The sequence below is a fragment of the Onychostoma macrolepis genome, chromosome 06 (assembly GCF_012432095.1).
Source record: "Onychostoma macrolepis isolate SWU-2019 chromosome 06, ASM1243209v1, whole genome shotgun sequence".
Lineage (NCBI taxonomy): Eukaryota > Metazoa > Chordata > Actinopteri > Cypriniformes > Cyprinidae > Onychostoma > Onychostoma macrolepis.
The window spans coordinates 634,819-764,808 of record NC_081160.1 but is presented as its reverse complement, the minus strand read 5'-3'; the positions used below and the strand labels follow the sequence as shown (position 1 = coordinate 764,808).

General features: G+C 38.8%; 6 protein-coding genes across 11 annotated transcripts in view; 2 read left to right on the top strand and 4 right to left on the bottom strand.

The window, feature by feature from the left end:
• Positions 1-8,578: 8,578 nt before the first annotated feature.
• Positions 8,579-12,466, bottom strand: LOC131542251 (NACHT, LRR and PYD domains-containing protein 3-like). Its single transcript, XM_058778738.1, has 3 exons — positions 12,333-12,466; positions 11,661-12,155; positions 8,579-8,642 (listed from the first exon to the last, which is right to left on the bottom strand). Exons 1-3 carry the CDS (start codon positions 12,464-12,466, stop codon positions 8,579-8,581), a joined length of 693 nt encoding a protein of 230 aa, XP_058634721.1.
• A 20,107-nt stretch (positions 12,467-32,573) lies between these two features.
• On the bottom strand, positions 32,574-78,535 carry LOC131543033 (NACHT, LRR and PYD domains-containing protein 3-like). Of its 3 annotated transcripts, none has more exons than XM_058780224.1 (12): positions 78,417-78,535; positions 77,242-77,298; positions 76,630-76,746; positions 76,258-76,347; positions 74,253-76,070; positions 73,174-73,344; positions 51,086-51,256; positions 39,966-40,136; positions 38,903-39,073; positions 37,841-38,011; positions 33,995-34,173; positions 32,574-33,647 (listed from the first exon to the last, which is right to left on the bottom strand). In XM_058780224.1, exons 2-12 carry the CDS (start codon positions 77,289-77,291, stop codon positions 33,643-33,645), a joined length of 3,114 nt encoding a protein of 1,037 aa, XP_058636207.1. In that variant the 5' UTR covers positions 77,292-77,298; positions 78,417-78,535; the 3' UTR covers positions 32,574-33,642. The 3 variants fall into 3 exon arrangements, with proteins under 3 accessions (XP_058636207.1, XP_058636208.1, XP_058636210.1); XM_058780225.1 differs by having other exon boundaries at positions 32,574-33,642; XM_058780227.1 differs by having other exon boundaries at positions 76,630-76,731.
• On the top strand, positions 78,354-84,799 carry fam83fb (family with sequence similarity 83 member Fb). Its single transcript, XM_058780228.1, has 4 exons — positions 78,354-78,961; positions 82,155-82,319; positions 83,512-83,633; positions 83,951-84,799. Exons 1-4 carry the CDS (start codon positions 78,497-78,499, stop codon positions 84,588-84,590), a joined length of 1,392 nt encoding a protein of 463 aa, XP_058636211.1. The 5' UTR covers positions 78,354-78,496; the 3' UTR covers positions 84,591-84,799.
• A 2,775-nt stretch (positions 84,800-87,574) lies between these two features.
• Positions 87,575-99,210, bottom strand: cyth4b (cytohesin 4b). 2 transcript variants are annotated; one of them, XM_058780269.1, is made up of 13 exons: positions 99,037-99,210; positions 98,104-98,177; positions 96,449-96,513; positions 95,793-95,859; positions 94,586-94,704; positions 94,423-94,503; positions 94,231-94,343; positions 93,303-93,451; positions 92,146-92,257; positions 91,812-91,888; positions 91,668-91,739; positions 90,394-90,548; positions 87,575-88,712 (listed from the first exon to the last, which is right to left on the bottom strand). In XM_058780269.1, the coding sequence occupies exons 1-13, from the start codon at positions 99,056-99,058 to the stop codon at positions 88,634-88,636; spliced, it is 1,185 nt and encodes a 394-aa protein (XP_058636252.1). In that variant the 5' UTR covers positions 99,059-99,210; the 3' UTR covers positions 87,575-88,633. The 2 variants fall into 2 exon arrangements, with proteins under 2 accessions (XP_058636252.1, XP_058636253.1); XM_058780270.1 differs by having other exon boundaries at positions 98,104-98,486; positions 99,037-99,162.
• A 23,136-nt stretch (positions 99,211-122,346) lies between these two features.
• si:zfos-169g10.2 (somatostatin receptor type 5) lies at positions 122,347-124,227 on the top strand. The gene is made up of 2 exons (XM_058779348.1): positions 122,347-122,450; positions 122,624-124,227. Exon 2 carries the CDS (start codon positions 122,674-122,676, stop codon positions 124,003-124,005), a length of 1,332 nt encoding a protein of 443 aa, XP_058635331.1. The 5' UTR covers positions 122,347-122,450; positions 122,624-122,673; the 3' UTR covers positions 124,006-124,227.
• Positions 124,228-127,955: 3,728 nt separating this feature from the next.
• Positions 127,956-129,990, bottom strand: part of LOC131543044 (protein CutA homolog) — a 6,239-nt gene continuing 4,204 nt past the window's right edge. For all 3 annotated transcript variants that reach the window (XM_058780249.1, XM_058780250.1, XM_058780247.1), the window contains 3 exons: positions 129,445-129,490; positions 128,474-128,523; positions 127,956-128,246 (listed from right to left, as the gene is read on the bottom strand). In XM_058780249.1, the coding sequence (XP_058636232.1) occupies positions 128,147-128,246; positions 128,474-128,523; positions 129,445-129,490 (196 nt within the window). In that variant the 3' untranslated portion in view covers positions 127,956-128,146. The remainder of the gene's footprint in view (positions 128,247-128,473; positions 128,524-129,444; positions 129,491-129,990) is intronic.

Sequence of the window (129,990 nt, the reverse complement as noted above, 5' to 3'; positions counted from 1 at the left end):
TTATATGATCGAGTCTCTCTGAGCCATAAATTCTAGATGGCCTGATCAACCTGACCATCATCCCATTCCCTCTATCCCTTCATCCTCTTTCTACTCTTCCCCAACACTCTGTTCAATTATTTCATAGCTCGTTTGTGGCATGGTCCTAGTTAGTGAAACATTGGCCGATTTCTTTCAAATTTTTCACAGACCTCTAGGGCCAAGTGTCAAACAGGCCCACAGAGTTTCTTTCCGATCAGCCTCCGTTAACCTTGTTTAATAGGTGCTCAAATTTGTTTGTCTGATGGTGGCCATGTTTTTCAAGATACTGTGTAGACCAATGTCCTCATAGGTGGCACCTTGATCACAGACACTGCATGCCAAATTTCAAGTCAATCAGACTAACGTGTGTGTAGTTACAGCCATTTTCATGTTTCTTTTTTTTTTTTTCTGTTACAGTGCCACCAAGTGGTCAAACTCCCCAATTTGTTTTTTTTAATTTGACCAAAGATTGAGCCCATTCATATCTGTTCCAAGTTTGGTGAATATGTGTCATTCCATTCAAGAGCTATAGCTATTTTAGTAAAAGTGGCCTCACCGACTTGGAATGTTTTTGCGTCCTGTTCCAACCAACAATGGAACTTTTGCTAATAAGACTCCAGAGAACTTTTCTGCATAGGTTTGGTTCCAATTTGGGTGAAAATCTTTTATTATTATTATTTTTATTATTATTGTTGTATTTTTGTAATTTTTTTATTTATTTATTTTTATTTGTCTCGTGCAATTTTATATAAGGTATTTTTTAACCATGCAACCAACATCAAGAGGAATATTTGTTAACATAGCAATTACTGTGTTCAGAGGCAGGAGGGAAAATGCAAGAAACCAGCAAAATAATGTGAAGATTTATGTGGAAACAGAGTTATCACAATATCAGGTTTTCCACTACACATTTATTGTGGCCAAAAGAATTCATGATAATGATACGTCAAGATAATTATTGGCACCCCTAGAAATTCTTATGAGTAAAATATATCTTAAGTATATTACATTCATATTTACATTTACACCCCCCCCCTATATATTACCCTTATGAAAAATACCCGAGATGGCTTGAAGAACACAGATAAACCATACACTGTAGTATGTGTACAATAGTGAGCTACTTCTCTTCACGTTTCAGTCACAAATTTCACAAAAAAAAAAATCACATTTCTCATTTTCATGAGCCATTATAAAAGCAGAAAGTGATGTAAAGTCACACACACACGAGAGACAGTGTGATGCTGTGTCTCTGTGTCTTCAGTCTCTGTTGATTGTGTGACTGTGACGTCTCTGTAGCGGCTCCTTATTCACCATCAGCTGATCCCGAGGAAACTGGACTGACGTCTCAATACTGAGAGTCCTAAACTAAAACACACAGACAGTCACATATGAGTATGAGACATTACTGCTGTCACATCACATCAGCAGATCCATTTCAGAAACATCACAGAATATTCATATTACAGCTAGAGACATGAATGAACTACTGATCATAGATTAATAACAGTAAATGATCAACAACTACCGTCACTTACAGAAAATATTAATATATTCAAAGATCAGTCACATCACAGAATTAAACAGTTTAAAGTTCAGAGACTAATTATTATCTTATATTCTCCAATAACACACAGGAGGACTCTTACTGAACTTCAGTCATTTTAAAAACTTTAAATAAACAAACACTCACAATAGTAAAATGTCTCCAGTTTACAATGTGGATCATTCTTCAGAGAGTGACTTCCTATTATAATCTCCTAGTTTATTCCCAAACAGATCCAGTTCTGTCAGGTGTGAGGGGTTTGATCTCAGAGCTGAAGCCAGAGCAGCACAACCTTCATCTGTGACGCCACAATAACTCAACCTGTAGAGAACATGGACAGAATGTGAACTGTAGTTGAAGTGTATGTAGTTTGTTATTGACTCAGAATCAAAATCAAAATCAGAAAGAGCTTTATTGCCAAGTGTGTTTACACACACAAGGAATTTGTCTTAGTGTTAGGAGCTTCCAGTACAGAAAGTACAAACATAGTGCAGACAACATATAATTAAGGTAATAAAAACACTAATAATGAAGAGAATTGACAATAAATTATAAATAACGATACACTGTAAAAAAATGACTGTGATTTTAACGGTTTAAACGGTAGTAAAAACCTGTTAAATGGTTAATGGTAAGTTCCTGTAAAATTTACAGGGAAAAAAACGTAAACTGATGTTCCCAGAATTCCCTGCGTTGCATTTAAAATTTAGTTTGAATTTGATATTTTTTGTTTGAAATAACTATGTTTCTTCTTATCAGTTATGTTTATTAGGGTTGTATGTTACATCTAATGTTGTTAAATGAATGTTTATTGCATATTTCAGTTTAAAGAGTGTCACCGTGATGGTGTTTAGTGTTTGTGTGAATGACATTGTGCGCCTTCTATATATGTTATTATTTAAAAGCTGCTTGTGATGGACTTTGGTTCATCATGTGACTTTCTCATCACCACCTGCATTTGGTGGTTATCAGTGTATTTCAAAGGTACAAAACAGATTTCAGTACTTTAACAGATTGGTATATTAACATTGTATCAGTTTATGAAATTACGGTATTTAACTGTAAATTTAAGTTAAAACCGTGAAACCTAAAATGTTGTTACCGTATTTTTACGATAGAATTCCGGCAACCACAGCTGCCATTTTTTTACCGTAAATTTTACGGAATTTAAAAGTCAATTTTAAGAGTCAATGTGATTGTCCCACTTCAGGTCCTGAGAAATTGTGGTTCCCAGGAATCTGAATGACTCTACTGCAGCCACAGTGCTGTCCATGATGGTGAGTGGGGGGATTGCAGGGGGGTTCCTCCTGAAGTCAAGTCAAGTCACCTTTGTTTATGTAGCGCTTTTAACAATACAGATTGTGTCAAAGCACTTAACAGTATCAAATTGGAGGAGAGAGTGTCAGTAATGTATAATGATAAGATTAAACACTCAATTTTCAGTTAAAGGCATTTCATTATTGAATTCAGAGATGTCATTGTCTAGCTCAGTTTAGTTTAAATAGTATAGACAGCCAGCTGCTCAACCTCCTGTCTGTAAGCAGACTTGTCTCTGTCCTTGATGAGGCCGATACTACAGCTAATTCCTGAAGATGGATATATAATTGATAACCCATAATGATTAATTATGTTCATCTCATGAAGCAAATATGCTACATAAACTTGCACTGACTGATCTTAAAATATATCAGCCTTTGTTTTGTCTCAAGATGACACCAGTAATGTTTTTTTCTAAGCACGTTTATAAAAATCACTTAAATGTCCTAATTGAACTATGGCCTAATCTAAGTTTAGTCTAAGCCCTGTCTGTGAAACCGGGCCTAAATGTATCTTATTTGATGGCACTGTTCACTACATAGAATGTTTGTGTCATATATGATCTTACCACAGTTTCTCCAGATTACAGTGAGGATTCTGTAGGACATCAGAAAGCAGCTTCACCGAATCTCCTAGTTTATTCCCAGACAGACTCAGTTCTGTCAGGTGTGAGGGGTTTGATCTCAGAGCTGAAGCCAGAGCAGCACAACCTTCATCTGTGACGCCACAATCACTCAACCTGTAGAGAACATGGACATCATTAATGGACATGGACATCATTAATCTAATTATTTACCTTACTCTGATTAAGACAATATTATGATTAAGGTCATGAGTTGCTTGACCTTGATTTCCAAATGAAATGTAAAATTTACTTTCATCTGAAAAGAGGACTTTGGACCACTGAGCAACAGTCCAGTTCTTTTTCTCCACAGCCCAGTTAAGATGCTTCTGACGTTGTCTCTGGTTCAGAAGTGGCTTGGTAGCCCTTTTCCTGAAGACGTCTGAGCGTGGTGACTCTTGATGCACTGACTCCAGCTTCAGTTCTCTCCTTGTGAAGCTCTCCCAAGTGTTTGAATCGCTTGACTGTATTCTCAAGCTTGCGGTCATCCCTGTTGCTTGTGCACCTTTTCCTACCCAAATTCTTCCTTCCAGTCAACTTTGCATTTAATATGCTTTGATACAGCACTCTGTAAACAGCCACACCTTTCAGTAATGACCTTCTGTGACTTACCCTCTTTGTGGAGGGTGTCAATGTTCGTCTTCTGGATCATTGCCAAGTCAGCAGTCTTCCCCATTATTGTGGTTTCAAAGAACAAGAGATAGCCAGAATGTATACTGTAGGGATGGTCATTTATTCAAACTCAAATGTAAATATTCTAATATTTTGAGATACTGATTTTTGACTTTCATGAGCTGTAAGCTCTAATCATCAAAATTAAAAGAAATAAACATTTGAAATATATCAGTCTGTGTGTAATGAATGAATATAATATACAAGTTTCACTTTTTGAATGGAATTAGTGAAATAAATCAACTTTTTGATGATATTCTAATTATATGACCAGCACCTGTATGAGCTGCTTCTCCACTTGTTTGATTGCTCTTAAATTCTGCTTGATCTTTTATGCCAGATGAGAAATATTTCAATTCCTTCTTTATGTTAATTTAAACATTTTTAACTGGAAAACTGAAAAATTATTTACATGCAACTTCTGACTTTGTTTGAATGTCTGAAGAAATCTTTTACAGTGTCTCTGTACTGAAAACGCATCAAAATGCCGACCACTAAAATAGTAGCTATAGCACTTAAGATTTATGAGCTTTGGTTTTCTTCATGTTTTAACAGTGAAGTGATTTCTCTCAGTGATACTTACTGAACTGATCTGGATTCTTTAATCACAGGCAGCAACTTCTGAAGAACTTTCATATTTTCATGTTTATTTGTTCCTTTAACAAATTTATCAAAACGAAATTCATTTAGTTCCTTTACTGATGTCAACAACACAAAAACTACAGCTGACCACTGAGATGAAGAGAGTTTGGCTTCACTTATTGTTCCAGATTTCAGATACCGTTGTATTTCCTCCACTAGTGAACGATCACCCAGTTCACTCAGACAGTGGAAGAGATTGATGGACTTCTCTGGAGAGTCAATGGTCCTGATCTTCTTCTTGATGAACTCAACTGTTTTCTCATTGCTGTCAGATTTGCTTATTTTCAATGTCATGATTCGTTGCAGGAGAATCTGATAAGACTCCACTGACAAACTCAAAAGGAACCGCAGGAATAGATCCAGATGTCCATTTTTACTCTGCAGAACCTCATCCACAGCTCTCTGATGCAGCTCAGATAATGAAACATGTTCTGATGAATTGAGTTGAAACCAGTCCTCAACTTTAGACAACAAAGTCTCTTTGGTGATTTGGTCAATTATATTTCTGTCATGGTTTGTCCAGGAGAGATGCACATATAGAGCTGCTAGATGTTCCTGAACGCTCAGATGAACAAAGCAGAAGACTTTCCCCTGATACAAGCCCAACTCCACTCTGAAGATCTGAGAGCACAATCCTGAGTACACTGATGCTTCTGTCACATCAATGCCACACTCTCTCAGGTCTTCCTCATAGAAGATCAGGTTGCCTTTCACAAGCTGCTGGAAAGCCAGTTTCCCCAGTTTGACGATCATGTCTTCATCTTTCACCTTCTTCTCATAGGCCTTCTCGTGTTTGATGTTGGTCTGAAGGATCAGGAAGCGTGTGTACATTTGAGTGAGAGTCTTGGGAATCTCTCCGCTCTCTCTGCTGGACTCAACATCTTCTCCAGAACAGCGGCTGAGATCCAGCAGAACACTGGGATGTGGCACATGATGTAGAGGCTCCTTGATGACTTCAGGTGTGAGATGATTGTATCGGCCAGACTCTGATCACTGATTCTCTTCCTGAAGTATTCCTGCTTCTGTGGCTCATTGAAGCCTCGTACCTCTGTCACTCGATGGACACACTCAGAGGGGACGAGATCAGCTGCTGCTGGTCTGGAGGTGATCCAGATGAGAGCAGAGGGAAGCAGATTCCCCACAATCAGGTTCATCAGCAGCACATCCACTGAGGCTGATTCAGATATATTACACAGCTTCACTTTGCTCTTAAAGTCCAGAGACAGACGGCACTCATCCAGACCATCAAAGATGAACAACACTTGGGGATCACGTGACCCTTCGACGGCGATGCAAGCTTAGTCTTTCGCTCTGCTCACTTTGCCACATATTATATGATCCTGTCAGTAAAATTTGAACCACACTGCATTGGACCCATCATGAGTGCTAAGGCAGACAAAGGGGATCGGAAAAGAGAGATTGAGCAATCGCCAATGAAGAAAAAATTCAGAGATTCCGCCATCTCCAGAGAAGACCTCGACGATGCTATCGCTAGCCGTATTGAACTAGCATTTAAAGAGCAGCAAAGCACTTTGAATTCGGTTGTGAATTCGGCAGTAAGAGATGCGATGGACTCTGTACTGATTCCAGCATTGCGCGAACTGCGTGAGGACATACAAGCGACCAACAAGTCTGTTAAAGAGCTAAGAGAGGAGTTTGAGGCCATAACTACGCGGCGAAGCAGACACGTGACGCGTTGATTCTGTGCAAGCAGATGCACGTGAGGATAGGAGGGCAGTCACGGACGTAAGAAATCAGCTGGAGCGACTCACCGAGAAGATGACGGATATGGAGGACAGGTGCAGGAGGAACAACGTACGACTGGTGGGGCTGCCAAAGGGGGCTGAGGGATCCGACGCGGCTGGTTTCCTCAGAGTTCATCTTCCCAAGTGGATTCCCTCCTTGAGGGGCCGTGACATTGAGATTGACCGGGCGCACCGCGTGTATGACGGAGGAGAGGCTCCGATCGGCCGCACTCTTATCTTCCGTGTACTGAGATGGCATGACAGATCTGATATCCTGAAGGGTGCTCGGCAGGCCTATCCGGTGAAATGCGCACAGAACAATGTCACACTACTATTTTTTCCCGACTTTAGTCCAGCTACAGCGATCAGGAGAAAGGCATTTGGTCCGGTTTTGAAGAAGATGACAGCGCTTGGCCTCCAGCCCTTCCTCATCTATCCGGCGGTGGTTAAACCACGGCACAAAGGGGAACAGAAAAGCTTGATTCCCCTCAGAAAGCGGAGGATTTTATCAGCTCCCTGTCTCAGCAGAAGACATATGCCGCGGCTCTGCGGGCGGCGACGGGAACGGCGGCGCTGTCTCTCCGGTCCAACGGAAGGAACTTGATGGCGGGATGGACATGGTCCTAGCTGCCCAGTAGGGGATGGTGGTAGGATGGACATGGACGCTTGCTAACTCTATTTTTTGCTTTTTCTTCTCTCCTGTCTACTACCGAGATATTGTCCCTATATATCCGGTACAACGATCTCGTTGCTGGTAAGACTGACACTCCTTTTTTCTCTCTCTCTCTTTTTTGGAGGGACTAATTGAGAGTAGGTTTAATTAAAAATATTTTTGGCTGTGTGGGCCTTTCGGGAGACATGTCTTGCGTTGGAGTGGATCGGTCACGAACCATCACTATTTTTGTTGCTCAGTCAGACCTATGTTCTCGGTAATGTGCGGTCTGAGTTGTTCCTTGTTTATGGTTGTTGGTTGTTCAGGTTTTTATGTTGTTTTTACTTTTTACAACAGACATTTATACTGTTATTTATTTTATCTTATTTCTAAAGGGATTTTTCATCTAGGAGGTTTGGTATCTAAAATGCACATCAGCGTTTACATGCTACTTACAGAATGGAAGTGCTTCTGTTTTTTTTCATTTATTGATTACAATTTTGGGATTATGAATATTCAATGCATACTCTAAATATTTTATCACTGAATGTGAATGGTTTAAATTCTGCTGTTAAACGAACCCGTGTGTTAGAATATTTACACCGTAAGTCTATTTCCTGTGCCCTAATTCAAGAGACTCATTTAAAACAATCTGACGTGGCACGTTTTCAGAATAAATATTATAAATTAGCGGCTTTTTCCTGCGCTCAAAATAAAACTAAGGGGGTGCTTATTCTTGTTAATCGAAAGTTAAATTTAACAATTGAACACCTTGGTAGTGATGAGAAGGGTAGATTTGTTTTTATCCGATACAAAATATATAATAATAGGTTAGCATTGGTCTCTATTTACGGTTCGAATGAGACAGACAGTGCGTTCCTTACACAGATTTCCAAAACATTACTTGAGCAGACTGACTGCCCATTAGTTGTGGGTGGTGATTTTAATGCTGTCATAAATCCTGCTTTAGATAAATCTCAATCTGATACAACAGCCAATCCATCTTCTAAATTACTGAATAAATTCATCACGGAGCTCAACTTAATCGATCTTTGGAGAATTCAGAATACTAAAGCTAAGGACTTCACTTTTTTTTCTAATAGACATAAGACTTTCTCTAGGATAGACTACATATTTCTCAGCCCATCTTTAATTTCGTCGAATTCCTCCATTTCTTTATTACCAATTTTATTATCTGATCATTCTGCTGTGTTGTGCAGTGTTCCTCTCTCCGATGTTAAAGCCAAGTCCCCTAGATGGCGCTTTAACATATCATTATTAAGTAATCAGACTTTCATTACTTCACTAAAAGAATATATTAAGGAATTTCTTGAAATCAATATGCCCTCTGATGTGGATCCTCAAATAATGTGGGAATCGACTAAGTGTGCCATACGAGGGTTCTGTATATCTTTCTCTTCTACTCTTGCCAAAGCGAAAACTCACCAGTTTACACAATTAGAAAATAAAATCCAATCATTGCAAAACCTACAAAACAACATTTTACTGATCAACAGGCTACACGGTTGTCCTCTTTAAAAGAAGAATATGATTTACTTTCACACTCAAAGGCGGAATTTATTTTACATAGGACTAGGCAAAAATATTATTTTGAATCAGAGAGACCTAGTCATTTATTGGCCCTTAGGTTGAAAGAATGCGAGTCTAAGGCATATATTAGCGCAATAAAATCATCGGATGATCAGGTCACCACGAACCCTGCGGCAATTAATGACATATTTAAAGGTTTTTACATGAATCTGTATAAAGCCGAAACAGATTTTGATGAACCAATTTGTAAGCAGTATTTAGATAAATTGGAACTGCCTCGAATCTCACAGATGGATAAAGAATCTTTGGAGGCCCCATTAAGTTTGGAGGAGCTTCGCGTCTCTCTAAAAAGCCTTCAAAAGGGCAAATCGCCGAGATGGTCTCCCCCCTGAATTATATTTAGAAATTTGGGATTTGGTAGGGACACTTATGCTTAATTCATTTAATTTTGCAATTGAACATGGGGTATTTCATAGAGATAAAAAATCATCACTGATTTCATTACTTCTTAAAAAAGGGAAAGACCCATTAGATTGTTCCAGCTACAGACCGATTTCGCTTATCCCATGTGATCTTAAAATCTATGCTAAAGTTTTTGCTTTTCGTATGGAGAAGGTAATTCATAGTTTGATCAAGGAGGACCTAACTGGTTTCATCAAGGGGCACAATGCATCTGACAATATGCGTCGACTCCTTCATATTCTTGACTTTGCAGACTCCCACCCGACCCCTTGTGCGGTCTTTTCACTTGATGCAGAAAAAGCCTTTGACAGGCTAGAGTGGAATTATATGTGGGCAGTTCTGCAATGTTTCGGTTTCGGTCAACACTTCATTTCTATGATTAAGACATTATACCACTCACCTGCAGCATCAGTCATAACTGGTAATATTATTTCCCCCCCATTCCCTTTGCAGCGAGGAACGAGGCAGGGATGTCCGCTTTCCCCCTTATTGTTTTGTCTATCTCTTGAACCCTTAGCACAAGCCATCAGGAAATCTGAAGTATCGATTAAGATTCATGATCATAATCATAGTATTTCATTATACGCTGATGATATTATTCTATATTTAGACCACTTTGATGTTTCAGTCTCTAGTATAATTAAGGAATTTGATAATTTTAGTAGCTTATCAGGATATAAAATAAATTGGAGCAAATCTGCTTTAATGCCAATTAACAATGTTAAAGTTAATTCTTCTATTCCCTCATTTATCCCTATTAAGGAATCTTTCATCTATTTGGGCATTACCATACATAAAAACATTCATAAGATTGCCAGAGACAATTTTAATAATATTTTAGTTAAGGTCAAAAATGACATTCAAAGATGGAAGAATCTTAAAGTATCTCTTCAAGGAAGAATCTCCACTGTTAAGATGAATTTGTTACCTCGATTTAATTTTTTTTTCTCTATGCTACCACTTTCTCCCCCTCCAGGTTACTTTAAGGAGATCAACTCCATAATTTCTAAATTTATCTGGAATGATAAATGCCCCAGAATTAAGCTTACCACATTACAACATCCTAATAGCGCAGGAGGACTGGCTGTACCAAATTTTGAACTGTATTATTGGTCGTTCCAGCTCAAGGCTCTTCATAATTGGGTTGATCCTCAATCTACAGTTTCTTGGAGAGTGATTGAAGCTGACAAGGTTAAACCAAATAGACTCCAAGATATGTTATTTACTGGCACAGGAAAAAAAGGGGATAATTATAAATTTGGTCCGGTTGTGGCCAACTCTATTAAAATCTGGAAAACGGTGGAACGTCGGATAGGAGGAACCTTCAAATTTTGTAACAGTACACCTTTATGGCACAATTTTAATTTTGTATGCGGAAATCGTCCATTTGTCCAACCCTCTTGGTCCTCTTTGGGTGTAAACACATGCGGTGATATATATGATAACCAGGGCTTATGTTCATTTCAGACATTAAGAACCAAATTTTGTCTACCAGCATCCGCATATTTTGTCTTTCTTCAATTACGTTCTGCTCTCAAAGCGTATGGAGTTCCTTGGGCATCTCCCATCTCCTCTCATCCTATGCAAGATTGGATTGCACCATCTGTTGGTCGGCCGTCTGTTTCTTTAATATATAATAAGATTATTGATTGCATTACAAAACCTCTTTCTATTAAAACTGTTTGGAATGGGGAATTATCTGACCTTAATTTGTCTGTCGACTGGGAGAGAGTGTGGTCTAATCTCAGTTTAACATCTAAAAATCTGGCTCATCGTCTTATTCACTTCAAAGTCATTCATAGAGCATACATAACTCCTTACAAAAGATTTAAAATGAAACTACAACCGAATCTCAACTGCCATATATGTAATACTACATCGTCAGGTACTTTTCTGCATATGTTTTGGGAATGTCCTGTCGTCATCAGTCTATGGACACATGTAAACCTGGTTCTATCATCCTTACTGCATATTGATTGGTCTGTTAATCCAAGTTTGTGTCTTCTTAATGATGATTCTGGCCTCTGTATAACTTCAATGCAAAAGAGAATGTTGTTTGCTGGTTTTACAGCTGCAAAGAAGACAATAATACAAAACTGGTTTACACCGCACATGTGTGGAAAAACATATTGGATCCGTAGCCTCCTGCAAATAGTGACTTGTGAATGTACAACAGCACGAATCAATGGGGCCAAGCCTTCTACCATTGATGCTTGGCAGTGCTTTCTCTTTGATATACGTGACTGTATAAAAGAGTGACTTTTATGTTTTTCTTGTCCTTCCCTCTCTCCCTCCCTTTGACTGGACTTTGAGATATTGAGTATGTGTCTGTTGTTGTTTTTATTATTATTTTGTATTTTTTTTTTTTTTTTTTTTGGATGTTATGTATGAAAAATAAAAAATGTTGATAACAAAAAAAAAAAGATGAACAACACTTTATATTCATCACTGGATATTTCCATTTCTTTAGTTTCAGGGAAAAAGACATGAAGAAGATCTGAAAGACTGAGTGTTTTGTTCTTCATCAGATTGATTTCTCTGAAAGGCAGTGGAAATATGAGCTGGACGTCCTGATTCTCTTTCCCTTCAGCCCAGTCCAGGATCAATTTCTGCACAGAGACTGTTTTTCCAATGCCAGCGACTCCCTTTGTCAGCACAGTTCTGATGGCTTTGTCTTGTCCAGGTAAAGGTCTAAAGATGTCACTGCATTTGATGGCTGTGTCCTCTGTTGCTGCTCTCCTGGATTGTGTCTCAATCTGTCTCACCTCATGCTCATTACTGATCTCTCCACTCTCACTCTCTGTGATGTAGAGCTCTGTGTAGATCTCATTCAGGAGTGTTGGGTTTCCCTGCGTCGCTGTTCCCTCATACAGATTACCAAACTTCTTCATCAGATTTGATCTAAACGTGTTGAGGACTTCATGTCTGGAAAATACCACATTATTACATGAGTTATAGAGGTTATTTTTTTTATTTTTTTTATTTCTGTGTTATGAGACACTAAGCATATCATAGGGTTTATGAAATATGTCAGTTATTAATGATGAACAGTATGTGAGTAATGAGTGATAATGCATTGCATTGAAAAATCCCACAGTTTACCGTACACCAGGATACGTGCTGTCTTCTGGTTGATTAGTCTGGTCATGTTTCTTACAGACGGGTTTTGTTTTAACTGATCTGTGTTGCAGGATTGACCTTGAATCAAGAATCAAATACTCTGACATTGGTGACATTTTTCTCATTACCTTAATAACAGTAGTGACTTTATTATTTTATTATTAAAAATGTATGGAAGCATATAAGAGACATAACTATTTGAAATTTAACAGCCACTGAATACTTAATTTTGAAATATTTTATTTTGAAAAACATTTATCTGAATTTATTTGCTCTGAATTCACCTCTCTATTTTTCAATGCTCACAAATTCAGATAAAAAAAAAAAATCAACTTACAGAATTTCAGATAAAATAGATTCAGTTTGATCATATTTGATTGCTCAAATTCAGATCTCAAATTTCAAGTTAATATTTTTCAAAGAAAACATCAGTCTAATTCGACTGCTCAAATTCAGATCGAAAAATTCAAGTTAAATATTCACATGGTAACATCCGGGCTACCCAGGATAGGAAAAACAGTTGAGCGCCGAGCACGACGATCATGTGCGCAAGGTATACAGTAGGTGACGGTAATACTCCTAAGCAGTGAACGGCCATGAAACGGAAAGAAGAAGAAGAAGAAGAAGAAGAGCATGACGACCTGTCTGTCATGATCCAAGAAGTAAAGATGACTTCCAAGGAAAACGAAGCCCAGATAGCAAGCACACTCGGCCGATTCTGGCTGAAATGCGGCACTGTCGGCTCAGTCACGACGTCGGTGAGAAGATAATGGGCCAGAGCCGCGCCGACTCTACAAAACACTTCTAGCTGACAGACAGCTTTTTCTCTCTGGGCCGATCTTGGCTGAAAGCTGTTGTACGTGCGGCAGGTCCGCACTCGGTGTAGTTGTGTGTATCTACCTTCAGCCCGAGCTGGTTTAGTCTCCGGCGGCCGCTGCTAGAATGAAGATCAGCTGCTGAGAGAAAGATTTGGCGGTTAATCCTGAGGACATTTCAGCCGGCACAGTTCTCAAGAGGAGTACTTCAGCTGCAAAAAGGTAAGTTAAGTTATTTAATGATCAATCTAGAGTTGTTTGATGTTTAAATGACACGAAGAGTATAGTTTTTAGATGGTTTCTGTGAGGTTTGCGATGATAACATAGCGTCAGAAAAACCGTTCGGTCCCGGATATATTGAGTGTTGATGAGTAACGTTAGGCCTAACTGTCAGGTGCGGTCTCTTTAGGAAAACTATGTAATTTTTTAATATGAAAAACCGATGAGCTGTATCCATTGCACGATAATGTTAGGTAATTAAATTTTAATGAGTTAAATTCTATTTTGTTTGCTAGAATTAATTCAATTAGTCTTTTTCAACGAGTGATTGCTATTGAATCAAAGGAGTCAGGCCACGCTGCTAGCGCCATAAACATCTATACGAGTGACTCTGTCTGATTCGATTCACTTAACCATTCAAATGAGTAATTTGTTTGTGAATCAAACTGAGCACGCTGTTGTAGCATTACACCTGCTAAGACAATGTGCAATCTGAATTTAATAATAATATTTATTTTGTGGTAACACTGCCGTGTGGGAAGCTCTGACAGAGAAAAACACTATAGATACGTAAGAGAGAGCCGTAAAATGTAAGTGCATCATCTTTTGTTCTTGAATGGAGGCCTAATCTGTCTGCTGCAGTAGAGCAGGTTCAGTTTTTAGAGTGAATGAAACCATGAAAGCATAGATATGCCATATGATGTGATTTAAAATCATACTTATTTTACTCTGGTGGGGATTATTATGAGCAAACAAACTTAAAAGTTTAATCTGAACACTATATACAGTATATTTAATCTGACATTTATTTTCTTCTTTTTTTTTTTTTGAACATTCATGAAACATATAAGGTGCGAATTCTGGGTCTGGTCCTAATGATTGTAAAAAGCTGTAATGCTTAAGATTAAATAATTACCTTACAATATATATTTGTACATATTTCAAGGCTGCAATTTGGAAAAAACTTTAAAGCTAATGCTGCTGAAATGGAGGTCAAGGGGACTGAAGAGGTGGCTCCAGCAGATCAAAAGGGTGGACTTCAGGAGGCAGACACACTCTGTGAGTTTAAAAGACCCATCTCTTTAACCTTCCACACACATGACACACTGTCACATTTCTATAATTCAAATCTCTTAAAGGATTTTTATGCTGCACCAATTAGGGTAAGCAGCAACACTTCCTATAATATCTAATGTACATGTTAATTTGTAAGAAGAATGACATCATTGCTTATATTAGTTGCTTATATACTGTCTCACCCTTATCCCTAGGTTACAGTAATCAGCTGATCCAGCCCAGACGGTGGACCTGCACCCAGGAACGACCACAACACATCCCTGACTGTCAGCGGAGATCATGTCAGCTAGATGACAGATCCCTGTGAAGACCTCACTGATGACCCCAGCACAGATCCTCAGCAAAGACTACGAGAACCAGACAAGCCCTCTGCACAGACCCTTTTTACCAGCTTCACCTGCTGGCGTGATATTACTTCAAGCAGAAGAAGTTGGATGAAATATTCTGAATGATATCAATCCACAATCTGACTTGTGATGCAGCCTGGAATAATCACACCACGTTCATTCGTTTGGCCAGACGAGACTGTTTCCTGACTGAGCCGGGTCTTGTTTGGGTTCCACTGATGCCTTTTGTCTTGCTTGGTTGAAGACACATAATATTCAGCAATATTATTGACTTGACTGCACTGACACCATTTGATAAGAACTGAACTGAATTATGACACACAATGTTTTATATATAAAGTTTATTTGCAAAAACAGACAACTCCGTTTTTAAATATTTTTAAAAAATCATGTTTTTTGTTATCGTGTTTTTGTGTTGTGTTAGTTAGCTAGTATTTATTAGTTATTCTTTACCTAATCAAAATAACCTGAATGCAGTTTGAGATTAATTGGAATGCACAATGAAAAAACATGATTTTTAAAAATTGTTAAAAACGAAGTTATCTGTTTCTGCAAATGAACTCTTCATATACATATATATATATATAATATATACAGTAAATATAACTTGTTACTTTGTGGTTTAAAAAGTGTGAATGTTTATACTGTAGTGCATTTGTTCATATATATTTATATTAAAGTATTTGGTAATTTTATAATTAAAGCCTTTTTAATGTTTTTAAATGGTTGTATTTGTGTTTCACTGCTGAATTACATTTAGCAGTTTCTGGGTCACATTCGGCCCGGGGACCAAGCCGAATCTCAGCCAGATCTGGCTTAAAGTGTCTGGGCCAGATCTGGGCCACGTCAATAAATAAGAGTCATTTTACAGGGTGTGGGCCGCATCGGGCCAGAGGAAATTGTTTGAGTCTGTTTTCAGTGTGTGTGCCAGTTTTGGGCCGGGGACCCAGCCAGAACTGGGCCACAAGTTAAGCAAGGTTGTGGCCCAGAGGTGGACCAGACAAATTTTGCTATCTGGGAGGCGCCCCGGTAAGTTTGCTGTTTATGTACAATCGGACTCAGGGCTCGACAGAACAGAAGTATGTTGTTGCTAATTATGTTTGGAACACATATGCTATATAGCTATGGTTTGTGTGACTCGTCTCCCTATGTAAGTTAAGTCAGCTAAACAACACGTTATAGCTAGCAAGATAACTTTAGAGCTCAACGGTGGCCGCCCACTTTTTGGCTGAAAGCTACATTAACGTTTATAAAAAGCTGTTTATATCACACAAATACCCCGCTGTAACGTTACATTATACTTTGTGATTACTCTTTTTACCATATCCATCTATATTGATGGCTCCCAGTCTGTCTGTGAGCTTCTACCATTGAAATCTTTTTTCTTTTTTTTTGCCGTTTAAAAAAAAAAAAATATGTGGCGCCAAATCAAATGTTTTATTGTCAAGATTCATCTCGGAGCTGTTGGCTTGGTTCCAGTCTTAAACCTTTTTATAAACTTTAATGTAGCTTTCAGCCAAAAAGTGGGCGGCCACTGTTGAGCTCTAAAGTTATCTTGCTAGCTATAACGTGTTGTTTAGCTGACTTAACTTACATAGGGAGACGAGTCACACAAACCATAGCTATATAGCATATGTGTTCCAAACATAATTAGCAACAACATACTTCTGTTCTGTCGAGCCCTGAGTCCGATTGTACATAAACAGCAAACTTACCGGGGCGCCTTCGTTTTCCCTGGAAGTCACCTTTACAGGTTCTTTACATCTTTACTTCTTGGATCATGACAGACAGGTCGTCGTGCTCTTCTTCTTCTTCTTCTTCTTCTTCTTCTTCTTCTTCTTTCCGTTTCATGGCCGTTCACTGCTTAGGAGTATTACCGTCACCTACTGTATACCTTGCGCACATGATCGTCGTGCTCGGCGCTCAACTGTTTTTCCTATCCTGGGTAGCCCGGATGTTACCATGTGAATATTTAACTTGAATTTTTCGATCTGAATTTGAGCAGTCGAATTAGACTGATGTTTTCTTTGAAAAATATTAACTTGAAATTTGAGATCTGAATTTGAGCAATCAAATTTGATCAACCTGAATCTATTTTATCTGAAATTCTGTAAGTTGATTTTTTTTTTTTATCTGAATTTGTGAGCATTGAAAAACATTCATCGAAATTCAGGTTTTGAGAGGTAAATTCGAAACAAATAAATTCAGATACATGGTTTCCAAAGTAAAATAATTTCAAAGGGGTGAATTCAGAGCAAATAAATTCAGATAAATGTTTTTCAAAATATAATATTTCAAAACTAAGTATTCAGTGGCTGTTAAATTTCAAATAGTTATGTCTCTTATTTGCTTCCATAAAAATGCACCTGCTCAAGGTCACAACTGTAAAAAAATAAATACATAATTCTACTCGGCGCTCTATAGCTGCTTGTTGTCATTATATTTACTGCATTTATAGTGCTGTATAATTATGACAGTTTAATTTAAAATATCTTACTATAATCATATCTTTTACAAAAAAATTTAATACTTGTTAAACCTTGTGTCATCACTCTTAAAATGAACTGGATGATGCATAGAAGCGTCACTCCTCATAGACACACAGCTGGGCTCTGGATCTGATTTCTTCTGCTGAACTGAACTATAACAGAGAGAGATTAAAGATAAACGAAATGCTTTCATAGATGTGTCTCTCTGTGTAAACAAATGTTAAAATATCAGATGAAAGAATTAAATAATCACATGATAAAACACCATAACACATACAGTGTTCTGTTGGCTGTGGAGTTAAGACATTTACAAATATGATTAAAAGATGAATATGAGACAAAACTACAAAATGTCACATTATTTTATTGGGTGATAGATTTTTTGTCAGCTAAGAAATTCAGCACTTTTAGAGTTCATCCCTCTAACTGATGTGAGCATAAGTATTGGAACAGTTGCCTCACAGGTCTTTCTAAGTAATCAGCTGTGTCCTGTTGCATTAATTCCTCAGATATTAAAAGCAGGGAATGTGTCATATCAGTTATATCCATTACTTCTGCATTCTGAATCTTGCATTCGCACACAAACCAGGATGAAGACGAGGGAGCTGACTTTGAGAGAAAAGCAAGCAATTTGGATGCTAAAAGAAAAGAGGAAGTCAATTAGAGCTCTAGCAAAAACAAAGGGCATGGAGAAATCAAGAGTTTGGAAACCACCAGCAACACCAGCAACCAACAACGACCTGATCGGCTGAGAAAACAACAGTAGTTGATGACAGACAAATCATAAAAGCTGTGAAAATGAACCCTAAAAGAAGTGTCTGTAAAATCACCAACAACCTCTAGAAAGCTGGGGTGACGCTCTGACAATCTACTGTCCTCAGGAGACTTTGACACAAAATTATAGATGTTTATAAGGGCAAAGAAATGGAAAGTCTTAGATTGACCAAGTCAATCTCCAGATTTAAACCCGATTGAACATGAATTTCAGCGGCTGAAGAGGAGAGTAAAGGCAGAAACTCCCCAAAACAAGCAACAGTTGGAATTGGCTGCATTAAAGGCTGGGAAAGTATTTGAAAGCATGAGAGCAAGAGTCTGGTGATGTCTATGGGTCACAGACTCACTGCTGTGATTGTGCGCAAGGGATCTGCAACTAAATAATAGCTTTTAATCTTTTATATCTGCCTTTGTTCAGCTGTCCCAATACTTATGCTCACATCAATGAGTGGAATGAACTCTAAAAGTGCTGTTCTTTTTATTTGGTAAAACATGTGTTGAAACGGCTAATAATAAAATGTGACATTCTCTAGTTTTGTCTCATATTCATCTTTTCATCATATTTGCAAATGTCTTGACTCCACAGCCAACAGAGCAATTTTTTTTTTCTTCACTGTTACAATACTTTTGGAGGGCACTGTATTTCAGTCATGTCTGTTGATGAAAAATAGACTCATCACTCTTCATAACCACACAGCTGGGCTTTGGTTCTGATCTCTTCTGATCAACTGGACTATAACAAAGAATCCTTTGAATTGCTGTATTAATATTTTGATTTAAAAAAAAAAAAAAAAAAAGATTTTAATTTTTACTGTGATTATACAGAAACCATAAACTAAAGTTTTTTTCTTAGGCTGATGACACACGGGACAACTTTTTGAGCAATGTTGCTGGGCAGTTGAGACACAGGGCCCATGACCGATCCAAAGTATCCAGATAGAAATTTGTTACCCATTCTCAGTGGGAAAGTGCCCAATACCATACTTTTCACTCCTCTACATTTCAATCAAGGTCCTCGAAGTAGAAAGTTATTACTATGTAGCAGCTTTGAAAGTCAGTGGGTGACTTATTTTTTTTCTCTCTAAAATGGGACTTCCCTTTTTTCCAGGCAGTCCATCAATAATCACTCTTGTAGGGCTACATGAAGTGATTTCCTAGGATTTTTTTAAACACTCACTAGACGAGAGGCGTGCGGATCCATGTGCAGGCTTTTATTTACAGGCATGGTCAAAGATACAGGCAGGTTCGAAACAATGGCAAACAGGTATGGCAGAGACAAGACAAAGAGTAAACTTAGGGCAAGCGTGGGTCGACGATCAGCGAACAGTATCCAAAGGGCAAGACAGGAGAGGGGAAACCAAAACGTCAGCGATAGTCCAGGCAGGGGAAGACACAATCCAACAAAGGCAAGGCTAGGCTAGGAAAACTAACGGGCTCTGTAGGGCAGCGATAGTGCATACGATACTCGGCAACGAGGGAGAGAATGTCCAGAGTTGAAATAGTGTGTGTGATTAGTGATGCTGTGTGATCAGGTGTGCGTGCGATTAGTGCAATGAGTCTGGAAGTCCCTGTGAATAAAAGTATCACAGTATGCACTATAAGCAATCATCTAACATGATAAACGTCCCTCCATATATGGCTATAATCAGGACCCATCAGAATGCGATCGCTAGTTTGGTATAAACAGCTCAAAATAATCAATATCACGTCACCGCAGTATCATGGAAAACAAAACTGTGATATCCATATCCATAAAGAAGATAGTCACATCTCGAGCAGAATCATTAAACTAAATTAACAGAAACGATGGCTGCGGGCATGTCTATACATGTGCGGGTGACGCAGTTATAAATAACTCAATACCGATCTCAATAAACACAAAAATAACGCAAACAGGCTTACTTGTAGGTCAATAACTAACACCTCAAGGTAACAGCTGCAGGAAATATCGCAACTGAACAAGTAGAAATGTCCTTTCAGCGATCGACTCGACAGATGTACACTCTGTGACTTGACTTAGCTCATGAAGATCAACTCTGACTTGGCTTGATTCGTGAAGATCAGCTTTGACTTGGCTTGATTCGTGACGATCAACGGTGACTTGACTTAGCTTGTGAAGATCAGCTGTGACTTGTCTCGACTGGTGAAGATCAGCTTTGACTTGGCTTGATTCGTGAAGATCAGCTTTGACTTGGCTTGATTCGTGAAGATCAGCTTTGACTTGGCTTGATTCGTGAAGATCAGCTTTGACTTGGCTTGATTCGTGAAGATCAGCTTTGACTTGATTTGATTCGTGAAGATCAGCTTTGACTTGATTTGATTCGTGAAGATCAGCTGTGTCTTGGCTTGATTCGTGGCGATCAACGGTGACTTGACTTAGCTTGGGAAGATCAGCTGTGATTTGTCTCGACTTGTGAAGATCAACTGTGACTTGACTCGTGAAGAGAAGCTGTGACTTGATTTGGCTCATGAATGGCAGCAATGACATGATGGGGTGTTGTTGTGGCCGCCATTTTGTGAACGGGCTCTGGTGCGTCCGCCATTACTGTCATAGACTCGGTGTTGCGTTCCTCTTCCACGACACCCACAGTAAACAGAGAGTTAGAACACAGTAAAGCATAGTCCATACAGTCTCTCAATCGGACATTAACTTCCGCTCCGGGTAACCGTGATTTAATTGGTTCATTGAGTCCAAAACGGAATAAATCTATAAACAAAGTTTCATCATATAGAGGAACTTGGTATATTAACTCACAGAATTGCTGAACATAATCCTCAATTGATTGATCTCCTTGCCATAGACCTAGTAGCTGGTCGACAGGGTCCATACCTGGCCAGGGTTCCCTAAAAAAGCCGCTAGATCCTCGTGTGGCCGAGTATTCTGTAACTAACTAACTAACTAAAACTAACGGGCTCTGTAGGGCAGCAATAGTGCATACGATACTTGGCAACGAGGGAGAGAATGTCCAGAGTTGAAATAGTGTGTGTGATTAGTGATGCTGTGTGATCAGGTGTGCGTGCGATTAGTGCAATGAGTGATTGGTGACAGCTGTGTGCGTGTGATTGGTGAGATGGCTGATGGGAAATGCAGTCCATGTGATGTGTGGTGTGAAAGTCCATGTGGTGAGTGGATGACCTCTAGTGGTGAATGAACGGGAGTGCAGACCAGATTCGTGACAATATTAGACAAGTCTGATTTTGATAAATTGTGTAAATGAAAATATTACCAATAAAGCCACAGAAGAACTGTTGTGTGTCTCCTAATAAAACATAATACTGTAGATGTTGAACTTGATGCAGCACCAGAGGTGTTCAGCTTAGATTAGGACTTGGCTTTCTGCAGACCAGTCAAGTTCTTCCACACTGACTAAATCAATCATTTATTTTTGAACCTTGCCTTATACACAGAGGCATTGTCATGTTAGAATAGAAAAGGGTCCTGTCCAAACTGTTCCTATAAAATTAGAAGCACACAATTCCCTAGAATATCATTACAGGTGCATCTCAATAAATTAGAATGTCGTGGAAAAGTTCATTTATTTCAGTAATTCAACTCAAATTGTGAAACTCGTGTATTAAATAAATTCAATGCACACAGACTGAAGTAGTTGAAGTCTTTGGTTCTTTTAATTGTGATGATTTTGCCTCACATTTAACAAAAACCCACCAATTCACTCTCAACAAATTAGAATACTTCATAAGACCAATTCAAAAAAACATTTTTAGTGAATTGTCGGCCTTCTGGATAGTATGTTCATTTACTGTATATGTACTCAATACTTGGTAGGGGCTCCTTTTGCTTTAATTACTGCCTCAATTCGGCGTGGCATGGAGGTGATCAGTTTGTGGCACTGCTGAGGTGGTATGGAAGCCCAGGTTTCTTTGACAGTGGCCTTCAGCTCATCTGCATTTTTTGGTCTCTTGTTTCTCATTTTCCTCTTGACAATACCCCATAGATTCTCTATGGGGTTCAGGTCTGGTGAGTTTGCTGGCCAGTCAAGCACACCAATACCATGGTCATTTAACCAACTTTTGGTGATTTTGGCAGTGTGGGCAGGTGCCAAATCCTGCTGGAAAATGAAATCAGCATCTTTAAAAAGCTGGTCAGCAGAAGGAAGCATGAAGTGCTCCAAAATGTCTTGGTAAACGGGTGCAGTGACTTTGGTTGTCAAAAAACACAATGGACCAACACCAGCAGATGACATTGCACCCCAAATCATCACAGACTGTGGAAACATAACACTGGACTTCAAGCAACTTGGGCTATGAGCTTCTCCACCCTTCCTCCAGACTCTAGGGACTTGGTTTCCAAATGAAATACAAAACTTGCTCTCATCTGAAAAGAGGACTTTGGACCACTGGGCAACAGTCCAGTTCTTCTTCTCCTTAGCCCAGGTAAGACACCTCTGACGTTGTCTGTGGTTCAGGAGTGGCTTAACAAGAGGAATACGACAACTGTAGCCAAATTCATTTATACGTCTGTGTGTGGTGGCTCTTGATGCCTTGACCCCTGCTTCAGTCAATTCCTTGTGAAGTTCACCCAAATTCTTGAATGGATTTTGCTTTACAATCCTCATAAGGCTGCGGTTCTCTCGGTTGGTTGTTCATCTTTTTCTTCCACACTTTTTCCTTCCACTCAACTTTCTATAACATGCTTGGATACAGCACTCTGTGAACAGCCATCTTCTTTGGCAATGAATGTTTGTGGCTTACCCTCCTTGTGAAGGGTGTCAATGATTGTCTTCTGGACAACTGTCAGATCAGCAGTCTTCCCCATGATTGTGTAGCCTAGTGAACCAAACTGAGAGACCATTTTGAAGGCTCAGGAAACCTTTGCAGGTGTTTTGAGTTGATTAGCTGATTGGCATGTTACCATATTCTAATTTGTTGAGATTGAATTGGTGGGTTTTTGTTAAATGTGAGCCAAAATCATCACAATTAAAAGAACCAAAGACTTAAACTACTTCAGTCTGTGTGCACTGAATTTATTTAATACACGAGTTTCACAATTTGAGTTGAATTACTGAAATAAATGAACTTTTCCACGACATTCTAATTTATTGAGATGCATCTGTATATGCTTAAACACTAAGATTTGTACTCATGGAAATTACTAAAGTAGTCAAACCTGTTCATTAGAAGGGGGTGACCCAATACTTTTGGCAATATAGTGTACGTGCACACACTGCCAGAGCTGTGTGAGGTCACGACCATGCTGCTTTTTTGTGGGTGGGTAGGGGTGTTAAATAAAATTTGTTTTTGCTTTTTTTGTTGTTGTTTTTTTTTTCTTCATAGGATCTTAACATTCTAAAAGCTCTTCATTCCAAAGATACTACAAGCTAGTCAGTGTATTCAGTAGGTGTAATGTATTGTAAGTTGTTTCAGAGGTATTGCAAGTATTACACAACAATAATAAAACAGTGCATTGATGTAAAAAAGGAAATTTACTTTTGGTACTTAAGTACTTTTAAAAGCAAGTACTTCTGTACTTTTACTTAAGTAAATATCTGACTTTCCAACTTTCACTTGTAATGGAGTAATAATAGACCAGCAGTATCTGTACTTTGATCTGTACTGAGTTGTGTACTTTGTCCACCTCTGTCCATAATAATTGATGTGAATACCATAGTAACATAGAATACCTAATATAAAACAAAAACAATATAAATATGACACAGCTCTGGCTCTGATCTCTTCTGCTGAAGAAATATAGTGATGACATTCATTTTAATAAAGGACCTTTTAAAATTCAATTACAATGTGTATGAGACTTCCATAAGCGTTAGCTTAATATATGTTGAAATGTTGTGATTTATTTATTTATTTTTCCTTTTTCATAATTTGCCTGTAAATGTTTGCATCTCAGGGGATTCGTCGCCCTTTTAGGGGTATAAATCAATATATATATATTTTTTTTTTTTTTACTACATGGAGTCTGCGGTCTATAGATTTTAGATTTTAAAGTCTATTTCAGAAAATCTGTTCAATACTTCAAACTCTTAAATGATAATTTATTGTCAATCATTTAATCATTAATCATTCAGTTAGCAATACTGAATTTAGTTTTAGGTCAACAATACATGGATTTTTGTATACACACACACACACACACACACATATGTATATGTATCTATGAAATAAGATACTCAACAAAAATATATATGCATATAACTTATGTATAAAAATGTACAAAATACATATACAGTGTTTATATATATATATATATATATATAGTTTGCATATGTGTTTTTGTGAAGTATTGCATTTCATATACGGCTCATATATGTAATTCATTGCAATCCAGAGATTACTGAGAGATACACAAATAAACCTTCCTCAAAAGACTGTTGTGTCATATTCAACATTTACTTTTTAACATAAAAAAAGTGCTGTTGTGGTCACGTCGCTCGTGTCCATTGTAGACATAAGACAGTGTCCGTGACAGTGTTGCCAACTGGTCTACTTTATCACTGTTGCCGCGGGTTGTTTTTCATGTCCGCGGGTTTAAGCGACCCCAATAACGTGTACAGGTGGACCCCCTCGAAACGCGGTTAGTTTGGGCTAGTTTTGGGCTAGTTTTGAGTAGCAATTGGGCGGGTTTTGTTGTGAAAACCTGGCAACCCTTTCCGTCAAGCAGGTAACCTTATTATTGCTAACATAGGACTCATCGAAAAATACATCATGAAGAGAAAATAATCACTTCATCCGATGTTTAAGTTAATAAAATAGCCTTGACAGCCTTACTTACTGGAGATCCACAATATTGACTTTGTTCTCTCTCACCAGACTTGTGTGCGTGTAGGTGATGTAAAAGAGGAAAGCAGGCATTTGGACCAAAGCACTGTGAGGCAAGAGAGGGGGAGACTCAAAATGATTCTAAACTTAAAACGCATTTGTTTTACTACGTACACAATTATTTAAAGTATAAAACATTGTTATTTACAATACACAGTGTAGTTTTTAATCATATTTTTAGGGGGGGACAACCCTCAGATAAGGGGGGTCCTGTACCCCCCGGGATTACAGCCTATATTCTCCACTGCTTGGAAAATCTTGAGGGCAAAGGGGGCAGAAATAATTCTGTCATTATTCTTAAAAGTAATGCAAATTATGTTTGCAACAGCTGTATGTTTTTGGAGTGGCCTGGATGACTGTGAGACTCCCAGCCTGGCTGAAGTTTTGTCCCCACTGACTTGTGAATATTTGTAAATATTTGTGGCTTGAAACAGCTGGAAAATTGAAAGTGTACTGCAGTTCTGGATGTTTTGCCATTGAGGTAGGGTTAGTAACGTTAGTTAAAACTATTAAGAAACATTTCAGTTAACTGAAATAAAGCTGGAATAATATTAACAGTCCTAAAAGTCTATGAATGGAGAAAAACTGAATACAATCAGATATATAAAATGAATAGATAACCCTATTCGCAAAATATATTTGACTTAATTAATTAAAACGGAAGAAAAAGTTTTATATGCCAAGTTTCTGTCTAATTTTCTAACGCGCAATAAGTTCACGGAAAGGAAATCAAGATGACAGAAAGCGACATCTGTTTGTTCTAAATTTAACTCTGTGCATTCATTTAAAGCACCCTACTGTATAAACATGCCGCTGTCTGTCATTAATGTTAACCAAACAACAAAAGAAAAGGAGAGAATTATTCACTGCTCTTCACTAAATATTGTTCATAACTTTGTTATGGATCAATTTATGTTTAATTTATATGGTGAAGTCGATGCAGTGCTTTATTTTGCCATTTGATTACTTTAATCAATTTCTTTATAGTAGGCTAGGCTAAATTGTTTAATTAATTTGTATATTTTTTCTGTTGTATTTGCCCTATTGTTTGTAATATTCTTCCTTTTTTGTACTGACTGTTTCAACTCACTGTTGGTTGTTGACAGTGAAGCTGCTCTGAAAGAATAGGTTAAGGGGTAGGGGAACATATTTTGGAATTTTTATGAATGCACAGACAGCAATCTTTGAATGCATAGACAATAATTAAACAAATGTAATTATTTTTTTAATAATGTTCAATTTTAAGGATTTGCTATGGAGTGAGAGGAGCTAAAACAGCTTTTAGCCATGTTTATCTGTATTTATAATATTAGTAAACATTTAGCTTGATATACATTATTATTTAGCATTTTACATTAGGCATTCATGATTCTTCAGGAAACAGAACACAAAGCCAAAGGTCCAGACAGTTTCTCTCCAGCCTGTGCTGAGCTGTCATCCATCGTCACACGAATCTTCATCAGATCACTGGAGCTGTGTGAAGTTCCTCCTGCTTCAAACGCTCCACCATTATCCCTGTACCCAGAAAAATCATAGGGCTAAATGACTACAGACCTCTTGTTTTAACATCTGTGGTCATGAAGTCATTTGACTGGTGTTGGGCTACTTGAAGGACATCACTGGACCCTTGCTGGACCCCCTGCAGGTTGCTTACCAAGCAAACAGGTCTGTGTATGATGCAGTCATGGGACTGCATTATATCTTCCATCATCTGGACAAACCAGAGACTTATATGAGGATCCTGTCTGTGGATTTCTGTTCAGCTTTCAACACCATCATACTGGATTCTCTTCTGAATAAACTGACACAGCTCTCTGTGCCCATCTCCATGTGTCAGTAGATCACCAGCTTCCTGACCGACAGGCAGCAGCTAGTGAGGCTTGTGACGGGAGGAGCCAACGACAGACACAGTGGGTGTGGTGTCAGGCCTCGGAGAGGCTTTTATTACATTTACATACATTACATTTAGTCATTTTGCAGACGCTTTTATCCAAAGCGACTTACAATTTGGGGAACACATGAAGCGATTCATCTTGAAGAGGCAATTCGACAAAGGAAGTGCTTGTAACACCAAGTCTCAGGCATTGTTTAAATAAGTACAAGCTAGCAAGGGAAGGAATAAGTAAGGAGAAAGATTTTTTTTTTTTTTTTATGTGTAGGTTGAAGTCAAGTAGTGTCGAAAGAGATGAGTTTTCAGCTGTTGCTTGAAGATTGACAGGGATCCAGTACTCCGAATATGGGTGGGAAGATCATTCCACCAGCCAGGAATGGTGAACGAGAATGTTCTGGAGAGTGATTTTGAGCCTCTTTGTGATGGTAACACGAGGCGTCACTCACTAGCAGATCTCAGATTTCTGGAGGGGATGTAGATTCTTAATAGTGAGTGCATGTAGGCGGGTGCTGAGCCTGTGGTTGTTCTATGAGCAAGCATCAGTGTCTTGAACTTGATGCGAGCTGCGATTGGTAGCCAATGCAATGAGATAAAGAGAGGTGTAACATGGGCTCTTTTGGGTTCCTTGAAGACCAGTCGTGCCGCCGCATTCTGAATCATTTGTAGAGGTTTGACTGTGTTTGATGGAAGTCCAGCCAGAAGAGCATTGCAGTAGTCCAGCCTAGAAATGACAAGGGCCTGGACAAGAAGTTGTGCAGCATGCTCCGTCAGAAAGGGCCTGATCTTTCTGATGTTGTGTAGTGCAAACCTGCAAGATCGAGCAGTCTTTGCAATGTGGTCTTTGAAGGTCAGCTGGTCATCAAAGATTACACCAAGATTTCTGACCGAAGTTGATGGGGTAATTGTTGATGAACCTAACTGGATCGTGATGTCATGCTGTAGAGTTGGAGCGGCAGGAAAGACAAGAAGCTCAGTCTTTGCCAGGTTGAGCTGGAGGTGATGTTCTTTCATCCATGCCGAGATGTCTGACAGGCAACCTGAGATCCTTGCAGCTACCGTTGGATCATCTGGTTGAAAAGAGAGATAGAGCTGTGTGTCATCAGCATAGCAGTGGTAGGAGAATCCATGTGCCTGTATGATGGGACCCAGTGATGTAGTGTATGTGGAGAAGAGGAGGGGTCCAAGAACCGATCCCTGAGGAACCCCAGTGACCAGTGTATGTGCTTTGGATACCTCCCCTCCCCAGGCCACCCTGAAAGACCTACCAGTGAGATAGGATTCAAACCAGCGAAGTGGAATTCCAGCGATGCCCAGTGATGAGGAGTATCTGATGATTGACAGTGTCAAACGCGGCAGATAGATCCAGCAGAATGAGGACTGATGATTTGGAATGGGCTTTTGCAATTCGCAGGGCTTCAGTGACCGAGAGAAGCGCAGTCTCAGTTGAATGGCCACTCCTGAAACCTGACTGTTTAGCGTCCAGTTTGTTGTTCTGTGAAAGAAACAATGAGACCTGGTTGAAGACAACACGTTCAAGTGTTTTCGCTATGAATGGAAGGAGAGAGACAGGTCTATAGTTTTCTATAAGAGAAGTGTTTAATGTAGGTTTTTTGAGCAGTAGGGTTACCCGAGCCTGCTTGAACGCAGTGGGGAAGATGCCTGTGAGGAGGGATGTGTTGATGATGTGTGAGTGTCGGTAAGAGCGTGGGAGAGATTGCTTGCAGAAGGTGCGAGGGATTGGGTCAAGAGGACATGTTGTAGGATGGTTGGAGAGGAGAAGTTTGGATACTTCAGCCTCCGTCAGGGGACAGAAGGAGAAAATTGGAGGTTTAGCAGTGGAAGTGGTTGGTTGGGGTCCTGTGTGCGTGGAGATGAGAACTGATCACTGATCGATCTAGTTTTGTCTGTAAAAAAAGTAGCAAAGTCATCAGCTGTAATAGAAGTGGTGGGAGGTGGTGGAGGGGGACAGAGGAGAGAATTAAATGTTCTGAAGAGATTACGCATGTCTGGAGCGCTGTTGATCTTGTTGTGGAAATGTGAGGATTTGGCAGTGTGGACATCAGCAGAGAAAGATGAGAGCAGAGACTGATACCTACTCAGGTCCGACGGGTTGTTTGATTTGTGCCATTTTCTCTCTGCCGCTCTGAGTTTAGTCCGATGTTCACGAAGAACATCAGATAACCAGGGGTTAGAAGGGGCAGTCCGTGCTGACCTAGAGGAGAGAGGACAAATGTCGTCTAGACAAGAAGTTAAGGTAGAGCATAAAGTTTCAGTAGCTGCGTTTACATCCAGAGATGAGAAATGGGTAGGTGAGGGAAGAGAGGAGGATACTACAGAGGAAAGATGGGAAGGAGAAAGGGAGCGCAGGTTTCGTCTAAAAGTAACCGGTAGGGGGGTTGGTGGCACACGGGTAGCAAAATGTAGTGTAAATGTAATGAAGAAATGGTCCGAGATATGTAGCGGTTGTACCAGAATGTTATCTGCAGTACAATTGCGTGTAAATTAAATCAAGTTGGTTGCCTGATTTGTGCGTGCTAGTAGTGGTAAGGCGATTGAGATCAAATGAAGCTAGTAGCGAGTGGAAGTCTGTAGCATAAGGCTTGTCTAGGTGAATGTTGAAATCACCAAAGACTAAGAGTGGAATGCCATCCTCCACAAAGAGGACAACAACCCGTCCAGCTCCTCTAGGAAGGTGGCTAGAATTTGTCCAGGGGACGGTAGATTACCACAATCTGGAGTTTTATCGAGCTGATACAGTAATGGCATGACATTCAAATGAGTTGTAATTTGAAAGGGTAGAGTGGGTTGAGTATTTCCAATTGTGTGAAACGAGCAGGCCAGTACCCCACCCCGACCAACTTGACGCCAAGTATGAGAGAAAGAGAAATTAGTAGAGAGAGCAGCTGGGGTTGCTGAGTCTTCTGGACGAATCCAGGTCTCAGTCAAGCCCAAGATGCTGAGAGTGGATTTTAAAGAAAAGGCAGAAATGAAGTCAGCTTTGTTGACGGCTGACTGACAATTCCAGAGACCCACAGAGAAAGCCAGAGGTGTAGTGGAAGATGTAGAGATAGGGCGAGGTTAGCAGTATTACGTTGCCGTCTGCGAGTGATATTAGAGCGTGGCTGAGAGAGAACCGGAATGTTTTGGAGACACATGATAGAGGTAGAAGGAAAGAGGATAGGAGAGCAGAGTGAGGAAGGAAAAGATACTTAAGTGTGTAGCTCGGTGTCGTTGCTCGGTTCAAGTCGCACAGGAAAAGTCGCAGGTCTTTACACTCCTCGGTCTTCACACAAGGAGGCTGAACACGACGGCTGAACGCTTCCGCAGACGCCTGGCCAGCGCACACACCTCAAACAAATACACAGTCTAGAGTGAAAAAGCTGTGGTCGCTTTTAATTAGCACAACCACCAGCCAATGGCAGGGCAATGGCTCAAATCGAAACTAACACTTCGCACTTAAGTGCAGGAAAGGAGTTTAAGCTAAAGGGCAGTTATTATAATGATCAATAAGTGCAATCAAAAATATAAACCACAACGAAAAAGCAGAATAGAAATAGGTAGGAAACGAACTATTCTTTCCTAGCAACAAGAAATTAATTTAAACAACAGAGCTAAGAATGAGTATTAAAACACTTAGGCACTGCCGTCTGTCTCTTCTGGTGACTAATCGCCTTCTCCCGGCGATTAGTCACCTTATTAAACTCTCTTATTAAACAAAAATGATAAAATAAAGTGTCCAGGGGGAAGAAGTGTCCAACGAAACAGGGGGGATCTGGTGTCCTCGTTGTGCTGCGGGGCTCGTGAAGGAGGGCAGTGTTCCAGGAGGAGGGAAGGGTCCAGGGAAGGGGCGGAGTCCCGGTGGCCGCACGCGCTCCCGCTCCCGCTCTGGCCGGGACACGAGGGGTGGCGGCTTCTCTTGAGCGGCGGCTCTTCCTCTTCATCTGCTCGGCCTTCGGCAGGACTTATACGGCCCGACATCTCTGGTCCGACGACCGTGTACGGGTGCGGCTCTCACCCGGCTCACGGGCTCAGCAGCTCACATCTTGGGTGGCGCGAGTCCCTCAACGCACCCTTCCTGGACCCACGAGGACACCAGCGTGCATGCACGGGGGAAGAGACCGGTCTCTCGAGGAGAGGCGCGCTCGGCATTTAACGGCGGCGGTGATGAGGCTTCATTCAGTCCAGCTGTGCCTCATCACACGCCGCCAGCCTGCGTTGTTCCCACGCCCCTCCTCTCATCCACCCACTCCAGTCGGGAGCCTGGTGAAGGGCGGCGAATAAGGGACGGGGTGGTGATGATGATGAGGGGGAGGGCCACCGATCCGTCACAGGCTGTAAACTCCATCCATCACCATCAGCACTGGTGTTCCTCAGGGGTGTGTGCTCGCCCCACTGCTCTTCTCACTCTACACCAATGACTGCACCACTGCTGACCCCTCTGTCAAACTCCTGAAGTTTGCAGACGACACTACAGTCATCTGCCTCATTCAGGACGGTGAAGAGTCTGCTTATAGAAGCGAGGTTGAGCTGCTGGCTGTCTGGTGCAGTCACAACAACCTGGAGCTGAGCACGCTCAAAACAGTGGAGATGATTGTGGACTTCAGGAGAAACCCCCCTGCTCTCCCCCCACTTACCATCATGGACAGCACTGATGCAACAGTGGAGTCATTCATATTCCTGGGAACCACCATCTCTCAGGACCTGAAGTGGGACAATCACATAGACTCTATTGTAAAAAAAGGCCCAGCAGAGGCTGTACTTCCTTCATCAACTGAAGAAGTTCAACCTGCCACAGGCACATATGACACAGTTTTACTCAGCTGTTACTGAGTCGGTTCTGTGCTCTTCTATAACTGTCTATTTGGGTCAGCCAGCAAATCAAACATAATGCAACGGACTGTCAGGACAGCTGAGAGGATAATTGGTGTGCACCTGCCCAACCTTCAGGACTTGTACTACTCCAGAGTGAAGAAACAGGCAGGTAACATCATCACATACCCCTCTCACCCTGGACACAACCTGTTCGCACTTCTCCCTTCAGGCAGACGTTACAGATCTCTGTGCACTAGAACATCTAGGTATAAAAACAGTTTTTCCCCATGCCATCTCCAGCTTAAACAGCTAACAGAAATTATTACCTGTTTTCTGTATTTCTTATCTCCAATTATTGCCTCTCTCTCAAGTACTATGTTTTTACATATTATACTTTTTTCTTTTCTTTTTATATATACAGCTTTATATAGAGTAAATAATGCACACATCTGTACATAAATCTTCTGTTCCAGATTCATACCTCATTTTTTTCATTTATTTAAATGTTCTTTCTGTTCTCATGTCATGTATGTATGTATGTATGCATAAACCAAGAGCTCCTTAAAAAACACAACAAATTCCTTGTTTGCACACTTTTGGCAAATAAAGCTAATTCTGATTCTGAATGTAACTAATAATGAAACAAATATGACTTAGCCTATAGCCTACACGACTTATCAGTATTTTCTTTTTTTTTTTTTTTGTCTCTTAAAAATGCAATTTTATATAAGGTATTTTTTAACCATGCAGGAAATGTTTAAAAATATCTTAATTTACTTTAAAAATTATCCAACACTTGTATGTCTTCACACGGGTGCATCCATGTTTTGTCATTGAGCATTATAGTGTTATAGTTATAATCCGAAATTAATATTTAAGACTGAATTTGCTAATTGATATAGAGGAGGGAGTTGAGACTTCAACATTACATTTCAGCTAAGACTTAGACCTTGGAACTAAGTTTTAAAACATGAAATTTATTCATGATATATCAGAGGCGGACAGTAAACAAAAACAGAAACAAACCAACAAAACTGATTCCTGTATGTTTTTTCTACACTAGTTTAATGTTTCAGCTATAAAGTCGGATTCATCAATCTTTATTTTACATTGTCATCTTAGTTCTACATTTATTTTTTGGCTAAATTCTGTTTTACACTAATGCATATATATATAGAGAGAGAGAGAGAGAGAGAGAGAGAGAGAAACTTTTGGTTACAAAAAAAAGAACCTGCAGAGAACAATTCTGGAATTTTCTTATTTGGTTCCCCAAAAAAATAACTAAAAGGGACTATATAGAGGAACATTCTGTGATTGTTGTTTGCAGTTAATGCAAACGTGATTTTGCGATCGCAACAACCCCATGAACATGATTTTTAGGAGCCCCATAGCATTCAAGAATAATATGTGTTAACAGCAATTAGTGATTTACTGTGTTCAGAGGCAGGAGGAAAAATGCAAGAAACTAGAAAATAATGTGAAGACGTATGTGGAAAGAGAACAATTACAATATCAGATTTTCCACTATACAATTATTGTGGCCAAAATAATTTGTGATAATTATAGAAATCTTGTGTGATAGCATTATTTGTTTCTCCTGTCACTACATAATACAGCATCAATGTACAATAATATATGTTAAAATGACAACATATTTTTACTCCAAACTCACGTTATAGCATCAATCAAGTCTTTGGAATCACATTGCTTCTTATCACAGAATGAGGCAGAAAATATATTATTTTACAGTATTCTATACAGTGATAAAGGCTATGTATATTAGCATTATGAATATACATTATCTGAAAAATACCTGAGATGGCTACAAGAGCACAGATAAACCATACACTGCTGCAAAAGTGAGCTAATTCTCTTCACGTTTCATTTTCATGGGCCAGTAGTATAAAATGAGAAAGTGATGTAAAGTCACACACACGAGAGACAGTGTGATAATGTGCGTCTCTGTGTCTTCAGTCTCTGTTGATTGTGTGACTGTGACGTCTCTGTAGCGGCTCCTTATTCACCATCAGCTGATCCTGAGGAAACTGGACTGACGTCTCAATACTGAGAGTCCTAAACTAAAACACACAGACAGTCACATATGAGTATGAGATATTACTGCTGCCATCAGAAGATCCATTTCAGAAACATCACAGAATATTCATATTACAGCTAGAGACATGAATGAACAACTGATCATAGATTAATAACAGGAAATGATCAACAACTACTATCACTTACAGACATTGTAAGAGATTACAATATTCATATATTCATAAATCAGTCACATCACAGAATTAAACACTGTCTAGAGGACAGAGAATAAAGTGAAGCTGAATTATTATCTTATATTTTCCAATCACACACATGAGGTCTGTTACTAAACTTGGGTCATTTTAAAAACTTTAAATAAACAAACACTCACAATAGTATAATCTCTCCAGTATAAAACGTGGATCGTTCTTCAGATCAGAGAGTAACTTCACTCCTGATTTCCCTAGTTTATTATAAGACAGATCCAGTATTCTCAGGTGTGAGGGGTTTGATCTCAGAGCTGAAGCCAGAGCAGCACAACCTTCATCTGTGACACCACAATCACTCAACCTGTAGAGAACAATGACACAGTTTGAATTGTAGTTGAAGTGTCTGTAGTTTGTTATTGACTCTGGTCTCAAGAGCAGGAGAGGAGATATAATGACAAGCATAGCTATAAACTGCTGCGGATAGAATGAGATTTCTGCATGTTGATGCTCAGTGCTGCTGTTTGAAACTGTCATGTGCTTCAGGACTGAACAGACACACAGAGCTGAATGTAAGATAATGTGTCTTTTATAGTGATATAAGGAGGATCTGTCTGGAGAAACAGTCACTTGCTCCTCTAATAAACACCTACAGGAGGACATTTGCTTCACAGGAGCCACGTGTTCCCCATTACATCTCATTTATTAACTCATTTATCAAACACATCATTGGTCTCATCTGGCTGCTTAAAACGTAGTAGAAATGTGCTGAACTCAATAGAGATACTCAAGGTCTTCAAGTACAAAAAAATAACTCTTGTCTACATATGCACTGAGATCATGTTAATGAGCTTTTCTTCTGGCTCAAACCTTCTTTTCTTAAACAATGCTTCTCTCAGGATGTAAGAAGAGTTGCCAACTGCTTTCAATTGAAAGTAGCTAAAACTGGTGGCTAAATGTCACTAGATGACATCATAATGGCAAATTCACTGATCTATATAAAGATGAATATAGATCAGCGGGCAAAATGAGAACTCAGATAAGGTTTGTCCACGAAGTTGCTATATTACCTATATATGCTATATATCCGAGTTTGCAGATCCCTGATATAAGAGGAGCATGAAACTACCGAGTTAAAACTAAACACATTCAGACTCTTGTCTGTTGAACTCTAAACCTCTGGGAGAATCATCCTCTGCAGTAAGTCACAGAGCCTCTGAATTTTTAACTGTTTTAACTATTTTACAGATTATCTGGAACAGGGGCGCCTGCAGGATTTCTTCCGAGGGTACGCGACTACGCACAGTTTTTTTTGTGTGTGTGGTTTTTTGGGGGACCAAATGATCAGTGAGAGCAGAATGAATGTCACACGTTCACGTCAAAATGTAAAATACATTTATCAAGAGCATGCTCACAGATGAAAACAGAACAAAACAGCATTGGATGAAGTGGAATTAGAGCCCTCCACAGGCCTCAAATATAGGCCCTAGCCCGGCCTTGTCCGACAGTTTATCAGAATTACCGGCCCGAGTCCGACCCAAGCCCGTCTTTTTTTCCCCTTCTCCCAAAACAACTTATACTACTGTTTCAGCTATTAAAATAGTTCAGCTTTGTATAATGGAATTATAATGTTAATTTAGAAAAACGTTGAGTTTTTTTGTTCGTTAAATGTAATTTTTTTGTTGTTGTTTGTTTGTTTGTTTTAAAGTAACGACCAAGCGGCCAGAGCAGATACACTGAAAAAAATGATACTAAATTTATAAGGCATGTAGCGGAGGCATGCTACAACTCTATATTAGGTGGCCAAATATGGACGGGATTCCGGTAAGAGAATCAGGGATTGGAGAAGAGATTCTTCACAAAGATGCATTTATTGAACGGTCTTTGGGTTGTCCTCTGCACCAGTTATTCTTTGGCAATGATATCTGTATTAATGGTATCAAGGTATAAAAGGCATTATACAGAGCTTAAAACAAGCGTGCAGTGATGAGCATTCACCAAACTGTCTTCCTGCATGTCACATTATAAAATCAGTCCGTGTTGACAACAACTTTGGTTCCTAGGACAGGCTTTCGTAAAAGGTAAGTGGTTGCAAACAATTTATTTTAGCTAAATTTAGCCTAAAAAATAAGTTGAAAGTTAGTCAACCTAATTTGTTTATTTAGATGTAGCTAAAATACATTGATAGCAACCACTTGAATTATTTTTTTTCCACTGCAGTGAGTTGATCATGGCCTATGTTTGATCAGTTTATAGCCTTCTCAAATTATCACGACTTGCCTAAAATAAAATCTATAGATATAAAACAGTTCAAGCATATCACAGTGTTAGTTTCAATGTTTTACCTAGATAAATGCACACTGTTAGACGCATATCCAATCGTTTGTGCGGAGCGAAGCTGAAGCACGCTCTGCAGGACATTTTTTTCTAACAGTGGAAACAACTTAAAACACATCATATTTTTTGCTCATAAAGGTATAGGAGTAATATCTTTCGGAACTGTAAAGGGTCTACTTTTATTTGTGTGCAGTCACAATATCAACAAAACTTTGTGCTTTTATAAAATAAATAACAGAGGGTGTGCTTTCTGCCGTCTCTCGAACAGGAGCGCTTCATAATGATGAACTGAAACTCAGCGAATTGCCTCATAGATATGAGCTTTAAATTACTACTTTAAAACAAAATAATTCAAATCGAAAATAGAAACTCTTTCAGTAATCTGTAAAGATGCATTTCTCTCTAAAGGCACGTCCAGTGAGGAGATGGCGAGTCATTTTTTTGTCACCATGATTGATGGATGTCTAAAATTTTAAAATAAGGAAAAGCCTAAAACAGGCCCAATTTCAATTTGGGTTTTGTTTTATAATTCTATATCATTTAAAAATAAAACAAATTATAATGGCATTGTCACGATTGCAAACTGTGGCAAAACAAGGAGACGAGGGTAAAACTCAAAGAAACAGTCTTTAATCTTTTCCAAACGGGGTAACACAAGGTAGGGAGAACACACAGGAACACAACATCGACGTTAATACCGAACGCTGGACAATGGAAAACACAGGGCTTTTAAACAAAGGGAACGTAATCAGGGAGAACTGAAACAGGTGGGACTAAATTAACTAAACGAGAACAGGAACAGGAACAAAACCAAATATGGGCATACATGAGGAAAAACTAGGTCATGGGGCGCACATGAGACAGAAAACCACAAGACATCACAAACACAAGCCTGACAAACATAGGCTATGCATCAAACTTTCTCCTATAATTGTATGCTTATATTTTCTGATTTTTATGTTACTCTGTTCTGAATAACTTAAAATTTTAAAGAATTGCTGCAACGCAATTTATTTAGCCTATTATTTTAATTACTAATTACCTAACTATTAACCTATTTTTAATCCATGCAGCAAAAGCTATAAAAATTACTTTATTGCATTCCAGATGCTTTTAAAGAACTTTTTTCTATACATTTTATGGGTAGCCTAGCTTGAATATAAAACATTGTCGTGAATTCGTTGTATTCCCATTTGTAAAATAGCATAATAAATTGTTGTAGGCTAACCCGATCTCATGATAAAGGTGCATACAGCACGATTTTCTGTTTTTATTTTGGCGTGATATTTATATGTAGAAATTGACTTTGGCGTGCAAAAGACTGATAAATTCATAATTAATGGCATGGCTGGTTCAGTCGACAGAGATATGGGACACATATAGCTACTAAATGCTGAAATGTTTGTGATGCAAATCTCAGGTCAGTCTGAGCGCACCTGCAGGCGCCACTGATCTGGAAGTTCATTATGAATCAAACTGCCAGAAGCAAAGCTCCAGTAAATGTTTAATGGGTCAAAAACAGAAGCAGCAGGTCATGTGATGTGATGGAGATGAATGAAATTAATTTCATCAGAGTCATTTCTGCTGAGATTTAGTGCGTTTAATGAACATTACTGTTTTTATTTATAGAATTGACATTAAAGGATGTTTTACACTAAGAGGAAAAAGACATGCGACTGTCAGAGAGATCTCACCACAGTTTCTCCAGTTTACAGTGAGGATTCTGTAGGACATCAGAAAGCAACTTCACTGAATCTCCTAGTTTATTCACAGACAGATTCAGTTCTGTCAGGTGTGAGGGGTTTGATCTCAGAGCTGAAGCCAGAGCAGCACCACCTTCATCTGTGACTCCACAATCACTCAACCTGTAGAGAACAATGACACACTCTTCACTTTACATTTACATGGACATCAGTAATCTAATTGTTTACCTTATTCTGATTTAGACAATATTATGATTAAGGTGTTTACATGAGTTGCTTTTAGAATATTCCTTTCATGTGCCCATTTTACATGTTATTGTAGATAGATCGATTAATGGCACACGTCATTACGTCCCCTCCAGAATTTCACGTATCAGCATATGTTTTTATTATATACAGTTTTGGGTGTTTCATTTTAATTTCATGAAAGCTTCAAGTGCAGTTAATTATTTGTCATGCTATACATGCAAACAGATGACATTGCTGTTGAAGCCATGCTCTTTTGTTTGCCGTCAAACAGTTGACCACTCATGTGTCTGTATTCTGTTGCAAAATGTGGCAAAAAGTCCTAATTGACGGATATAGTGTGATTAAGGTGTGTACATGTCTATACTGCATTTGGATAATCATGCGACTAAAAAAGGAATACTCCACATGTCTTAATTCGATTTGTGTTAACAAGTATGACTTTAGATGGATTAAGGTAATCAAAAATCTGTGTTTACATAATAGACTCGTAATCAGAGTATTGTTTTAATCGTGTTAAAATCAGAATATTGTCCATGTAAACATACTGACTCTCTCAGATCAGATCAGTTTAGCAGTGAATCCGTTCTTAAGTACTATACTACTATACTATATAAACTTAAAGCACAAATCAACTGAGGTAAAATATTATCATAAAACATCCAAAGTCTAATTCAAGCAGGATAAATAATATTTCTTATATGCACTATGTCTGTATTTTATGCAAAATGTCTGTATTATGCCAAATCTGCTTTATTTGATGACAATGTTCACTACATAGAATGTTAGTGTCATATATGATCTTACCACAGTTTCTCCAGTCTACAGTGAGGATTCTGTAGTACATCAGAAAGCAGCTTCACTGAATCTCCTAGTTTATTCCCAGACAGACTCAGTTCTGTCAGGTGTGAGGGGTTTGATCTCAGAGCTGAAGCCAGAGCAGCACAACCTTCATCTGTGACTCCACAATCACTCAACCTGTAGAGAACAATGACACGTGATCATGAAACATGTAAAATCTCATTCAATGAATGAATGAACAAATAAATGAATGAATGAATGAACGAACAAATGAATCTTTACAATCCTATGGGGGTATCTCTCCTGAAGCGCTCACCACACACACAGCTACAGGTGGAGGGGTGAGAGATCGAGCTAATTCATTGAATGGGGATTATTAGGATTGCTAAGGGCCAGTGGAGGAATTTTGCCAGGACACTGGGGTTACACCCCAACTCAATACAAGAACTTCCAGCAGCAACCTAGTTTTCCCAGGAGTCTCCCATCCAGGTACTGACCAGCTCAACCCTGCTTACCTTCAGTGGGTGACCAGGCGAGAGCTGCAGGGCGATATATCTGTATTGTTCTTTATTGCACCCTGTCTGTATTTTTTTCAATGTCTGTTTTTTTAATAATAATAATACTTTTCACTACATGGATCTGTACTAGTATGCAGGAGTGATTGTTAGTGAGTGTGAGTGTGTGTGTGTGTGTACTTGAATTGTGTATCAAACACTAGGAATATATAAGTATCGGATTGGGACTTAGTATCGGTAGATTCTCAATTCAATGACTCCGATCGGAGGTACTAAAGCATGATCAGGACATCCCTATTTAAAAGGCTTTTGCTATGGCAAAAAAAAAGGGTTAAAGTAAACGTACAAGAAACAAAGTTGTTCACACAATTTTTTACATCTTGATTGACAGATGTCTCATCCAATCAGTGACAAGTATTTGCTTGTTTTTTTGTTTCAATTTGCCATTGTTTAATATGTTGTTTTGTTTTCAGATTGGTAATTTTGTTTCCAAAATTGTTATTTATTATGCACTTCACATACAGTATACGTCACATTGTGTCATATGATCTTACTCCAGTTTCTCCAGTTTACAGTGAGGATTCTGTAGGACATCAGAAAGCAGCTTCACTGAATCTCCTAGTTTATTCCCAGACAGATCCAGTTCTGTCAGGTGTGAGGGGTTTGATCTCAGAGCTGAAGCCAGAGCAGCACAACCTTTATCCATGACGCCACAATCCCTCAACCTGTAGAGAACAATAACACACTCTTCACTCTCTCAGATCAGATCAGTTTAGCAGTGAATCCATTATTCAAGAGTAAGTACTTAAAATACAAATCAATATGTTTGATGGAGCATTGGGCTGAGGTCTAAAACGTGGCAGAACATAAAATTAGGGGTGTCCCTGTCTAAGGATTTTCATAGTCGAATCGGAATTTTCAAATCTTGCCAACAGTCGACTGATACCCAGATAGCATGCGGATGTTGGCCACTTAAGGTAATGATACGGCACTGCTGGCCTTCTTATGGCCTGTACAAAATGTATGTAAGCCTGAAGTGGCCCACATGTAAAATAGCAAAAATGGCCCAAATGTATCAAATCACATGTGGGCCTCTGTAAGCAAAGATGTGGTGTTCCCGGCAATGTGTAATCTGAATGTGACCATAAAGTGGCCCATCTGGTAAATAGTAAATATGGCCCAAATAGTGCCAACCAAATGTGGTCCACCTTTGGCAAAAATGTGGCACAATCGACAAAGGACAGGAGCCCCGGTCTCCCAGTAGTGGTAAACAGTAATGACTGGTCCTTTCCCTGAAAATTGGATAGGTGGATACTACAAGAATAATTTATTATTTAGCGTGGTGCCTCCATTGACAAAACCTATACTCCCGCGTGTTTGAGAGTAATAGAAAACAGGTTGACAAAATTAAAGTTCTAATAAACCCTGAAGTTTATTAAATAAAATGATACCCAAAAAAAACAAATTAGTGACAGAATCACATGAACAGGGTCTATCAAATCAACACATTGATAGAAATGTAAATTGTCAAAGGAAAATCAAGATACATTCCACACAGTGTTACTATATTAAAATACTTCACCCTTTAAGAGACAAATAAAATAAATTAAAATAAAATAACCAAATATAGTTGAATCAATTAATGAAACATCAGTTACCTCAAATACAACAAATCACCCTTATTCAGAAACAATTGGTACTCATTGGGAAACAGAAATTACTCTTAAACTGACTAGTATGAAGACAAATGATTCTCTTCAAATGAACTCGTATGAAGCACTATTAATCTTACTCATTTGAACCTAGTATGGACTCTCAAATTAACTTATTTCCCACAAACAGAATTGTTAATAATTAGCTCACTTGTTACTGTCACGAATCCGGTTTATGAACTTCCGTTCGCTCACCACCAGAGGTCACCCGCTCACCACATGGACTCTTGCACTACACTAACTGTTGCACTTCACCCCAGACTACAGTTCCCATCATCCATTGCACTGATGACACACACACACACACACACACACACACACACAGCTGAATGCACTGATTACACAGCTATTTCCCATCACACGCCTTACATAAGCCATGGACTTCCTTATTCAGATCGCTGAGTATTGTATAGCGTATATCACTCTCCTAGCGATAGCTACTCTACGGAGCCAACTTAGTTGTCATAGTCTTGCCTTGCCTGTTTTCTCGTGTTTTGATTCTTGCCCATGTTTCCTGGATTAACCTTTGCCTTGCCGTTCAAACTCTGTTTGCACCTCGCTTGGACTATTGCGCGTGTACCTGGATTATCTCTCTGCCTTGCCCTGTTGGATATTGTTTGCCAATCAAAGACCCACGTTTTCCCTAGGATTACTCTTTGTCTTGCCTGTGTTGTATCTGTTTGCCATTGCATGAACAAATATAAACTTGCTATTTTACCAGTGTTTTTTTATGTATAAATCCTACATTTTCAAGGGGCTACATATGTCACAGGGAGCACTGGCTAATGTGGCTGTGCGCCAAAAGTGGCCCACATATGATGCCACAAATGTGGCCCAGTTATCCAAAACCGTATCTGGGACAGTTTTGGAAAAGATATGGCACACAAGGAACACTGGCTAATGTGGCTGTGAGCCTAAAGTGGCCCGCAATATGATGCCACAAATGTGGCCCAGTTATCCGAAAACATATTTGGACCAGTTTTAGCAAAGATATGGCACAGTGAGCCCTGGCTAATGTGGCTGTGAGCCTAACTTGTCCCACATTTGACATGGTAAATGTGCCCCATATATTATAAAACAGATGAGGGCCACTTCTGGTTTGGATGTTGCACTTGACACTGGCTAATTGAAATGGAAGTTTGAAATTGTAAATATGGCCTAATAGAATTTGGCTACTTTTAGTAGGATGCAACACAGTTAACTGATGCAGGATGATATTTATATAAGTCTTAAGAAGGCTACATACCAATTTATTTTTTGAAACATGCTTTTAATGGCAGTTTTTTTTTTTTATATACGTGTACTGTGCAGCATAAAAACAGAACTGCACTATAATGATAGCTCTTACTGTCACGTTTCTGTTAATTTGGACTTTGTTTTCCTTTTGCACCGTTTCCCTTGTTGTGTTGATTGTATTATTCTGTTCAGGTGTGCCTAGTTAATTATCCTTGTTTGGTGTGAGTACTTAAGTTCCTGTATGTTCACTTTGAGTTTGTTTGGTCTTACGTCTAAATGTCTTAAATGTTGCTGTGCTACATTGTGTTTGGATTTACCCTTGTTGGATTAAAACTTATGATATATAACCTTTCATCTTCGTCATGCGCACTGTGACGGGAGGAGCCAACAACAGATACAGTGGGTGTGGCGTCAGGCCTCGGAGAGGCTTTTATTAAACAAAAATCAATAAAATAAAGTGTCCAGGGGGAAGAAGTGTCCAACGAAACAGGGAATCTGGTGTCCTCGTTGTGCTGCGGGGCTCGTGAAGGAGGGCAGTGTTCTGGAAGGGAAGGGTCCAAGCAAGGGGCGGAGTCTGGTGGCCGCACGCGCTCCCGAGGGGCGGCGGCTTCTCTTGAGCGGCGGCTCTTCCTCTTCCTTCCGCGGCCTTTGGCGGGACTTTAGACGGCCCGGCCTCCTGGCCCGTCGGCCGTAATACGGGTGCGTTTCTCACGCAGACTCTGGAGGTTCCGCGACTTACGTCCTTGGTGGCGCGACGTCCCTCAACACACCCTTCCTGGACCTACGAGGACACCAGCGTGCATGCACGGGGGAAGTGACCGGTCTCTCAAGGAGAGGCGCGCTCGGCATTTAACAGCGGCGGTGATGAGGCTTCATTCAGTCCAGCTGTGCCTCATCACACGCCGCCAGCCCGCGTTGATTCTACGCCCCTCCTCTCTTACACACCCACTCCCGTCGGGAGCCTGGTGAAGGGCGGCGAATACGGGACGGGGTGGTGATGATAATGAGGGGGAGGGCCACCGACTCGTCACAGCACTTTAACACAGTGTAGCTGTGACGCTTACAGACTTATTGTGTAGGTAGAGTCTGAGTAAGAAGCATTTAGGTTCAAACTTGTGAAGGACTTATTTTAAAGTATTGGAATGTGTCTTTGAATATTTATCTGTGACATTTGAATTGCTGCTTGTAGTGATGCAAAGTCCGATTCATTTCTGCGAACCGGTTCTTTTTGGACAGTTCTGCTCATTGAGCCGGTTCAAAAAGCCGATTCATCAGCTCCTGACGTTATCAAGCAATGATGTCACTACGCATTTATTTTTTAACAACTCTGTGCCATTGTTGCATCAATGAAACATTTGAATGAAGTCATTTGTGTCAACACATATCGAAACATTCAAATAAAAAGTTATTTTTGTGAACGCATATTGCTGATTATTGCCTTTCATTTACTTAAGTTAATAATGTTTGTGGTCACAGTTTCATTCGCGGATTCTTTATGGCCGATACGACTGACTAATATTGATTAGCCTACAATAGGATTCCTAAAGGTTTCGCACCTACAGCACACATTACAGACACCAATGCACAAACACGGATATGTTCTACATATCCTAAGTATAAAGAAAGAATAAATCAGTCTGATAAACTCATTGATTTAAGTTAAACCACTTAAAATATGATCTACATGCACAATAAACCGTACTAAAACTCAGGTTTTTCCATGTTTTAATAAAAACTAATAAAATAAAAATAAAAGCTTTTTAATAAAACAATAAAGCATATCTCCAGTATCCTACGTTTTGTTTGTCATAAAGAAACTTTGCGCATCAGGCTCGTTCAAGTCCGCGGTGAAACACACAGTGTCAGCAACTCACTCATCAGAATCTTCGGTAATCCTCAGCAAACTTTGTCACAGCTTATTCAGTTCTTGTTGAGTCCTTGGTAATCCTCGACAAACTTCGACAGTTGGTTGAACCAGCTCTTTCGGTTCTTTTTTAGTTGGACGTGCTACTTCGACTGTGTGTCTTGCGTCATCAACCCGGAACTAAAGTTCGATTCAGTTCGATTTGTGAACCAGCTCGACCGGTTACTTCCTAAGAACCGACTGAAAAGAACAATTCGTTCAAGAACCTAACATCACTAGCTGCTTGTGCAAAACCTGGGTCAGGATGTTTTTACCAAGTAGAACACGTTTCTGAAACTCATTTGAACATTTAGGGAGGACATTTTTAAATTTCTCTTTAAAATTGAGTATTGTTGATAAATAACTCACTTAAGGCTTAGTGTGGCCAAAATAATGTATATTTATGGTTTATTATTAGCTAAAATGTGGTTGTGGAGTGGCCTGCTTGTGGACCACTGCCAAAATGCCACCATTCCATGCAGCATGTGGGCCACATGAGGAATGTGGGGAAGACCAGGGTTTGGATAAAAAATTAGGGCCAGTTTTGGTTTATTTGGTTGGCTTACATGCAGCAATGCTAAGGTTTACTTGAGGCCCAAATCTGGCAAACAGAACCTGACTGCCCATATGCCATTATTCCACATGGTATGTGGGCCGGAGCAAGGTGTTGGATCTGGGCCAGAATTAAACTAAACGTGGCCCAGATTTGGGCCAGTTCTGCATTATTTTATTAATGTATTTATTGTCACGGCTGCCATGCGACCTTCCTAAGACTTGCTTGTGGCCCAAATTTGGCAAACAGGTGTGGACCACCCAAATGCCATCATTGTACATAGTATGTGGGCCAGAGCAAGGTGTTATACCTGGGCCGGATATGGGCCAGAATTAAAATAAATGTGGCCCAGATTTGGGCCAGTTCTGGTTTATTTTATTTATTTATTTTCACGGCTGACATGTGGCTTACCTATGGCTTGCTTGTGGCCCAAATTTTGCAAACAGGAGTGGACCGCCCAAGTGCCATCATTCTTCACAGTATGTGGGCCGGAGCAAGGTGTTGGATCTGGGCCGGATCTGGGTTGGATCTGGGCCAGAATTAAAATAAACGTGGCCCAGATTTGGGCCAGTTCTGCTTTATTTGTTTTTTTTTCATGGCTGACATTGGGCCTTCCTTTGGCTTACTTGTGGCCCAAACCTGGCAAACAGGAGCGGACTGCCCAAGTGCCATCATTCCACGCGGTATGTGGGCCAGATGAAAGTGTCAGGTGTGGGCCTGATCTGGGCCTCAGGAATTTTGCTATCTGGGTAGTCGAATGATATGTGTGGGGGCGGGGCAAAATACATTAGAGTCAAGTCATACATTCGACAGTCATAATTACTGACGTTAACACACAGGAAAAATGTGTAACAGACGCCTCGCAGATACAAACGGGGTAAATAATGTTTTATGAACCCTAAGAATTAACAACATTTTTTACAATAGTGTTCTGTCATTATAACGTTATGTATATGACAGTAGTTATTAATGTTCTGCATTTCTGTTTTGAGCTGAGCGCGCTGAAGTTGACCAGTAGAATGAAGCATATGATAGCAGGTTTTTAATCAATGGGATTTAAGTCCTTTATCTCATATAGAATACGCTTCATTATTTAAACAACATAACGTAAATATTAGGACTTGCAGGCTGTCTGCCCAAAATACCCTGAATGCACATGAATGTGTCTGTGCGGCTCTGAATGAACTCCTTTTGTGGACGCGTTCTTCACACAACAACGTGCAGAAACACGGCAACTAAGCTTTATTATAATAGTGTTCTCATTATAATGTTATGTATATGACCAGTGCCGATCCTAGACTTCTAGGGGCCCTACGCAAAACTGGGTTGGTCGGGGTGGGGTGGGGTGGTGGGGTCTATTGAGTGGGGTATGAGTGGTTATGAACGAATGAATGAAACGCATTTGTCTGTGTTTCACTCGGTCTCGAATCGTGCTCGCGGAAAGCAATTGAGAAACAGTGTCTTTTCCACAGCTTGGTACACTTTCAACTCGTTTTTTAGTCTCCAAGACTGTACAACATTCACGTTACATGATCTGAATGATTTTTACGTAGAAAGGGCGACAGCGCACCGCATTACAAGAAATTATCATTCATGTTTTCATAACCACTGGCCAAATTCAAAAACAAAACTAAAACTCAATCATCTTTGAGAGCAAGGGGACCCCCTGGTGTTTCAGGGGGCCTACGCAGCTTGCGTATAGGGAGGATCGGCTCTGAATATGACAGTCCCAGTCATAGTCATTAATATTATGCATTGTTGTTTGTCCTGCTCGTGCTGCGAAACAATCCAGTCTTTCACTCTGCCCGTGTCAGTTTGAGTCTTGTTAAAGTTTTAAATCTGCTCCTCTGTCGGTCACGGATTATGGAAAGTGAAACTTAAATCTATAGGGATGGTTGGATATATTCACACACGTTAAAATATTTATTTAGAGCTTCTTACTTTTCAGATTCTTATTTACAGCATTATCATAATAGGCTGTATATTAACTTATTTAGAGAAAACCGGTAGTTCTATGTGAAATCAGACATTTGAGCACCCCCATATAGCCAAAATGGCATGATCATAACACCTCAGCGAATATTCGACTTTAAGATTGGGAGTCGAATCAGGCTCCTTCTATCGAAGCATCGAATCGTCGGCTATTCGGGGTCACCCCGTACATAAAATATTATCATAAAACATCCAAAGTCTCATTCAAGCAGGATAAATAATATTTCTTATATGCACTACGTCTGTATTTTATGCAAAATGTGTGCATTATGCCAAATCTGTCTTATTTGATGACACTGTTCACTACATAGAATCAGATTTTTGAGCCAAGTGGATTTTGAATGCAGCTTCCAAAAGACCAAAAATGGCCGAATAATATGTTCTATATGTGATACAATCACACCAATGTGATCAGATCGTTCAGTGCGGCACTGCATCAGCTGCTAAATTCAAATCTGTTTGCTGGCTGGCGCTGAGCCAGAGACAGACGCGTTTGTACTGCGCTTCATTATAACCAATCACACACGATTCTGTTGAGCTTATGAATGCAATGGCCAATCAGAGACATTCAGATGAGTCATCGATAAAATGCCGCTGTTTTCTTCACTTGCTTGCTGACTGGATAGCCTACCTCTTTCTGGGAAATTCTGTCATCAGAAACAACAAAGTGCAGATGTGTGCACAAATCTGTAAGTAAGATACTTTTTTCACAAAGTAAACAGCTTCAAAGATTTTAATGGGAGTTTTTAGACTTGCCTCTAGACTGAAGTCAGTGAAAATGTTCTTTGATAATGTAAATGTTCTTTGCTCTCTATCTGTACAATGAAAGGGTTATGATTAGTAGCCTAACTTACGTTTTTTTATTAAATTCGCATAAAAGTCAGTGTAAATGCAATATTAAATGTGTGTTCTGAGTTTGTCACAACACAGAAAAATATGTTATTAACCACCCAGCCAAATTTGAATGCTAAAAAAAACGCCAAGTAAATAAAGTAATGCTGGGCACACACTAAAAGATTTTTAAAATCTTATTAGATCCTCGAAATGTGAGAGACAACAAACATGAGGGGGAAAAAGTCCTAGATTTAACCGTTTTGCTCCTATAGTGTGTGACGTCCACAGGGTGTGACTTACTTCTTCTGGAGGTGCAGCTGGATCATGAACGAGTACTGATCCATCCTTGAGTTTTAACTTTTTAACAAAACCTGCCTGGAGTCTGGAGTAAAATGATTTGCACAGCCAGACATAAACAAATTTAGTGAAAGTGAAGTGAAGTGAAGTGAAGTGACGTGTGGCCAAGTATGGTGACCCATACTCGGAATTTGTGCTCTGCATTTAACCCATCCAAGTGCACACACACACACGCACACACACACCCGGAGCAGTGGTCAGCCAATGCTGCGGCACCCGGGGAGCAGTTGGGGGTTCGGTGCCTTGCTCAGGTGTCTCACCTCAGTCTTGGTCTTGAAGGTGGAAGAGAGCGCTGGTTATTCACTCCAAAATCAAAATGGCTTGATAATTGAGACTGTTTAGGTTTTGGGGGGATTAAAAAAAAGGAGTTAATTTTTATTATTGTAGGATGGTTGTGTCCACACACTGCCAAGACACATTTATATGCAAAAGAAGATATTTGGCATCCAATGTCTCCTTTAAAATTAAAATATTATAATCTTAATTCAAGAGATGAAGGATTTCAAAAGTCTGACAGTAATCAGTGTTGAGTACTACTGTAAGGTTAACCCTGTCTACTTTACATGTTTGAAAATAATTAACAGTTGAAAACATTAGAAATTTAGAAATGTAATCAAAAAGTAATTAAAAAGTAATCAGTTACATTACTTTAATAAAGTAATTGAAAAGTTACACTACTTATTACATTTTAAGTAGGGTAACTTGTAATCTGTAACCTATTACATTTCCAAAGTAACCTTCCCAACACTGCTCTTAACACACCTCACACCACAGGAAAATCTGATAAGATAATCTTTAGAACCACCAAGATAATCAGGACATTACCTAGGATTGTCAGAAGGGGAGAAATCGGCCCAAAATCAGCCCGATTATCTTGTGGTGTGTACCCAGCATAAGGTATCAAAATCTTGAAAAAATAAGCAATATTCTCTGCTCTCAAACGCTGGGGGAGGCGTGTCCACTGGCGGTGCTGAAACCACGCCCACTCGCGGGAAAGCTGCCATCTCTCTCAACTGTCTTCCTCTAGCAGACCAAGCTGTTTTGAAAATTATAGCAACCAGGTATTATGCATTTACATGACGAAGGCATACAGTAGCTAGCTAGCAAACTGTAGGCTGTAGTAAATAACGGAAAAGACAGTAACTCACGACTGAGCCGTGAACCACTGATGCTAATGTTTTCTAGTTATTAGCATAAGCGTAGCTTGACGGTTTGGGGGGTCCAGTCTATTTTTGCTGACCTAGCAATAAACGTCAAATATAATGGACTATAAACATATTTGTCAACAGAATTCAACCAAACCAAGCCAGTCGATTTGCTCAGTCAAACTTTTAAATACATTTTAGCATTACTGTAGTAAACCTACAAATTCACACTCCGTGTACCATTTTTACTATGATTACATAGAGCAGCAGCAAGCACGTGAGGTTGCCATGGCAACCAGATACATTGCATGCAATTTACTTGTAAAGGCTGCATTGTCTATTTTTGCTGACCTAGCAATAAACGTCAAATATAATGGACTATAAACATATTTGTCAACAGAATTGCAAAGTAGACTTTAAGCAAATCAACGAGTCAATTACCCACTGCTTTAAAACAGATGTCTGTTGGACAGGGGATGCACAAAAGCAGGCACACAATTTGCAAACATATTATGTAATGTTAAATCTTACTGAAAATGGCCGAATAAGTAGTTTATATTCTGAAATCTATTTCTAGATCTTGTTCTGTGTGTGTTAAATTACATTTGGATGTAAATGGTCCTTTTCCTGACATAAATGTAAAACACTGAGCTGCTACAATGGAGTGTCTTGCGATTCAATATGAGATTGTCCGAGTCTGGAGTCGTTAAGCATCGGCATCTTCATCTGACTTTATTTTGTTTATTCACTTTATTCAGTTGATGTATGTTGTAAAAAACACTAAATATCCATTTACACCATGCAACAGGCAAGCAGTATAGGCTATTTTCCACCTAAATGCAGATTCGTCACGTGACAACTTCTTACGCAAATGAGATTGGGGAAGCCATTAGTAAGTTAGATTATACAGTATTTATTAACTTATTTACAAAATAACAATTTAAAATATATTAAAATAACTACATTATGTGCATATTTACTTTTGAGCTGTAAACATTATTAATTAACAAATATTTAGTAAAATCTTTCAATCGTTATCTTTCGATCGTTAGGGGGGGCCTGTAAGCTCCGACCTATGGTTATTAGGTGTGTTTGACTTGAAGCATCGCTGCAGAACGATATGGGTAGATATGGGGATGATTAGGAGGCCATGATGGTCAGAGGCCAATGGGCAAATTTGGCAAGGATGCCGGGGTTACACCCCTATCAAAGTACCACGAGAGCGATTCGAAAGCATCAGGAGTGTCTGCTCTCTGTAGCTCTCACTGTACTTTGATGTCACACACTGATCGATCTGCAGCGCTGCTTCAAGTCAAACAAACCTCTTATAGTGTTGGGGAGGGGCCGTGCTCAGTGGCTCGATTGCGTCATCAAGTCATGATTTAGCCCCGCCCAAATAATCCTGATCACGAAAATGGTGAAAAACTGTTTAATGGTCTAACTCCACAATTATGAACTACATAGTTCACAGTCTTTGTAACATGTTTCAGCAATGCATTTCTAACATTTATAATGCGTTTACAAAGAATTCTCAGAATTGACTACACTGACTTTCAATACAAAGTCAGTCGTACTAAAAATATTTTATGGCATGGCACACATATCTGTTACTTAAGTAAGCAGACGGGTTTTATGCATAGTTAATAGGCTGGCTTTGACCATCGTCCATTATAGATCAACATAATCTATAAAGGTGGAAAATGCATCTATTTACACATATTTGGGAATCTAGATATTTCAAGAATTAGTTAACACGTTTGGGATTTTTTCGAATAAAAAATGTAAAAAAAATAAATTAAACATAAGTGCTATTGTGGCTACTGTGTGTCAAATGACGAGCCCGACCCCCAACCACCCAATCCCCACCCCCCACTCGTGCCCCCTCAAAAAAATGAGAGCATGACGCCCCTACATAGAATGTTAGTGTCATATATGATCTTACCACAGTTTCTCCAGTTTACAGTGAGGATTATGTAGGACATCAGAGAGTAGCTTCACTGAATCTCCTAGTTTATTCCCAGATATATCCAGTTCTCTCAGGTGTGAGGGGTTTGATCTCAGAGCTGAAGCCAGAGCAGCACAACCTTCATCTGTGACACCGCACTTACTCAACCTGTAGAGAGATGAAAATCACACATGTGAATCACCATCAAACAGCTATCCAAAAAACAATCAAACAGCTTGCTGCAATAAACAACTACTTGAAGTTCCAATATAATTAAATTAATTCGTAACATTAGGAAAAAAAACACATGCATTTCCTAAAGTATCCAAATTATTAAATTATCGAAGTTTCATGGGCAAATTTACACAAATAAAAAAATGTTAAGACTGGATTAAATCAACATTTATCTATTAATTGTGTACAATTGTAATTGTATGCAACAATACTCCGCTTCCAGCTTCGCTACTGTTCGGATGCTCTTGCTTATTGCTCTGCGCTTTGCTCCCTATTTATGCACTTTTCTCAGATATCTCTAAGATTTTAACTTCAGCAGATCAGCACAGTGCTCAAACAACACTTTTTTTTTTTTTTTGGAAAAAGAAGACTCTTTGCCTCCCACTGCCAGCAGCTTACATTCCGGAGATGGGAAAACACAGCTGTCTACATTCAAACAGACAAGAGAAAATGCCTCTTGTGGAATCTACTTGCTGCATGAACTGCCACAGACTTCTACAAAGGATTGTGGTTCTTGAAGCAAAGTTATTTGCTGGACTTCCAAAACAGGCGAAACACACAGCAGATGTTAATCATGGACCCCCTCAGCATACAGCCAGTGAGTTCTGTGAATCTCAACAGTTTATACCAAGTGTAGAGAAACAAGCCGAAACTGATCGACAGACTAATCGATGGCACAAACAGGGAGCGAGTCCCAAAGGCATTCGAGACATCGGATTGTAACGAGTATCTCGTATTGCTGCCGTAGCATCCTCTACCCCAGATACGGCTATGACAAGGCTTGTAAACACTGGTATTCTACCACCCCCTATACAGGTGCATCTCAATGAATTAGAATGTTGTGGAAAAGTTCATTTATTTCAGTAATTCAACTCAAATTGTGAAACTAGTGTATTAAATAAATTCAATGCACACAGACTGAAGTAGTTTAAGTCTTTGGTTCTTTTAATTGTGATGATTTTGGCTCACATTTAACAAAAACCCACCAATTCACTATCTCAACAAATTAGAATATGGTAACATGCCAATCAGCTAATCAACTCAAAACACCTGCAAAGGTTTCCTGAGTCTTCAAAATGGTCTCTCAGTTTGGTTCACTAGGCTACACAATCATGGGGAAGACTGCTGATCTGACAGTTGTCCAGAAGACAATCATTGACACCCTTCACAAGGAGGGTAAGCCACAAACATTCATTGCCAAAGAAGCTGCCTGTTCACAGAGTGCTGTATCCAAGCATGTTAACAGAAAGTTGAGTGGAAGGAAAAAGTGTGGAAGAAAAAGATGAAAAACCAACCGAGAGAACCGCAGCATTATGAGGATTGTCAAGCAAAATCGATTCAAGAATTTTGGTGAACTTCACAAGGAATGGACTGAGGCTGGGGTCAAGGCATCAAGAGCCACCACTCACAGACGTGTCAAGGAATTTGGCTACAGTTGTCGTATTTCTCTTGTTAAGCCACTCCTGAACCACAGACAACGTCAGAGGTGTCTTACCTGGGCTAAGCAGAAGAAGAACTGGACTGTTGCCCAGTGGTCCAAAGTCCTCTTTTCAGATGAGAGCAAGTTTTGTATTTCATTTGGAAACCAAGGTCCTAGAGTCTGGAGGAAGGTTGGAGAAGCTCATAGCCCAAGTTTCTTGAAGTCCAGTGTTAAGTTTCCACAGTCTGTGATGATTTGGGGTGCAATGTCATCTGCTGGTGTTGGACCAAAGTCACTGCACCCGTTTACCAAGAAATTTTGGAGCACTTCATGCTTCTTTCTGCTGACCAGCTTTTTAAAGATGCTGATTTCATTTTCCAGCAGGATTTGGCACCTGCCCACACTGCCAAAAGCACCAAAAGTTGGTTAAATGACCATGGTGTTGGTGTGCTTGACTGGCCAGCAAACTCACCAGACCTGAACCCCACAGAGAATCTATGGGGTACTGTCAAGAGGAAAATGAGAAACAAGAGACCAAAAAATGCAGATGAGCTGAAGGCCACTGTCAAAGAAACCTGGACTTCCATACCACCTCAGCAGTGCCACAAACTGATCACCTCCATGCCACGCCGAATTGAGGCAGTAATTAAAGCAAAAGGAGCCCCTACCAAGTATTGAGTACATATACAGTAAATGAACATACTTTCCAGAAGGCCAACAATTCATTAAAAATGTTTTTTTCATTGGTCTTATGAAGTATTCTAATTTGTTGAGATAGTGAATTGGTGGGTTTTTGTTAAATGTGAGCCAAAATCATCACAATTAAAAGAACCAAAGACTTCAACTACTTCAGTCTGTTTGCACTGAATTTATTTAATACACAAGTTTCACAATTTGAGTTGAATTACTGAAATAAATGAACTTTTCCACGACATTCTAATTTATTGAGATGCACCTGTACATCTTGAGAACAGATTTGAAGTATTAATGAATGTGGGTGAGGAATTCCCAAATGTGACTGAACATAGATCGTATCAGCCAGCAGCTAACAATCGCTACTAACAGACGCTCGAGGTCAAGCAGACAGCGGCATTCAGCTCAGAGCGCAGCGGAGCCCAGGACTCTGATAGTGGGTGACTCTATTATCAGAAACATCAGTAGCAGAACTACAACTACATGCTGATTTCCTCAAGCAACCGTCTCTGATGTGAACAAGGAACTTTGGAACATTCTGATGAAGCACAAGACTGCAAATCGAATCATCATCCATGTGGGGAAGAATGATATTCGGAAAGAGAAGTCAGAACTCCTTAAGAAGAATTTCAGTGAACTCTTTGAAACACTTAAAAGACTTGAAGTTCAGTCGTTCATCAGTGGACCACTCCCAGCAAGGGAAACTAACATGTTCTCACAGCTGCTTGGGCTGAATACATGGCTACAAAGAACCTGCAGTATAAAAGGAGTCAACTTCAATCTTTTCTGGAGCCATAGACAGCTGTTTAAACTGGATGGCCTCCACCCAAACAATCTTGGTGCAAGATTGCTAAAGGACAATATCTATTTCTCCCTCCGTCATCCTTCAGTGGTGTGTGCCAATCCACTCGGCCTGGATGGCACACACACACCTAGACAGAATATGAGTGACCACAGGACTTCATATCAGCTTCAGAGTCATCATACGGTCATCATCCCACAAGGACAATGATAACGCCACGCAGCCAAACCAAGTTGGTTTCACTTTATTTTGATGGTCCCTTTAACACATTCTGTTGACTATAAGTAACATTGCCCCTACATTCCTACTAACTCTCATTAGAGTGTTAGTAGTGTATTAGTAGACTGGTAGGGTTAGGGTTAGAATAAGTTGACATGTACTTGCACAGTTACTTACAGTCAATAGAGTGTCTGTTGGGAGACCACCACAATAAAGAGTTAGCAGATATGAAGCAGACAGTCTACTAATATTCTAATGAGAGTTAGTTGACATGTAGTTGCAACATAACTTAGTGTCAACAGAATGTTCAAAAGGGACCATCAAAATAAAGTGTTACCAACAAGTTCTCCTCACGGAGACGATCCCAGATGAGCCCTGCCCACAGAGCTCATCACAAACAGATCGTGACGTACCACATCAGCTCCAAGACTCAGCACCCAAGGACGACTTTCTGGAAAACAGCCAGGGAAGCCAGTACAACATATCACAGCCACCGGAAACACCAGAGCCAGAGCCCATCTCACCAGACACATTATCCCTCTCTCCAGCATCTCCACTTAAACCAAGATGGCGGCGCAGTCAGACGCAGTGGCTTCTCCGGGTCCCAAAGACGGTGCTTTTATGTCTTTTAATGTCGTCTGTTCGTCTCCAAACAATGTCAGTTTACCGCTAATTCATCGGGAGATCACTCCGGGATATATCTATGATCGCCAAAGCCTTTTGGATATCGACAACACACACAAACACAAACTCTTGCCGACGGCTACTGAGAAGCTACGAGGCCTTTGTTTACTGCTGGAGCCGGACCTCGAGACCGCGGCCTCGCCTACTGATGCTACCCGCACAAGGCGGCGTCGCAAGCGGTGTGAGAGAGGACTGAAGCGCGATAAGCGCGGAGGTATACGAGCTAGGCTAAGGGCTAACCCCACAAGACCGGCTCTTCCAACACTCATGCTCTCAAACGTTCGCTCTCTGGAAAACAAACTGGACTTAATTCAACTCAGTCGGTCTACACAGCATGAGGCAAGGGATTGTTGTGTGTCTGTTTTCACTGAAACATTGCTAAACGACAACATGCCAGACTCCGCCATTCAGCTGCACGGGCTAACCTGCTACCGAGCGGACAGAGATTCATCACTGTCTGGTAAGACTCGCGGGGGTGGCTTGTGTGTGTACGTCAACAAAACATGGTGTAACAATGCTGTGGTAGTGACAAAACACTGTTCATCACTGGTGGAGTTTATGGTTGTGAAGTGTCGACCGTTCTATCTGCCGCGGGAGTTCACGGCCATTGTTATTGTCGCGGTCTACATTCCCACGTGTGCAAACGCTAAGGACGCGCTTCGTGAACTGTACAGCGCCATCAGTGAACAACAAACAAATAACCCCGACGGCTTTTTCATCATAGCCGGTGACTTCAACCACGCAAACCTAAAGACAGTTTTGCCAAAGTTCTACCAACATGTGAACTTTTCAAAAAGGGGAAACAACACACTGGACTTTGTTTACACTACAGAAAAGAACGCATACAAATCCGAACCCCGCCCCACCTTGGGTACTCGGACCACATCTCTGTTATGCTAATCCCAGCATACAGACCACTTCTCAAACTTGCCAAACCGGTTCTAAAGCAGATCACGGTATGGCCAGAAAATGCTACCTCAGCACTGCAGGACTGCTTCCAGGACACAGACTGGAACATGTTTAAAGAGGCGGCCACCTACAACAACCACACAGACCTGCAGGAGTACACTGAAACTGTGACTGCCTACATCCAAAAGTGCACTGATGATGTGACAGTCACCAAGACCATCACCACACGCGCCAACCAGAAGCCATGGATGACAGCAGAGGCTCGTGGGCTGCTAAAGACCAGAGATGAAGCTTTCAGATCAGGAGATAAAGCAGCCCTCAAAACAGCAAGAGCCAATCTGTCCTGCAGCATCAAAAATGCAAAACGGTCATATGCTCAAAAAATCAACAATCACTTCACAGACAGCAGAGACACACAGAGTCTGTGGCAAGCCATTCAGACCATCCCAGTCTACAAGCCCCCGCCACAGGCCTGTGATGATGACACATCCCTCCCAGATACACTCAACTACTTTTATTCACGGTTTGAAATGCAGAATGACACACCTGCACAAAAACTGCCCACACCTCCCAACGACCAGGCGCTCTGTCCGTCTCCAGCCGACGTAAGGAAGACCCTATCTAGGATCAACCCACGCAAGGCTGCAGGTCCCGACAACATACCTGGCCGTGTACTGAAAGACTGTGCTGTACAGCTGACAGATGTCCTAACAGATATCTTCAACAACTCGCTGAGCCAGGCAGTCGTCCCCACATGTCTCAAATCCACAACAATCATACCGGTACCAAAGAAATCACCTGTGTCCTGTCTAAATGACTACCGTCACATAGCACTGACTCCAATCAGTGCTTTGAGAGGTTAGTCATGCACAACATCAAAACCAGCCTCCCCAACACACTCGATCCGCTCCAGTTTGCATACCGACCAAACCGCTCTACGGACGATGCAATTTCCTCCACCCTCCACCTGGCTCTTACCCACCTAGAAAACAAAGACTCATGTTAGAATGCTGTTCATTGACTTCAGCTCAGCATTCAACACAATAATCTCACAACAGCTCATAAATAAACTAAACCTGCTGGGCCTTAACAACTCCCTCTGTAATTGGATTCTGGACTTTCTAACCGGAAGACCTCAGTCAGTCCGTGTCGGCGACAACACCTCGAGCACTACCACACTGAGCACAGGTGCCCCACAAGGCTGTATGCTCAGCCCGCTGCTCTTCACGCTGCTGACCCACGACTGCACTGCCAAGTCCAGCTCCAACCACATCATCATGTTCGCTGATGACACAACAGTGGTAGGTCTCATCAGCAACAATGATGAAACGCACTACAGAGAGGAAGTGGCACAGCTGGCGAAATGGTGTGGCACTAACAACCTGTCCCTCAATGTGAGTAAGACAAAGGAGGTTGTGATGGACTTCAGAAGAAACTCCGGTGATCACCCCCCACTGACCATCGACAGCTCGCCTGTGGAGAGAGTCAGCAGCACTAAATTCCTGGGGGTGCACATCACAGAGGATCTCACCTGGACCACCAACACCATGTCACTCTCCAAGAAGGCACAACAGCGTCTACACTTTCTCCGCCGGCTGAAAAGAGCAAGTCTCCCTCCACCCATCCTCACCACTTTCTACAGGGAAACCATTGAGAGTGTGCTGACCAGCTGCATCACTGTCTGGTACGGGAATTGTACTGCAGCAGACCGCAAGACCCTCCAGCGGACAGTGAACACAGCTGCAAAGATCATCGGTGCCCCTCTCCCCTCCATCCTGGACATTTTCCTCACACGATGCTCCAGCAAAGCCAATAGTATTCCCCCAGGCTGTGAGAGCCCTGAACTCAAATCACCCGCCCCTCTCTGAAACCCCATACAAACCCCCTACCTCCTGAAACATGGACCATCTGAAACTTATGGAACTTTTTTTTGTGCAATCGAAGTGTGCTACACACAGGTGAGTGGGCCTGTACAAACCACCTGTAGTAGCACACTCTCCTCCTCTATGTGCACTAGTCACTTTTCACACACACTCCTGTGTGTATACAATCCCACAAAAACACTCAGTAATATATGTATGTTTACATGCTCATGCACTACAAATCATCCTGCACTGTTCCCCAGCCAGCTGCTGACTCACAATGTTTCTCTTCGCACATGTACAGTATTTATCTGAAGCACTCGTATAGTTTGTATTTTTTTGTTTATGTATAGGACATTTTTTTTTATATATAGTATATTTATAGTAAAAATCTATCAGTAGGATAGTTGTGTATAGGTTTATATTGTTTTACTTCATTGCTGTATGCCTGTATTTATGTAGCACCGTGGTCCTGTGAGGCACAACATTTCGTTCCACTGTATGCCCCCGCATGTAGCGGAATGACAATAAAGCTCAACTTGACTTGACTTGACACTTCTAAGCTTCTCACAGAAAATGGAGGAACAGGTGTATACTGGGACCAAACTCTCCCACTCTTTCGCTGCAAGCCCCCAGATATCAACTAAAAAACGGCGGGCCCCCCAACCACCAAAGACTGCGGGCCCAGCTCTCCCTCCTCCTCCTCCTGTGAGAGCTCTCCGACCGCTGCCACAACGCCAGGGCCCAAACCCTCCTCCATCGGCTGTAGGTGAACCAAAAACAACTGAAAACAGCTCTCAGTGATATGTGTCGGGTCCCCGCTATATTAGCAGCAACATTCACAAATGTTTACAGAACAAGCGGGAACCCAGTGTGCCTGTAGCTTTCTCTATCTCTGTTTTATCACATGATAGAAAGTCTAAGGCCTTCTCAAGCCGTACGGCTGACCCATCTAATCTCCGGCCTGTCTAAGATTGCTGTAGAGACTAAATGTAATTCCATCAAGTTAGCATTTTTAAACATTTTCTCCCTAAAAAAATAAATAATTTCTGATCAATGATTTAATAACCACAAACAACCTGGATTTTATGTTTCTAAATGAAACATGGCTAGAAGACAGCTGCAGTGCAACAGTCCCTCCTAACTTTAATTTGACAAGTGTCTGCAGGACTGTTAGGAGAGGTGGAGGTGTAGCTGCTCTATTTAAAGATGTTTATCAATGCAAGCAAGTGTCATTTGGTCAGTATTTGTCTTTCGAATACCTAGGTATTGTGCTGAAATGTGCTCCACGCATTCTGTTTATCATTATTTACAGGCCTCAAAAATACTCTCCAGCCTTTGTGGAAGAGTTCACAGAACTGTTATCAATGATTTCCTCAGAGTTTGACTGTTTTACTATTGCAGGGGATTTTAATATTCACATAGATAATGCAGAAATCAAAACTGCAAAATAAATTATAACTGTTTTAAACACTTTTGACCTGATTCAGCATGTGCATGGACACACACACAATCGTGGACACACTCTAGATTTACTCATCAGTAGAGGTCTAAATTTGTCATCTATTGTTATTAAGGATGTAGCACTATCTGATCACTTCTGTATTTTCTTTGATATATTGATCTCTGTTACCACTGAATCTAGATCTGTCTCTGTCAGAAAGAGATGCATTAACGAGAACACTAGTACGCTATTTATGAAGGCTATATCTTCAACACCAAGCATTTACGCAGACTCTGTTGGTTTTCTCCTGGATTCATTTAACTCAAAAGTTAAGAATGTTATTGATGATATCGCTCCTGAAAAAGTCAGCAAGAAGAATGGCAGACAAAAATCATCTTGGAGAAAATCAAAAGCAGTTCAGAGTATGAAAAGACAATGCAGAAAAGCTGAGCGGATGTGGTGGAAGACGAAACTTGAAATTCACTATAGCATCGATAAAGACAGCCTTCATGCTTTCAATGTGGAACTAGCCACAGCTAGACAGACCATCTTCTCAAACCTCATAAACAGTAACTTAAACAACACTCGCACTCTTTTTGCTACTGTTGAGAGACTAACAAACCCCCCAAGTCAGATTCCCAGTGAAATGCTCTCCGACAGCAAATGCAATGAGTTTGCTTCCTTCTTTTCTGAGAAGATCAATAATATCAGAAAGGAGATTGGTTAAGTTATGCAGAGGAGTCACAGATTCGACCGCAATTTCAAAAAGAAGTGACTATGTTTGTTTTTGAAGCAATTGATAGCAAAATTTTGGAAGAAATAGTACAGCACCTTAAATCATCAACCTGCTATCTTGACACACTTCCCACATCTTTTTTCAAAAGTGTGCTTAACTGCTTAAAAGCAGATTTCTTAGAAGTGGTGAACGCCTCACTTCTTACTGGGACTTTTCCAAACTCCCTGAAAACTGCAGTTGTTAAGCCCCTTCTCAAAAAGCGCAATCTTGATAACGCAATGTTGAACAACTATAGACCAATATCAAATCTTCCGTTCATAGGTAAGATTATTGAAAAGGTAGTTTTTAATCAGCTGAACAACTACTTAAACTCAAATGGATACCTGGACAATTTTCAATCTGGTTTCCGAGTACATCATAGCACAGAGACAGCATTTATTAAGATAATAAATGATATTCGCTTCAATTCTGATTCTGGCAAAATATCAGTGCTGGTACTACTAGATACTTAGGTACTACTTAGTGCTGCGTTTGACACGGTTGATCATAACATACTTCTAGAGAGACTGGAAAACTGGGTCGGGCTTCCTGGGATGGTACTCAAATGGTTCAGGTCATACTTAGAAGGGAGAGGTTATTATGTGAGTATAGGAGAGCATAAGTCTAAGTGGACGTCCATGACATATGGAGTCCCACAAGGCTCAATTCTTGCACCACTCTTGTTTAGCCTGTATATGCTCCCACTAAGTCAAATAATGAGAAAGAACCAAACTGTCTATCACAGCTATGCTGACGATACCCAGATTTACCTAGCCTTATCTCCAAATGACTATAGCCCCATTGACTCCCCCTGCCAATGCATTGATGAAATAAACTGTTGAATGTGGCAGAACCTTCTTCAGTTAAACAAGGAGAAAACTGAAGTCATTGCATTTGGAAACAAAGATGAAGTTCTCAAGGTGAATGCATACCTTGACTCTAGGGGTCAATCAACTATAAATTAAGTCAAAAATCTTGGGGTGATTCTGGAGATAGACCTTAGTTTTAGTAGTCATGTCAAAGCAGTAAGTAAATCAGCATACTATCATCTCAAAAACATTGCAAGAATTAGATGTTTTGTGTGCAGTCAAGACTTTATCACCAGCAGGGTGGATTATTGTAATGGTCTCCTTCCGAAGAAGACCATTAGACAGCTGCAGCTCATCCAGAACGCTGCTGCCAGGATTCTGACTAGAACCAGAAAATCTGAGCATATCACACCAGCCCTCAGGTCCTTACACTGGCTTCCAGTTACATTTAGGATTGATTTTAAAGTACTTTTACTCATTTAAAAATCACTCAATGGCCTAGTACCTAAATACATTGCAGATATGCTCACTGAATATAAACCTAACAGACCACTCAGATCATTAGGATCGAGTCAGTTTTAGCTATTATGCCACCCGCAGTTGGAACCAGCTTCCAGATGAGATCAGATGTGCTAAAACATTTAAATCCAGACTCAAAACTCATCTGTTTAGCTGTGCATTTGTCAAATGAGCACTGTGCTACGTCCGAACTGATTGCACTATGTATAATCATTTTCTATTCTTAACTGTTTTAAATTCTTTTTAAATAAACTTTTATATCTTGTTTTTAATATTATTATTTTTTAATTCCTTATTTTTATTGTTGGGACTTTTTTTTTTTTTTTTTAAATGACTTTTTCACTTCCTTTCATGTAAAGCACTTTGAATTACCACTGTGTATGAAATGTGCTATATAAATAAACTTGCCTTGCCTTGCCCTGAAACCACGCCCACTCGCGGGAAAGCTGCCATCTCTCTCAACTGTCTTCCTCTAGCAGCTTATTTAACAAGGAGACCGAGCTGTTTTAAAAATTATAGCAACCAGGTATTATGCATTTACATGACGAAGGCACACAGTAGCTAGCTAGCAAACTGTAGGCTGTAGTAACTAACGGAAAAGACAGTAACTCACGATTGAGCCGTGAACCACTGATGCTAATGTGCTCTAGTTATTAGCATAGGCGTAGCTTGATGGCTTGGGGGGGCCAAACCAAGCCAGTCAATTTGCTCAGTCAAACTTTTAAATACATTTTAGCATTACTGTAGTAAACCTACAAATTCACACTCCGTGTACCATTTTTACTATGATTACATAGAGCAGCAGCAAGCACGTGAGGTTGCCATGGCAACCAGATACATTGCATGCAATTTACTTGTAAAGGCTGCATTGTCTATTTTTGCTGACCTAGCAATAAACACGTCAAATACAATGCACTATAAACATGTTTGTCAACAGAATTGCAAAGTAGACTTTAAGCAAATCAACGAGTCAATTACCCACTGCTTTAAAACAGATGTCTGTTGGACAGGGGATTCAAGTTAAATGCACAAAAGTAGGCACACAGTTTGCAAACATATTTTGTAATGTTAAATCTTACTGAAAATGGCCGATTAAATAGTTTATATTCTGAAATATATTTCTAGGTCTTGTTCTGTGTGCATTAAAGGTGCAATAGGAGATCTCGGAAAATGCTAACTTTAGCCTGATAGCACTGACAGCGAACGTCCCACCCTCCCTGCAATCCAAAGCCACGTCCCCTGAACACACATACGCTCAAAGAGCAGAATACCAGAGACAACATTAAATTACTACAATAGGCTACATCAACGGTTTCCAATTACAGTCCTCGCGCCCTCCCTGCTCTGCACATTTCATATGTATATCTTATCACGTCCGACGGTTGTTCTATTCGACCATAGTAAGTGCCCTGAAGTGGACATCACCAGATACGCGCAGAACCGCAGAGGTATGCAAATACATACGTTGACAGGCAGGTAGGAAAGCCAATTAAAACACTCGGACCGATTAATTTGAACCCTAACCCTAACCCTACTTTTGAGCTGTAAACATTATTAATTAACAAATATTAAGTAAAATCTTTCAATTGTTATCTTTCGATCGTTAGGGGGGGCCTGTAAGCTCCGACCTATGGTTATTAGGTGTGTTTGACTTGAAGCATCGCTGCAGAACGATATGGGTAGATATGGGGATGATTAGGAGGCAATGATGGTCAGAGGCCAATGGGCAAATTTGGCAAGGATGCCGGGGTTACACCCCTATCAAAGTACCACGAGAGCGATTCGAAAGCATCAGGAGTGTCTGCTCTCTGTAGCTCTCACTGTACTTTGATGTCACACACTGATCGATCTGCAGCGCTGCTTCAAGTCAAACAAACCTCTTATAGTGTTGGGGAGGGGCCGTGCTCAGTGGCTCGATTGCGTCATCAAGTCATGATTTAGCCCCGCCCAAATAATCCTGATCACGAAAATGGTGAAAAACTGTTTAACGGTCTAACTCCACAATTATGAACTACATAGTTCACAGTCTTTGTAACATGTTTCAGCAATGCATTTCTAACATTTATAATGTGTTTACAAACAATTCTCAGAATTGACTACACTGACTTTCAATACAAAGTCAGTCATACTAAAAATATTTTATGGCATGACACACATATCTGTTACTTAAGTAAACAGACGGGTTTTATGCATAGTTAATAGGCTGGCTTTGACCATTGTCCATTATAGATCAACATAATCTATAAAGGTGGAAAATGTATTTATTTACACATATTTAAAACTTTGATGGCAGCAGATACACATCGCGAGGCTCAGCGTCTCTTTTTGCAATTTTGCAGTATTGTTCCTGTTCATCTCGGGCCTGTTCGCACAAAACAGCTTTGCCTTAACATCTTACACCCGACAGGAGCTTTTGGATATCGGTCTGCACTTTTCCAACAGTTTTATCACCAATCCTCAACTTATCCCTGAGATCTCCAGAACACCTGAGGCTACGCACTCTACTCAGCCAGGCGGAAGTGCTCGCAGGCGGCGCCGAGATCGTAAACAAAGGCAGGGGAAGCGCGGAGGGCTAAGAGCTAAGCTAAAGCTAACACCTCACTGGCTCTCTTTACCCAGCATTTCCCTCGCTAATGTGCAGTCATCGGTGAACGTGAAAATGGACGAGATACGACTTTGTATCACCCACAGTAAGAGACTTTTGTCTGCAAAAAAAATTAGCCTATATTCCCCCGGATGCTAATGCCAAGCTTGCTATGAACGAACTGCATGCGGCCATTAGTAAACAACAGACTGCACACCCAGAGGCTGCATTTATTGTTGTAGGTTATTTTAATCACTCCAACTTAAAGACAGTGCTCCCCAAATTCCATCAGCATGTTTCCTGCCAAACTAAAGGAGACAAAACTTTGGATAATGTTTACACAAACATTGCTAGAGCTTACATTGTGACATCCTCCACAGATGTCTACACAGCATTGAGCCGGATCAACGCACACAAGGCTGCTGGTCCCAACGGCATTCCTGGACGTGTGCTCAGGACATGTGCAGAGCAGATCGCAGGGGTCTTCACATACATTTTCACCTGTCCCTCACCCAAGCAACTGTGCCAACATGCTTTAAGTCCACATCCATTGTGCGAGTGCCGAAACACTCCTCCCCGACGTGCCTGAATGTCTACCATCCCATAGCACTCGCACCCATTGTTATGAAGTGCTTTGAGCGACTGGTCCTGGCACACCTCAAGAACTGCCTCCCACCCACACTGGACCCACACCAATTTGCCTACCGAAGCAATAGGAGCACTGAGGATACAGTATGCACAGTACTGCACTCGGTACTCACACACTTGGATAACAACAACACATATGTACGGATGTTGTTTGTTGACTTCAGCTCAGCATTCAACACCGTCATTCCCGCCAAGCTGACCACTAAACTTGGAGACTTGGGTGTTAACACCTCCCTCTGCAACTGGATTATGGACTTTCTGACCAACAGACCTCCGCATGTTAGGTCAGGCCACACAGCTCCACCACCATCACACTCAACACCAGCGTACCACAGGGCTGTGTGTTGAGCCCATTCTTCTACTCCCTCTACACCCATGACTGCAGACCTGTGCATGGATCCAACTCCATCATCAAGTTTGCAGATGACACCACGGTGATTGGCCTCATCAGACAACAATGAGACTGCCTAGAGGGAGGAGGTACAGCATCTGGCCGCATGGTGCGCTGACAATAACCTGCTCCTTAACACCAGCAAGACAAAGGAGCTCATTGTGAACTTCAGGAAGAAAGGAGGCACGTATGACCCCATCCACATTAACGGGATGGTTGTTGAACGTGTCTCCAGCTTCAAGTTCCTGGGAACCCACATCTCGGAGGACCTGACCTGGACCACCAACACCTCCAGCCTAGTCAAGTCAAGTCAAGTCACCTTTATTTATATAGTGCTTTTAACAATACAGATTGTGTCAAATCACTTAACAGTATCAAATTGGAGGATGGAGTGTCAGTAATGTACAAAATTAAACACTCAATTTCAGTTCAAGGCATTTCATTATTGAATTCAGAGATGTCATTGTCTAGCTCAGTTTAGTTTAAATAGTATCTGTGCAATCAAATCGACGATAATCGCTAGAAATTAAGTGTCCCCAACTGAGCAAGCCAGAGGCGACAGCGGCAAGGAACCAAAACTCCCTCTGTGACAGAATGGAGAAAAAAACCTTGGGAGAAACCAGGCTCAGTCGGGGGGCCAGTTCTCCTCTGGCCAGACGAAACCCGCAGTTCAATTCCAACCGCAGCATGTCAGATTGTGTAAAGGGCTTATCTGATTCCCGTGGTCTTGTCCCGATGGAGCATTTTAATTTATAATTTACTGTATTTGTTATATTTGTGTTTTATTCATTATTTGAAGTTTTTCATTTATATGATTTATTAATTTGCTATAATTGTAATGTATAGTTTAATGCATTAATTGTTTCTCGGTCTATTTTTATAATATATATATATATATATATATATATATACACACACACACATTTTTATACTATTTATTATTTTAGAATGTATTTATTCATTTTGTGTAATGTTTTAATTAAAATTTTAAATGTATTATATTTCTATCTTTATATTTATTATTGTATTTTAGTCGAGGTCTTCACTGGGGATATGTCTCTGGGGCTCAAGAAGTCAAGAAGGCTCACCAGCGCCTCTTCTTCCTTAGGACACTGAAGAAGAACCACTTGTCTCCAGCCATCCTGGTGAACTTCTACCTGTGTGCGATCGAAAGCATCCTGACCAACTGTATCACAGTCTGGTATGGGAACAGCTCGGTTGCTGACTGCAAGGCACTGCAGAGGGTGGTGAAAACCGCCCAACGCATCACAACCACTTCCTGCCATTGAGGACGTCCAGAGAAAATGCCGTCTATGTTGAGCTCACAGCATTCTTAAGGACTCCTCTCACCCTGACCATAGACTGTTTAACCTACTGCCCTCTGGGAGGCGCTTCAGGAGCCTCCGAACAAAGACCAGCAGCCTCAGGAACAGCTTTTTCCCTACAGCTGTCTCCCTACTGAATTCTGCCTTATGATCCCCCCTCACACACCACTACACACTCTTCACCCCTCCCCATCACTAAATCTGAAAAAAAAAAAAAAAATCTGTTAAAGGAACACTCCACTTTTTTTGGAAATAGGCTCGTTCTCCAACTCCCCCAGAGATAATAAGTTGAGTTTTACCGTTTTGGAATCCATTCAGCTGATCTCTGGATCTGGCGATAGCACTTTTAGCATAGCTTAGCATAGATCATTGAATCCGATTAGACCAGTAGCATCGCGTTCAAAAATGACCAAAGAGTTTCGATATTTGTCCTATTTAAAACTTGACTCTTTTGTAGTTATATCGTGTATTAAGACCGGCAGAAAATTAAAAGTTGCGATTTTCTAGGCCGATTTGGCTAGGAACTATACTCTCATTCCGGCGTAATAATCAAGGAACTTTGCTGCCGTACCATGGCGCAGTGATATTACGTAGCGCCTGAAAGTAGTCCCCAGCTATATTATAACTAGGTACCTAGCTGGGGACTACTTTCAGGCGCTGCATAATATCACTGCACCTGCTGCAGCCATGGTACTGCAGCAAAGTTCCTTGATTATTACGCCGGAATGAGAGTATAGTTCTTAATCATATCAGCCTAGAAAATCGCAACTTTTCATTTTCCGCCAGTCTTAATACACGATATAACGACAGAAGAGTCAAGTTTTAAATAGGACAAATATCGAAACTCTTTGGTCATTTTTGAACGCAATGCTAGTGGTCTAATCGGATTCAATGATCTATGCTAAGCTATGCTAAAAGTGCTATCTCCAGATCCAGAGATCAGCTGAATGGATTCAAAAACGGTAAAACTCAGCTTATTAACGCTGGGGGAGTTGGAGAATGAGCCTATTTCCAAAAAAAGTGGAGTGTTCCTTTAAACTTATTACTTGTACTACTGTCTGTACATTCAGAATACAGAATGGATCCATCTACACACTGAGTACTATGTACTATAAATTTTATTTTCTATGCACTTTCAATGTCCATCGCACTAGTGTTTATATATCTTAATGTATTAATGTAGCTTATTCATATCCATTTGTAATTATGTTCATAATTTTTGCTTATAGTGTACATACATTTACTGCATAATCCATCTGTATAGTATGTTCATAATCACCCATATGTATATCTACTGGTAGTGTTTAAAAAATTGTAAATTATGTCCATAGTACTGCTTTATCTGTATATTTCTGTACATATGTAACATATTGTAGGCACTGTATATCCTGTACTTCTGCTTATTGCACTTCTGGTTAGATGCTAACTGCATTTCATTGCCTTGTACCTTACATGTGCAATGACAATAAAGTTGAATCTAATCTAATCTAATATTTGAGAATCGAGATATTTCAAGAATTAGTTAACACGTTTGGGATTTTTTCGAATAAAAAATAAATAAAACATAAGTGCTATTGTACTGCTTTCCGGTTATTATTTTCGGTTGAAAGGGCACGCTGGCGCGTTTGGCTGCCGCTCCTCTCTCCCGTTTAAATTTTAGTTATTTCTGTGGATTATGAGCCAGTGAAGACTGTATATGCCTTTTTATTCTACCATGATGTGGAATCATGCTTCACACGCTGGATTACTGCTTTTATTTTTGAGTGCTGTTTGTTGGAATTTACTCTCCTGTTGCCTGGCCCAGGACGTACACCACGTACACCGCTGTGAGGCTGCTGTTGGTGTGGATTCTCCCGGTATGGCTCTCAGGTACACCGCTCGCCAGTTGAGAAACTTAGATCTGGTGAATGACATACGTGCTCTCTGCAGTCGTGTTGGAATACTGCGACCTAAGCATTACATACATCGCTCGTCAAGGCGTAGTTTTTTATGCTCAACATCTAAACCTGTCGCTTATCTGACATTTCTGCGTAAACCCCAAAGACTGCTGTTTAGACCTACAGGGGTTAATTTTAATAACTTATCCGCACTCAAACGTGTGGAGGTTGCCTCGGATTCATCTGCTCCCTCGCGTCTGATGAAAGCAGCACTGTTTAACTGTCAACAACAAAGCTGTTATTTTATCTGACATTATTTTAGAACAAAAGTTGGATCTTGTCTGTTTAACTGAAACATGGCACAAAGAATCTGACGGTCTTCTTTTTAATTAATTGACTCCTACTGGCTATGGATTACTTGATCTTCTGCGTTCCTCTGGTAGAGGTGGGGGTATCATTGTGTTGCACAATCAACATTACAACGTGTGTCCCGTGGCTGTTCCCAAATTTGACTAATTTGAATGTCTTGCTTTGAGTGTTTCTGCACCCCTTTCTACTGCAGTGGCTACAGTCTACAGACCTCCTAAGACAAATAAAGACTTTTTATCTGAATTTTCAGATATATTGTCTTTTCTCTGCCTCAAATTTGAGAGAATCCTTCTCCTGGGGGATTTCAACATCCACATGGATATAAAAGACTCCACAATAGCAAAAGACTTTTTGTCCTTATTGGAGTGCTTTGAGTTAAATCAACTTGTGGACTGTCGTACACATAACAAAGGCCACACCTTAGACCTTGTGATTTCCAATGGTTCATTTGTGTCTCAGCTGTCAACCTCTGATTTAGGACTGTCTGATCATCTGGCTGTCTTTTTTAACATGGAGTTACCTGACATAATCACCTCAACCTTCTCGCATCATTAATTAATCGCAAATGGAGATCTATTGAGCCCACTGATTTCTCAGATTTTATTGACTCTTCTTTAAGTTGCGTTTCTCTTTCTGCTGATCTGGATGACAAAGTCTCTATGCTGAATTCTGTTCTCTTGTCTGGCCTGGACACGCTGGCTACCTTGAAATCACGATCTGTCTCTTTTGTACCCTCCGCTCCTTGGTACAATGATGATCTGCGTGCTATGAAGGCTTTGTGTCGTAAAATGGAGTGCATGTCAGATGGCGTATGTCAGGTTTAACTGTTCATCACGAGGCCTGGAAAGACAGCTTACTTGAATATAAGGCTGAAATAGTGGCAGCTAGATCCATTTCTTTTTCTCAGATAAATGTCAGCAATCAGAGAAACTCTAAACAACTATTTCACTCAATCAATAAGCTGCTTAAAAATCACAGCCTCTCTACTGTTCCTGCTTCAACTCACCTTTGTAATACGTTTTTGGAGTATTTTAACACCAAAATTGATAATATACGTAACCACATTATCAATACTCATACTTCGGCTGTTTCGTCCTTAAATATTTCGGCATTCTCTGGTATTTCTCTTTCCAATTTTGCTATTCATGACTCCCAGTCTCTCTGTAATATGGTTTTGAAAATGAAAGCTACGACTTCCAAAATTGATCCGGTTCCATCTTCTCTGTTTAAATCATGTTTTAATTCCCTATGTCCTGTTGTTTTGAGTATTATCAATGACTCTTTGTGCACTGGTGTTGTACCAGCTGCACTTAAAATTGCTGCTGTCACCCCTGTACCAAAAAATAACAACACAAACTTTGATAACTTGAATCATTTTCGTCCCATCTCTAATCTTCCATTCCTCGCCAAAATTTTAGAACAAACAGTGGCTTCTCAATTGCTTTCACATCTTTCTTCTAATGATCTTTTTGAGTCACTTCAATCTGGATTCCGTAAACTCCACAGCACTGAAACAGCGTTAGTTAAGGTCACCAATGACTTGTTAATGGCTTCTGATTTTGGCCGTCTATCTATACTGATTCTTCTTGATCTTAGTGCCGCTTTTGACACTATACAGGTGCATCTCAATAAATTTGAATATCGTGGAAAAGTTCATTTATTTCAGTAATTCAACTCAAATTGTGAAACTCGTGTATTAAATAAATTCAATGCACATAGACTGAAGTAGTTGAAGTCTTTGGTTCTTTTAATTGTGATGATTTTGCCTCACATTTAACAAAAACCCACCAATTCACTATCTCAACAAATTAGAATACTTCATAAGACCAATTCAAAAAAACATTTTTAATGAATTGTTGGCCTTCTGGAAAGTATGTTCATTTACTGTATATGTACTCAATACTTGGTAGGGGCTCCTTTTGCTTTAATTACTGCCTCAATTCAGCGTGGCATGGAGGTGATCAGTTTGTGGCACTGCTGAGGTGGTATGGAAGCCCAGGTTTCTTTGACAGTGGCCTTCAGCTCATCTGCATTTTTTGGTCTCTTGTTTCTCATTTTCCTCTTGACAGTACCCCATAGGTTCTCTATGGGGTTCAGGTCTGGTGAGTTTGCTGGCCAGTCAAGCACACCAATACCATGGTCATTTAACCAACTTTTGGTGATTTTGGCAGTGTGGGCAGGTGCCAAATCCTGCTGGAAAATTAAATCAGCATCTTTAAAAAGCTGGTCAGCAGAAGGAAGCATAAAGTGCTCCAAAATTTCTTAATAAACGGGTGCAGTGACTTTGGTTTTCATAAAACACAATGGACCAACACCAGCAGATGACATTGCACCCCAAATCATCACAGACTGTGGAAACAACACTGGACTTCAAGAAACTTGGGCTATGAGCTTCTCCACCCTTCCTCCAGACTCTAGGATCTTGGTTTCCAAATGAAATACAAAACTTGCTCTCATCTGAAAAGAGGACTTTGGACCACTGGGCAACAGTCCAGTTCTTCTTCTCCTTATCCCAGGTAAGACGCCTCTGACGTTGTCTGTGGTTCAGGAGTGGCTTAACAAGAGGAATACGACAACTGTAACCACATTCCTTGACACGTCTGTGTGTGGTGGCTCTTGATGCCTTGACCCCAGCCTGAGTCCATTCCTTGTGAAGTTCACCCAAATTCTTGAATCGATTTTGCTTGACAATCCTCATAAGGCTGCGGTTCTCTCGGTTGGTTGTGCATCTTTTTCTTCCACTCAACTTTCTGTTAACATGCTTGGATACAGCACTCTGTGAACAGCCATCTTCTTTGGCAATGAATGTTTGTGGCTTACCCTCCTTGTGAAGGGTGTCAATGATTGTCTTCTGGACAACTGTCAGATCAGCAGTCTTCCCCATGATTGTGTAGCCTAGTGAACCAAACTGAGAGACCATTTTGAAGGCTCAGGAAACCTTTGCAGGTGTTTTGAGTTGATTAGCTGATTGGCATGTCACCATATTCTAATTTGTTGAGATCAAAATCATCACAATTAAAAGAACCAAAGACTTAAACTACTTCAGTCTGTGTGCATTGAATTTATTTAATACACAAATTTCACAATTTGAGTTGAATTACTGAAACTTTTCCACAACATTCTAATTTATTGAGATGCACCTGTAGATCACTCAATTTTAATCACCCATTTAGAGACTGTCTTTGGAGTTTCCGATTCTGCATTGAAGTGGTTTAAGTCCTGTCTCTCTGATCATAAGCAGTTTGTTCAGATGGGTGGTTGCAGGTCTGGTGTTCCCCAGGGATCCGTTTTGGGCCCTTTACTTTTTAGTATTTACATTTTTCCTCTAGGCAAACTTTTAAGAACACTTGGTCTTAACTTTCACTTTTATGCCGATGACACTCATATTTACATATATTCAAAACCTGATGTTACGCAGTTGTCTTTTCTCTCTCAATGTTTTACTGAGATTTAAAAAAAATGGATGTCTGAAAATTTTCTTTGTCTAAACAGTGACAAGACCAAAGTTATGCTTATTGGTTCACCTCACCAGATGTGCAAAGCCGAGTCTGTAACTTTAAGTCTGGATGGCTCTGCCTTACAGTTTCATACTAAACTAAAAAATCTGGGGGTAATATTTGACGCTAACTTAACATTTGATCCGCATGTTCGTAATGCAGTCAAAGCCTCTTTTTTTCATCTCAGAAACACTGCCAAATTACGTCCCATGTTGACTTTTTCTGTGGCTGAAAAGTTAATCAACACTTTTGTGTTTTCGCATATTGATTATTGTAATGCTTTGCTGGCTGGAGTTTCAAAAGCTACCCTAAATAAATTACAGTTGGTACAAAATTCTGCTGCAAAAATACTGACTAGGACCAGTGCAAGGGAGCACAGCACACCCGTCTTGGAAAAATTGCACTGGCTTCCTGTTAGTTTTCGTATTGATTTTAAAATTCTCATGCTCACTTATAAGGCCTTGAATAATTTGGCTCCTCGATATTTGTCAGAGCTTTTAACCCCTTATACACCTACATGTGTTCTACATTCCTCTGAAGCTGGTCTTTTAACTGTTCGAGCAACTCGTCTTAAAACTATGGGTGATCGGGCTTTTTCTTCATTGGCTCCTAAATTGTGGAATTCCTTGCCCTATGAGATTAGAAATGCAGAATCCCTTAGTGTTTTTAAATCATCTCTTAAAACTTACTTTTTTAGGGTAGCTTTTATGTGATTTATGTGATTACTTTGTGTTTTACTATATTGGCTTTGTATTGTTTGATTGTTTTTATTGCCTGTACTTTTGTGTGTATCTTTTTACTTCATATTTGTGTATGTAAAGCGCTTTGAGATGCTACTTTTAAAGGCGCTATATAAAATAAAGTTTATTATTATTATTACTGTGTGTCAAATGACGAGCCTGACCCCCAACCACCCAATCCCCACCCCCAGCCCCAGCCCCACCCCCCACTCGTGCCCACTCAAAAATAATGAGAGCATGATGCCCCTACATAGAATGTTATATATTGTCATATATTATCTTACCACAGTTTCTCCAGTTTACAGTGAGGATTCTGTAGGACATCAGAAAGCAGCTTCACTGAATCTCCTAGTTTATTCCCAGATAGATCCAGTTCTCTCAGGTGTGAGGGGTTTGATCTCAGAGCTGAAGCCAGAGCAGCACAAACTTCATCTGTGACGCCACAATCACTCAACCTGCAGAGAGATGAAAATCACACGTGAAACACCATCAAACAGCTATCCAAAAACAATCAAACAGCTTGCTGCAATAAACAACTACTTGAAATTCCAATATAATTAAATTAATTCATAACATTCGGGAAAAAAAATTCCCATGCATTTCCTAAAATATCCAAATTATTAAATTATCGAAGTTTCATGGGCAAATTTACACAAATAAAAAATGTTAAGACTGGATTAAATCAACATTTATCTGTTAATTGAGTACAATTGTAATTGTATGCAACAATACTGTAATTGAGTAAAAATGTAATTAAATAAAACATTTAACTTTTAACTGGTTTAACATGATTAAAACTAATCGGCTTGCTGGATAGTGAACTCCCTCAGTTCATTTGTTTTAATATAAGTTTGAGTCTGGCTCTTGTCACTACAGATGCCCTTTTGTAAAGTGCAAATAAATAAATATATGTATGTAGGTGTGTATGTGTGTGTGTGTGTGTATAACAATGTAACAATGTTGTAGATTTCAGTTGTTGTCTTCAAAAGTGTGTGTGCAAGTATGCTACTGTTTTGCTTCATTAACTGATACACCAAATTTTAGAAGATATGAGCTGCTGTATATATTAGCCGATTCTCCACTTGTTTGGTTGATCTCAATTTCTGCTTGGTCTTTAATGCCAGATGAGAAATATTTTAATTCCTTCTTTATGTTAATTTAAACATTTTTAACTGGAAAACCTGAATTATTTGCAAATTCTGACTTTGTTTGAATTTCTGCATAAATCTTTCACAGTGTTACTATATTGAAAACACATCAAAATGCCCTAAAATAATAGCTACAGCACTTAAGATTCATAAGCTTTTAACTTTGGTTTTCTTAATGTTTTAACAGTGAAGTGATTGTTCTCATTGATACTTACTGAACTGATCTGGATTCTTTAGTCACAGGCAGCAACTTCTGAAGAACTTTCATATTTTCATGTTTATTCCTTCCTTTAACAAATTTATCAAGACGAAACTCATTCAGTTCCTCATCTGAAGTCAACAACACAAAAACTACAGCTGACCACTGAGATGAAGAGAGTTTGGCTTCACTTATTGTTCCAGATTTCAGATATTGTTGTATTTCCTCCACTAGTGAATGATCACCCAGTTCATTCAGACAGTGGAACAGATTGATGGACTTCTCTGGAGAGTCAATGGTCCTGATCTTCTTCTTGATGTACTCAGCTGTTTTCTCATTGCTGTCAGAGCTGCTTCTTTTCAGTGTTATTATTCGTTGTAGGAGAATCTGATGAGACTCCACTGACAAACCCAGAAGGAACCGCAGGAAAAGATCCAGATGTCCATTTCTACTCTGTAGAGCCTCTTTCACAGCTCTCTGATGCAGCTCAGATAATGAAACATGTTCTGGTGAATTGACTTGAAACCGGTCCTTAACTTTATACAACAAACTCTGTTTGGTGATTTGGTCAATCATATTTCTGTTGTGGTTTGTCCAGGAGAGATGCACATATAGAGCTGCTAGATGTTCCTGAATGCTCAGATGAACAAAGCAGAAGACTTTCCCCTGATACAAGCCCAACTCCTCTCTGAAGATCTGAGTGCACAATCCTGAGTACACTGATGCTTCTGTCACATCAATGCCACACTCTCTCAGGTCTTCCTCATAGAAGATCAGGTTGCCTTTCACAAGCTGCTGGAAAGCCACTTTCCCCAGTTTGAGGATCATGTGTTCATCTTTCACCTTCTTCTCATAGTCCTTCTTGTGTTTGATGTTGGTCTGAAGGATCAGGAAGCGTGTGTACATCTGAGTGAGAGTCTTGGGAATCTCTCCACTCTCTGCTGGACTCAACATCTTCTCCAGAACAGCGGCTGAGATCCAGCAGAACACTGGGATGTGGCACATGATGTAGAGGCTCCTTGATGACTTCAGGTGTGAGATGATTGTATCGGCCAGACTCTGATCACTGATTCTCTTCCTGAAGTATTCCTGCTTCTGTGGCTCATTGAAGCCTCGTACCTCTGTCACTCGATGGACACACTCAGAGGGGACGAGATCAGCTGCTGCTGGTCTGGAGGTGATCCAGATGAGAGCAGAGGGAAGCAGATTCCCCACAATCAGGTTCATCAGCAGCACGTCCACTGAGGCTGATTCAGATATATTACACAGCTTCACTTTACTCTTAAAGTCCAGAGACAGACGACACTCATCCAGACCATCAAAGATGAACAACACTTTATATTCATCACTGGATATTTCCATTTCTTTAGTTTCAGGGAAAAAGACATGAAGAAGATCTGAAAGACTGAGTGTTTTGTCCTTCATCAGATTGATTTCTCTGAAAGGCAGTGGAAATATGAGCTGGACGTCCTGATTCTCTTTCCCTTCAGCCCAGTCCAGGATGAACTTCTGCACAGAGACTGTTTTTCCAATGCCAGCGACTCCCTTTGTCAGCACAGTTCTGATGGCTTTGTCTTGTCCAGGTAAAGGTCTAAAGATGTCATTGCATTTGATGGCTGTGTCCTCTGTTGCTGCTCTCCTGGATTGTGTCTCAATCTGTCTCACCTCATGCTCATTACTGATCTCTCCACTCTCACTCTCTGTGATGTAGAGCTCTGTGTAGATCTCATTCAGGAGTGTTGGGTTTCCCTGCGTCGCTGTTCCCTCATACAGATGACCAAACTTCTTCATCAGATTTGATCTAAACGTGTTGAGGACTTCATTCCTAAGAAATCTAAATAGCACATTATTAGATGATTTATAGAGGTAAATGTACAGAGCAAAATGTCTTTTTTTTCTGTATTATGAGACACTGAACATATCATAGATAGGGTTTATGCAATGTTGTCCGTTATTAATGATGTATTTGAGTAATGTCTGATGATGCACTGCATTAAAAAAAAAAAAATCCCACAGTTTACCTTACACCAGGATACGTGCTGTCTTCGGGTTGATTCAGGGATTCATTCTTACAGACGGGTTTTGTTAATGATCTGCGTTGCAGGACTGACCTTGAATTTAGAATGAAACACTCTGATATTGGTGACATTTTTCTCATTACCTTAATAACAGTTGTGACTTTATTAAATATGCACCTGCTCAAGGTCAGAAGCATAAAAAAATAAATACCATTTAAATAAATACATAATTCTACTCTGTGCACTGTGCTTGTTGTCATTAGATTCACTGCATTTATAGACTGTATTATATTACTGTATAATTATGATAATTTAATTTAAAATATCTTACTATAATCAAATATTTTACAAAAAATGTAATACTTGAGGCCAAACCTTGTGTCATCACTCTTAAAATCAAAGAACCGATCCATAGAATGGTCACTCCTCACAGACACACAGCTGGGCTCTGGTTCTGATCTCTTCTGATCAACTGAACTGTAACAGAGAATCCTTTGAATTATTTTTTACTATGTTGATACAGAAACCATAAAGTTTTCTTATCATTAAAGATTTCACAGCAAAAATAATTTACTTGATTAAAAAAAAAACACATGAACCATCAATCAGAGGGCAGAAGGCATGAAGCAGATTGCTTACAACAGGTTTATCAGCAATGCTTTGATCATGTTAATAGTTTATAGACCCTAGAAATTTGCGTATCATATATAACACAGTAGACCAATATATTCATAAAAGACATTATAATTATTGTTTACACAATATTACAACAAATGTTTAGGCCTACTAAGTTATGAGAGAATACATTTTTTTAAATATGTAGCTATAACGCACAGCCAAACAAGTTTGTATCCTGCAGGATACAAGCATTCAAATCAAATCAAATAAAACAAATTTAAAAAAAGATCAAAAATAGCAATAAATGAATTTTCCGATGTCTATTTAAGGTCTTGCCCTTTTCAGGATTAATATAGTATGTAACTGTACCTGCATCCTGGAGCAAACTCTTGATCTCGGGGTGTTTGTGTGTGATTCATGATGAAGCTGAACAGACAGAAGAGTGAGATCTGAGTGGAAATGATGAAGTAATCATTCAGCAGAACAGATCCTGAGAGTCGCAGAAACAGCGTTCACTCAAATACACACAATGTTAGTCTAATGTTAACACGAATGCTTAAATGAACCACAGACAACACGAACAAGCACTTAATTCGCTTAAAAATAAAAAACATTGAACACATATCAACACACGTCCTTCAGGAGAAATATGAATGCGGAAGTCACCTGCTGGTTTTAAATAACAAAAACACATCAGAGGTAAAGTTGCTGGTCTGGTTTGATTTGAATAAGGAAACAGGTAAAAGTGAAACAACCAGTAGAGGTGAGTGACAGATCCACAGTTCAACTTGAATAGGCTATTAAAGAGCCTTCACTGGTTTCTAGAACTCACATATTTATTAGGCCTACTTAATTTCTGTTTTATTAATTTTATTTAGATTTTATTACAGCTCCAACTGTCTAAACCACTTACAATTAACCAGTGGTAAAAAAAAAAAGACTCAAATTCACCCATATGTTCACTTAACGTGAACTAACAAATATGTGTCCCTGGAGCTCAACAGCAGTCATAAGCAGCACAGCTATATTTGTAGCAATAGCCAACAATACATTGTATGGGTCAAAATTATTGAATTTTCTTTAATGCCAAAAATCATTAGGATATTAAATAAAGATCATGTTCCATGAAGATATTTTGTAAATTTCCTACCTCAAATATATCAAAACTTCATTTTTGATTAGTAATATGCATTGCTAAGAACTTCATTTGGACAACTTTAAAGGTGATTTTCTCAATATTTTGATTTTTTTGCACCCTCAGATTCCAGATTTTCAAATAGTTATATCTCAGCCAAATATTGTGCGATCCTAACAAACCATACATCCATGGAAAGCTTATCTGTTATCTATGTATAATTCTCAATTTCAAAAATGTACCCTTATGGCTGGTTTTGTTGTCCAGGGTCACATATGATATATTTAGAAACATGAAATTATAATAATAATAGAAATTATTTCTTGGATGAAGTTCAACCCTCCTGTTGGAGTCATTCATGCAGAAACAAAGTTCCCCTTCCAACGCATTTCGTGTGAACTCCACCCACCCGCGGGCTCAAGGCGAGCACAGGTGAGCACAGGTGAGGCATTCTGAGCGCGTGAGGCGAGCGGCAGGTCGCGGCGCGTCATGGCGGAGTCGCAGCTCATGTGTATGGAGGACGGGCTCATGCCCGCCGCGGTGCCCGAGTCCAAGCCGCAGTTCTACTACAGCGAGCAGCACCGGGTGGCCCTCGAGCTGCTGATCACCGACGGAGACGGAGCCTTCAAGAGCCTCCTGAAGGACGAGAAAAGCCAAGACTTCCTGTCGGCGCGGGAAATCAAGGCCATCGCCAGCAGCTTCGTCAAATACAAGCACGAGGAAGACGATGGAGGAGCGTCAGCGAGTCGAGACAAACGTGACGACGCCGGGTCGCTGCGCTCCACGTACTGGCCGCAGATGTCGGACACCGAGGTTCCGCCGCTGGACATCGGCTGGCCCTCATCAGGGCGCTTTAAAGGGGTCAATCGGGTGTTAGTGTACACACACCCGCCCAAAGAGGGCAGCCCACACATCAAGGAGGTGGTCCGCAAACTCATACAGGAGTCCTGCAAGGTCAGCGCGCATTCACTCTTAAATTAGCCGCAAAATTTGGTAGATTACTTTCGTTTTTAAGTTACTGTTACTGCAGAAAATGGTAATACATTAAGAAAAGGTGCCACTGTTTTATTATATTAGCCTATATTATATTTATTATTTTATTATATAGGCCTATTTCTACCTCACTTAACCCATAAAATCGGTTTTGTTTGTATAAATTAATGTATTTAGGTCGATTCAAACCAGTTAACGTAAATGTTGCCATTTTTCAGTGTACTAACATACTCTAGCAGGCTATCTGCTGGTAACTACACTGGGGGAAATGATACTAATTTTGTTTTTAAGGTAAGTGTTACCAGTGTTGGGCTAGTTACTCAAAGAATGTAATATATTACTAATTACTAGTTACTCCTTTCAAAAGTAATATTGTTACTTTATTTATTACTTTCTGGAAACAGTAATTAGTTACACTTTTTATGTTATTTTTATTCACGCCCCACAGAAGCTGTAACTGTGTATCTTCCAGATAAAATTCTTCTAGAATGTTACTAACAACATATTTCTGCCTCATCATTTGACCAAAATCCACACTGGATCGCAGTCAGAAGTTATTACAAACACTCGATAGTGACTGATAGTGGCATTCAAGTAGAAGTGTTGTATTCATCTCATTAATTGTCATGTGTAGCTTGAAGTAATTTTTCCCTTCCCCATATGCGATTCAATTTTGTTATGTATTTTATCAAATCACATGAGTTTGTAAGAAACTGTTTAATTTTCCAAAAATATTTTTAGTTATATTAATATAATGTAGCACATGCTGATCAGAGGGATGTAATGCCAGAGTAAAGTAAAGCCACATCTTACACAACAGATCTTTTTTTCCTGACAAACTCAATATAATGCAATATTTCTATCTGCTGAATGTAAGCTTTTCCATATTCCAAGCTTGCCTGCTGCACCGGGGACATCACATGCATGCGCGAGTCGTGAAAATTATGGAAATAAATCTAGGAATTATTTGATTGTTAGATTTTAAATCAGCGGGGTTGAGGCATCAAAAAGCTGTTTTATGGAAAGTAACTGTAATATTATTACTGAAATCTTATTAGTAATTAGTTACACTACTAGTTACTGCAAAAAGTAATATTATTGCAGTAACTAAATTACTAGTAACTAGTTACTGCCCAACACTGCTGGTTACAAACAATTTATTTTAGCTACATTAAAAAAATGTTGAAAGTTAGTCAACTAAATTTGTTTATTTAATGTAGCTAAAATAAATTGATTGCAACCACTTAAAAAAAATAGTAAATTCAATGAATCTTTTATTTATTTATTTTCTCAGTGTATGGTTACTGTGGATTCCTCTTCATTATCATAATGCTCAGTTTCATTTTCTTTTCTTTTGTGATCATTATCAGATCATGACACTCCTTACATGTCAGGTATCTAAAGATGTGCCTCAGTTGTTTGCCATCTAAATTAACTGGTTTATAATAGTTCATTCAAAAAATAATAAAAATTTACCTGAAACTGACAGCAGCTGTGGTTGCCAGAACTTTACCATACAAATTGGTAGCAACATTTTATGCATTACAGGTTAAACTTAAATTGACATTAAAATGTATATTTGATTAACTGAAATAAGTTAATGTAGCGAAATAATCAAATATGTTTTTATATTTACACTATATAAAAAATTTAAAAAAACAACAATGGAAAATGTACTGGTTATTATTCATTCATTTTACTGATATTTCTGTTAACCCTAGTTATAACACAAAACCCTTATGTACATAACATAAAAAATAACATAAAACCCTTATGTACACAACTGATCAGAAAAAAACTAATAAAGAGTAATTTCAATGTAAAACCATCAAATGTGAGCCATCACACAGGAACCTGGGAATGTCAACTTGTGTGTTTTTTTATCTGTAAATTAAGATGTTTGTTTTCACTTAAAAACTGCTTTGTAAGTGTAAAATGACATGATATGTTCCTCTCGATCTACTAGTTTTTCAGGCCTCGTCAAACACTAGAATGTGTTTTGTTGACTGTATTCTGGACTGTCACATACATTCACAGTTCCTGGGAAGTGTTTATATAGGTGGATCTCTCTGGCCCAATGAGGAGAGACTATAGCCTACAGGACCTGAGTGAGGCCCTCATGTCACAGGTCTCTCTGTTTCGCATCTCCTGCAGTGCTGGATTCTTGTTCAGACTTGATCAGGCGGTCTGTTTCTTCAGCCTCCAGTTCGTGAGAAATGACTGTAAATGATCTGGAATCACTGACTCAGTGAACGGACTCGACTTTCCAAAACATCTGTCATGTGAAAGAAGCTGGAAGAGTGTGTAATAATGCGCTGAGCTGATCAGTGTGTCATGAACATCATCTCACAAATCATCCTCATTGTCCGTATGCAAATCTCTTGTTTTCATGTACGGGAAAATCAGTCTCAGCACAGCAGGCCGGTCTCACCGGATTCCAGAGCGTTTCTGCTTCACAGCAGCAGAAGCACAGAGATCACTGCTGTCTTACCAGCCTTGACAAATAAACACGATTCCCTCGTTTACTCCAAACAAACACAAACAAATTAGACAAAGATGTCAGCTGGAAGATCAGAAACAGAGAGAGTGTTTGGAGAAGAGAAAGTGAAAGCTGTGCAAGAGTGTGAATCAGCAGCTGTTTACATTTACAGTCTGAAGAGTTACTGTAATCCTGATTAACACTGATTGTGCAGAGCAGACATGAAATATATCATATTATTAATAATTCATATGATGCTTTGTATAAGTAACAGACCCGAATCAGTCACTATTCACTAAAAATATCAAATTTCATTTGCATTCATATTTAGAATAAATATATATATGTATATATGCATCAACATGCATTGTGCATTATGTTCAGTGATCAGCATCAGTGATTTACAAACAGGATCTTAAAGAACAGAACCACAAATGCTTTGGCAAACATGTTTTCTTTCCTGTATTGACACATTCTCTATTGAAACCGGAAGCAAGGACGGGAAATATTCACAATCTTTTTAAAAATGACCAGCAGGCTTCAGTTCCATCAGATGAATCATGATTTATTCAGAGTCAGATGATCAATATTCTTGGTTCATTTTCAACAAAGAGAAGGTTTAACGCGACTGCTGCTGATGAGAATGAATGAACGGTCTGTCTGTGTTTTGTCCAGGTCGTGGCTATCGTGATGGACCTGCTGACCGATCTGCAGATTCTGGGGGATCTGTTTGAGGCGTCCAAGCGCGGCGTCCCGGTCTACATTGTGCTGGACGAGCAGGGAGCGCCGCACTTTCTGGACATGTGCAGCCGGCTGCAGGTCGGAGCTCGAGAGCTGAAGGTACACAACTAAAACCAGAAACACATGCAATTTTCTTCTTCAAAAAAAATAAACATTAACTGAAATAAAATAAAATATTTTTTAAAAACTTAAACTACTAAAATAACTACAACTTCATTAAAAATAAATAAATAAATAATTTATATCAACATAATAAAAATAAAATAAAAATACTTAATAAAAATGACATAACACACAAAATTACTAAAACTTTAACTAAAATGAAAATTATTATGGAAAATCTTTGAGGAACCAAAAAATTATTATTCCATGGAATCACTGCAAAAACACCCTTTTGAAACCTTTATTTTAAGAGTGACGCTTATTCCTCATAAAGCAAAAAATTATATATATTTGCTAAAATTTGTTTCAAATTATATTTAAAGATATTTTTTGACCAATGTGTTTTTTGTCCGTTTAAAATTTTTGTTTAAATATTTTTAAAATGTTAAAATCCAGTTACTAGAATGTTAATTCAGCATTATCTGTTCTTTAATAATGTGTCTTAAAATGTTAGTTATTGTTAATATGCAATTCATGGAATGTTTTAGTTTGTAACAATTTTCAAATGTTACTATCTGTTCAGAGAACATTCAAAAGTAACATTCCCATAATGTTTGCAAAATTATCAAATGGAATGTTGAATTTGTTTCAAATTATATTTAAAGATATTTTTCTACCAATGTATTTTTTGTCCATTTAAAATTTGTATAAATATTTTAAAAATGTAAATATATATTTAAAAGCATTTAAAACTCGATTTGTTGTCTATACATGTGAACATATAACATATTTGAATACAATTCAGCAAGGAACATACTTTACAATGTTCTAAAAAGTACTTATATATATAAAATAATAAAACATTATAAATCCCATTTTGATCTCTAGCAGGCTATGCCATATACATTTGCAGTTTGTATTTAAATGTAAGCTAATATAAGATAATATAAAGTAATAATCTTATAGGTAATAATCTTGAAATAAATGTTTGTATATGAAGGTTGAAACGAATTATATTTTCTGTTTCAAAAACATATTTCATTGAGCTTCGAATATGTTTACAGCATATATTTTGGCACAATTTTTATTTTTTTATTTATTTATTTTGCTGTATCCATCAGGTCAAAACCTGGCCATTTAGAAGTTAGCAATAATTTCAGCTGATGTTTAATGTTTGTGTTTCCGTCAGAATGTCCGGACTCGGACCGTGAAGGGAATCGGGTTGAGTCTGTCCGTGGGGAGAATCCCGGGAAACGTCCACAGCAAGTACATGCTCATCGACGGAGACAAAGTCATGTTTGGAACGTACAGGTGAGCGAGAGTTTATAGTCTGACCTCCTACATGATGCTCTTCATAGAGTAGAGCCAGGAAAACACACCCCTTAAAGATTGTGTTCTTGAAGTTTTCATTATTATATTTTTATTGAATAACACAAACTCCCTATCAGGCCCAACTGTTAGAGTTTATCTGTTCTCTCCGATACATCACCAGTGTAAGCTTCATGGTGAATAAAACTTCTATATCACTCTCGTCAACATAGATCTTGACTTTATCTTGTGATTATTTGTGGTTAAACAGTTTTCCCCCACTCGGTCTCATCTGGATGGCTGTGTTTGTGTCTCTGCAGTTTCTCCTGGAGCTCTTCTCGAATGGACAGAAACATGATCACGGTGATGTCGGGGCAGGTGGTGGATTTCTACGATAATGATTTCCGAGAACTTTACGCCAACTCTGACAAACTGGACCTCTTTAAGGAGTTTCACATCAGTAAGCCCCAAACAGGAACGCTGTCTCGGGCCGCGGTGCCCAAACGCCCCACAGCGGCCACTTCTCGCTTCCAGGTCAATCTCGGAGACGCCTCACGTGGAGATCTGAAAGTGCCAGCGCACAAATACCACAACCCAAAATACCTGCTAGCGCTCGGACAGATCCCGGGACCCTCGGAGCCGCTGCAGGACTTCTTCAATAAGATGGAGCCGCCCGATCCGGCTCAGCAGGACCTGGAGAATCCCACAGAAGAGCTGGAGAACATCACACCCGCTCCCTCTCAGCCCGAGAAGAAAGAGTCCAAGAAATTTAAAACACTGACATTTAGCACAAAGTGGAGGAAGAAAGGGAAGAAGAACCAGACGAGTGACGAGGTTATTGAAGATAACGCTGCAAACCCTTCAGACGACGCGTCTAAAAACACGCTCACCAGAGACGAGACGCAAGACAGCCTCAAGAAGAAGAAGAGAGGATTTATGAGCATTTTCAGAAGGAGCTAAATGAGGATTGTTTTAATCATACTCTTTTAAATGAGCCGCTGAAGACTATTAACCCTCATGTTTACAGAACACGTGTCTCCTGACGTGTTCCTGAGTGTGTTTGTGATGTGATTTGTTTGACAGTGATAGTAAAGCCTTCTAATGATGTACAACGCTTGATAAGGAAAACAAGTAATGCCTAAATTACATTAAAGGGGAGGTTTCTGATATCTGGGTTTCTGATGTCCATCATTCTGGAAACCTGTGGAAAAGGTGCTTAAAGAGACTGGTTGCACTTTATTTTACAGTACATGTACTTACTGTATACTATGTACTGTAATAAGGTAACTACATGGAGTAGGGTTAGTTATTACCTAGTTATTGTAATTACTTTAAGTAAATAGTACTTACTTGTAAGATCAGATGTTACCAAGAGACTATATAGTGTTTTTATTTAAATTCAGACAGGTTTATTTGTGTAGTGCTTTTCACGTTTATCCCAGCTAACAGAAGATGTTCTCAAGGTTCTTCCGGTTACTAGAATGTTAATTCAAAGTTATCTGTTCTTTAATAATGTTCTCAAAATGTTAGTTATTGTTAATATGCAATTCATGGAATGTTTTTACTGAAACATTTTAGTTGGACGTTTGTAACAATGTTTGCAAAATTATCGAAAGGAATGTTTAATGTCCACATAACCAAGAAAGAAAAAAATATATATTTTCACGTTAAAAAACTGGACGTTTTGAATTCAGAACTAATGTTTTTAAAACCTAATCGGAACGTCAGCAAAACGTTGTGATAACATATTCTGGGCACATCTTTTCAAAGCAGCTGTACAGGACCTGCATTGTATTACTCACTTCGAAAATGTCAAACAGCGTTTTTATTTTAGGCTTTGGTCAAGTCTGTAACCAAAGTTGGTTAAGGTATAAAAAAAAAAAAAGTTAAAGCTGCTGAGTGATAATTTTTTGCTGACTTCCACTTGGCTTCAAACACGCGGGCGCTTTTATCTCCGCCCACTAGAGACACATCAGCCAATCCGATGTCAGATGAGCCGAATGTACAAAATGATTGACAGGTGAAGAAACTCAAAGTAGTTTGTGATCAGCTCATGAGTGACGGTCCTTTAATACACGCGCTGCGCTCGCCCTCTGCTGGTGGACCTGAGCATCAAACACACACTGCACTCAGCTAATACCTAATACAGCACACTCACGATGAAGCATGCAACAACAGCCTACGATCTCGTGAACTTCACAGGAGAGCACATGAAGTGCGTCATTTGAGACAAGGCCAGAAATGCACTTCTGCTTTTATTCAGTGTGTCTTCATTATTTAGCCGGATCTCTCTCCTCTCTCTCTGTGTGTGTGTGTGTGTGCTGCAACAGCTCTGACCACAGAAAGGATCAGTGCATTTACTGCAATAGCTCTGAAAAGGAAGTGACCACAGATGAGTGTAAATGTAATGAGGTGTTTAGTCAAGACCACTTAAACAGAGGCCGAGACAAGACCAGGCACTGGAGCTGTTACCAATTACATCACAAATGAAACAATAAATTCATCTTTGCACTGCAGAGATGGAACAGAAGTTGCATCCGAATTGGTACAATTACAACTGCATGAATAATATTGTGAGATGAATGTTTACATATAAAATTTTGAATATAGAAATATAATAAAAAAAATAAAATGATACTTTTAAATATAAAAATAAAACTAAATCCATCTTCAATAAAATCCCAAGTCCTCTGAGGCCTACACAAGACTGAAACCTTAAAAAAACGGTCTTGCCTACATTTACTAATGAAAAAATAAACAGGAAAATACATCTGTCCATCAGAGAGCATCCGCTGACCAGATGAACACGTTTCCTCAGATGCTCCTCATGGACTCAAGCTGATGTTCTCGAGACGATGGAGAAACATCTCGCTGTCAGTGACTCATCAGACTGGTTAAATCAACATCATAAACACTACAAATAAGCTATTTAAAGTGCCCTGGACCTTCATGAAACCACCAGCAGATGTCACATGCTGCTGTTCTGATGGAGGAAGTGAAAGCAATGAGGTCATTTCATGTTTCCCTTTTTAAATGTTGCTGTTGCGTGAATAAAGACCAGAGTGCAGAGCTTTCATCCGTCCTACAAATGCTAGACGATTCTATTCCTGTTTGATTCTGCAATCATCATTAATGACACAGATTCATTTCCCTCTAAAACTCTAAGATCACGTTTCAGAAGTTTAATGTAACACACACACACACACACACACACACACTGCTGTTCCAAATACTGGGGTCAGTATTATTTTTTTACTGTTCCTCAAAGAAGTCTATTCTGCTCACCAAGTCTGGATTTATTTGATCAAAAATACAGTAAAAACAGTGAAATATTATTACAATTTAAAACTGCTGTTTTCTATGTGAATATCTGTTAAACTGTAATTTATTTCTGTGATGCACAGCTGTATTTCCAGCATCATTACTCCAGTCTTCAGTGTCACATGATCTTCAGAAATCATTCTAATATACTGATTTGCTGCTCAAGAAACATTTCTGATTATTATCAATGTTGAAAACAGTTGTGCTGCACAATATTTTTCTGGAAACGATCATACATTTAATTTTTTTAGAATTCACAGATGAACAGCATTTATTTGAAATAGAAATCTATTGTAACATTATAAATTTCTTTATTGTTACTTTTGATTCATTTAATGCATCCTTGATGAATAAAAGTGCTCATTTCTTTAAAAAAAATTACTGACCCTAAACTTTTGAACACTTGTGCGTGTGTGTGTGTGTGTGTGTGTGTGTGTGTGTGTGTGTGTGTGTGCGTGTGCGTGTGAGAGAATGTGTGTGTGTGTTGAGAGTGAGAATGACGCTGAGCTTCTTCTTTTGACAAAACCAACAGAAGTTTTGCTTTGTAATGAGTCCTGAAGCACTAATGTGTGTTTCTGCTCAAACTGTAGAGACAGTTCATTAACAACAATCATCACAGGACATTTAGTCACAAATAACTTTAATTAAATAATCTATTGTACAATTCATCACATATATTCTTTAACCCTGTATGATCTATAATATTTACAAAGGTATTTTACATAAAAAAAACATTTGCTACAAAGAAATCAAAGTCACTGTGTTTGTCCTGAATGTGTGTTTGAAGGGGAATCTCATCACTGGAATAGATTCAGTCGAATGTTAAACAAGAACACAATCTCAGGATCTCTTCATGAGGTCAAACATGAACATTCACTTCCAAAAAAAGACACCAGTAATCTCACATGTCAGAGTTTCAGAAAACAACCCAATCATGTCTCATCAATTGATGTCTTGCTGGATGAGAACTAGTGACTCATTTGGCCCTATTTTTACTTTTCCTGATGAATTTCAGGAGCAACGTCTAAGACAAAGTTGATACTTTCTACATTTCCTGAGCTAGAGAGAGAGAAACCTCTGAGAAATGACGTTAAAATCAACAGGCAGTGAAAAGATTATTTCAGAAAAGATCTCAACAATGTCTCAGATGATCTCAATATGAACTCAACATTCTCTTCAAATGATCAGAGCTGCTTCATATTCATTTCATTGGTTTATACTCAGTAAGAGCAAGCAACAGCGCGCACATCAATCTCAAATGGGTGCTCGACTAAAAAACAAGTAGAAGCATATTAGAAATGCAAAGTCGACAACACCAAAGCAATTTATTTTAAAAAATTTGCATAGTGTGTTACGTTTTGAGCACCTGGAGGTATAAAGAGAGGCATATCAGTGTTGTTCATTTATCTGATGAAGAGCCTGCGTGCTCGAAACGTAACACACTATGCGAATTTTTTTAAATTAATTTCTTTGATACTTTTGGAGCTTTGGTGTTGCCGACTTTGCATTTCTAATATGCTTCTATTGGTTTATACTCACAACTACTGACTCATTTGAATCTGTATGTCTAAGGACTTTCAGGAGAAACGTCTGAGACAGAGCTGATCTCCTGAGCTTTAATAAATAAGCAGTGCTCTCTTATAGTTCTGTCCGTTTGTAGTTGTAGTTCAGTCGTTTCATCATTACTCTGCCACTTTGTTGATGACTTTCTTTTTGCGGGTGGACACTAGATCATAGAAGGGGTCTTTAGTGATGCTGGCCCTGTGGAGACACGACACACGTGTGTTCAAACAAGTCATATGTGTTCAGATGAGTCAAGTGTGTTCAATCGAGTCATATGTGTTCAGATGAGTCGAGTGTGTTCAGACGAGTCACGTGTGTTCAAACGAGTCATATGTGTTCAGATGAGTCAAGTGTGTTCAAACGAGTCATATGTGTTCAGATGAGTCGAGTGTGTTCAGACGAGTCACGTATGTTCACACGAGTCATATGTGTTCAGATGAGTCGAGTGTGTTCAGACGATTCGCGTGTGTTCAAACGAGTCATATGTGTTCAGATGAGTCGAGTGTGTTCAGACGAGTCACGTATGTTCACACGAGTCATATGTGTTCAGATGAGTCGAGTGTGTTCAGACGAGTCACGTGTGTTCAAACGAGTCATATGTGTTCAGATGAGTCAAGTGTGTTTAAACGAGTCATATGTGTTCAGATGAGTCGAGTGTGTTCAGACGAGTCACGTGTGTTCAAACGAGTCATATGTGTTCAGACGAGTCACGTATGTTCACTCGAGTCATATGTGTTCAGATGAGTCGAGTGTGTTCAGACGAGTCACGTGTGTTCAAACGAGTCATATGTGTTCAGATGAGTCAAGTGTGTTCAAACGAGTCATATGTGTTCAGATGAGTCGAGTGTGTTCAGACGAGTCACGTATGTTCACACGAGTCATATGTGTTCAGATGAGTCGAGTGTGTTCAGACGATTCACGTGTGTTCAAACGAGTCATATGTGTTCAGATGAGTCGAGTGTGTTCAGACGAGTCACGTATGTTCACACGAGTCATATGTGTTCAGATGAGTCGAGTGTGTTCAGACGAGTCACGTGTGTTCAAACGAGTCATATGTGTTCAGATGAGTCAAGTGTGTTTAAACGAGTCATATGTGTTCAGATGAGTCGAGTGTGTTCAGACGATTCACGTATGTTCAAACGAGTCATATGTGTTCAGATGAGTCGAGTGTGTTCAGACGATTCACGTGTGTTCAAACGAGTCATATGTGTTCAGATGAGTCGAGTGTGTTCAGACGAGTCACGTATGTTCACTCGAGTCATATGTGTTCAGATGAGTCGAGTGTGTTCAGACGAGTCACGTGTGTTCAAACGAGTTATATGTGTTCAGATGAGTCAAGTGTGTTCAAACGAGTCATATGTGTTCAGATGAGTCGAGTGTGTTCAGACGAGTCACGTATGTTCACGAGTCATATGTGTTCAGATGAGTCGAGTGTGTTCAGACGATTCACGTGTGTTCAAAGCGAGTCATATGTGTTCAGATGAGTCGAGTGTGTTTAGACGATTCACGTGTGTTCAAACGAGTCATATGTGTTCAGATGAGTCGAGTGTGTTCAGACGAGTCACGTGTGTTCACACGAGTCATATGTGTTCAGATGAGTCGAGTGTGTTCAGGCAGTCACGTGTGTTCAAACGAGTTATATGTGTTCAGATGAGTCAAGTGTGTTCAAACGAGTCATATGTGTTCAGATGAGTCGAGTGTGTTCAGACGAGTCACGTATGTTCACACGAGTCATATGTGTTCAGATGAGTCGAGTGTGTTCAGACGATTCACGTGTGTTCAAACGAGTCATATGTGTTCAGATGAGTCGAGTGTGTTCAGACGATTCACGTGTGTTCAAACGAGTCATATGTGTTCAGATGTCAGTGTGTGTTCGCACCTGATGGATTCGATCCAGTCGTCTCTCTCCTCGGCTGAAGCGGCACAGATGGTGTACGACTGATGTTTCCCTTCCACCACACGTCCATCCGTCTCTGTCTTGCACGCCTTGATCTTCTGACCCCGGCTGTTGGGGTTATACAGCTCCAAACAATACTACACACAGGTCAAAGGTCACAGGTTAACCTTCACTAATAAAACCACTCACTGACCAAATCAAAGAAACACAGGCTCTGTTCAAACCCTCATGAGCCGCATCACTCTCCAATACAGTCTGATATTTGTATGTTTCTCAACTAAAACACAAACTACTAGCTCAAATAGTCAACTTTTTTAGTACTGATACTGTGATAGATGACAATGTTCATTTCTAGGCCTACCTGTATATCATGTTGTATTTCGGGTCACTTTTTTCATGTTACATAAATATATTTCACACTCAATTTATTTATTTGTACTTACTTTTCATGAGGTTTATATTTATTTATTGCAGCAGGTATTCAGTGATTTCTTCATTGTATTTATTATTATTTCACAAGGGTTTTTTCCTTTTTAGACATATTTCAGGTGGTATTTCATGTTGCATGAAAAATATACGGCTTATTTATTCTTAAATTTCACTCTACTTTTATTCATTGCAACATTCCATAATGTATTTAATACATTTATTAAATGTTTATTTATTTAATTTAGTCTGTTAAATCACTCTATACTGAATGTATTATATTTATAATCTAATTTTTGCCAACACTTTACAATAAGGTCCCATTTGCTAATAATGAATAAGCATTTATTAGTCTTAGTTTCTTAATAAACATTTCCTCATAATCTCATGAGAATCTCAACATTTATTAAAACATCATTAAAATCAGAAGCTGCATCTATTAATATTATTTAATGGACATGATCTGACATGAACTAACAATCAACAGTGATTTTTCTTTTATGCCGAAAATCATTAGGATATTAAGCAAAGATCATGTCCCATGAAGATATTTAGCAAATTTCCTACCGTAAATATATCATAACTTGATTTTTGATTAGTAATATGCATTGCTAAGAACTTCATTTGGACAACTTTAAAGGTGATTTTCTCAATATTTAGATTTTTTTGCACCCTCAGATTCCAGATTTACAAATAGTTGTATATCAGCCAAATATTGTCCGATCCTAACAAACCATACATCAATGGAAAGCTATTTATTCAGCCTTCGGATGATGTATAAATCTCAATTTTTAAAAAATGACCCTTATGACTGGTTTTGAAGTTCTCACCGGTTTGCGTTGAAACATGACTTCCTTCACACACAGATTCTCCAGAGGAATGATGCCACGCGGCTCTTTGTCCTGAACACAAACACATAATCACTCCTGATCTACACACCTTCATGCATTCAGAGAGACGGACGCTGTTCTTACCGTGGTATATTCAAAATAATACAGGCAGTTATCGGTCAGGATGAACCAGCGTCTCTTCCACGTCTTCACACGGCCGCCTGCCGACAGATAATATATCTCACTGTCAGATGATCGTATTCTTACAGTCTGAGCATGTCAATTAGTGTGACAGTATTCAACTTAACAGATTTACTGTAATTATAATAAAATCAGTTCTTGATTTTATAGACTTGACTGTTCATGTTACCAGCAGTGAAGATCAAAATCAGTTTGTTTTCTGCAGTCAGCAGTGAATTCTGTGAGTTTAATCTTTATAATATCTAATGCATCTGGTCTCATCTGAGCTGGGTTTTACCCAGTTTGAGCAGCCAGCCCTCTCGGTCCGGGTTGAAGAAGGTGTGCGTCAGATCGTTCCCGTCATCCTCTGGAATTTTGAAGGGTTCGTTGCGTATGCTGTTGTACAGATTCTGTTGATGCAAAAAAAAAAAAACCCACACATTTTCACCAAAACACATCAAAACCACGACCTTTCTGTTAGTTCTGCTTATTTATGTAAATATACGCCACCACTGACAAATAAACAACACCAGGGTGTTATTTGTGCTCATTCTGATAAGACGTCGTCTCGAAACACAGCTTCAGTGTGGCATTTTTTATTTTATTTTTTTTTACCTTTATAAGGGCAAATTTTCTAACGTTATTAAATGTATGCATCGTCTTTCATGGAGATTCATATATTTATTCAATAAATGCAATCTGAATAGTAAGATATATAGTACTGATACCAATCAAATAAAATGAATATCAACAAAATCTTTGCACTGCACAAGTGGCAAAGAAACTACATTTAAAGCAGGATTTAGATGCATTAACATAGAGTGCTTAATGCAGCTCAGACTTGCAATGAATGCATTTACACTGCAGTTACAATTGCAAAAATAATAGAAGATTAATGTGTTAAATATAAAATATACTTAAAATAGAACTCTGGCATGATATATGAACTAAACCCAATAGTAGGTTGCGACAAATCATTACTTCATTCATTCCACTGATTAATTTAAAATGAATGGAGTGGGAATGGAGTGACTTGCTGATTTCAGAACCGTGAACAAGTATTACTATTTAGGCCATAGAAAGATATGCTAAAAATAGTAAAGGCGGTATACTAGAATTCAGCAGCTGCCTTCATGAATGGATTATTGAATCATTGATTCACTTTGAAATTTGTTTAAAAACACTGAATCATTCAGGAATGAAACATTACTGTGTTGATCAGAGATGCAATGATTGGAGAAATACAGCAAAATACTGTATCTAAAAGGTACAACACTTAATGCAAACTTGAACATAACATTAGCATTTATTTAATTATTTTTATACCATTGTATAATATATAACATTGAGATCGTAAAAGGAGGACAAACAAGCATCTGGTCTGGTATTTCTGAACTGGTCTTGCACTAGCAGCATCATGTGACCAGCGAGGGCCGATTGTGATTGGCTGCTCACCGTCAGAAGGTCGTTGGGCAGATCTTGACCGTTGTTGATCCCGCGGTTCATGCTGATGAATCTCTCAAGCGTAGTCTTGTCCTTCACGTTGGGATTGTGCAGACTCGTGTTCAACATGATGATGGCAAACGACAGGATATAACACGTGTCTGATGATCACAATCACACACAACAAACACTTTCAACAACTTCAGCTCAGACTGATCAGCAAACTCAATGACATTTGGCCAATATGAGTATCTGCTTGATTAATTAATTGATTTGCAAATACATAATAAACAGTTGTTGTTTTTTTATTATGAGTTAATTTAATGTCAAATTATTTGTCATTCATTAAAAAAAATATTCATGCCAAAATTTGAATTGCATAAAAAATATCCATTTGAATTACACAGTATTAACATAAACTAATCAGCTTAATGTGATGCATACTGTATTTCTCAGTCTATTTGTCATTTTATTAAATATTTGCATTCATTAGATTTTATTTACATAATTATATATTCAGTGCATTTATTCAGATCACTTAGAAGCAGAATAACCCATATGGCAAAATATATATGCTATATAATATATGCCAAATATATGTTGTAAACAGTGAAGCTCAATGAAATATATTTTTGAAATAGAAAATATATTTAGTTTCAACTGTCATATACCAAAATATATTTGTAGATGTATTTCAGGGGCAAGAAAATACAGCCAACATTTAGGCCAAATGCAAATGTGGATGGGATAGGCAAAATATCAAAATTAATGCGATTGATCAATTGTGATTGCATGACTTTTTTTATTTATTTATCTACTTCTGTTCAAACTTTGTAAATACATGGAAATTGTATATGCAATTCAAATACTAATCTAAATATTTTTTGCATGTATTAAGTGTTTATCAGTCATTAGATATTAAGGCGTGAGTGAGTTTGACCTGTGGACTGGAAGACGTTGACGTTGCAGTTACAGTAGCGTGTGGCGAAGGCCTCCATCATGCGGTCGATCTTCTGAGCTTCACCCGGCAGACGGAAACTCCACAAGAACTGCCTGCGGAAAGAACCAGACGAATAGAAATGAGACGAGTTCAGCTGCTCGTCTGTGGATGAAGAAGAGCTCGTGTTCTCACCGTAACGCCTGGACCAGGTTCAGATCTGAAAACTCGTGCAGCTCCACAAACGCTTTGAGGATCTGCAGGTGCATGTCTTCCCTGAAACAGCAGACAGCATCAGATACACATTCACTCACACACACACACAAACACATCTGATGGTTAATACTTCATATGTCACCTCTCTCCCAGGAAGTCTCCGATGGCGGTCTTATTCAGTCCTTCCTCTTTATACAGAAACTCAGCCACTCGCTCTGGTTTCCAATCCAGAAGCTCATTATCCACAAGATACTTGATTCCCTGAAACACACAGAAGTTTGAGCCGTTCAGTGACAAGATAAACAAAGAAGAGTGTGAGTTTATCAGCTCCATCCACACAAGTTCCTCCACAGTTCAACATCTGTTTTTAGAGATTTTCCTTCAAACCCACACTTCCCTTTTCAGCAGAATGACTAAAGAAAGACCAAAACCCTCAACACAAAATCAGATAAACTATTACGTTGGTTGAGCTTTAGTTACATATTATATTATATTATATTATTATTTTAAAAAAAGTTAAGAAATGAATACTTTTATTCATCGAGGACACATTAAATTGATCAAAAGTGACAGTAAAGATATTTATAATGTTACAAAAGATTTCTATTTCAAATAAATGCTGTTCTTTTGAACGTTCTGTTCATCTGTGAATCCTGAAAAATAAAATGAATCACAGTTTCCACAAAAATATTGTGCAGCACAACTGTTTTCAACATTGATAATAATCAAAAATGTTTCTTGAGCAACATATTAGAATGATTTCTGAAGAATCATGTGACACTGAAGACTGCAGTAATGATGCTGAAAATACAGCTGCGCATCACAGAAATACATTACAGTGCATTTTGGATCAAACAAATGCAGCCTTGGTGAGCAGAAGAGACTTACCGACCCCAAACTTCTGAACACTAGTGTACATGTGTGTTGTCTGTAGTTTAGTTAGGTTTGTTAAGTGTGTTTGTGGTGGTAACATTCTTGACTCTTAACCTCTCAGAGATCAAACATTGACATGTGTCTCTCTGTGTCGTCTCTTCTCAGCTCATCAGGTCTGCAGCAGCTCATGGTGGTCTCGCTCTTTAATGTGCAGCAGCAAAACCACAATGATTCATTACGAGAAAAACCAAAAGTATTTCAGGTGTTGACCTGAGGGTGTTCAGAGCCTCCACATCACTCCGTCTGTCGCTTTCTCATTCACACACACACACACACACACACAGGCTGAATGTCTCAGATCTAAGGTTTATGGTAAAGTAAGATGAATGTGTAGAGGTGGTGAGAGAGAGGACAGATGTTCCATTCATCACCTCACGCTGGAAACATCATCATCATCATCATCCTCCAGATCTCACCTTTTTAGGATCCATGTTGAATTTCTTCTTGCCGCTACAGAAGCGTTTCTCCCTCTCCAGCATCTTACTGTGAAAAAATCAGATCAGAACATCTTACAGACGTGTCAACCAACCTGTTAACTGAACTATAGCTGAAATAATGCATAAATATTAGATGAAAAACTAAACAAAAAATTGAAATGTTACCATGACTGCTAACTGGAAATAAATAAAAACTAAAACTGAACTAAAATTTTAACTAAAAATGAAATAAAAACATTAGAAAACCCTAAACAGTAATATAAAAAAAAAAAAAAAAAAAAAAATGGTAAAATAAAACAAAAAACAAAAAGTTTACAACAAAAATTGAACAAAAAAATATAATATTTTGTCATTTTAAATAAAAATGACAAAAGCATGTAACAAAATGACTAATTATGTAACTAAAATTAAAATTAGAATTGAAAATATAAAAATAAAACTGTAGTAGTAGATAAATCATAACAAGATAATAGTAAAATAACACTGGTTTGAACTGTTAAGTCAGTAGCTGTGTAAGCGATGATGAGATGAAGGCAGGCGGTGTTGTGTTAGTCAGTGAATGATGTTAGCTGTGTTTCTCTGTGGTTCCTCTGCATCTGAATTCAGGGTCGCTGAACATTCATTCCTTCGCTCACCTGTCTTCTGCTGATTTGAAATCCTGAATATCTGCCATGACGTTTTCAATCTGGTTCTTCAGTTTCTGTAAGAAAAAAAACATTTTAAAGATCCAGAACTGATGATCAGCTCAAACATCATTGTGTTTCTAAAGCTCATTTCGGTAACACTTTAGAATACTGTTCCGTCGTTCATGAATAACTACACAGGAACAAGTGGCTAATGCACTATTAACATTGTAGTAACTACTATTAACTAACAAGAAACTCTGATTAACGATTTATTAAGTAATAGCGCTCAGTTGAAACTGGTAGTTCACTATTAGCTAACCAATAACTACTATTTTTTCATATATCCTGAGAACTCCTAAGAACTACTTTATACAGGTTCATAAATCATGTGAATTATGCATAATGAATAATTAATTCTAAAGTGAAGATCACGGTAATCCACTGGTAATGATTTAAGTGTTACCAAATCTAGCTAAATTAATTACTAACCAGGACCTTACAAAAACCTCAAGATAATTATCATGATCTTCCCTTCAGAATACTGATCCAAAAAATGAGTAATTCCTTTAAAATTTAGTAATACTTGAGTCATTACTAGTGGGTTACCATGACCTTTACTTTAGAATGAATTATGCATTATGTATTATTCATATTAATTATCAACCTGTATACAGTAGTTCTTAGTTCTTGGGGAGGTATGGGAAAAATAATAGTTAGTGATTAGCTAATAGTGAACTACCACATTCGACTAAGCACTATTACTTACTAATTCATTAATCAGAGTTGCTTGTTAGTTACTAGTAGTTACTAGAGCGCTAATATTGCATTACTCATGTGTTCTTGTGTAGTTATTCATTATTGATGGAACAGTATTCTAAAGTGTTACCCTCATTTCATGTCTCACGGACACGTTTAATTCACCATGATTGTCTATTATACACATATCAATAATGGTGACTGCAAACAAAAGCTTTGATGATCCGTATGAACATCATCGAACCCAGGTAACACATTTAGGTCATAAACACGTTGTGGAAACATTGTTTGAATGTTTCTAAAATATTGAAATGTCCAGTGTTTTTGTCATGATTAGAAAGTTATTTAAAGTTACAGAAAGTACTTTTAGTTACTTTCTATCTTTAGCCTTTGAGAGGTCGGGCTAGTATTCAATGTGTTGCTAGGTTCTGTGTTGTTTTTATGTGTTTTATGTTTTTTCTTTGGTCTGCAGGTGCAGTTGTAAAGTGCTCTATAAATAAAGATTTAACATTCTGAATGAATGAATGTTACACAAATGTTTCTTACAACATTCTACTAACTTTATTTTCACCCAAAATGTAACATTATTTGAACATTTATTTTTAATATTCTAAGAATGCTAAAGTAACAAAGTACTTCCATGGAACGATAGTACATCAGAGAATGTTGTTCAAAGAGCATTTTCATAATGTTATGAGAACGTATATCAAATATTATTAAAATTAAAAGAACGTTCCATAAACATTATGAACATTTTGTCCTAACTTCCCTGTTAGCTGGGAGAGGCCAATATGACACTTAAGTCATATTGGCCATGAGTCTTTTAGACAACATATCTTATGGCGTATCAAGTAGATGAATGTTCTCCTCAGATGTGGCGTGATATGAAGAAGCTGATGTTGGTTTACCTCGATGTCATCCAGCAGGATCTGCTTGTGCACCTTCAGCCGCTCGATCTCCATCTGCTCCTCCGCCGTCAAATCTGAGAAAAACCAAACGAGACACAATCACACGAGTGAATGTTTGATCAAACATCAGATTCACATGCAGCTCAATATAAACATGAGCTCACCCTGCAGTGAGTTCATACTCAACATGACAACAGCAAAATACACATTAAAACAGATTACTGAGCAGATCAGAGTCGTCTGAAATCACGCTCCTGAAATCTACAGTGAAGCTGCAGACTGGAACAATGAGCTTCACACTTCACGAGCAGCGAGTCCTGTTCTGCTTTATGAAACAGGAAATCTGTTGTCATGGGGGCCGATGGCTCCTGCGTGAGGGGCCTCTGAACACACACACACTTCAGATATGAGCATCCAAACACACCACAGCGATCAGAGGACAGAAACAAGAGCTGATCTACAAACAATCATAGCAGCAGATATGAAATAAAGAAGTATTTGACACCGAAGCATCTGATGACTGTATGTCAGATAATATTTCAGCGGTGTTACGGGAGTGGAAGTGATCCTACATATATACATATCCGTATAAAATCCATCAGCACCAAACAGACATCAAACTTCACTTCAACAGAACTCAAAAAGGCATTTGCATTATTTAAAAAAATAATAATTGATATAAGAATAGATATAAGATAAAGTTTTAGTACTTACATTAAAGAATAATCTGTAGCTAAATATACTTTAATCATCTATAACCTGCATTAAATCTGTCTTTCTGCTTGCTGGTGTTTTGATATAAAGTGCAGATCATTAAAACATTACCAATAAACCATAAATCAAAAATAAATGAAAAACAGACACTGATAGAAGACAGAGAGCTGTCTGTCAGTAATAAGAGTTTAGTTTAGTTAAAGTTAAATGCTGTCTTACCTGAGTGACAGCTCTCGGTCATGGTGACTTATATATATGTACAGTATATATAATGCTGATCTGCTGTGAGTTTGGACTCAAACGTTCTTCATGTTTGTTGTAGATGGTGTGAGTTCCTCTATCAGCCGCTGCCCTGCCCTGCAAACACTGTTTCACACCAGAAGTGAAGTGTTTCCGCAGGAGGAGCAGCGCAGGACCTCTCTCACACACACACACGCACACACACACGCGATGAGAGATGATGAGAGGACTTCAGCTGATCTGATGATGCCATCTGCTGGTGATGGACACACTGCAAAACACAAAACACATGTTAGGCACTGATAACTGACCAATAACTGAATAAATGATTAACCTCATAAAGAACTTCAGATTCTTCAGAAAATCCTCTGTCAATCACACTGACCATCTATCAGCTTTTTGAAATAGTTGCATGTAAGTCCCTCGGTTGTCCTCGGTGTGAAAAGATGGATCTCAAAATCATACAGTCATTGTTGGAAAGGGTTCAAATGCGTAAAAGATGCTGGAAAACCAAAGAATTTGTGGGAGCTGAAGGATTTTTCTGAAGAACAGCACACAGTTTAACAGTTCAGGACAAACAAGGGACTCATGAACAACTATCACTAAACAAAAAAAACACAGCTGTGGATCATTCAGGTAACAACACAGCATTAAGAATCAAGCGCATGCAAACTCTTGAACAGAGTCATTTTTATAAATTCAACTATTATTTTCTCTTGTGGTATTTTATGTCAAATATCTTCTTCAGGTCAGTACTATATAAAAAATAACATGCATTTTGTACGATCCCTCTTATTTTGGTAAAATGTGACCCTGCAGCACAGAAGCAGTCATAAGCAGCACAGCTATATTTGTAGCAATAGCCAACAATACATTGTATGGGTCACAATTATCATTTTTTCTTTTATGCCAAAATCATTAGGATATTAAGTAAAGATCATGTTCCATGAAGATATTTTGTAAATTTCCTACCGTAAATATATCAAAACTTAATTTGAACAACTTTAAAGGTGATTTTCTCAATATTTCGATTTTTTTGCACCCTCAGATTCCAGATTTTCAAATAGTTGTATTTCAACCAAATATTGTCCGATCCTAACAAACCATACATCAATGGAAAGATTATTTATTTAGCTTTCAGATGATGACTGGTTTTGTGGTCCAGGGTCACAAATAATTTACTTTTTGCAGATACTGCAAAGTGTATGTAAAATTTTGACCACAACTGTATGTGGATGTAGGTGTATAGTTTTTTTTTTTTTTTATCTCTCTCTGATACTGTCAATTCCAGCTTATCTTTATCATTTTGTTTGTTTGTTTTGCTTTTTATATTAAAAATGGGTAACAGGGTGGACGTTTAACCCACTGAAGCCCATTACTGGCTAGAAGAAGACATAGCAAGAAGTTTAATAGATATATAACATTTTCAAATCCATTATAAACTGACTCAAGACGCACGTTGAGTTTTTTACGCTAATATATAAGATTTCTAAAAATGAGGAAAAGAAAGAAAAGTTTATGACTAATACTTCATTTATTCTTGGATTTACTTTCTTTTTACTTTCCCTCCAAGGAAATGATGTCACTTCTAGCAGGTCATGTGATTTACGGCACGCGCTTAAGATTTTGAAGTATCAATGTAACAGGGTGCACATAAACGTAATCGTTTACAAAAATATGCATCACAATAAATTGTATATTATGTCGAACAGAATAAGTACATGTACATGTATATACTAACACTCAAAATTGCTAATTTAAAAAATATATATATGTAACCTTTATTTCAAAGTGAAGTGGAATTTCTTTTTCAGTGTAGGTGCAAAGAAGCTTTGTAGATGTGCATGTTTAATGTTTTTAAGATGACACACATCTTTATGTTTGTCTTTATAAGTTTATTGTTGAACTAAAAATTTCAGCTGCAAAGGAAAACTCCAGAATCGCCATACTGTCGAGTGAATGCATGTTCATAATGTATGCTCTTTGTGGTAGAAACATCAATATTTCAATATCTCAAAGCAAGCAGTTTGTGTAAAATGCATAAGATGCTTTTTTTTTTTTTTTTTTTTAAACACCAGACGATGAAGAATCTGCATTCACTGCAGATCACGACTGCTCCTTAAAGAGACAGTTCACCAAAAAAACATTCTGTCATTGTTTACTCATTTTCAAGATGTTTCAAACCTGTATGAGTTTCTTTCTTCTGCTGAACATGAAAGATATTTTGAAGAATATTGATAAGCAAACAGTTGTCAGTTCCCATCGACTTCCATAGTATGGGAAAAAAAATACTATGGAAGTCAATGTCGGTAACACTTTAGAATACTGTTCCGTCGTTCATGAATAATTACACAGGAACAAGTGGCTAATGCACTATTAACATTGTAGTAACTACTATTAACTAACAAGAAACTCTGATTAACGATTTATTAAGTAATAGCGCTCAGTTGAAACTGGTAGTTCACTATTAGCTAACCAATAACTACTATTTTTTTCATATATTCTGAGAACTCCTAAGAACTACTTTATACAGGTTCATAATTCAAATGTGAATTATGCATAATGAATAATTAATTCTAAAATGAAGACTGTGGTAACCCACTAGTAATGACTCAAGTATTACCAAATCCTTCTGAAGAAACTACTAATTACTTGGATCAGTATTCTAAAGTGAAAATCATCATAACTTCCTAATATTGACTGATGTCATTGTGAGATATGCGTAAGGTTTTGGATAGTAATGACTCAAGTGTTACTACATCCTTCTGAAGGAATTAGTAATTATTTGGATCAGTATTCTAAAGTATTCCTAATCACGGTAACCCACTAGTAATGATTTAAGTGTTACCAAATCTAACCAGGACCTTACAAAAACCTCAAAAGTTTACAATGACTTCAGTCATTACTAGTGGGTTACCATGACCTTTACTTTAGAATTAATTATACATTACATATTTGTAACAGGGCTGACGAGACATGAGACGTGCGGATCCATCTGCAAGCTTTTATCTATAGGCATGGTCAAATACAGGCAGGGTAGAGCAATGGCAAACAGGTATGGCAGAGACAAGACGAAGAGTAATCCTAGGGCAAGCAAAGGTCGACGATAGGCGAACAGAATCCGGTGGGCAAGGCAGAGGGATAATCCAGGGAACACGGGCTAGAATCAAACACGGGAAAACAATCCAAGACAGGCAGGGGAACAATAGGAAAACTAACAGGGGCTCTGAGAGTTGCTACAGCTAGGGGAGCAGTAAACGCAAACAATACTCGGCAGTGTGGCAGAGAAAGTCCAGGGTTTAAATAAGGTGTGTGATCAGTGTGTGCGTGGGATCAGGTGTGCGTGTGATTAGTGCCTACAGCTGTGTGCTCAATTAGTGCAATGGATGATGGGAAATTGAGTCCAGTGTGCTGTGTGCTGTGAGAGTCCATGTGGTGAGTGGGTGACCTCTAGTGGTGAATGAATGGGAGTGCAGACCAGATTCGTGACAATATTATTCATATTAATTATCAACCTGTATACAGTAGTTCTTAGTAGTTCTTGGGGAGGTATGAAAAAAATAATAGTTACTGATTAGCTAATAGTGAACTACCACATTCGACTAAGCACTATTACTTACTAATTCATTAATCAGAGTTGCTTGTTAGTTACTAGTAGTTACTAGAGCGCTAATATTGCATTACTCATGTGTTCTTGTGTAGTTATTCATTATTGATGGAACAGTATTCTAAAGTGTTACCTCAATGTCTACTGTCAACTGTTTGCATATCAACATTCTTCAAACTATCTTCTTTTATTATGCAGCTTTTGGGGGAACTATGCCTTTAATATTGCTGAAAAACTCTGTAGCGTGTATCATCTCTCATGATCAGTTTTCATACAGTGATGTGACACATGATGAAGATGAGCGGTCTTTGTCAGGTTGCATGGTTTATTAAGTGGTGTGACACTAACCAGCCCAAATAAACAAGTCTTGAGAGCTCATCTCTTCAAGGCGTTGCCATGGCAATGGCTCTTACATGCAAATGTGTTCCGATTAAAATAGTAAATAACAAAGAGCGTCTTCAGATTCATTAGAAGATCTATTTCGAGTTGAAAGTGAAGATAAAAGAGTGCTCGTGTTTCTCTCGGCACAAGCATGAGGCTGATTTAGTGCTGCAGTCAATGAGTCAATGCCTTCGCTTCTCAAGCCGCATGTACGGTCAATATCCTGTCAATCATCAGTATTTGTGTTCTACAGTACTTCTTTTAATCCAAACCCTGGAGAGAGGCATCAGTTACAGAGCTGTCTTCTCAAATGAGGTCAATTCAAGACTCATTTCAATTTCTGGGTTAAAACCATATAAACACACTGTTTATCTTACATTTGAGACTGTCAACAAGCCCCATGGCATCATATTTGAGTAGATTTATATTACAATATAGCTTTACAGTGTCATTGCATTTATGTGTATTTCATCAATTTAGATTCTCAGTTCTGATCTATTCTTGATCTGCTATTGAGATGCACCAATAGTAATGATACAAGCACATTGTCATTATGGCAGCATAATTGGCCAATCACAGCACACCGACTCCTCTCATGTGATTGATCACCTGAACACAAGCAAAGAAGGAAAAAGAAACTTCGCTCTGAAACTTTGTCCAGTGTTGGACAGTTACTTTAGAAATGGGTGATTTGTATTATTCAGTAAAGTGCAACTAAACACCAGCCCCATACAATCAGTACTCCGTGACATGCATTAATTACACATTAAAATCCCCATGAATTGCACATGCAGATATTCTGCGTGGAATGGGCTTGTTGACTTTAAAATGGAAGAAAACATACACACACAATAGAAAGCATTAGGAATCAGTTTATCATAAGCCCCAATGAAATTTTACCGATAAATCCTTGCGTAGTAAATCAAATCTGAGAATAATTTCAGCAATCACGTTGTGTTCCCCGTACTTTCTGTCGTTTGTTTAGAATCAAACATAATGATGCCAAATCACAAATGAATCACTGTTTAGAGTTGATTCTTTTCCATTAGTGTAATGGTCTGACCGAATCGGTTCGTGGTTCGGACAGTTCACTGTTTGCCACGGTTTCTCACTCCGTAAAACAGTAATGCAAGAATTAAAGAACACAGAGAACAAAACGAATGCTGGATGAAAAACTAATTACATACAAATATCTGAAACAAACCAGCAAAAATCTCGTTTGTCAAGAAGATAAGTTGAACACCTGCAGCATGTGAAGACATTTTCCTGACTGAAAGAGAATCGAAATGTTGGTTACGTATTTAACCGTGGTTCTATGGCTGGCGGAAGACCACCAGAGGGCAGAGCATCTTCCAGTCCTCCTCTTTGTCGAGAACCTAATATAAAAGTTGTCACCTAGTAACCTTAATGACGTGTCTGTCAATAAATACCTCCTTAGATATCATCTCTTCCTCAGAGTCTTCTCGTTAACCCGAGTGACCAGAGGCTTTGGGGGTATGCATGTACCTTTACAACATAACTCTATAGTTACCAATAAGCACAATCTGACTCTGTACAGAAGTCCAGTCAAGTCACCTTTATTTATATAGCGCTTTATACAATACTGATTGTGTCAAAGATGCTTTACAGTGTCAAACAGGAAAATAGTTTGTCAATAATGCAAGAGGACAATAACAAAGAGTCATTTTTCCAACTAAAGTCAGTTAATTGATGATTCAGCCATCATCCATACCTCCGGATGGAGTTGCCATTCTTCTGACAGAGGTACACTTGCTCTTAGAGAAGACAGATGGGTGTCTTCCCATCCCCCTAAGTTTGCTTGCAGCCTGAAGGAGTTTTAGTGACCTCGTGCCGCCCTAATGATTTATGTTGAATACGACTGACAGGTTGTTCGACCGTATCAGCACATGTTTGTGAATCAATTTGTTTGAAAAATGAATTAGTGTTAGGAATGCTGATTTCAGTGCTAGGTTATTGACCTATCGGTAAGCCCCGCCCCCCTTAGTTACTGTCACTCAGACAAACAAACGGAGTTGCTAACTGTCTTACAGTGACAGCTGCCAGTGTGAAAACCAATGTCCCAAGATGTTTTTGATAATTTTGGGACACAGAAGGACCATCATTCAAATGGGAATTAAAGGGATTGTTCACCCAAAAATGAGAATACTGCCATTTAATTACTCACCCTCAAGACCCATAAGACCTTTGTTCATCTTCAGAACACAGATTAAGATATTTCTGATGAAATCCGAGAGTTCTCTGACCCTCCACAGACAGCAAGGATCCTAACATGATCAAGGCTCAGAAACGTAGGAGATCATTAAAATAATCCATGTTACATCAATGGTTCAACCATAATGTTATAAAGCTATGAGAATACTTTTTGTGCGCAAAGAAAACAAAAATAATGACTTTATTCAACAATTCATCTCCTCCGCGTCACCCTATGGCGCCATTTTGGAGAGCATCACATACGTAAACAACATATGCAACGTATGTATGCAGATATGTTGTTTACATTCAGATCAAAGCATAAACAAGGTAAACAGCATATCCGCGTACGACACATTGTTTACGTATGTGATACTCTACAAAATGGTGCTATAGGGTGACGCGGAGGAGACGAATTGTTGAATAAAGCCATTATTTTTGTAAATCCCAGTTTTGTATTATGAGACAAAAGATGTTGCAAATTGTCTGCTACTTTTCTCGGGTTCTCCACGCACAAAAGCCAATTGTCTTATTATGGAAGCACCCAAATGCCTTTTTGTTGTAAGGGAGCAAGGGCTGCCTGAACGACTATGGTAAAGACTCTTGGTGCTAAAGCCGGACCGAATGGGAGCACTTTAAATTCAAATGTTTTCCCTTCAAAATGGAATCGTAGGAAGTGGTGGTGATGGGGAGCGATTGGAATGTGGAAATACACGTCCTTTAATCCACTTTTACTACCCAATATTGAGGCTAAATTGCCCGCAGGATGACCTTAGCGAGTCAATGCTGTCTACGAGTGGATTTGTTGTCTTTGGGGGGACGATTATCAGAGGCCACCGTCGTATATCTCGAACAATGATATGATTTGGGTGGAGATATAAATATATTAGTGCTGTCAAACGATTAATCGCGATTAGTCGCATCCAAAATAAAAGTTTTTGTTTACATAATATATGAGTGTGTACTGTGTATATTTATTCTGTATATATAAATACAAACACATGCATGTATATATATTTAAGAAAAATGTTATGTTTATATTAAATATATTTATATATAATATAAAATATGTAAATATTTTCAAAATATATACTGTTTGTGTGTGTATTTATATATACATAATAAATAAACACAGTACACATTCATATATTATGTAAACAAAAACTCTTATTTTGGATCGTTTGACAGCACTAATATGTATATATATAGGCCTTATATATATATATATATATATATATACTGTATATGATCTATTTGGTGGCAGGTCACTTACTGGAATTTGGTGGCGCGAAGGAAAAGTACTCCGGCGGAATGAATAGGATAGCAAATAACCAGGCACTTTAAATATAGTGCGATGTTTCTGCAGCTGACACCGTGCTTCTGAAGCCACGAGCCTTCGGGTCTGATGCCTCCTGAGCTGCTGGTCCAAATATCCGACCGGGAAACAGAGGAAGTTAATGCAAAGTGGCTCTGCAAAATTCAGATAAAGTCATCCAAACTGGACCAACAACCCATAATGTTACCACAAAGACCCACTATTAAACCCACCGATCTCAGAGCTATATTAACCAGTTCTGTGGCTGTAGTGTCTGGTGAAGTAAGTGAGGCATTAATTTCCAATAACAAGTGGGCAAGCGTATTAACAATGCTCAATGCTTCGTCAGGTGGCACAATTAAAGATGCCACTGTAGGTTCTATTGGAGGCATCAGACCCAAACCTATTGGGCCCAGATCCTTCATTGCTGCTAACAGATGTGAAACCCGATCCAGTCTGGTTGAATGAGCAGATTTAAATGCTTGCGAGAATACCTCCGTAAAACCTGGAGATTGCGGAATAGCAAATACATGGCAAAGAATGGCAATGTTCAAAAGTCAAAGCTTTTTTTCATACCTCCCTCCTTATTAATGCTTTAACCTGCGAGGCGAGCATGTCGCATTGCTAGGGGCATCATGTTGCAATGGATGCATGGACCTTCCCTAAAATGCTCGGTGCCCCTAGCAATGCGATGTCCATCATCAAGACACAAGGAGGTGTTTATAGGCAAACATGTCATTAAGGCCATGAAGTGACAGCTTTTATATTAGGTTCTTGACAGAAGGATATTCCACTCAGTTATGCCCTCTGGCGGTCTGCAGCCAAGGAAATAGAACAGTTCTCGAGAACACTAAACGTAATGAGTTTTTGAGTAAATCCATGGTACCTAATAACGGAAATCATTCAATATAATGATATTAAAGTACCATGACAAGTGTCCTGAAAATACGAACCACCTCTTATTAGTTAGTCAGGGTTAGAGGAGGGTTGTGTGGGTTAGTTTTAACTGCTGGCAGGTCATCCTGAGCAAGAAGCAAAATTAACCTCATGAACCTGTACATGTCAGTTTTCTCTCTTGGGCTGTTTAATAACTGCAAAAGCTGCCAAGACTGATCCGCTTACTGTCACAAAACCGGATCAGTGCCAAAGGCTGTTTATTTATAAGGTCTGATCATTTATTTATTTATTCTCAGTACCATCATGTCACTCAGGAGTCCCTTTGCTCATCCTGCACTTATGGATAGATATGGATTTAATGTAAACAAAGACGTTGTTAATAATGTACATGAAGCCCAATTTTGAACATTTACTGTTGAGATACACAGTATTAAACCAGAGTGCTGTTATAATTAATCCCTGGCGTGATTCTCATGACTATTTTGAGAAATTCAGCGTTCTAGATTCACAGCGGGTGAGATTGAGATGAGCCCATCAAGACCTCCAGTTGACAGCGGAACCAATCTGTGTTAAAACTAATCAGAAGCTTTTTATACGAGCAGCTGAATGCTGAACTGAAGGATGCAGACTGGCACTTTACCTTCAATGAGCTGTTGAATTATTGCACTGCAGGCCTGTTTGAAATCACTTGTTTAGAGCCTAAAACGAGTGGAAGAGACTCTAAAGCAGGAGTATGTTGAGAACATGTTGAGTATGTTCTTGATTTCTTTCCTTCCAGTGACTGAAGGAATCAACCAGCTGAACACTGCAGCTCTGTCTGTCTGTCTCAATGGGTTTATTGATGTGACAAATTTTGGTACATCAGTATATTGAACAATTTCTGGTCGATAGACATGAGAAAAAAACTGAAAAAATAAGAGAAAATAAAGATTAGGCAAAAATAGGCAATGATTTGGAAAAGAACACAAAACAAAGAAACAGACCAGTACAAGCAACTGAATTAGTGTTATTTTAGTCTTGACTATATACTATTATAGTCTCTATGAATAATTTATTTTTATTTATATTTTCTGTTTTTCTTTTAACTTTAGTTCATTTTAGTAATGTTATGCACTTTTGCCATTTCAATTAGTTTTATTTTATTTTATTTCAGATTTTATTTTAGATTTTATTTTTATTTCAGCTTTAGTAATTTTAGGCCTTTTTTCTTTTCCTTTTAATTTTAGTATAAGTTTTAGTAATATTGTTTTGCACTTTTGTAATTTTATTAGTTTTAATTTTTTTAATAATTATTTTTTAGATTCATTTTTTATTCCAGTGATTTTAATAGTTCTTTATTAAAACAATTTATTTCATTTAGTTGCCAAGTCAATTTTCATTGAAGATTTACATCTAACATTTATATTTTACTTTATTTCAGATTTTATTTCAATTAACAAAAACTTTTTAGTTTTAATTAACAATAACAACACTGAACTGTATCTAAACTAAATTTAAAACCTGATCATTCATTTTCATTTTCATATCATTTAGGTCAACAATTTGCTATAAGTGACAAGATCTGAAACAAGACCCTGATCAATAATATTGTTTCTGTTAGCCGTACATTAATTTATATCACTTTATAAATGGTGTGTCTCAGCTGTTCTCTCATCCATTTAAAATGGAATCGTCACTTCCAGCGCCAATGTTATTACGAAGATACAGATCACTACTAATGAGGAAATAAACTGATTGATTTCATCAGGGTTCAGTGAGTTTTAAAGAAATAGCAATACAATGATTGCATTTACTGTTTACATGCTTCTGAAACCATTGATATGATTTCACATGATTATTGTACACTTTTAATCACTGAGGGCTTTTAATTGATGTGTTGTGTTGGTATTTCTGGCTGCTTTTCTGTAGTTTTGGCAACTGCACCAAGACTAATTTCTCATTTGCTACCATCGTTGTACACAAAGTTCTACTAACATTTTAAAAACCATCTCAGATCAGGTCCATCTGACCTAACATACGCCCACATTTATGAGAGGAATATATTCCAGCAAATCTCAGAGGAGCATTGTCACTGCTTTCTCTCTCTCTCTCTCTCAGGGCATCATTGCTGTGGTTGCCTGGATACGGGATGCTGTGTTTCCTCGTGCTGCTGATGCTGCGGTGGCTCATTTCCTCAGAGTCGCTCGAGCAGGTGGACACGCGTGAAGTTATTAACGGTGAGTTTCCATGTTACTTTGAAATTTTACTGTAATCTGAAATTATTAATTGGAGGCATTTGAAACCAACTTTAATTATGTAACTAAATATGACCTTGTGTAAGTGATTGAGAGATGCTGTTGTTTGATGTTGCACGTGTCACAACATCAGAGAACTTCTGTGTGAGATCTTACAGAACCGTTTACATGAGCACTGAAGAGTGTTGTGTTTTATAGGATGTGTAAAAACAATTAAAAGTCTTGTTTATAGTACCGTACAAATATTTATTTATTATATATTATGCACAAATATTTATTTTTTGAGCTTTAAATTGTCTAAACAGATTAACTTCTGATTCAAGTTACAAAATTTGGCAGGTTTATGTGATTTAAGTAGTTATGACCGGAGTTGCAGACGAGGTTGGATGAGTGTTAACTTAACTTAAAAGTGTTTGAAGGTCTATTTGTATTGTAAGTTCATTATTTTGAACAGAATTGTGCTTGTTTTTGGATGATTTTCTGTGGTAATCGACAGCATGTCACAGATCTAACCTGAAGGATTCCTTTAAAAACCAGTTGCATAGAATTAGGTTTTCTGTTTATATCTGTGAAACATTAGGCACACTCATCTGCATGTGAATGTAGAATCACATTATTATCCATTATACAGTATGCACTTAATTCTTTCTCAAATGTGCTGAATTCTCACATGAAGATGAGATGTTTTATGCTTAGATGAACTAATAATTATTGCGCGGTGAATGGTCATTGAACGCGCTGGCATTTCACTCGTGTGCGGCGCAGCTGTTTGTGATGGTTTCTGGTGAAAGGCTTTTTCAATGGCAGCAGACTGACTGAGATCAGAATGGCTGGAGCTTTTGTTCCCAGAGGTGCCATTAATCCACATTAACCTGCACAGCTGTTCACACTGCAGCCGCTCGATTCACTTTGAGCGATGAAGGAGGAACAGCAGCAATAAAGCTTTAACCTCTGACGCTCTCTCCAGTTGATCCTCCATCGGCTCAAACTCCATTCAGTTCAACAATAGAAACTGTGTTGCTGCTTTTCACACTTGATAAAGCTCATGTTCCTGCCATTCTTCATTATTACAAATATATACACATGCATTCATCATTTTAAAGTTAAAGGGATAGTTCTTCCAAAAATGAAAACTCTTACATCATCACACTCACAAGTTTCTTTCAGCTGTTAAACACAAAAGATATTTGGAAGAATGTTGGTAACCAAACAGTTTCTGGTAGCCATTGACTTACATAGTATGGGGCGGGGGGGGGACAAAGAAAATCAATGGTGACCCTTACGTAACAAAGATATATAGGAATATACTGAAAAATATAATGCGATATATTGCATAATACATTTCCATAAATAGGAAAGCAGCGCTTACATTTTTCAATATACAGCAATACATGCATTGACAATGTATGGCTCTATATTGATGCATACAAATATATTTAGAAATGAAGACAAAAGTACATCTAATACTCACAAAGTTCGATCCTTTATTAAGTATATATTGCACATACATATTACTATATACATGTGAATGTATGTATGCTGTTAAAGGAGTCAAAATTTTAAAATTACATGCTCAATAATAGTATGATCAAGTGTGCGTATGCTGTATATTTTAAAATTTGAAACATGTATATTATATATAAATGATGGTTAAACATAAGAAATATATATTTCCATATATGTGTGTATATACTGCATGAGTAGCTAAATATATGTTCAACATATACTTGCAGTACCATATCACATAAACATCTATATATTATAAAGTGTATTACTTAATATAAAATTGCATACATTGTGATATATATATAAGTAAATATATTGTCACATATTTTTCAATATATAAAAGCAGCAATTCCTCATATATTATTTCAATACATTGTTATAAATTTACACAATATATTACCCTGTATATTTCCTAATATACCGTTATATCATTTAATATGTTGATCGTTTATATATTAGGATATATTCTCTTTGCGTAAGGTGACCATGAACTTACCAACATTCTACAAAGTATTTTCTGTGTTCAACTCAGAACTCAAACAGCAAACATGAAGAAGAGTAAATGCTGACTAAATGTTCATTTTGGGGTGAACTACGCGTTTAACATGACATGGTCATTTTTCTTAACGTCAATCGGGATGTTAAATGAGAATAAATGATGGGAGCTGATTTTCTCCATGATGAGCTGATAGTAAAAGTCTCTTTAAATGAAGCCGGTTGATCAATAAGAGCGATTGATGACGTCAGCTGAAGGAAAGCCCGAGGGAATGATTCTAAAGGCATTTATTTCTTCAGAATGACGTCACTGATTGATCTTCATCAATAAGAGCAGAAACATAAATTAAAAGTGTGAACAGAGTCACTGTTAATTTCATGTTGACTTTTAACACTCATTGAAATAATGTCAGCTGTTGTTTAACGCTAGAAATAAGTTTGAAACAATGTCGAAACCACATTTAATGCTAAATATTGTAAGAAATACGATATTCATACAGAAACGAATTCACCCTTTTGGAAAGTAATGCATTGAACAACAAGAGTTCTCATTAAGAGACACGTAGTTAAGCGTGTAATGAGCGTCTGTGTTTCAGATTGAGTTGAGAGAGTCTCAGTGCTGCATGGATTTAACGGGTTTTCCCTCTTAATGAGTCTGTATGTTAGACATGTGTCCGTATCCAACACCTTCCTACATTTAACACTTCACTTTCCCCGGGAGATTCGTTAGCCTCTTTATTTACACGTCTGTTTTGTGTCTCTACATTAATATCTTCTGTTGGATTAATTTTTTTGGCCGGATTTAGGCAGCTGGTCTGAGATCAGTGAATCCTCAGATCCTCATCTTTGCATCAACTCATCACAGACCTTCAAATCAGAGTTTTACTAGTCTCATTAGTGTATCAGTGGCTGTTTATTCTGGTTAAGAACCACCTACTACTTGCACAAAAAAAGTCTCTTCTGCTCACCAAGGCTGCATTTATTTGAGCAAAAATACAGTAAAAATTCTGAAAGTAGGGGTGTGCAGCGGAGCCATTATTTGTATCTGTATCTGTGACAATCTCAAAATTATTTGTATCTGTATTCGGATAGATCCGGAAGTGGGCGTGGCTTAAACTGGAAGTTCGTCAAATTACATGAAAATACCATTTTAAATGCAAATCTGTTCGATTTTTAATTTTTTATTAAAACTATAACTTCTATTTAAAACTTTGCCAAAAAAGAAAAATAACTTTATTCTTCTTATTTTCCAGTGAAACTTTGTGTACAAATTTGACAATCCACAATCTTAAATGAGAGCACTAGTAGATCTGTGATCATTTACGAGTTTTTTACCAACAGCGCAACAAATCATTCGGACCCTCCGAAAGCCTTGATCAAACATCGCTTTTCTTCGTCTTGTATAATTAAATGTAAGGGCTAATGTAATGCGTTTTTACAGTTTGATTTCGAAAAGGTTTGAAGTTAGGACCGTTTTTAGGATATTTTTGTCGAGCTGATATAACTCCAGACAAAGCTCTGATTTCTGAGAGACGTGCATAGACCCCAACGCGGCTATTGATTTGCGCTCATTTCATTATAGGCTATAGTTTACACTCATTCACTTTACACATCCAGGCCCATAGCCAGCTATGAGGTCCAGACCTCCGTAAATGTTTCATGTTCAAAAATAAAATGTGAAAACTTATGAAAAATTATTTAAAATCATGCCGCTGAATAAATTCATGTGGCTGACTCACAGCAAATGCAGGCGTGAAGGAGCAATACAAGATTTACTTATTTAACTTAATTTATTTTGGTGCATTTTTCAGAAGATTGGTTGTGTTTGTTTTTTGAAGCAATATCTGGCAACACTGCTTCGCCGGCACTGACAGGCAGCAATCAAAAAAGGAGCGCGCGGATAGTTTATTGCTGAGGAGACCATATCTGTGACCATGGACGACAAAACCAGTCTTAAGTGTCAATTTTCGAAATTGAGATTTATACATCGTCTGAAAGCTGAACAAATAAGCTTTCCGTTGATGTATGGTTTGTTATGATAGGATGATATTTGGCTGAGATATAACTATTTGAAAATCTGGAATCTGAGGGTGCAAAAAAATCACCTTTAAAGTTGTTCAAATGAAGTTCTTAGCAATGCATATTACTAATCAAAAATTAAGTTTTGATATAATTACGGTAAGAAATTTACAAAATATCTTCATGGAACATGATCTTTACTTAATATCCTAATGATTTTTGGCATAAAAGAAAAATTGATCATTTTGACCCATACAGTGTATTTTTGGCTATTGCTACACACTGTTAGACATTTCAAAGGGTTTTTACAGTAAGTTGAAAACAGTTGTGCTGCCCAATATTTTTGTGAAAAATGTGATGCATTTTATTTTTCAGGATTCACAGATGAATAGAAAGTTCAAAAGAACAGCATTTATTTGAAATAGAAATCTACTGTAACATTATAAATGTCTTTACCGTCACTTTTGATCAATTTAATGTGTACTCGATGAAAAAAAGTATTCGTTTCTTTCAAAAAAACTCTTTAATGATATAAGAAGACACCATCTGATAAAGTGACTGGTGCATACTAAATAATGGCTGTTTTTGGTGTAAGACAGTTTACTAACATTATAAGTGACCCTTGACTGCTCTAGACCAGCACAGAACCAGCATAAACCACTCTGGACTGGGTAAACACACACAACCCGGATAGCAAGCAACCATTGAAACAATGTTTAGTCAATGCTGATGCCTCAATGCTAGCTGTATTGAATTAATGTTACAAAGGGGTGTTGGTTCAATAGCACTTTTGCAACCGCGATTAATGTTGAAACGATGAGATTTCAACGAAAAAATCAATGAAAATGTCATTGAATCAATGTTATGAAGAGATGTTGGTTTAATATCACTTTTGCACCTGCAATTAATGCTGAAATAATGGTGAGATTTCAACCAAAAAATAAAACTAAATCCTTTGAATCAATGTTACACTATGATTGATTCTACATCACTGCTGTTGAATCAATATTGAAATTAACAAAAATAATCATTGGTAATATCGCTCGATCAATGTTAATGTGATGTTGGTTTTAAATCGCTTTTGTTAAAACATTTAAAATACAATTGAAATGTCAACATAAAGTACTGCTGTCATCAGTGGCCTGTGGCACGAAGAGAGATGAACAAACTCAGAGTTGCAGAGTAAGTTCAGAGTTGACAAAACCTGATAAAGCCAACCTGGTTTAGATCAGGATCAGCGCGCTCACAAAGCTCAATATTAACGTTTTCTGTCAACTCAGAGTTTGAAGCAGAGTTTGTGATTAACTCACGGAGTGTGGAGAGCATCAGCAAAGTGAAGTTATTAACGTAATTTCGGAAGGAGTACACCCATCTAATCTTCCAATTAATATCCGAGTATAAAACAGCCTCTTACACTTCTGTTGTTAGTTCTTTCAGCATCCCTCCACCTCCCCATCTCCTCCTTTATGCATGTTTATTTCATTTATCCTTCTGTCTATAGGGGGGCTATCGGAGCTCGAATAGAATAGTCTCTCTGAGCCCTCTATTGCACACATCAAGCCAAATCCGTTCACCACTAATGCTAAGATTATATGGGCACACGAACTCGTGAAGCGTCATTTGGATACACTTCTTGCGAGAGTCAGCGCAACTCACTTTTCTGCTGGAGATTAAGAGATGTCGTTATTAAAAATGTAATAAATTTAAATGCATTTACAAGGCAGGAATAATCACTTCTGCTGCAGCAAAAGTTTGGCAGCAGAAAGAAAATATATGACTATGCAAAGGAATCAAATGCATTTAATTATTTATATAGTTTCACACAGAGCTAAAAAAAACAACAAGTTTATTCATTTGAAAAGTTGGATATATTAAAGCTTATATATATATATATATATATATATATATAATTTAAATACGAAGCTTAAAATTAATTGCAACTTCATATAATAATTATATAAATATATTATATGAATTATAAACAATTACAATGAATATATTATAATAAATAAGTAGCTGCATAAGTCAGGCAATTTTGTCTCTAAAATTCTTTGACTTTAAACTGCTTTAATTTAGAGCGAGAGATACGGGGGAGTGGCTTCATTGCATCTGATATATGCCACTCACAGCTGATTGGTCCAGTTTGGGTTTGCGATCTCTAACCCAGAATAAAACCTGCTCCGGTAACCATGTAGCGTAAGTTACCATGGTGACAAAACCTGCTCAAAACCAACCCACCTTCTTGCACCCGAAAACTTGAAGTTACTTGGGTAAAAACTGAAACCAGCTTCGTGCTACAGGCCACAGGTGTATTTTTTGTGATTGTGTTTCAGTGGAAACAGGTTAAACTGAATGGAGATCAGTAACATTCATCAGATTTAATACAGATTCGGGAATTTGAACGATTACCTGAAGAAGCAGTAATCAGGGAGCAGGGCATTAGACTCAGGATAGCATCAAATACCAGGTCAGGTGATGATCCTGCGACTACAACTCAATGTGTAATCTATCTCACTATTATCAAGAAGGTGCTTCTCGTTTTTTTAATTGTCTTTCATTTTAACTTCTCATCTGTCTTCATCACTTACTGAAGGACAGAAGGCAAAGTGCTCTGCAAGCATTGAGTAATAGATGCAATGCGTGGGCTATGTGCAAAGTATGATATTTTTGCTCACGTTCATGTCACTTGCACTACAAGAAATCTGTTAAATATTGTTTGAAATTTAATCAGAAAATTCCTAATTAATGCAAAATGCATGCGCTTTTTAAGAATTTAGAAAAATGGATGGTTTATTCAAACACTTTAATGGCTTTTAAAATTAATATATCTTATTAGATTCAGTAACAATAAATCAAATGCAAATAACAAGCATGCAAAACAAAGGAACAGAGAAATGTTATGATAGATGCACCACTGTTTGAAACCCAGAGTCATGCGGTTCAACAAACAAGACTACTGTATAGGATGCACCTGTGTTTTCTCTCTAATAAGGAAGCATCAGTTAGACCACTGAGAAGTGCACATAACCAATAAGTGCACTTTTTCAAACTCTAACTGGTGCTTTTCAACCATTTTTAAATAGACTTACTAAAATCACAAAGGCCCAGCCTGAAACAAAGCTCCCAGTGAATCAGAGCAGATCGGCTAAAACAGTGGAAAATGCCCATCATGTTTTGACGCACGTCTCTGATTGAGACACAGTCACTGTTGTTCTGCAGAGATCCACGCCTGCATGATCTTGTGCTCATCAACTACAAATCACTGTTAGTTCAATCTCACCGTCGACTTTCATCAAAATCAATGATGATCCAACTTACATTAAACACTGAAATGTCAATCTCAACCAAAATGATGGTTTGGATCAAAACTCAACACTGTATCAATGTTGCCATGCTATCTGGGAAACACCTGCTGCGAGGTTATTTAGGCTAATGTCGCGCTGTAAAGTGTCTCGTCTCTTTAGTCTTGAGCTCTTCCACTGACAGTTATTGTGCTCAAATAATGAAAAGGTCTAATCTCACTCTCAACATGTGTGCATGCGTGTGTGTGTGTGTGTGTGTGTGTCTTCTTTTGTCTTTTATGGTCTTTCAGACACTGACCAGGCCGTTTCCATGGTGACAAGATGCTCTTCCCTTCACTTGTACTGAACTCTGTATGTGTGTGTGTGTGTGTGTGTGTGTGTGTGTGTGTGTGTGTGTGTGTGTGTGTGTGTGTGTGTGTGTGTGTGTGTGTGTGTAAATCCTGGTCTTTGTGTTGCACCATAAATCTTATTCACCGAGATTCACATTCATGCACACATGATGATGATGATGATGAAGGTGTGCATAGTTTACTGCCGCTGATGTCTCTTTGTGGACGCAAACACTAGATGTTTTTCTCTGTGTGTGCAGTAATCGCCTTTAACGTGCGTCATCATACGAGGTCTTTAACGTCTCTGCATCTCTTTTAGTTGTAAATGCCAGTAGAGAAAATAATGCACAGAACTCTAGAGTAAATTACCGGAAGAGCGTTTAGATCATAATGGATGGAAGAGGTGAAGCTGGGTGACTTTCAGAAAGAGGAAAACACAGTCTGACGCATAAAAGACGCACAAAAACACACAGGAGGGATGATTAACATCGCCTGTCCTTACGCAATCCCTGATTTACCTTCCTGAGGTGTTTCTCAAACATACATCTGTATGTCGGGCTCTAAAATCAGCAAGAAATCAAAGTGGACTCGATTCATTCTCCTAATGCATGTTCCTGATCTTGATCATGATTTACTCATCCACTCTAAATTATAGTTCACACAATAAGTCTTTACGTAGTCTTGTGCTGAAAATCCTTTACCTAATCTGTTGTTCCCAACAAATTTCTCAGTTGTGATGAAAAAAGTGTTAATTGTGGTAAATTTTTGGCAATGTTCACTCAAAAACTGAGGTGCAGATCAGATCAGCTAGGCCTATGATCAATATCTTCCAGAAACATCTGTAATTAAGACATGTCGAAATTATAACTTTAAAAGTCGAAACTGACATACTAAATCATAATTATGAGATTAAAATGTTGAGATCATAATTCTGCAATAAAAAGTCAAAATTATTATTATTATTGTAATTATCATATTAAGTTGAAATGATTACAGTCATAATTATGAGATAAGTCGAAATTTAGATAAAAAGTCCAATTTTAAATAAAAAGTCATGATTATAAGGTACAAAAGTCAAAATTATGACTTTAAAAGATGAAACTGACAAGTCAGTTAAGTTTAAAAAATTGAAATTATTACAAAAAGTCATAATTATGCGATCAAGTCGAAATGATGACATACTAAGTACAAAATCAAAAATTCTAATTATGATATAGTAAATTTTTGCCTTTTCATCTCAATTTCTACTTGCTGTCATAATTTTGACTTTTAAAGTCATCATTTTATATGGTTGTCTCATAATTATGACTTAGTATGTTAAAATTATGACAATTAAAGTTGTATATTGTTAGAATAATTAAGACATTTAAATCATTCTGACTTTTCATCTCGTAATTAACGGCTTACCAAAGCATTTTTTTTTTTTTTTTTTTTGTGGTGAAAATTGGTTTCTATACGGTTGGGAGTTTTTATTTGGGCAAACAATTTTTCAGTGCAGATTTTTCTCATATTCAGGTTGGTCAAGGCAATTCACTAGTATGGTAGTCAAAGTGACTATTGAGAATGAACTATTTACTTTCTGCCCAGAAATTTCACTAATGTGACATTTATTCTAGCCAGTGACCAACAAAACATCAAATGTCTGAGCCTTTCACTGGGCTGGTCAATGAGCTCATGTTTTCTATTATTAATGACCATTCAGACTTTTCTGGCAGGACTGTTTATTGAGACGTATGAGAGTGTCTCCAGAAGCAGTGCAGCATCACAATAGACCAGAATAAGAGGCAAAATAATGATCCAGTGCTTTGATTTCTGCATCATAATTGGTGTCGCTCAGTCAGGGGATGAACTAGATGCAGCCAATGACTTCTAGACTTCATCTATATATTAAATCTCAGACTGCGTGTTTTCTTCCTGTGCTCCTAATAAAGTGTTTTTAGCTGGAGCCACGCACTCATCGGGTCGGTCTGCGCCGCTGCCGCTGCTGCAGTGCATAATTATCCCACATTAGTGTTCTAGCAGAGAAACAACATCAGCTAACACTACCTGACAGAACACACATAATCACGCACCATTCTCTGTCCCTGCCGCTCATTTCCCACCCGGTCGGGGTCCAGGATCGCGTTCTCGAACCGCAGTCGTGCTTCTGCACCGCTGTACTCGATTTATAACACAGCCATGTTCATGTCAGTCATTATATAGAAACAGCAATAATCAGAAGAAACATTTAAGTCCACTTCAGTTCTAGTGTCTTCATTTGCTCACACGCATATCGCTCCAGACCAGAATGACAAAAGATCCACACATATTTACAGACATTTGCATCACATGCAGGAAACGTGTTTGGCGTCACTTTGATTTCTGTGCATCATATGACTTCAGGGTCTTACTGTAGCACACACTGTAAACAGGTTTGTAATTTTACAGAGAAAAACTGTAAAAATCCTGGCGTAAAACCTGTTGATTGTTAGGCTATTCTGTAAATTACCTTTCTATGTACAGCAAAATCCATTGCATTATATTAAATATTTCTGTCAAATTTATGTTTTTTTGGAAAATATGCATGGCACATCACACGTGATTATTATTTATATAAATGGTTTTATTTCTTTATATTTTCATGAATGTACTTTAGTTTGTTTTCTGTTATTTTAGTGTCGTATGTGTTACTCTGATGGTGTTTTGTGTGAGTATGACTCTACACTATCTATGTGAGTATTTGGCCATATTTTATTAACAGGCCACTTATGATTAACTTAACACCTGTATTGTTATGGTGGTTATTAGTACATTTTAAGGTAAAAATCAGATTTATATATATATATTTTTTAGTTGAAGTATACGGTATGGAAGCTATGAAAAAATAAAGGTAACTGTGGTAAATTTTTGAAGGTAATTTTTGCTCACAATGAGTTTACGTCTCACAATTCAGACTTTTTCCTCATAATTGTGAAATATAAAGTCAGAACTGTGAGATAAAACCTTGTACCTATTTATGATGGAAACAAAAACAAAAAAACAACAACTGTGAAATGTAAATTTCAAGAGAATTGTGAGATATAAACTCTGTGTAAAAAAAGTAAAAATTGTGAAACTCGCAGTTAAGAGTTTATAGCACGTAATTGCAAATATGAGAAAAAAGTCTGAATTGTGAGATAAAAAGTCACATATTAATAATTATTCTGTGACAGAAACAAGAGTCCATGAGACTGGTATATATCACTTAATGAAGCATGCTATCAAAAAATATACATGCACCAATATGTCATTATAAAACCTTGGTGAATTTTTGGTAATGGTACAAAAGCTGTCACTGGGTCAGTATCCTTTCAAACAGTACTAATATGTACCTTTAAACTACTAATGTGCAGTATTGATAAATAAGGTACAAAGGCATATCCTTTGAAAGTGAAAGTACCAGTTTTTTAGTGTATGCACCAGAGGTGGAAAGAGTACGAAATGATTTTACTCGAGTAAAAGTACCATTGCATTAATTAAATTTTACTTAAGTACAAGTAAAAGTACCAGTCTAAAAATCTACTCAAGTAAAAGTAAAAAGTAGCTCATTTAAAATTAACTCACAGTAAAAATTACAAAACTGTGATCGGCCAAGGGTCTCAAACTCAGTTCCCGGAGGGCCACAGCCCTACACAGTTGAGATATAACCCTAATTAAACACATCTGCTCCAGCTAATCTAATCATTTAGGCTTATTTGAAAACAACATGGTATGTGTGTTGGAGCAGGGTTGGAACTAAACTCGGCAGGACTGCGGCTCTCCAGGAACTGAGTTTGACACCCCTGGGACAGGCCTATAAATCTCAAACTAGTTGTTTTTAATTACAGGAATCAGTTATTTAGAATAATAAGACATTTGGGCTGTTACCAGGCAAATTAAATCAATATCAACAAAATTCATCTTTGCAATGCAGAGGAAACACAGAAGCTTCATCTGACGTGGCATTTAGATGTATTTACACACTGTTTAATGCAGGACATGAATGCATTTAACCTGCAGTTACAAATGCAGAAATAATGTTTTGATATATAATAATATTGAATACTCATTTGAAATGATAAAAAAAAAAAAAAAATCAAAAGATACTTTGAATGTGAAATTAAAACCGCCAGCAGGTGTCACCAAGTCACTGTTAATAAGTGAGTCATTGAGACTGAACCGAATCATTTAAACAGTTGATTCATTCAGGAACGAAACACCGTCATGTTGCTCAGAGACGCAAAACAGTGCTGTGGCTGTGTTTGGGATTATTTTTGTTGTGGAAATAGAGCAAAAACAGGCAATATGGTGTCTAAAACGCAAGTCTCTTAATTAACTTCTTGTTTATTGAAAAAAATAAATAAATAAAAATAATAATAATAATACATATATATATATATATATATAATCATGTTGATTTTTGGAGAAAAACGACACTCTTCGTGTGATATTGATTTACTATATGAAATGATATAAATATATATTTTCTGCCCCTATATCTTAAATTTTGTGATCATTCTAAATGCATTTTAACAGACTGAATCATGCAGTGAAAGAACACACTCTAAATGCGCGCGCACACGAGTCTAATCTACTAGACTTCAGGCACTCTGTAGGAGTGTTTTGTTTGGTTTTTGGCTAAATACTGATAATGTCAAATCGCACATCGTTAAAACAACAATTACGATATTATCGCAGACGATATCGCACACATGCACCACTGTCTTTTTGGCTAATTTGTGCAAAACCTTTTGCTAAACTGCCAAAGATTAATTTTAACCACCAATGCAATGATGCAAATATTTACTTTACCTCTACATGCTTGCGAAGGGTTTATGTCGAGATTTATAAGCTGCTAGTTTGGTTTCCCTGAGCAAACACAGCTTGCACTGCATAATAGAGCATAAATATGGCCAGGGGTTCACTTCATTTCCTTCAAGTTCAACTTCAACAGAATACGACGGGGTTTGGTTTTCAGCTGGGTCTGCTCCATTAACACCTGTCTTGTCCATCTGCATCTTTCTTCTGAAAAAAAAAAAAAAGCTACTCAATTACAGTAACATGAGTAGGCTAAATGTAATTGGTTACTTTCCACCTCTGGTATGCACTACTTTTGGTTTTTGGTCTGGTTTAACAGACATGGTCATTGCATGCTGTTTTTTTTATGGAAAAGATATACATTTTGCCAGGATAATTTTGGGGTTCAATTATTTCTTTAAATCTGTCTGTCTTTGTAGACCCATTGAGTAACTAGTATTCTGTCTCATTCATAGATCAGATGGGCATCAGTTGATCGCTGGAAGGCTCAATCTCTCTTAAACCCATGGAGGTACATCAACACCTTTCACCTCCCTCCACCGCAGAAGCTCCAGTCTGGACTAATGCCTCCTCCTCATCCGTGATTCCCAACCAAACCTTCCCTCCTCCGTTTCTCCTTCCGATGGAGAACTGGACCGACGGCAGAACTCCGGATTATGCGCCAGGAGTCGCCGGGATCCTCATCCCTGTCATCTACATCACTGTGTGCATCGTAGGTCTGATTGGAAACACTCTGGTCATCCACATCGTGCTGCGATATTCCCAGGCGGAATCGGTGACTAATATCTACATCTTGAATCTGGCCATCGCAGATGAGCTCTTCATGCTGGGCCTGCCGTTCCTCGCCGTTCAGAACGGTTTGCTCTCATGGCCCTTCGGATCGCTGATGTGTCGCCTGGTTATGACCGTAGACGCCATTAACCAGTTCACTAGCATCTTCTGTCTGACTGTGATGAGCATCGACCGCTATCTGGCCGTGGTGCATCCGCTCCGGTCCTCTAGGTGGCGCCAACCGCGTGTGGCCAAAACGGTGAACGCCACCGTATGGGCCGTTTCTTTCGTTGTGGTTTTGCCTGTGGTTGTGTTCGCTGGAGTTCTGCAGGACGACGGAAACTGCAGCATCGTGTGGCCCGAGCCAGCGGAGGTTTGGAAAGCGGCGTTTATTGTATACACGGCGACCGTTGGGTTCTTCGGTCCTCTGACGGTCATCTGTCTCTGCTACCTGCTGATCGTGGTTAAAGTGCGCAGCTCCGGACGAAGAGTCCGCGCCACGTCGATCCGCCGCCGGAAATCCGAGCGTAAGATCACTCGAATGGTGGTGATCGTCGTGGCTGTGTTCGTCTTCTGCTGGCTGCCTTTTTACATCTTAAACATCGTGAATCTGCTGGTTCTCCTGCCGGGCGAGTTCAGAGGGCTGTATTACTTCGTCGTGGTTCTTTCGTACGCCAACAGTTGCGCAAATCCCATTCTGTACGGTTTTCTGTCAGATAACTTTAAAAGAGGTTTCCGGAAAGCCTTGTGCAGATCCTCCAGGCGCGTGGAAAACCAGGATCAGCAGCAGGGGACGGGAATGGTTGCGTTACCACTAGAGGAGATCCGAAGAGAACATCTGAAGGTGAGTGAAGTAGAAGAGCACAACGCAGACCAAGAAATGACGAAACTCCGGAACGGGCGTCACGAGGATGGCACTGCAGGAGGAATGGATGGGTGGCGTGAGCGCTCCATCAGCCCGACCTCTGACTCCACAGCTGTCCGTAATGGAGCGCGGCGGACACACAAACACCTGCCGGAGAACAGTGATGACAAACGCTCGGTCCTGGAGATCAGCTGCTTGTAATGTGAAATTATTGTTCATTTATGGCTATTGAATGCACCACCCATTCAACTCTGCCAACTCTGACCAATCAGAAAACACAACCTTTGCTGCCGTTTTTTATTTCTATGTCCATCTGTGATGAAACTGATTGTGTTTACATGTGCACCAATAATGTGGGTAACACTTTATTTCGATAGTCCACTTTAGACATTCTACTAACAGTAAGTAACTTTGCAGCTACATGTCAACTAGCAGTCATTAGAGTATTAGTAGACTGTCTGTTTAATATCTTCTAACACTTTATTTTGATGGGTCCACAACAAACATCATACTGACTATGAGAAACTTTGCAAGTATATGTCAACTTATTCTACTAGCCCTAAACCTACCCTACTGAGAGTTAGTAGACATGTAGTTGCAAATTAATGATAATTAGTTGACATGTAGTTAACATGTAGTTACAACATTACTTATAGTTAGTAGAATGTCTAAAGTGGACTATCGAAATAAAGTGTAACCATAATGTGATTTCCAGTAATCAGAGTTAGGACTTAATCAAGGTTTATGATTTTGATTATTCACTAAGAAGTGTGCTTATTTTTATTGCCATTATTGTTCTCTCTTTTGCATAAGAATCTTGAGTCAAGAAGTTCCAGATGCCAAAATCAGACTTTATTGGTAGAAACAAGAAAGTCGAGATGCCTGTAGATCCTCTAACAATTGCATTTGCCAATTTTTTTTTATAAAGTACTTTCAAACCTGTATTAACAGTGAATAACCAAATCACATATCAACTCCCTAGCAACCACCTGAACACATAAACAACCACATAGCTACTCCCTAGCAACCACGTGAACACCTAGACAACCACATAGCATCTCCCTAGCAACCACCTGAACACCTAGACAACCACATAGCAACCACCTGAACACATAAACAACCATATAGCAACTCCCTTGCAACCACCTAAACACCTAGACAACTACATAGCAACTCCCTAGCAACCAAATGAACACATAAACAACCACATAGTAACTCCCTAGTAACCACCTGAACACCTAGACAACCACGTAGCAACTTCTTAGTAACCGCATGAACACCTAAACAACCACATAGCAACCACTTGAACACATAAACAACCACATAGCAACTCCTTTGCAACCACCTGAACACCTAGACAACCGCATAGCAACTCCTTAGCAACCACCTGAACACATAAACAACCACATAGCAACTCCCTAGCAACCACCTGAACACCCAGACAACTACATAGCAACTCCCTAGCAACCAAATGAACACATAAACAACCACATAGTAACTCCCTAGTAACAACCTGAACACCTAGACAACCACATAGCAACTTCTTAGTAACCGCATGAACACCTAAACAACTACATAGCAACCATTTGAACACATAAACAACCACATAGCAACTCCTTTGCAACCACCTGAAAGCATAAACAACCGCATAGCAACTCCTTTGCAACCACCTGAACACCTAGACAACCGCATAGCAACTCCTTAGCAACCACCTGAACACATAAACAACCACCTAGCAACTCCCTAGCAACCACCTGAACACCCAGACAACTACATAGCAACTCCCTACTAACCACCTAGACAACCACAAAACAACTCCCTAGCAACCATCTGAACACCTAGACAACCACATAGCAACTCCTTAGTAACCGCATGAACACCTAAACAACTACATAGGCTAGCAGCCACCTGAACACCTAGACAACCGCATAGCAACTCCTTAGCAACCACCTAAACACATAAACAACCACATAGCAACTCCCTAGCAACCACCTGAACACTCAGACAACCGCATAGCAACTCCTTTGCAACCACCTGAACACCTAGACAACCGCATAGCAACTCCTTAGCAACCACCTGAACACATAAACAACCACCTAGCAACTCCCTAGCAACCACCTGAACACCCAGACAACTACATAGCAACTCCCTACTAACCACCTAGACAACCACAAAACAACTCCCTAGCAACCATCTGAACACCTAGACAACCACATAGCAACTCCTTAGTAACCGCATGAACACCTAAACAACTACATAGGCTAGCAGCCACCTGAACACCTAGACAACCGCATAGCAACTCCTTAGCAACCACCTAAACACATAAACAACCACATAGCAACTCCCTAGCAACCACCTGAACACTCAGACAACCACATAGTAACTCCCTAGTAACCACCTGAACACCTAGATAACCGCATAGAAACTCCTTAGCAACCACCTAAACACATAAACAACCACATAGCAACTCCCTAGCAACCACCTCAACACCCAGACAACCACATAGCAACTCTCTACTAACCACCTAGACAACCACAAAACAACTCCCTAGCAACCACCTGAAAAAATCACCCTCCATTTATTTGCTACAATTATTAAACTCTTTGGTTTTTCTTTAGTGGTAGTGCCCCAACAGGTGTATTTTATTTTTTTAAGAATAACAATTGTTTATTAAAATCATATACGGAGAGCATACAGGATGTAATCAAAAGAGAGCAGCTGAATGGTGCTGACTGTTTGGTGACTGGTGCAGTTTTGTGTTTTCTTCATATCATTGAATTGCTGAAGTGAAACATACAGTGCAAATGATAAAGGCCTGAAACCTAAATGAGGCCTACAGTCTCCTGATTTCATTCATGCATTTCAGGCTATAAGAATGTACTATATGTATTAAACATATACCATATTGTTGACATATCCCAATGCAGTAATGTGTTTACATGAGGTAAAGTTTAATCGCAATATTGCCTCAATCTCATGATAGTTGCTTAATGGAGCAGGAAACTGGAAAACATCAGTATGTTTACATGCACCAATTTCTGCCAATGTGAATGAATCCAATCTGATTTCAGATTCTGAAACCCTAAGCATTGCAATCTGATTCATATATTCATATAAATGTGTACAGTGCAACAGTCGATGCGTTCAGAACTGGAGAAATCACTGCGATAATGTGACTGGAGTATAATTGTTGGTTTTGCCTTGTTTTTTTTTTTGTTTTTTGTTGTTTTTTTTGCAAATATTTAATAAATATTCAGTCTGCTCCACAGTTCATAAGACATAAAACATATGCAAGCACACATCAGTGCACTGTGCAAGGTATTTCTGAATCTGATTAAGAAAATAGTTTCGGGATTGTTTCAGGTGTACAACAGTCCTTTCAATCATATCAGATCAAGCTCAGTCGCATCATTTGAAGTATTTAATGTGTTTCAGTCCGATAAACGGATTATTGAGAGCTTGTAAATGTAGCTGAATCTGTTTGTCAAGAACAGTGTTGTAAGAATTCCTGATGATCAGGATTGAGATCATGTGAACACATTTCTCTGTTCTTCATCTGAAGGGCAGAAACTGCAGCCGGTGACAGTGGACAGAGTGTGTGTGTGTGTGTGTGTGTGTGTGTCCGTGTTCACTGACATTTATGGGCTCAAAGGGAACCCAGAGCTGCTCTTCTCCTCACAGATGCGCTGGATGAGACGCAGCGAAGCGTCTTACATGAAAAGCTATTGTTGATAGTTACTCTTCTGGAGGGCTGGCCTGTGATTGGTCACTGGTGTCATCCTGTGCTTTATTATTTGTATATAATGACTCTAGACTGTACAGTTGACCATTGACACAGTCTGATCGTTTCCTCCATCGCTGTGCTTGTGTCATGTCTCTCACATCACCACTCTTTCTGCTCACAGAATAAAATCATTTACACTCCTGATCAATAACTCATCTCGGTTTATTGATTTGGTAAGTACTCGTGTTTAAAGTGTGATCATGTATCAGGGTTTATTTTGCAGTAAGTCTCGACTCTCTTAACGTCACTACGGTGTTATTTTTAGTGAGGTAAACAAGACTTCCTTTGACTCAAACACACCCACAAACCGAAGATCGAGAACAAACCACACTCTGTAATCTTCACGAGAAATACTGAGGTAAATGAGACACAAACGAATGCATTTTGCTGACTGTAATCTTTTAATACAGATCAAACGCTGCAAAAGCTGGCTCTGTTATATCAAACTGTTCATTTGGAACAAAATCTTCCTGCAGTTGCAAAGTACATTTTATGGCTGTGAAAAACAGAACTCAAATGATGAAAACACAATCTGCGATCCAGTACGATGACGCCGCTTCACTCGGGCACGATGTCTCCGATCCACTTGAGATACGGCGGGTTTCCCTGATCGATGGGTAAACTGATGACCTCGGCCACTTCATACGGATGATTTGACCTGCGGAGCAAACAACACACTCACCTTTACTTATTCAACACTCTGCTGTATTTTTAGATGAAAGCTGAAGCGTGTCATTTCTGTCGCTAGCAGAAGCAAACAGCTGCAGAAATGATGATGAGTTTCGTCACTGATGTGTCTGGACAGACAGACTGTGATTATCTGGGTTCTGCACGTAGCAGAGAAATCCTTCAAATAAAAGCAGAGTGTGTTTTTGTAGCTGATACCGGACATATTCAGCAAGAGCAGGGATCTTTGAACTTCTTGTTTTAATCATCTGAAAAAAAAACAAGTAAAAACACTTGAGTTTTTCAATAATATGCATTTATCACACCATGATGCAAGCTCTGAAAATGCACATTAGTGTACATGAATACATATAAATGAATGCAATTGTGTTGCCATATATTTAACACATCTAAATGAACAGGATTCTTCTCATTTGTGTGCATTATGTTTTCTGAAGATTGTCCAGTCAGACAAACGTCTTCAGATGTAGATCCTGATTGCAGAAGCAGATCTGCACATTCTGATGAAAGATTGTTTTGTCGAATTGATCAAAATGAAGTTTAGGATTAAAACACGAACAAATATCTGTCTCAGAAAAATCTACTTAATTCAAAGGAAAACAGTTTTCGTTCCACACTGACGCATTTTTCATTTACAGTAAATGCATCTTGATTAAAGGATGGTTAGATATTTGCAAAGCAAGACAAAAATACTGAGGAAGAGATTTTTTGTTTTTAAATACATGCAGCATATAATGCCATAACTTTATGAATGCAAGACGTTCTGCTCTGATTTAAGAGCGTTTAGGCCTTGTGTGGAAGGGGACCAGGACTGAAAACCACTCTCTACATCATTCCATGAACATGTTTGAAAGTCAATGCAAATAAATCCAATCAGGAATCTGAAATGATTTCATGAAAATGAATCGAACTTTCCAAAAAACATGAAGAACTCCAATTACATGATCTTTAGAAAAAGGTAATTGCCAAACAAAAAGTGCAATAACCGTGACTGGATTTACAATGTTGTTTGATTTTTTTATTGCACAATCGCAGATGGAAGCATGTTGTCTTTGGGAGGTTTGGGAATCTTAATCATATCTCCATGTGTTTGTCATTTCATTTTCTTGAGGCTGAATAATAAAACATGATAAATAAAGAAATATAGCAGAGAAAGAGCTGAAACTGACCAGTAGAACTTCACTGTCCTCCTCGATCTTCCCCTGCCACTCGTACCTGCAGCACACACACACACACACACGTTTGTTTCTGTGAATAGTGGGGATTTTCTATAGACTTCTATTTCTATTTCTATTACACTCTCCCACACACTCTCTCTCTCTCACACACAATCTCCCACACATTCTCTCTCTCTCTCTCACACACACACACACACACACTCTCTCACACACACAATCTCCCACACATTCTCTCTCTCTCTCTCACACACACACACACACAAACACACATGTTCGTTTTTGTGAAAAGTGGGGACTCTCCATAGGTGTAATGGTTTTTATACTGTACTTACTGTATGTGCTATTGCCCTACACCAACCCTACACCTAAACCTACCCCTTACAGGAGGCTGTGCATTTCAACTTTCCCCAAAAAACCTCATTCTGAGTGATTTATAAGCGTTTTGAAAAGTGGGGACATGGGTCAATGTCCTGAGATGCCACCTTCACCTTGTAATACCTGCCATACCCTCGTCATTATACACATCTATGTCCTGAC

What these genes read in the sequence shown, in the direction of transcription:
- LOC131543033 (XM_058780224.1), bottom strand. Translation starts at nt 77,291, where the DNA reads ATGAATCACACACAAACACCCCGAGATCAAGAGTTTGCTCCAGGATGC. An exon ending in AAAGAATCCAGATCAGTTCA is followed by an intron (nt 73,345 to 74,252) that starts GTAAGTATCAAT and finishes ATCTCTCTGCAG; the next exon opens with GTTGAGTGATTGTGGCGTCA. An exon ending in TGTAAACTGGAGAAACTGTG is followed by an intron (nt 34,174 to 37,840) that starts GTGAGATCTCTC and finishes TGTTCTCTACAG; the next exon opens with GTTGAGTGATTGTGGTGTCA.
- LOC131542251 (XM_058778738.1), bottom strand. Translation starts at nt 12,466, where the DNA reads ATGTCACCAATGTCAGAGTATTTGATTCTTGATTCAAGGTCAATCCTG. An exon ending in AGCACGTATCCTGGTGTACG is followed by an intron (nt 12,156 to 12,332) that starts GTAAACTGTGGG and finishes GGTATTTTCCAG; the next exon opens with ACATGAAGTCCTCAACACGT. An exon ending in AGTGATGAATATAAAGTGTT is followed by an intron (nt 8,643 to 11,660) that starts GTTCATCTTTTT and finishes CGCTTTGGCAAG; the next exon opens with AGTAGAAGAGAAAGATATAC.
- si:zfos-169g10.2 (XM_058779348.1), top strand. Translation starts at nt 122,674, where the DNA reads ATGGAGGTACATCAACACCTTTCACCTCCCTCCACCGCAGAAGCTCCA.
- cyth4b (XM_058780269.1), bottom strand. Translation starts at nt 99,058, where the DNA reads ATGACCGAGAGCTGTCACTCAG. An exon ending in TCCTGCTGGATGACATCGAG is followed by an intron (nt 96,514 to 98,103) that starts GTAAACCAACAT and finishes TTTTTCTTACAG; the next exon opens with AAACTGAAGAACCAGATTGA. An exon ending in GGAGACTTCCTGGGAGAGAG is followed by an intron (nt 94,504 to 94,585) that starts GTGACATATGAA and finishes CTGCTGTTTCAG; the next exon opens with GGAAGACATGCACCTGCAGA.
- fam83fb (XM_058780228.1), top strand. Translation starts at nt 78,497, where the DNA reads ATGGCGGAGTCGCAGCTCATGTGTATGGAGGACGGGCTCATGCCCGCC. An exon ending in TCGGAGCTCGAGAGCTGAAG is followed by an intron (nt 82,320 to 83,511) that starts GTACACAACTAA and finishes TGTTTCCGTCAG; the next exon opens with AATGTCCGGACTCGGACCGT. An exon ending in GTCATGTTTGGAACGTACAG is followed by an intron (nt 83,634 to 83,950) that starts GTGAGCGAGAGT and finishes GTGTCTCTGCAG; the next exon opens with TTTCTCCTGGAGCTCTTCTC.